Below are 142888 nucleotides of genomic sequence, written 5' to 3'. Positions count from 1 at the left end.
TACCCGATACCCTTTGCAAGATAAGGTATCATTCCATTTATTTTCCAAATCATGTGCTGCATCTACAGACGAACTTGTTACGAAATATGTACCAGGACACACGAATCCCTTTGTACCATCGAATTCTGCATTCTGCCTCCAGTTATATAATTTACTTTTGTTTTATGCTTCCTCCAAAACAAACTTCCCATCACTGACATTGTACAATTTTTTTGTGCGTAAAGTTTGCACACGACCCTGCCCTGTCTGTATCTCATTGCAGACTCTCTGCCTCCACTTCACATCTTATTGAATGTTTATCCTGGCGTATGAGCAAACTGAGCTCCAATACATTGAGCCCCTTCATCCAAATCATTAATCTAGATTGTAAACTGGTCAGAAACTCACACTGATCCCTCGGAAGTTCCACTAGTTTCAGCTTTCCAACCTGAAAACAAGTAATTATCTCGACTCCATATTTCCTGGTACTAACCAGGGCTTCCTTAGAACATTTTCATGGCCTCCTGTTATACTGTGAAGTTGGTTGTCGATTTGTTCCTGAGTTAAGCGGTCCTCCATTCGGGCCATTTGTTGTCATATGATCAGGTGGAGTTCGTACCATCAATGATCCAGGTCCCTGACAGTTTAAAAGATGAGCACTGAATATAGACTACCTTTTCATGGGATTGCTGCCAGGTGAATAATGTTGTCTTTTAGATTCAGTAATAGAACCATTCTGCAATATTAGACATGTGCTCAAATTTCACCAGGCAGACACTGAGAGTGAGGGGAGGTTTCCTATTAGCTTGATGAGCATTCATCCATTGAACAACACAAACAATAATCTTCATCATTAAATTCATTTTTGGCTGTATGTGCTACGTTGAAAAATTGCTGCAGTCACTACACATTAAAATAAACTATTGTCTTTGAGAGGGGATCTTATAGAGGTTGATAAAATCTTGACCAGCATGGATAGTGTAAATAGGCAAAGTCTTTTCCCTGGGGTAAGGGAGTCCAAAACTACAGACGAGGTTTAAGGTGAGAGGGGAATGATATAAAAGAGAACTAAGGGGCAATTTGTTCACACAGAGTATTATGTGTGTATGGAATGAGCTGCCAGAGGAAGTGATGGAGGCTGGTGTGATTACAACATTAAAAAGTAATCCAGATGGATATATGGAAAGGAATGATTCAGAGGGATATTGGGGAAATGGTGGCAAATGAGACTGAATTACTTTAGGACATCTGATTGGCAAGGATGAGTTGGACTGGAGAGTCTGTTTTCCTGATGCATATCTCTATTACACTATAACAACTCCTTCATTCTATTCCTGTGTATCTCATTAGAGGGGCAGAATGATCTCCTCCTGCCCCATTGCAGAGATACTGACTGGCTTAATTGGGTCTCCTTCTTCCATTCTAACAGCCTGAATGGGTGCATTGAGAGAACATGGGATAGGCGCTCCAGCCGGCTGCTCAGGTTATAAAGATCCTGGCTGGTCTGTTTGCGAGTGAAAACCCCTTTCCTGTCTATTGTTAATAAACACTGACTTCCCTGTTCAACAAAGGTCAGTCAAGGTCAGACATGAATATCTTCAATGACCGAGTCTTCACTGTTCCCGGGGATGAGAATACCACAGACAGCACAATCATAAGGAGATAGGAACAGCCGTTTCTCAATTTTAAACGGTGGAACCTCTAAATTTAAAAGTGTACGAATCTCAGAGCAAGTCACCTTCTCTTTTATTTTAGTAATGAGGACACAACCAATTGGAAAGATGTAAACCATCCAGCCCCTCAAACCTATCCCAAGTTCCCATTGACTCTGTTCATTAAAGTATTTATCAAACTCAGCCTCCACTGCTCTCTTGGGTCAACATTTCCAATAGTGTAAACCATGAACTGGACCGTTTGGAACATCGAGTCTGATCAGCTGTTCGATCATCACTGATATGTTTCTCAACTAAATGTTCCTACCTTCTCATTGTAACCCTTGATCCCCTTATCAATCAACACGGATCTACCTCTGACTGAAAAAGAAACAGAACTGTGTCTGTGTGTCTGCATGTCTTGTATGCGCGTGAGTGCTTCTGCTTATTGACAGTCGACAGAGGCTGGGGGAGGAAGGTTGTCTTTTGGACTGGAGGCCTGTGACCAGCAGCGTTCCACAGGGTTTAGTGCTGGATCCACTTTTGGTTTTCATTTATATCAATGATTTAGATGAGTATTATGGAAGGTATGGTTAGCATGTTTACGGATTACACCAAAATTAGTTATATGGTGGAAGGTGAAGAAGGTTACAAGCACATCATAATTAATTAGATCAATGAATCATAAAGACGTGCAGCTCGGAAACAGAATCTTTGGTTGAACTCATTCGTGCCAACCAGATCTTGTAAGTTAACTTAGTTTTATTTTCTAGCATTTCTTCTATATCAATCTAAACGCTTCCAATTCATGTCCCCACTCAGATTCCTTGTAAATGTTGTAATTGTACCAGCCTCCACCACCTTTTCTGGCAGTTCATTGCATATATGCACCAGCCTCTGCGTGAGAATGGGCCCCTTAGGTCCCATTTAAATCTTGTCCATCTCACCTTCATTCTATGTCCTCTAGTTGTGGACTTCCCTACCCTCTAGTAAAGACCCTGACTATTCACACTATCCATGGTCTTCATGATGTTATAAACCTCTAGAAGGTGCAAATGTGACTCCAACCAATACGAATGGCTGTGTTTTCCGTCATCCCAGGCCCAAATTGTGAAATTCAATTCTGACACCTCTTCCTTCTCCACCACATCTCAATTCTAAAATCATTTTAATCAACTTGTTCAGTCACATTATAAAACACCTCTGTGGGATTTGAATCTAGACTTTTGGGCTTACACTATCACCACTTGGCAATAGTCCCAGAACTGCAACATTATTCTCCTGTGTGTTTGTCCATCAGCCTGGTTTGAAATACTGTGACATAACTCCGTGAAATGAATCTAAACGTTCTTGTCCAGAGTGAGAGGCACTTCCATGCAAGTTCAAGTATTGGAATCCAACCCAGAGCTCTGGCTCAGAGGCGTGGGCGTTATCCACGACACAAGACTTAAACCATGCCCAGATTTTGGGTCACGTTTTAAATGTCAGCTTTCAGCTCGGTGTGGATTCGTTAAAATTTGGTTCACTTTTACTGAATTGCACAGTTAAAAGAATGACATTGTTTAACAGATGAAAGGTACTCACCACAAATATGGGATGTTACGTTTATGTGGTCTGCCTTCGAGACAAGCTATGAAGCTCTTTAATTGTTTGGCTATGATTTCCACCTTAAGTGGCTATTATCTGACATTTGCAATATGAGGGAAAGAAATCCTGCAGACACACTCTGCACTATAAAGGATGTGAAATAGATACTTATCACTGAACACAAGAGATGTAGAAAGAGCATACTTTTTGGATCCAAAACACCAATCACTCTGTCCCGACTGTAACCTGCGACGGCCCTCTTCTGAAAACCACGAATTGATCCAAGCAGCGAATTACTTTTCAGCCTTTCTACCCGAGTACTATCACTCACTGGGCTGACGAGTGGCAGATGGCGTTTAGTTTCGATAATTACAAGCTCTCAGAATTTGGTAAAACAAACTACGAGAAGATATATACAAATCAATGTCAGGCCATTGGTAGTGATACAGAACAGAGAGATCTAGTGGTTCTGGTATATTCCTTTGAAGTTTGCATCATGTGTAGTCAGGGTGGGTATGAAGGCGTTTGACTTGCTGGCCTTCATTGCTCAGATCTTTGAGTACAGGAGCTGGAACATTATCTTCAGGTTGTGCTGGACATTCATGAGGTCCCTCCTGGAGTACTGTGTGCAGTTCTGGTCACCCAGTCACATTGGATATTATTAAACTGAAGACGGTTCAGAAAAAAATTAACAGGATGTTACTGGGAATGGAGTGTTTAAGTTATGAGGACGGCCTCGATAGACTGGGACCTTTTCCACTGCAGCGTAGAAGGTTGAGACCTTATCAATCTTATCGAGGTTTATAAAACAATGAGGGGTATTGATAATGTTGAATGGCAGGTGGCCTTTCCTTAGGGTGGCGGATTTCAAGACTGGGGGTAATTTTAAAATGACAGGAGAAAGTTTAACAGAAGACATAGTGTCATAGAGCTCTCTAGCATGGAAACCGATCTTTCTTTCCAACTCGTCCCTACTGACCAGATGTCCTTCATTAATGTAGTTCCATTTGCTAGCATTTGGCCCATATCCACAAAACACTTCCTTCTCATGTGCTCATACAGATGCCTTTTAAATGTTGTAATTGTACCAGCACCCACAACTTCCTCTGGCAGTTCGTTACATACACAGCACCCTTTAATTGAGACGTTTGCTCCTTAGATAGGTTTTAAGTCTTTCCCCTCTCACCTTCAACCTATGCCCTCTAGCTTTGGAACGTGCTACTATCAAGAAAAGATCTTGGCTTTTCACGCTATCCATTCCACTTGTGACTTTGGAACCTCTGAGATGACCACTGAATCGCTGGTGCTCCAGCGAAAATAATCCCGGCCAACTCAGCCTCTCCAATAATCTCAGAACCCGAAATCCTGGCAGTATCTTTGTAAATCTTTTCTGAATCCTTTCAGTTTTCACCCATCCTTCCTCGATGATCGAAACCGTAATTGCACGAAGTATTCAAAAGTGGCCTAACCAATGTTCTGTCCAGCCGCAATATGACCTCCCAACTCTTATATTCAATGCACAGACCAAAAACGGCAAGCATATCAAACACCTTCTTCACTATCCGATATACCTGTGATTCCACTGTCCAAAAACTGTGAACCTGCACCCCAAGATCTCTTTGTTGAGCAATACTCCCCAGGAACTTAACTATAAATGTATAAGCCAAGCCTTTATTCTCCTTTCAAAAATGCAGTATTTCACATTTATTTAAATTAAATTTCATCTGTCCCTCCTCAGCCCATTGGTTCATCTGATTAAGATCCAGTATACTCTGAGATAACCTTTTTTCTCTGTCCACTGCACATCCAACTTTTGTGTCATCTCTAAACGTACTAATCATGCCTCCTATGTTCATATCCAAATAATTTATATGAATGAAAAATAGCAATAGAACCAGCACTGAACTTTGTGGCACTCCACTGGTCACAGGCCACCGGTATGAAAAGCAACCCACCAGCACCACCCTCTGTCTTATACCTTTGAGCCAGTTCTGTATCCAAATGGCTAGTTCTCCCTGTATTCCATGAGCTCTAACATTGCTAACCAGTCTTCCATGAGGAAATTTGTCGAACGCCTTACTGAAGTCCACATAGATCACGTGCACTGCACTGCCCACATCAATCCTTTTCATTACTTCTTCAAGCTAAAATAATCGTGTTTGTGAGACATGATTTCCCATGCACAAAGCCATGTTTACTATCCCTAATCGGTCCTTGCCATTCCAAATAAATGTACATACTGTCGCTCAAGATTCCCTCCAACAACTTGCCCACCACTGATGTCACGATCATTGATCTATAGTTCTTAGTTCTTCCCAGTTTGTTTAATGATGGCAACACGTTAATTAGCCTCATGTCTTCCAGCACCTCACCTTTGGATATTGATGATCAGAACATGCCATTAAGATTCCCAGAACTCATTTCCCGAGCTTCTCACTGAGTTCTCATGTATACCTGATCAGGACCCATGAAGTGCATTTTCATTACACATCATTTGGTTCGTGAATGGAATGAACGTCCTGAGAACTGATGGATGTGGGTAAAGTTACAACGTTTAAAAGACATTTGATGAAGTACAAGTATAAGGGAAGGTTTGGGAAAATATGGTCCAAGCGCAGGCAGGTGGGACTGGTTTAGTTTGAGATTATCATTAGCATGGACTGTATGAGCCAATAGGTGTGTTTCCAAACACCCAGTGTAACTCTATGACCCCATGTGTGTTTGTATGTCCAAGCATGTATCTGCATATTTCCTTCCACGCTTGTCTACTTTTGTGTGTCTATATGTGTCTCTGTGTGCCCCCTGAGTGTATCTATCTCTCTGTGCATGTTATGTTCTGTTTCTGTGTGTGTGTGTTTGTGTATTGATGGTGCTGTGAGCTGCTGCCTTCCCTCGATCCCTCCCAAACAGAATCCCTGATTATTTTCACCCTCCACTCCCACCTGTACAGTGGTGTGGAGAGGGAAGCAGAGACTGACAGCAAGTCCGACAGCATCTGTGAATAGAAATGAGAGTTAAAGTTTCGGATAGAGTGGCCCTTCCTCAGAACTCGTGTCAGGGGGATATTACATCACTAAGCACCATAGAGACTGCCAGACTCGCCCCACACTGATACATACTGTTACTCACTGATATACACAACATTAACACAGAGACATAGAGACATTCACTAATACGTGGAAACTAACACAGACACGGAGTGTCAGTCAGTAATTCTCTTGCTCCGTGTTTTTCTTGTCAATATTTCACTTACACTGTCTGGTGTGTGTCAGTATTTAATTCTGTCCTCAGGGAGTTCGTTAGTATTGCACTTGCTCAAATTAATGAGTAGTCGGCATTTCTGTGTGGCGTGTAGGACAATTTCAATGTTTGCATAAACCAAACCTGGATGAATTATAAAATTTGTGATGGACAGTGTGGAACTCCAACAGGACAATCACACGTTGGTGTAGATTTCAGTTTTAGGGCAGACGAGGTTCAATGCAGAGCAGTGTGAGGTGATGCACTTCGGTAAGAAGAACATTGAAATACAATATAAAACATGTTGTACGGTTATAAAAGGGGTGCAGGAATAGAAGGCCCTGGGTGTACACGAGCACAGATTATTGAAGATATCAGGACAAGTGGGGAGAGCATAAACTATCACGGATTAGTTTTTGTATCTGAGCAGTTTACAGGAGGAGGTGGAGGAGGGAGTCTCCATGCTCCCTTGCTGGGAAGTGGTGGCGATTATGTTTTGTTAGTCCACACTCCTACATACCGAGACCGTGGGGATTCCATTTGTAGCAACTCGACACAAACGGAGATGGCATCAGGGCCGCGGCTTCTCAGTTGTGACGGGGGTGGGGGAGAACGGAACTGCCAGTGGGTTTAAAGTGAGAAATGCCCTTCATAGAACATTGTTCCTTACTCAGTTTTTGCGATGTGGATGTTTCAGACTCTCCATACGAGGTGTCCCGGTCCTCTCTGAAACGTACCAGGGTTCTCCCCAAATGGCGGGGGAGAGGGGGTTAAGGGAACGGATATCGGTCATTCCACCAACCTGCTTGGCCCTTTCTGTCCTATTTCAGGCTGTTTCTCCTGGAATGGGAGGGAGGGAGGGAGGATGGGAGTGGGTGGCCTTGCTCGTAATGCCGGTGCAGGTGGGGAGGGTGGACATCGTGAGGTGCCCGGAGGGAGTCAGTCCACAGTGATGTGTCATGCAGTGTTGTTAGTGTAGGGGGTGTAGTGGAGGGAGAGAGAGAGAGACAGAGAGACAGAGAGACAGACAGAGAGAGAGAGGGGGGGGGGGGGGGAACAGAGAAGGTGATGCAGTGAGAGTGGTGGAACATGAGCCTCGTTCGGGAGTTGCTGCTATAACAAATATACAGTGAGTGTGTGGGAGCAGACAGAATACAGTGAACCTGATCCTGACAGAGGAATGAAGGTTACTGATGCTTGTCCTGTATTGCTGGACATTTCTTCAAAGCACAGATACTGCACTGAGCTGAGTGTGAGCTCAGACTATGCTCGGTGGGTTTGGTGGTGTGTCCCACTCCGGGAAGAGAATGGTCCCCCTCTGTACTAACCCATCAACCAGGACCTCCTTGCCCCCGTAGACAAACAGTCGTATATTTGCCCCTTAGCTGCCATTCTAAGGGTAAACTGTGCAGGACAGCTCTGAACTGAGAAAGCTGAACCATGTGCCCTTTGGCCTTTTAAAGGTGGCATCAGTGCCAGGGATCATATATTATGCAGGGACATCCGGGCGATGGTGAGTACCACCAGCCATGATGGGTGGGAGAATCGGGCTGGCATTGAATGAGAGGGACACCATCGGCTGGTGTGAGTAGTTAATGAGGTGAGTTCAATAAGACAGCACCAGGAAACTAACACGACCTCGCGCAGACAATTCCTCTGTCACACTCAAGGAAAATGTCACCGAGACAAGTTATTGTTAGATTCAGCCCAATGAATCAAAGTCTGTGCTGACCCTTTTACAAGTTACAAAGCTGCAGAACAATTGCTCATCCAAATCTCTCCATCATCTGACCTCACAGCAATATCCCGTTCACCCATCATTCCTGGAAATACTGACTTATGTTGCAGGACTCTGTTGAAAAGTTTACATTTCAACATTCTGGAACCTGGGAACACATCCATTCGTGGCATTGTCTCTCAGTTTCCTCCACTCCGTCTTAACCCAAACTCCTCCCATTTGTTAATATTTAAACTGATTCCCAGACGATCACTCTCTGGCAGTAATGTACATACCCAGAGTACCCCTTATAATAACAGTGTAGATGTTGAGTTGTAAATGGATGGGAGATGCACATTCTGTCACTCCCAGCATGGGCTGCAAGTTTCCCCACGCTGGACAGTGATCGAACACAGTGTTACTCAGCAATGTACTGGGGTGGTGAACACAGTTCCACACCCTGGTCACATGTCTTACCTGGGTTTATAGATCAATGAACTGCTGTGGTCTATATACATTTCCACTCTGGGTAGATTGTGGCTTTCATTACATAGTACATCAGCCCGGTCTGCACAGTGCTTCATGCTGAAAACATTTCTGATCTGGGTTTATAGGTCCATGCACTGCTATGGTCTGCCCAGTGTTCTTCGCTGGAACAATTGCAGGGTTGTGTTCAGCAGTACACGAGTCTGGTATGCACAGGGCTTCATGCTCAACAAATATTTCCTCCGGATCTATGGTGTCAGGGCTGGTTCTCTGAGGTGGATTGAGAATGTGATATAACTAATCATTTCAGTCGAAAAAGCCATGCCCTTATTTTTGTTCTCATTCTTGTGATTGGATCCTCCAAATTCTGAATCCTCCAGCCAGTCCCATTCTTCAGTCTACTTGCATATTTTGTCAACATGTCCCATGAGTAATTGACTAGTTATAATGTGAATAACTATCCTGTCTATTTCCCTTGTCTTTGACATTTTTCACCCTGGAGCATCAGGATTCACCGTGATAAATCGCAGTGAGGTCACTCCTCAGACTCAACGCTCAAGGGAACATAGCCCAGGCTCTCCATGTAGCTCATCATCACTCGCTTCCTCAACATCAGCAACCTACTTGCAAATCTTTACTGCACCCTTTCAAGTTTAACAACATCTTTTCTATAGCAGGGAGAACAAAATTTAAGACAGTATTACAGAAGTGGCTGAACCAAGTAAGTAGGCGAAAGTGAGTACTACAGGTGCTGGAGATTAGAGTCGAGAATGTGGTCTGGAAAAGCACAGCATGTCAGGCAGCATCCAATGAGCAGGAAAGTCAATGTTTTGGGCAAAAGCCCGATTCCTTTTGAAGGGCTTTTGCTCAAAGCATCGATTTTCCTGCTCTTCGGATGCTGTCTGATTTTGCCTGCTTTCTTAGCACCACACTGATCCCAGTGTATATCTCACATGACCTCCTTCTTAAAAAAAACGCAATTTAATCTCCCACATGGTCGACGATGCCCTGCAGCACATCTTCTCCACTTCCAACAACTCTGCCTTCGAATCTCACCCCTCCAAATGCAACAGGAAAATAGCATCCTTGTTCCTCACCTTCCACCCCACCAAATCTCCAGATACAATGCATTTTCCTCATCCATTTGTGCCACCTACCAGCAGACCCCACCAGCAGAGATATACTTCCCTCCTCACCCCTATTCTCATTGAATAAAGTCAATTCTCTCCGTGACTACCTCATCAGGTCAATACCGCCCACCAAAGCACTCTCCCCTTGCAGCTCCTTCTCCTGCTACCGCAGTAATTGCAAAACCTGCGTCCTCAACACCGCCCTCATCTCTGTACAAGTCATCAAAGGGTATTTCCACATCCATCGGAGTTTTACCTGCACTTCCATACACACCACCTACTGTGTCTGTTGCACCCGATGTTGTCTCCTCCACATTGGGGAGACAGGACGCTAACTTGCGGCACACTTCAGAGAACATCTACAGGACACCCGCACCAACCAAACCCACTGCCCCATGGACGAATATTTCAGCACACCCTCCCACTCCTCCAAGGTCATGGGCCTCCTCCACCACCACCCCCTAATCACCTGATGCCTGGAGGGAGAAAGACTGATCTTCCACCTTGGGACCCTGTAACCACACGGGATCACTAGTTTTCTCATTTTCCTTTCCCACTCTTTAACCATTCAACTCAGCATCGCCCCCATGACCTGTCCTATCTGCCCATCTTCCTTCGCACCTTTCTGCTCCACCCTCCTTTCCGACATATCACTTCCATCCCCAACTTTATCTACCTATGACATTCTCAGCTGCCTTCCCCCATTCCCATCCCCTCCCCATTTATCTCTCAGCACCATTGGGCGACAAGCCTCATTCCTGATGAAGGCCTGACACATGAAATGTGGATTCTTCTGCTCTTCGGATTCTGCCTGAAGGGCTGTGCTTTCCGATTCTGTTTGGTATCTTTCTACATATTATGATTAGTTATCGTTATCATGGCGGATCTATTGTGCTCTTTACATTATTCAATATAGTTATTATCCACTCCTGTCTATCGTTGGTGTCCCTGGTAAATATCGCTGTCCAGATATTTTTTCTATAAATCAGTTATGACTGCATTTCTGTTCTTTCACACTCTTCCCACCAATAGTTCCCTGGTAATATTTGAATCCAGCTCAATTCCTGTCTCCCTCCTTGCTGGTGACAGTATTACTCATGAGTCTCTACGTTGACCTACTCTGTTGCAGATGTGAACCATTGTCTCTCTGCCCTTGTTATTTAAATGTTCGGGGCGTGGAAGTCATTGTCATCTATTATGAATACAAACTCCATTTCCTTCCTGGGACTCCAACCCATCCCGACCAATATATTTTGTTTTCATTCATTTGTGGAACTTGGGTGTTGCTGGCTAGCCAGCATTGATAGACCATCTCTATTTGCCCTTGAGAAGGTGAGGGTGAGATGCCTTCTTGAATCGTGCAGTCCACTTGCTGTTGGTTGACCCACAATGACTGTAGGGAGGGAATACCAGGATTTTGACCCAACGACGTTGAAGGAACAGAAGAACATTTCCAAATCAGGGTGGTGAGTGGCTTGGGGCGGGGGGATGTGGGGGTGCGGTGGGAGGTGATACATACAGGCGTTGTTTGAAATGACGAATCACAACTTTGATAATCGCTCTGGACATGAGATGATTCCTGACAACAGGCCCTGACCATTATTAACTTTAACTACTCACTGCTCCAGAATATACTTCACTGGCTTAACTCATCTGCTGTTTGAACCTTGAGCTGTGAAATGCAGACTTAATGATGACAACAATCTGCTGCTGACACTCTCGGGTTGAAACCTGCAGAAATAATCCTGATTCAAACTCAGACCAAAATCCCATCCATCTGACATTCCTGTGCACGCTGATCTATATCGCTATTGTGTCTGGCAATACCTTTAGTTTAATATTCTTGAGCACGTTAACTCATCTGTCCATGAAACTTCCCTCAATCTCTTTGTGTCGATTATTCAAATCCCCATCAGGTAACCTGGTTTCCTTCAAGTGCATTTTCTCTCAAGCAATGATTTTCACACTCAACCACCCAGATGCACACACCCCAGATAATCCAGGTTACTGAGCCATGCACTAGCATAGTCTGCAAAACTCTTCATGTTGGTCTGTCATCTTGTCCCTGTTTATGCTACTTGAAGTGTTCTGTGGAGCCGATTCAGAATTTGATGAAACAAACCATTTTAGCTGATCTGAAAATACCTTTATTCAATGTTCTCATGCTTGTAATTTTGCTCTCTAAAGGTTCAATCCAACAGTTAGTCCCACTACCTAGTCTTTTTCTATATATTTCCACAACACGATCTGAGTTAATTAACTGTCTGTTTACTCTGTCTGTAATGTGAATCTTTCTATCCCTCTGCATCTTTCCCTGGCCTTGGTGTTTGGTTCCCGACTGTATCGAGTGCTGGCATTGTGATGCTCAGAAACAGTGAAATGATGTGTGTTGAGCTGTTGTTCAATTCCTAGTGTGTCCCATATGGTGCTCCATGTTCGGGAGTGGGTGGGTGTGACAGGCTGTTGTTCACTTCCCGGTATGTCCCATGTGTTGCTCCATGTCGGGGGTGGGGGTATGTGTCAGTCTGTTTTTCACTTTGCGGTGTGATTCGTGTGGTGCTCCATGTTCAGGGGAGTGTGTGTCGGGCTGTTGTTCAACTCCCGGCGTGTCCTATGTGGTGCTGCATATTGGATAGGGGTTTCAGCAGCTTTGACTCGCTTCTTTTAAGCTTGATCTGTGCCTATTCACTGAACGCCTGACTTTTATGTTTGTCCCTTTTAGCTGATCGTGTGGCCAGTAACACAAGCAAGCCCCTTGAGTATTATTGTAAAGGACCAGGTACCTAACATCTCTGACAATGGTGTCACTTTAAAAAAGGTTATTTGCTCCTTTTCTTTAGAGAGAGATCTTAACGGCCGAACTACCTACTGCAAACGGCTGAAGTAATTAACAGAGGAGGCTTTTAGGTTTTTTTAAAAAATTAATAGTGATAACAATGGTCAGTTCGCACAGACCAGGCTTTCTCGTTTTTCTGAGCTGTAACAATCACCAGGTTCCTGGGATCAGGGTTGGATGCTTCAGTAAATGATCCCAAGCATCTATTCTCTTTGAAATCTGTCTTGATGCTGTTTCCTCCTGGATTGGAGAACTGCATGCATGACTGATTGGCCTTGGGTGTGTCTTTTTGCTAAGGGACGATGATCGTACATTGGAATACTTCATTAGTGGAAGGTACTACGTCCATTATTCTATAAAGATTTCCAGTAGTTAGGTTATTCTACATTCCTCTTCTTTTTGTATGTATTTTTATTCGAGTGTTTAAGTAAGTTGTGTTTTGGTTTAAGTTGAGTTGTTTGAACAGCTGCATCATATCTGGAACACCCATTTCACATCTATCTTTACTGTAAGACAAAGTTGGCATCCAGGCTGCCATCTTAAAGAATTTTAAGGAAGTCTGCTCTGGTTCATAGAAAAGAGGGGACTCTTGTGTGTTTCGAATTCGATAATTCCCAATTGGGTTCAGGTTCAGAATCCCTACAGTGTGGAAACAGACCATTTGGCCCAACAAGTCCACACCAATCCATCGAAGAGTAACCCACCCAGACCCATTCCACTATCCTATTATTCCATATTTACCCCTCACAAATGCACCTAATCTACACATCCCTGAACAGTATGCACAATTTACCATGTGCAATTCACCTAACCTGCACATTTTCGGACTGTGGGAGGAAAATTGAGGTATATGGTGGATGAGGTGAATGCAATGTTTTCTCCCTCAGCAGGGATCTGCCGAGTGTATCCTTGATTTCCCAGTAATTTTTCCAATGATGTACTTGGCTCTGCGGATCCCCATGTCATTGAGGTCATGGAGGGGAACTGCAGGAAATCTCACTCCATTAATGTTACAGTGCGCCCATGCACAGTACATAATGTTGGTGAATACTCACTGTCCTCGCAGCAGCCACAGACTCTTCGTTCAGAAGCAGTCAGACCATCCCTTCATCATCAGTCTCCATGTAGAAAGTAGTGAATGTATCTTGAAGGCGGTCCCCTTGCTACACGTTTCAAAATACTGTCCACATTGCCAACAAACAACATCAAAATATCCGGTATGTACTGAGAGCAACTGGGCCCCTGGTAATGTCATGGAGCAGACCATCAGAGAGCTGGAGCAAAACTTCCCATGTCTGAATGGGTCTGAGTGAACTCCCCAACGCACAGTATTACTATGCCCTTTCGTCGCGCTCCATTTCAGTAACATACTCCCTTCCATTCTTCCTGTAAATAAAATTACAAATTATATCATGTTATATTCCACTGCCTCACTTGATAATTTAATGTCTTGCTTATCACAGAGTCATAACCAAATGTAATTACAGTACATCTGTTCCATACTCCTGATCATTGATATAGATTGCAAATAGTTGAGGACCAAGCACTGGTCATTGTGTGACTCCACTGGTGACGTTTTGTCAAACTGATATATCCGGAGTGCCTGCTTCCTGGTTGATAACCAGTCCTTCCCCATTCCTGTGTAACATATTCAAAGAGCTAAATAAGAACAAGGAACATCAGTCAGTAATTCAGCCGCTCCAGCCTGCTCCACCAATGAAAACAATCATGGCTGATGTCATCGCGGCCTCTGATCCACATTCCTGCCATCTCTCCATCCTGAAACTCTGGTCTGTTGTTGTAGATTGCTGCACATGACCAAATATCTACTCCACATGTACACTGTCAATTACCTTTAGCATTTTAAAGACCACAATGACATCTCCTTTCATTATAATAAATTTGAGACTATCGACCTGAACTGCTCAATCTCTCTTCATAAAACCAACCCCTCATCTCTGGTATCAATCTAATGAACACCTTCTGAATTGCCTCCAATGCAATTGCACCCTTCCGCAAGTCAGGGCACCCAAACTCTACTCCATTTGCAGCGTCACTAATGTTTGCGTGGCTACATCAACACTCGCTATCTTACTACTCTATCCGTTTACAAATAAAAAACTGAACCTCCACTTGACTTTCCCATTATTAGCTGTACCTGCATGCAGGTTTTCTGTGAATTGCACATGGAGACATAGACCCCTCTGCACTTGAGCACTTTGAAGTTTCTCTCCATTTAGATAATAATTTGCCTTTCTATTTCGCTGACCAACTTGAATAATCTCACAGTTATACACTTTAATTTTCATTGCCACATGTTAGTCCATTCACCCAAACTATCATATTCATTTTTAAACCTCTTACATCTTCATTCCGAAATAATTTCCCACTGATGTTAGCGTCATCAGAAAAATTGGCCGTAGTATTTTGTATCCTGTCAACCGAGTAATAATATTGATGAAAAATAGTTAAGGCATGAGTAATGAAATCTGATTATATTTAGTTGGTTCACTAATCCTCCATCCAAGTTAATAAATTACTCCTAAACCCATGTTGTCTGATCTTACCACTTACTCTTTGGAGAAGTGACATATCCAATGCTTTCAGGAAGACCAGATATATTCCATCTCCAGGATTCCCACTATCCACCTTGTTTGTGACATCTTTAAGTAACTCAAGCAAACAATTCAAACACGTAAAACCATGTTGACTCTGACGGATTGTGGTTTAACTTTGCAAATGACTTGAACAATGGACTCTAACAATTTGCATTAAATTACAATAGTTTATTGTTACACTTTAGTCCCTAATGTATACCATTATTATATGTTTTTCCCTTTCAAAAACACTTACGTTTTCTTTTAATTCCTGTTTAATGGATACACGTTTTAAGAGATCTGTTCCAATTGCTGTGTAAGAGGCATGTGTGACTAAATGGACTCATCATCCTGCTCGTGTACAAACTCGATGGGCTGACATCTTTTTGGTGATCCGATGTTGTCGTCTCCAAGGACAGAATGACCTCCTCCTGTTGATGTGTTAGAGGGTTGGGGATTATGGAATCTTCCTGTTGCTGTGTAACAGCTGGAGGGGCTGATGCGCCTTCTCATAATCCTGCACCTAAGGCTGGAAATACTGAGCGGTCTCCTCATGCATCCCTGAGATGGGAACGAGGGAGTGATGTTCCCTGACAAGAGACACATGTCTGAATTACCTCCTCTATTCTCATGAAAAAAAGGCTCAGAGAGCTTACATCCTTATCCAATTCACTTCCAATAGGCTCAGTGGAAGTGAATGGCCTCCTGTTATCCCAACATAAAAATCTCCAGTCACTGTGTGGCCTCTTCCAATTCCCGACTAACAGACTTGACGGGGCTGAATGGACTGATCGTGTTGCTGTGTAATAGGATACTGGTCCGTTATGGTCTACTCTGGGTCCAGGGTTATAGGCTTGAGGGGCTGATTAGCCGCTCCCTGTAACTGTATGTGAGTACCCAGTGGCTGAACAGCCTGGTCCTGTTCTGGTGTAACAGTGTTGAAGGCCTGAATATCCTTCTGTTCCTGTGTAACAGGCTGGAGAATGACATGGATTTCTCCATTATGTGTGTAATTGGCTTCTGTGGCTGACTCCTTCTGGTCATGTATGTTGTAATAAGATCATCTTTCATTCTTGTAAAGTCCGATGTGTATTGGATCAACCTGACCATCCTTTCCTTATAAACTAACACCTTCATTTCACGAAGCAGTTGAGGGAACCGTCTCTGAGCTGCCTCCAATGTAACAATTTCCTTTCCTCAGTGAGGAGATTAAATCTGTACACATTACTCCAGATGTGATCTCACTAAGATTTTCAAAGTTTGGGAGAAGATTTTGTAGCTCGGGTGCTCGTTGTTGTGGTTCTGTTCACCGAGCTGGGAATTTGTCTTGCAAACGTTCGTCCCCTGTCTAGGTGACGTCCTCAGTGCTTGGGAGCCTCCTGTGAAGCGCTTCTGTGCTGTTTTCTCCGGTATTTATGGTGGCCTGTCTCTGCCACTTCCGGTTGCCAGTTCGAGCTGTCCACTGTAGTGGCCGGTATATTGGGTCCAGGTCGATTTGTTTGTTGATAGAGTCTGTGGATGAGTGCCATGCCTCTAGGAATTCCCTGGCTGTTCTCTGTTTGGCTTGCCCTATAATGGTAGTGTTGTCCCAGTCGAATTCATGTTGCTTGTCGTCTGTGTGTGTGGCTACTAAGGATAGCTGGTCGTGTCGTTTCGTGGCTAGTTGGTGTTCGTGTATACGGATCGTTAACTGTCTTCCTGTTTGTCCGATGCAGTGTTTTGTGCAGTCCTTCCATGGGATTTTGTACACTACATTAGTTTTGCTCATGTTGGGTATCGGGTCCTTTGTTCTGGTGAGTTGTTGTCTGAGAGTGGCTGTTGGTTTGTGTGCTGTTATGAGTCCTAGTGGTCGCAGTAGTCTGGCTGTCAGTTCAGAAATGCTCCTGATGTATGGTAGTGTGGCTAGTCCTTTGGGTTGCCTCTCTCTCTCTGTGTCCCTCACTCTCTCTCTGTCTGTCACTCTCTCTGTATCCCTCTTCTCTCGATCTCCCTCTGTCTCTATCCCCCCTCTCTCTCTGTCCCTCTCTCTCTGTCTCTCTGTTCATCCCTCTCTGTGTCCCTCTCTGTGTGTCCCACTCTCTCAATATCTCCCTGTCTCTGTGTCTGTCCCTGTCTCTCTCACTGTCCCTCTCTTCCTCTCTGTGTCCCTCTCTCTGTCTTTCGCTCTCTCTCTCTCTGTCCCTGTCCCTCTCTCTCTCTCTATCCCTCACTCTCTCTGTGCCCCACACTCTCTCTGTGTCGCACTCCCTCCCTGTCTCACTCTCTCTCTGCCCTTTTCTCTCCCTCTGTGTCCCTCACTCTCTCTCTATCCCTCTCGCACTTTCTCTCCCTATCCCTCTCTCTGTCTCTCTGTACCTCTCTCTCTATCCTTCTCTCTCTCTGTCTGTCTCTATCTCTTTCTCCCCATCCCCTGTCTCTATGTACCCCTCTCTGTCCCTCTCTCTCTCTGCGTCCCTCAGTCTCTCTCTGTCCCTGGGTCTCTCTATCCCTCACTCTCTGTATCCCTCTCTCTCTCTGTCCCTCTCTCTCTCTGTGTCTCTCACTCTCCCAGCGTCCCTCCCTCTCTCTCTGTGTCCATCACACTCTCTGTGACTTTCTCTCTCTCTGTCCCTCTCTCTCTGTGTCCATCACTCTCTCTGCGTCCCACTCTCTCTCTGTGTCCCTCCCACTCTCTGCGTGGCTCTCTCTCTCTGTGTTCCTCTCTCCCTTTCTGTGTCTCTCTCTGTGTCCCTCACTCTCTCGCTGTCTGTCACTCTCTCGCTGTCTGTCACTCTCTCTGTATCCCTCTCTCTCCATCTCTCTCAGTCCCTGTCCCTCTTTCTCTCTGTGTGTCCCTCTCACTCTGTACCTGTCACTCTCTCTCTGTCCCTCTCTCTGTGTGTCCCACTCTCTCTGTGTCCCTCACACTCTCTGTGCCCCCCAAACTCTCTGTCTCTCACTCTCTCTGTGTCGCTCTCTCTCTGTGTCCCTCTCTCCCGATCTCTATCTGTCCCTGTCCCTCCATCTTTCTCTGTGTCCCTCTCCCTCTCTGTCCTTCTGTCTCTCTCTCCCTCTCTCTCCCCCTCTGTCTCTCTGTGTCCCTCTCTCTCTAACCCTCTCTCTCTCTGTTCCTCACTCTCTCTCTCTGTCCATCACTCTCTCTCTGTCCCTCTCTCTCCCCCTCTGTCTCTGTGTCCCTCTCTCTCTGACCCTCTCTCTCTGTGTCCGTCCCTCTCTTTCTGTGTGTGTCCGTCCCCCTCTCTCTCTGTGTCCGTCCCTCTCTCTCTCTGTGTCCGTACCTCTCTCTCTGTCTGTCCCTCTCTCTCTGTCTGTCCCTCTCTCTCTGTCTGTCGCTCTCTCTCACTGTGTCGCTCTCTCTCACTGCGTCCCTCACTCTATCTGTGCCCCCGTCTCTTTCTGTGTCCCCCTCCCTCTCTCTCTGTGTCTGTCCCTCTCTCTCAATGTGTCCCTTACTCTCTTTGCCCCTCACTCTGTGTCCCTCACTCTCTCTCTCTGCCCCCCTCTCTCTCAGTGTCCCATTCTCTCCGTCTCACACTCTCTGTGTCCCTCACTCTCTCTGTGTCCCTCTCTCTCTGTGTGCCCGCTCTCTCTCTGTTTGCCCCCTCTCTCTCTCTGTGCCCCGTCTCTCTGTGTGCCCCCTCCATCTGTGTGCCCCCTCCCTCTCTGTGTGCCCCCCTCTCTGCGTCCCTCTCACTCTCTGCGTCCCTCTCACTCTCTCTTTATGTCCCTCTCTCTGTGTCCCCCACTCTCTTTGTGTCTGTAACTCTCTCTGTGTGTCCATCACTCTGTGTCCCTCTCTCTCTCTGTCCTCTCTCTCTCTGTCCCTCTCTCTCACTGTGTCCCTCATTCTCTCTACGTCCATCACTCTCTCTCTGTCCCTCTCTCTCTATGTGTCCCTCACTCTCTGTGTCCCTTTCTCTGCGTCCCTCTCCCTCTTCCCCCCTTTCTCTGAGTGTCCCATTCTCTCCCTCTGCCGTGCTCTCTCACTCTGTCCCTCACTCTTTCTGTGTCCCTCCCTCTCTCTGTGTGTCCATCACACTCTCTGTGTCCCTCTCTGTCTCTGTGTCTCTTACTCTCTCTGTGTCCCTCTCTCTGTGTGTCCCACCACCTCCCCATCTCTCTCTCTCTCTCTCTCTCTCTCTCTCTCTCTCTCTCTCTCTGTCCCCCTCTCTCTCTGTCGCTCGGTCTCTGTCTCCCTCTCTCGCTCTCAATTTGTCCATCTGTCCCACTCACTCTCTCTGTCCCTCTCTGTGTGTGTCTCTCTCTCTGTCTCTCAGTCTCTCTGTCCCTCTCGCTCTCTGTCCCTCGGTCTCTCTCTCTCTCTCTCTCTGTCCATCTGTCCCCCCCCCCCCCCCCGTGTCTGTGTCTCTCTGTCCTTCTGTCGCTTTCTATGTCCCTCTCCCTCTCACTGTGTCCCTCTCTCTCTGTCCCTCTCTCTCTCTGTCCCTCTCTCGGTCTCTCTGGCCCTCTCTCTCGCTGTATCTCTGTCCCACTCTCTGTCTGCACCCGCTCTCTCTTGTCCCCCACTCTCTGCGTCCCTCTGTCACTCTCTCTGTGTTCCTCTCACTCTCTGTCCCATTCTCCCTCACTGTGTCCCTCTCAATCTGTGTCCCTCTCTGTCTCTGTCCCTCTCTCTCTCTGTGTCCCTCTCTCACTCTCTCTCTGTGACCCCGTCTCTCTGTCCCTCTCTTTCTCTGTCCCTCTCTCTCTCTGTGACCCTCTCTCCTTCTCTTTCGCTCTGTCTCTCTCTCTCTGTCTCTTTGTCACCCTCTCTCTCTTTCCCTCCATATCTCTGTCCCTTTCTCTCTCTGTCCCTCTTTCTCTCTCTCTCTCTCTGTCCCTCTATCATTCGGTCTCTCTGTCCCTCTCTCTCTCTGTGTGTGTCTCTGTCCCTCTATCTCTGGCGGTCTCTCTCTGTCCCTCTCTCTCACTGTCTCTCTCACTCTGCCCCTCTCTCTTTCTCTCCCTCTCTCTCTGTATCTCTTTCTCTTTGTCCCTCTCTGTGTGTCCCTCTGTCACTCTGTCTTTCTCTCACTCTCTGTCCCTTTCTCCCTCACTGTGACCCTCTCTGTCTGTGACCCTATCTCTCTCTGTCCCTCTCTCTCACTGTCTCTCTCACTCTGCCCCTCTCTCTTTCTCTCCCTCTGTCTCTGTATCTCTTTCTCTTTGTCCCTCTCTGTGTGTACCTCTGTCACTCTGTCTTTCTCTCACTCTCTGTCCCTTTCTCCCTCACTGTGTCCCTCTCTGTCTGTGAACCTATCTCTCTCTGTCCCTCTCTCTCACTGTCTCTCTCACTCTGCCCCTCTCTCTTTCTCTCCCTCTCTCTCTGTATCTCTTTCTCTTTGTCCCTCTCTGTGTGTCCCTCTGTCACTCTGTCTTTCTCTCACTCTCTGTCCCTTTCTCCCTCACTGTGTCCCTCTCTGTCTGTGACCCTATCTCTCTCTGACCCTCTCTCTCTCTCTGACCCTCTCTCTCTCTGTCCCCCCCCCCTCTCTCTCTCTGCCCCTCTCTCTGTCGCTAACCCTTTCGCTCTCTGTCACTCTCTCCCTCTGTGTCCCTCTCTCTCTCTGTCCATCTCTCTCTGCCACTTTTCCGTCTGTCACTATCTCTCTCTGTCTCTCCCTCTGTCTCTCTGTCCCTCTCTCTCTCTCTGTGCCCCTCTGTCGCTCTGTCCCTCTCTCTCTGTCCCTCCCTCGCACTCTCTCCCTTTATCCCTCTCTCTCTGTCCTTCTCTCTGCCCCTCAGTCTATCCGTCCCCTAGGCTCTTTCTCTCTCTCTCTATCTGTGTCCCCCTCTCTCTGTCTTTCTGTCCCTCTCTCTGTCTGTCCCTCTCCCTCTCTCTGTGTCCGTCTTTCTCGCTCTGCCTCTCTCTGTCTCTCTGTCTCCCTCTCTCTCTCTCTGTGTCCCTCTCTCCCTCTCTGTCCCTCTCTCTGTCCCCCTGCCCGTCTCACTCCCTCTCTCTGTGTCCCTCTCTCTGTATCCCCCCTCTGTCTCTCTCTCTCTCTCTCTCTCTCTCTCTCTCTCTCTCTCTCTCTCTCTCTCTCTCTCTCTCTCTCTCGGTGTCTCTCTCTCTCTTTCCACGTCTCTCTCTCTGCCCCTCTCTCTCTCTGTCACACACTCTCTGTGTCACTCTGTCACTCTCTCTGCGTTCCTCGCACTCTCTGTCCCTTTCTCCCTCACTGTGTCCCTCTCAATCTGTGTCCCTCCCTGTCCCTGTCCCTGTCTCTCTGTCCCTCTGTCTCTCTCTCTGTCTCTCTCTCTCTCTCTCTGAACCTCTCTCTCTCTGTGATCCTCTCACTCTCTGTCCTTCTCTCTGTGTCCCTCTCTCACTCTCTCTGTGACGCTCTCTCTGTCTCTCTCTTTCTCTGTCCCTCTCTCTTTCTCTGTCCCTCTCTCTCTGTGATCCTCACACTCTCTCTGTCCTTCTCTCTGTGTCCCTCTCTCACTGTCTCTCTGTGACTCACTCTCTCTGTCCCTCTCTTTCTCTGTCCCTCTCTCTGTGTGACCCTATCTCTCTGTCCCTCTCTCTCTCTCTGTCCCTCGGTCTCTCTCTGTCCCTCTTTCTCTGTCTACCTCTCTCTCTCTCTCTGTCCCTCTGTCACTCTCTCTCTGTGTCTCTTTGTCCCCCCCCCTCTCTTTCGCTCTGTCTCTCTGTCCCTCTCTCGCTCTCTCTGTTCGTCTCTCTCTCCCTCTCTCTCTCTCTCTCTCTCTCTCTCTCTCTCTCTCTCTCTCTCTCTCTCTCTCTCTCTCTCTCGGTGTCTCTCTCTCTCTTTCCACGTCTCTCTCTCTGCCCCTCTCTCTCTCTGTCACACACTCTCTGTGTCACTCTGTCACTCTCTCTGCGTTCCTCGCACTCTCTGTCCCTTTCTCCCTCACTGTGTCCCTCTCAATCTGTGTCCCTCCCTGTCCCTGTCCCTGTCTCTCTGTCCCTCTGTCTCTCTCTCTGTCTCTCTCTCTCTCTCTCTGAACCTCTCTCTCTCTGTGATCCTCTCACTCTCTGTCCTTCTCTCTGTGTCCCTCTCTCACTCTCTCTGTGACGCTCTCTCTGTCTCTCTCTTTCTCTGTCCCTCTCTCTTTCTCTGTCCCTCTCTCTCTGTGATCCTCACACTCTCTCTGTCCTTCTCTCTGTGTCCCTCTCTCACTGTCTCTCTGTGACTCACTCTCTCTGTCCCTCTCTTTCTCTGTCCCTCTCTCTGTGTGACCCTATCTCTCTGTCCCTCTCTCTCTCTCTGTCCCTCGGTCTCTCTCTGTCCCTCTTTCTCTGTCTACCTCTCTCTCTCTCTCTGTCCCTCTGTCACTCTCTCTCTGTGTCTCTTTGTCCCCCCCCCTCTCTTTCGCTCTGTCTCTCTGTCCCTCTCTCGCTCTCTCTGTTCGTCTCTCTCTCTCTCTCTCTCTCTCTCTCTCTCTCTCTCTCTCTCTCTCTCTCTCTCTCTCTCTGTCCCTCTATCATTCGTTCTCTCTGTCCCTCGGTCTCTCTGTCCCTCTTTCTCTGTCTACCTCTCTCTCTCTCCCTCTGTCACATTGTCTCTCTCTCTCTCTCTCTCTTTCCGTGTCTCTCTATCTCTCTGTCTCTCTGTTCCTCTCTCTGTCTGTCTCACTGTCCCCCTCTCTGTTTCTACGTCCCTCTCTCTCTGTGTCTCTCTGTCCCTCTCTCTCTTCTCTGTGTGTCTCTCTGTCACTGTGTCCCTCTGTCTATCATTGTGTCCCTCTGTCTCTCATTCCCCCCTCTCTCTGTCCTCCTCTATCTCTATGACCCTCTCACTCGCTGTCTCTCTGTGCCCCCTCTCTCTGTCCCTCTGTCTCTCTGTCCTTCTCTGTCTCTGACACTCTCTCTCTCTCTCTCTCTCTCTCTATGCCCCTCTCTGTCCCCTACTCACTGTGTCCATCTGTCAATCGCTCTGTGTTCCTCTCACTCTCTGTCCCTTTCTCCGTAACATTGTCCCCCTCAATCTATGTCCGTCTCTGTCACTGTCCGTTATTCTCTGTCCCTCTCTTTCTCTGTAACCCTATCTCTCTCTGTCCCTCTCTTTCTCTGTAACCCTCTCTCTCTCTGTCCCTCTTTCTCTGTCCCACTCTCTATGACCCTCTCGCCCTCTCTCTCTGTCTATCTCTCTCTGTCGTTTTGTCCTCCTCTCTCTCTTTCCCTCTGTCTCTCTGTCCCTCTCTCTCTGTCCCTCTTTCTCTCTCGCTCTGACCCTCTGTCTCTCTGTCCCTCTACCTCTCTCTGTGTTCCCCCCTCCCTCTTTCCACCTCTCTCTCTGTCTCTCTGCCGTTCTCCCTCTCTCTTTCTGTGTGCCTCTGTTTCTCTGTCCCTCTCCCTCTCTCACTCTGTATCCCTCTGTCCCTCTCTTTCTCTCTGTCCATCTCTCTCTCTGTCTCTGTCGCTCTCCCTCTCTCTTTCTGTGTCCCTCTGTCTCTCTGTTCCTCGGTCTCTCAGTCTATCTCTCACACGCTCTCTCTCTTTCCCTCTGTCTCTCTGTCCCTGTTTCTCTCTCTACTTCTCTCTCACTGTCCCTGTCACTTTGTCTCTCTGTCTCTCTCTCTCACTCTGTGTGTGTCTCTCTGTCCCAGTTTTTCTGTCCCTCTCTCTCTGTGTCTCACTGTCCCCTCTCTCTTTCTATGTCCCTCTCTCGCACTGAGTCCTTCTCTCTCTCTGTCCTTCTCTGTGTCTCTCTGTCCCTCTCTCTTCTCTGTGTCTCTCTCACTGTGCCTCTCTCTCTCTTTGTCTCCACTCTCTCTCTGTCCTTCTCTCTCTGTGTCCCTCTGTCTCTGTGTCCCTCTCGCTCTCTGTCCCTTTCTCCCTCTCTCTGACCCTCACTCTCTGTGTCCCTCTCTGTCTCTGTCCCACCCTCGCTTTCCATTTCTCTCTCTCTGTCTCTCTGTCCCTCGCTCTCTCTTTCTCACTGTCCCCCTTTCTCTTTCTATGTCCCTCTCTCTCTCACTGAGATCCTCTCTCTCTCTGTCCCTCTCTCTCTCTCTCTTTCTCTGTGTCTCTCACTCTCACTGTGCCCATCTCTCTCTCTCTCACTGTGTCCCTCTCTCTCTCGGTCCCTCTCTCTCTCTGTCCCTCTCTCTCTCTGTCCCTCTCTCTCTCTGTCCCCCCTCTCTCTGTGTCTTCCTCTCTCCCTTACCCTCTTTCTCTCTCTCTCTCTCTCTCTGTCCCTCTTCATTCGGTCTCTGTCCCTCTCTCTCTCTCAGTCTCTCTAACCCTCTCTCTCTGTCTCTCTGTCTCTCTCTCACTCTCTCTCTGTCCCTCGGTCTCTCTGTCCCTCTTTCTCTGTCTACCTCTCTCTCTGTCCCACTGTCACTCTGTTTCTCTATCCCTCTTTCTCTGTGTCTCTCACTCTCATTGTGTCCACCTCTCTCTCTCTGTGTCCTTCTCTCTCTGTCCCCCTCTCTCTCTGTGTCTTCCTCTCTCTGTGTGTCTTCCTCTATCTGTTACCCTCTTTCTCTCTCTCTCTCTCTGTCCCTCTATCATTCGGTCTCTCTGTCCGTCTCTGTCTCTCAGTCTCTCTGACCCTCTCTCTCTGTATCTCTGTCCCTCTCTCTCTCTCTCTGTACCTCTTTCTCTGTCTACCTCTCTCTCTGTCCCACTGTCACTCTGTTTCTCTCTCTCTCTGTTTCTCTGTCCCTCTTTCTCTGTGTGTCTCACTGTCCCGCCCTTCTCTTTCATTATCCCTCTCTCTCACTGAGTCCCTCTCTCTCTCTGTCTCTCTCTCTCTGTCACTTTCCCCCTCTCTCTGTCCCTCTCTCTCTCTCTCTGACCACCTCTCTATCTCTCACTCTGTCTGTCCCTCTCAATCTGACTGTCCCCCTCTAACTCTGTCTGTGTCCCTCTCACTCTGTCTGTGACCCTCTCACTCTGTGTCCCTTTCTCCCTGTCTCAGTCACTCATTCTCTGTGTCCCTCTCTGTCTCTGTCCCCCCTCGCTTTCCCTTTCTCTCTCTTTGTCTCTCTGTCCCTCTCTCTGTGTCTTTCATCCTCTTGGCCCCTCGCTCTCTATGTCCCTCTTTGTCTCTCTGTCCCTCTTTCTCTGTCTACCTCTTTCTCTGTCCCACTGTCACTCTGTTTCTCTCTCTCTGTTACTCAGTCCCTCTTTCACTGTGTGTCTCACTGTCCCCTCACTCTTTCTATGTCTCTCTCTCTCACTGAGTCCCCCTCTCTCTCTGTCCTTCTCTCTCTGTGTCTCTCTCACTGTGTCCCTCACTCTCTCACTGTGACGCTCTGTCACTCTCTGTCCCTCTCTCTCTTTGTCCCCGCTCGCTCTCTGTCCTCCTCTCTCTCTGTCCCTCTCTCTCTCTGTCACTTTCTCCCTCTCTCTGTCCCTCACACTCTGTATCCCTCTCTGTCTCTGTCCCTCCCTCACTTTCCATTTCTCTCTCTGTGTCTCTCTCTCCCTCTCCCTCTCTGTCCCTCATTGTCTCTGCCACTCGCTCTCTGTGTTCCTCTTTTTCACTCTGTCCCCCTCTCTCTCTGTCCCCCTCTCTCTCTCTCTGCTCTCCTCTCTCTCTGTCCCTCTCTCTGTGTCCCTCTCCCTCTCTGTCCCTTTCTCCCTCTCTCTGACCCTCACTCTCTGTGTCCCTCTCTGTCTCTGTCCCACCCTCTCTGTCCGTTTCTCTCCCTCTGTCCCTCATTGTCTTAACCCGACGGTCTCTGTGTCCCTCTTTGTCTCTCTGTCCCTCTCTCTCTGTCCCTCTCTCTGTCCCTGTCCCTCTCTCTCTCTCTGCCCCTCACCCATCTCCGTGTTCCTCTCTCTCTCTCTCTCTCTGTCACTCTCTCTCTGTGACCCTCTCCCTCTCTCTGTTTCTCTCTCTCTCTGTCCCTCTCTCTCTGTCGATGTCCCGTTCACTCTCTCTTACTCTCTCCTTATCAGTGTTCCTCTCTCTCTCTGTCCCTCTCTCTCTCCCTGTCCTACTCTCGCTGCCTCTTTGTCCCTCATTCTCTCCCTCTCTCTCTCTGTCCCGCTCTATGTCTCTCTGTCCCTCGGTCTTTCTCTCTCAGTCTCTCTGTCCCTCTCTCGTTCTCTCTCTCTGTCTCTCTCTCTCTCTGTCCCTCGGTCTCTCTGTACCTCTTTCTCTGTCTACATCTCTTTCTCTGTCACTCTGTCTCTCTGTCGCTCTCCCTCTCTCTCTCTCTCTCTCTGTCCCTCGGTCTCTCTCTGCCCCTCGTTCTCTGTCTACCTCTCTCTCTCTCTCGCTCTCTCTCTCTCTGTCTCTCTGTCCCTCTGTTTCTCTCTCTGTCTCTCTGTCTCTTTGTCTCTCTCTCTCTCTGTGTCTCACTGTCCCCCTTTCTCTTTTTCTGTGTCTCACTGTCCCCCTTTCTCTTTCTATGTCCCTCTCTCTCTCACTGAGACCCTCTCTCTGTCCCTCTCTCTCTGTGTCTCTGTCTCTCTCTCTTTCTCTGTGTTTCTCACTCTCACTGTGTCCATCTCTCTCTCACACTGTGTCCCTCTCTCTCTCTGTCACTCTCTCTCTCTGTCCCCCCTCTCTCTCTCTGTCCCCCCCCTCTCTGTGTTCCCCCCCTCTCTGTGTCTCTCTGTCCCTCTATCATTCTGTCTCTCTGTACGTCTCTCTCTCTTAGTCTTTCTGACCTTCTCTCTCTGTCTCTCTGTCCCTCTCTCACTCTCTCTCTGTCCCTCGGTCTCTCTGTCCCTCTTTCTCTGTCTACCTCTCTCTCTGTCCCACTGTCACTCTGTTTCTCTCTCACACTCTCTGTTTCTCTCCCTCTTTCTCTGTGTGTCTCACTGTCCTCCCCTTCTCTTTCTTTATCCCTCACTCTCACTGAGTCCCTCTCTCGCTCTGTCCTTATCTCTCTCTGTCCCTCTGTCACTCTCTCTCTCTTCTCTGTGTCTCTCTCACTGTGTCCCTCTCTCTTTGTCCCCACTCTCTCTCTGACCCTCTCTCTCTCTGTCCCTCTCTCTGTGTGTCCCTCTCACTCACTGTCACTTTCTCCCTCTCTCTGTCCCTCACTCACTGTGTCCCTCTCTGTCTCTGTCCCACCCTCGCTTTCCATTTCTCTCTCTCTGTCCCTCTCTTTCTCGTTCTGTGTCCCGCTGTCTCTCTGTTCCTCGGACTCTCAGTCTCCCTCTCACACACTCTCTCTCTGTGCCTCTGTCTCTCTCTGTCCCTCTATCATTCGGTCTCTCTGTCCCTGTTTCTCTGTCTACTTCTCTCTCACTGTCCCTCTGTCACTTTGTCTCTCTGTCTCTCTCTCTCACTCTGTGTGTGTCTCTCTGTCCCTGTTTTTCTGTCCCTCTCTCTCTGTGTCTCACTGTCCCCCTCTCTCTCGCACTGAGTCCTTCTCTCTCTCTGTCCTTCTCTGTGTCTCTCTGTCCCTCTCTCTCTACCAAGTCTCTCTCTCTCTCTCTCACCTTGTCCCTCTCTCTCTCATTGTGTCCCTCTGTCACTCTCTGTCCCTCTCACTCGCTGTCTCTCTGTCGCTCTCTCTCTGTGTCTCTCGGTCTTGCTCTCTCTCGGACCCTCTGTCTCTCTCTCTGTCCCTCTCTCTCTGTTCGCCTCTCGCTCTCTGCCCCCTCTGTCTCTCTGTACCCCTCTCTCTGTTTCCCTCTGTCTCTTTCTCTGTGTTCCTCTCACTCTCTGTCCCTTTCCCCCTCACTGTGTCCCTCTCAATCTGTGTCCCTCTCTGTCTCTTTCCCTATCTCTGTGTCCCTCTCTGTGTTCCTCTCTCTCGCTGTGTTCCTCTCTCTCGCTGTGACCCTCTCTCTCTGTGTTCCTCTCTCTGTCCCTCTCTCTCTCTGTCCCTCGCATCACTGTGACCCTCTCTCTGTGACCCTCTCTCTCTGTCCCTCTCTTTCTCTGGCCCTCTCTCTCTCTGTGACCCTCTCTCCCTCTATATCTCTCTGTCCCCCCTCTCTCTCTGTCTCTCTGTCGCTCTCCCTCTCTCTTTCTGTTTCCCTCTGTCTCTCTGTCCCTCTCTCTCTGTCGCTCGTTCTCTCTCACTCTCTGTGCATCTGTCTCTCTGTTCCTCTCCATCTCTCTCTGTGTGTCCCTCTCTCCCTCTCTATCTCTCTGTCCCTCTCTCTCTATGTCCCTCTTTGTCTCTCTGCCCTCTCTCTCAGTCTTTCTCTCTCTCTCTCTGTACCTCTTTCTCTGTCTGCCTCTCTCTCCCACTGTCACTCTGTTTGTCTCTCTCTCTCTCTGTTACTCTGTCCCTCTTTCACTGTGTGTCTCACTGTCCCCCTCACTCTTTGTATGTCCCTCTATCTCACTGAGTCCCTCTCTCTCTCTGTCCTTCTCTCTGTGTGTCTCTCTGTCACTCTCTTTCTCTTCTGTGTGTCTCTCACACTGTGGCCCTCACTCTCTCACTGTGCCAATCTGTCACTCTCTGTCCCTCTCTCTCTTTGTCCTCCTCTCTCTCTCTGTCCCTCTCTCTGTGTGTCCCTCTCACTCTCTGTCACTTTCTCCCTCTCTCTGTCCCTCACTCTCTGTATCCCTCTCTGTCTCTGTCCCTCCCTCGCTTTCCATTTCTCTCTCTCTGTCTTTCTCTCCATCTCTCTCTCTGTCCCTCATTGTCTCTGCCACTCGCTCTCTGTGTTCCTCTTTTTCTCTCTGTCCCCCTCTCTCTCTGTCACCCCTCTCTCTCTCCTCTCTCTGTCCCTCTCTCTGTGTCCTTCTCCCTCTCTGTGACCCTCACTCTCTGTGTCCCTCTCTGTCTCGGTCCCTACCTCTCTGTCCGTTTCTCTGCCTCTGTCCCTCATTGTCTTAACCCGTCGCTCTCTGTGTCCCTCTTGGTCTCTCTGTCCCTCTCTCTCTGTCTTTCTCTCTCACTGTGTCCCTCTCTCTGTCCCTGTCCCTCTCTCTCTCTCTGCCCCACACCCATCTCTGTGTCCTTCTCTCTCTCTCTGGCACTCTCTCTCTGTGACCCTCTCCCTCTCTCTCTGTTTCTCTCTCTCTCTCGCTGTCGCTGTCCCGTTCGCTGTCTCTCACTCTCTCCCTATCTGTGTTCCTCTCTCTCTCTGTCCCTCTCTCTCTCTCCCTGTCCCTCTCTCGCTGCTTCTTTGTCCCTCATTCTCTGTCTCTCTCTCTCTGTCCCGCTCTATGTCTCTCTGTCCCTCTCTCTCTCTCTCTGTACCTCTGTCTCTCTGTCCCTCTCTCTCACTGAGTCCCTCTCTCTCTGTGTCTCTCTCACTGTGTCCCTCACTCTCTCACTGTGACCCTCTGTCACTCTCTGTCCCTCTCTCTCTTTGTCCCCCCTCGCTCTCTGTCATGCTCTCTCTCTGTCCATCTCTCTCTCTCTGTCACTTTCTCCCTCTCTCTGTCCCTCACACTCTGTATCCCTCTCTGTCTCTGTCCCTCCCTCACTTTCCATTTCTCTCTCTCTGTCTCTCTCTCTCTCCCTCTCTCTCTCTGTCCCTCATTGTCTCTGCCCCTCGCTCTCTGTGTTCCTCTTTTTCTCTCTGTCCCCCCCTCTCTCTCTCTGCTCTCCTCTCTCTCTGTCCCTCTCTCTGTTTCCCTCTCCCACTCTGTCCCTTTCTCCCTCTCTCTGACCCTCACTCTCTGTGTCCCTCTCTGTCTCTGTCCCTCCCTCTCTGTCCGTTTCTCTCCCTCTGTCCCTCATTGTCTTAACCCGTCGCTCTCTGTGTCCCTCTTTGTCTCTCTCTGTGTCGCCCTTTGTCTCTCTGTCCCTCTCTCTCTGTCCCTCTCTCTCTGTGTCTCTGTCTCTCTCTCTTTCTCTGTGTTTCTCACTCTCACTGTGTCCATCTCTCTCTCACACTGTGTCCCTCTCTCTCTCTCTCTCTGTCCCCCCCTCTCTCTCTGTCCCCCCCCTCTCTCTGTCCCCCCCCTCTCTCTGTCCCCCCCCCTCTCTCTGTCCCCCCCCTCTCTCTCTTCCCCCCCCCCCCCCCTCTCTCTGTCTCTCTCTCTGTCCCTCTATCATTCGGTCTTTCTGTACGTCTCTCTCTCTTACTCTTTCAGACCTTCTCTCTCTGTCTCTCTGTCTCTCTCTCTCACTGTCTTTCTGTCCCTCGGTCTCTCTGTCCCTCTTTCTCTGTCTACCTCTCTCTCTGTCCCACTGTCACTCTGTTTCTCTCTCTCACTCTCTGTTTCTCTGTCCCTCTTTCTCTGTGTGTCTCACTGTCCTCCCCTTCTCTTTCTTTATCCCTCACTCTCACTGAGTCCCTCTCTCGCTCTGTCCTTATCTCTCTCTGTCCCTCTGTCACTCTCTCTCTCTTCTCTGTGTCTCTCTCACTGTGTCCCTCTCTCTTTGTCCCCACTCTCTCTCTGTCCTTCTCTCTCTCTGTCCCTCTCTCTGTGTGTCCCTCTCACTCTCTGTCACTTTCTCCCTCTCTCTGTCCCTCACTCTCTGTGTCCCTCTCTGTCTCTGTCCCACCCTCGCTTTCCATTTCTCTCTCTCTGTCTCTCTGACCCTCTCTCTGTCTCTCTGACCCTCTCTCTGTCTCTCTCTCTCTGTGTCCCTCTCTCTCTCTGTCCCACTTTCTCTGTCTACCTCTCTCTCTGTCCCACAGTCACTCTGTTTCTCACTCTCTCTCTGTTTCTCAGCCCCTCTTTCTCTGTGTGTCTCACTGACCCCCTTCACTTTCTATATCCCCCTCTCTCACTGAGTCCCCTCTCTCTCTGTCCTTATCTCTCTGTGTCTCTCTGTCACTCTCTCTCTTCTCTGTGTCTCTCTCACTGTGTCCCTCTCTCTCTTTGTCCCTCCTCTCTCTCTGTCCTCCTCTCTCTCTGTGTCCCTCTCACTCAAAGTCACTTTCTCCATCTCTCTGTCCCTCACTCACTGTGTCCCTCTCTGTCTCTGTCCCACCCTTGCTTTCCATTTCTCTCTCTCTGTCCCTCTCTTTCTCTTTCTGTGTCCCGCTGTCTCTCTGTTCCTCGGACTCTCAGTCTCCCTCTCACACACTCTCTCTCTGTGCCTCTGTCTCTCTCTGTCCCTCTATCATTCGGTCTCTCTGTCCCTGTTTCTCTGTCTACTTCTCTCTCACTGTCCCTCTGTCACTTTGTCTCTCTGTCTCTCTCTCTCACTCTGTGTGTGTCTCTCTGTCCCTGTTTTTCTGTCCCTCTCTTTCTGTGTCTCACTGTCCCCCCCTCTCTCGCAGAGTCCCTCTCTCTCTCTGTCCTTCTCTGTGTCTCTCTGTCCCTCTCTCTCTACCAAGTCTCTCTCTCTCTCTCTCACCTTGTCCCTCTCTCTCTCATTGTGTCCCTCTGTCACTCTCTGTCCCTCTCACTCGCTGTCTCTGTCGCTCTCTCTCTGTGTCTCTCGGTCTTGCTCTCTCTCGGACCCTCTGTCTCTCTCTCTCTGTTCGCCTCTCGCTCTCTGCCCCCTCTGTCTCTCTGTCCCCCTCTCTCTGTTTCCCTCTGTCTCTTTCTCTGTGTTCCTCTCACTCTCTGTCCCTTTCCCCCTCACTGCGTCCCTCTCAATCTGTGTCCCTCTCTGTCTCTTTCCCTATGTCTGTGTCCCTCTCTGTGTTCCTCTCTCTCGCTGTGTTCCTCTCTCTCGCTGTGACCCTCTCTCTCTGTGTCCCTCTCTCTGTCCCTCTCTCTCTCTGTCCCTCGCATCACTGTGACCCTCTCTCTCTGTGACCCTCTCTCTCACTCTGTCCCTCTCTCTGTCCCTGTCCCTCTCTCTCTCTCTGCCCCACACCCATCTCTGTGTCCCTCTCTCTCTCTCTGGCAATCTCTCTCTGTGACCCTCTCCCTCTCTCTCTGTTTCTCTCTCTCTCTCGCTGTCGCTGTCCCGTTCGCTGTCTCTCACTCTCTCCCTATCTGTGTTCCTCTCTCTCTCTGTCCCTCTCTCTCTCTCCCTGTCCCTCTCTCGCTGCTTCTTTGTCCCTCATTCTCTGTCTCTCTCTCTCTGTCCCGCTCTATGTCTCTCTGTCCCTCTCTCTCTCTCTCTGTACCTCTGTCTCTCTGTCCCTCTCTCTCACTGAGTCCCTCTCTCTGTGTGTCTCTCTCACTATGTCCCTCACTCTCTCACTGTGACCCTCTGTCCCTCTCTCTCTTTTTCCCCCCTCGCTCTCTGTCCTCTTCTCTCTCTGTCCATCTCTCTCTCTGTCACTTTCTCCCTCTCTCTGACCCTCACACTCTGTATCCCTCTCTGTCTCTGTCCCTCCCTCACTTTCCATTTCTCTCTCTCTCCCTCTCTCTCTCTCTCTCCCTCTCTCTCACTGTCCCTCATTGTCTCTGCCCCTCGCTCTCTGTGTTCCTCTTTTTCTCTCTATCCCCCTCTCTCTCTGTCCCCCCCTCTCTCTCTCCTCTCTCTGTCCCTCTGTCTGTGTCCCTCTCCCACTCTGTCCCTTTCTCCCTCTCTCTGACCCTCACTCTCTGTGTCCCTCTCTGTCTCTGTCCCTCCCTCTCTGTTCGTTTCTCTCCCTCTGTCCCTCATTGTCTTAACCCGTCGCTCTCTGTGTCCCTCTTTGTCTCTCTCTGTGTCCCTCTTTGTCTCTCTGTCCCTCTCTCTCTGTCCCTCTCTCTGTCCCTGTCCCTCTCTCTCTCTCTGCCCCTCACCCATCTCCGTGTCCCTCTCTCTCTCTCTGTCACTCTCTCTCTGTGACCCTCTCCCTCTCTCTGTTGCTCTCTCTCTCTCTGTCCCTCTCTCTCTGTCGCTGTCCCGTTCACTCTCTCTCACTCTCTCCCTATCTGTGTTCCTCTCTCTCTCTGTCCCTCTCTCTCTCCCTGTCCTACTCTCGCTGCCTCTGTGTCCCTCATTCTCTCCCTCTCTCTCTCTGTCCCGCTCTATGTCTCTCTGTCCCTCTCTCGTTCTCTCTCTCTGTCACTCTCTCTCTGTCCCTCGGTCTCTCTGTTCCTCTTTCTCTGTCTACCTCGCTTTCTCTGTCACTCTGTCTCTCTGTCGCTCTCCCTCTCTCTCTCTCTCTGTCCCTCGGTCTCTCTCTGCCCCTCGTTCTCTGTCTACCTCTCTCTCTCTCTCTCTCACTCTCTCTCTCTCTCTCTCTCTCTCTCTCTTTCTCTGTCCCTCTCTCTCTCAGTGTCTCTCTGTCCCTCTGTTTCTCTCTCTGTCTCTCTGTCTCTTTGTCCCTCTCTCTCTCTCTGTGTCTCACTGTCCCCCTTTCTCTTTCTCTGTGTCTCACTGTCCCCTTTCTCTTTCTATGCCCCTCTCTCTCTCACTGAGACCCTCTCTCTCTCTGTCCCTCTCTCTGTGTGTCTCTGTCTCTCTCTCTCTTTGTCTGTGTTTCTCACTCTCACTGTGTCCATCTCTCTCACACACTGTGTCCCTCTCTCTCTCTCTCTGTCACTCTCTCTCTCTCTCTGTCCCCCCTCTCTCTCTCTGCCCCCCCTCTCTCTGTCCCCCCCTCTCTCTCTGTCCCCCCCCCTCTCTCTGTCCCCCCCCCCCTCTCTCTCTCTCTCTGTCCCTCTATCATTCGTTCTCTCTGTACGTCTCTCTCTCTTACTCTTTCAGACCTTCTCTCTCTGTCTCTCTCTCACTGTCTTTCTGTCCCTCGGTCTCTCTGTCCCTCTTTCTCTGTCTACCTCTCTCTCTGTCCCACTGTCACTCTGTTTCTCTCTCTCACTCTCTGTTTCTCTGTCCCTCTTTCTCTGTGTGTCTCACTGTCCTCCCCTTCTCTTTCTTTATCCCTCACTCTCACTGAGTCCCTCTCTCGCTCTGTCCTTATCTCTCTGTGTCCCTCTTTCACTCTCTCTCTCTTCTCTGTGTCTCTCTCACTGTGTCCCTCTCTCTTTGTCCCCACTCTCTCTCTGTCCTTCTCTCTCTCTGTCCCTCTCTCTGTGTGTCCCTCTCACTCTCTGTCACTTTCTCCCTCTCTCTGTCCCTCACTCTCTGTGTCCCTCTCTGTCTCTGTCCCACCCTCGCTTTCCATTTCTATCTCTCTGTCCCACTCTCTCTCTGTCTCTCACTCTCTGTCACTTTCTCCCTCTCTGTGTACCTCTCTCTGTCCCTCTCACTCTCTGTCCCTCTCTCTCTCTGTGACACACTCTCATTCTCTCTGTGTGACCCTCTCTCTCTGTCCCTATCTTTATCTGTCCCTCTCTCTCTCTCTGTGACCACCTCTCTCTCTCTGTCTCTCTCTGTCCCTCTCTCTCTGTGTCTCTCTGTCTCTCTCACTTTTTCTCTGTTTCTCTCTCTCTCTCGCTGTCGCTGTCCCGTTCGCTGTCTCTCACTCTCTCCCTATCTGTGTTCCTCTCTCTCTCTCTGTCCCTCTCTCTCTCTCCCTGTCCCTCTCTCGCTGCTTCTTTGTCCCTCATTCTCTGTCTCTCTCTCTCTGTACCTCTGTCTCTCTGTCCCTCTCTCTTTCTCTCTCAGTCTCTCTGTCCCTCTCTCGTTCTCTTTCTCTGTCACTCTCTCTATCTGTCCCCCTTTCTCTGTCTACCTCTCACTCCCTGTCACTCTGACTCTCTGTCGCTCTCCCTCTCTCTTTCTGTGTCCCTCTGTCTCTCTGTCCTTCTCTCTCTATCTCTATGTCCTTCCCTCTTTCTGACCCTCGGCCTCTCACTGCCCCTCTTTCTCTGTCTACCTCTCTCTCTCTGTCCCTCTGTCACTCTGTCTCACTCTCTCTCTCGGTGTCTCTCTGTCCCTCTGTTTCTCTCTCCCTCTCTGTCTCTCTGTCCCTTTCTCTCTATGTGTCTCACTGTCACACTTTCTCTTTCTATGTCCCTCTCTCTCTCACTGAGACCCTCTCTCTCTCTGTCCCTCGTTCTGTCCCTGTCCCTCTCTCTCTTCTGCCCTTACCCATTTCTGTATCCCTCTCTGTCTCTCCGTCCCTCTCTCTCTCTTTCTGTGTCCCTCTGTCTCTTTGCCCTTCTCTCTTTCTGTCCCTCGTCCTCTCAGTGCACCTCTTTCTCTGTCTACCTCTCTCTCTCTCTGTCCCTCTGTCACTCTGTCTCTCTCTCTCGTTGTCTCTCTGTCCCTCTGTTTCTCTCTCACACTCTCTCTGTCTCTCTCTCCCTCTCTCTCTCTCTGTCTCACTGTCCCCCTTTCTCTTTCTATGTCCCTCTCTCTCTCACTGAGACCCTCTCTCTCTGTGTCTCTCTGTCCCTCTCTCTCTCTGTCCCTCGGTCTCTAGCTCTCTCTCTCTCACTCTCTCTCTCTCTCTCTCTCTCTCTCTCTCTGTCCATCTGTCCCTCTCTCTCTCTCTCTCGGCCCCTCTGTCTCTAACTCTCTGATCTCTCTGTTCCTCTCTCTCTTTCTATGTCCCCCTATCTCTCACAGTGTCCCACTCTCTCTGTCCCTCTCTCTGTCTCCCTGTCCCTCTCACTCGCTGTCTACCTGTCCCTCATTCTCTGTCTCTCTGTCCCACACACCCTCTGTTCCTTTCTCTCTCTCTGTCCCACTCTCTCTCTGTCCCCCTCTCCGTCTGGCCCCCAATGTCTCTCTGTCCCTCTGTCACTCTCTCTATGTTCCTCTCAATCTCTGTCCCTTTCTCTCTCATGGTGTCCCTCTCAATCTGAGTCCCTCTCTGTCACTGTTCTTCTCTCTCTGTCCCTGTCTCTCTGTATCCATCTCTCTCTCTGTCACCCTTTCTCTCTCTCTGTCCCTCTATCTCTCTCTGTGTGTCCCTCTCTCCCTCTCTGGCTCTCTTTCCCTCCCTCTCTGTCTTTCTGTCGCTATCCCTCTCTCTTTCTGTGTCCCTCGGTCTCTCTGTCCCCCCCCTCTCTCTCTCTCTCTCTGTCCTTCTCTCCCTCTCTATCTCTCTGTCGCTCTCCCTCTCTCTTTCTGTGTCCCTCTGTCTCTCTGTCCCTCGTTCTCTCAGTCTCCTTCTCTCACTCTCTCTCTCTCTCTCTGTCCCTCTGTCTCTCTGTCCGTCTATCATTCGGTCTTTCTGTCCCTCACTCGCTCTTAGGCTCTCTGCACCTCTCTCTGACTCTCTGTCCCTCTCTCTCTCTGTCCCTCGGTCTCTCTGTCCCTCTTTCTCTGTCTACCTCTCACTCTATGTCTCTCTGTCCCTCTGTTTCTCTGTCCCTCTCTCTCTCTGTGTCTCACTGTCCCCCTCTCTCTTTCTATGTCTCTCTCTCTCTCACTGAGCCCCTTTCTCTCTCTGTCCTTCTCTCTCTGTGTCTCTCTGTCCCTCTCTCTCTCTTCTCTGTGTGTCTCTCTCTCACTGTGTCCATCTTTCTCTCACTGTGTCCCCCTCTCTCTCTCTGTCCCCCCCTCTCTCTCTCTCTGTCCCCCTCTCTTTCTCTCTCTGTACCTCTCTCTCTCTCTCTCTCTCTGTCCCCCCCCTCTCTCTCTCTCTGTCCCCCTCTCTCTCTCTGTCCTCGTCTCTCTCTCTCTGTCCTCGTCTCTCTCTCTCTCTCTGTCCTCGTCTCTCTCTCTCTCTGTCCTCTCCTCTCTCTCTCTGTCCTCTTCTCTCTCTCTCTCTCTGTCCTCCTCTCTCTCTCTCTCTGTCCTCCTCTCTCTCTCTCTCTGTCTCTTTCTCCCTCTCTCAGTCGCTCATTCTCTGTGTCCCTCTCTGTCTATGTCCCTCCCTCGCTTTCCCTTTCTCTCTCCTTGTCTCTCTGTCCGTCTCTCTCTGTCACCATCGTCTCTGCCCCTCGCTCTCTGTGTCCCTCTTTGTCTCTCTGTCCCTCTCTCTCTGTCTTTCTCTCTCTCTATCCCTGTCCCTCTCTCTGTTCGTCCCTCTCCCCTCTCTGTCCGTCTCCCTCTCTCTGTTGCCCTCTCTGCCTATCTATCTCTCGGTCCCTCTTTCTCTGTCTCTCTGTCGCTCTCCCTGTCTCATTCTGTGTCCATCTGTCTCTCTGTTTCTCTCTCTCTCTCTCTCTCTCTCTCTCTCTCTCTCTCTCTGTCTCTATGTCCCTCCGTCTCTCAGTCTCTCTCTCTCCCTCTCTCTTCTCTCTCTCTTTCTATCCCTCTATCACTCTGTCCCTCTATTACTCTGTCTCCCGGTCCCCCTCTCTCTCTGTCCCTCTCCCTCTCTCTCTCTTTCTGTCACTCTGTCCCTCTCTCTCTGTCCCTCTCTCTCTCTATGTCCCTCTCTCTCTCTATCCCTCTCTATATCTGTGTCTCTCTGTCCCCGTCTCTCTTTCCATGTCCCTCTCTCTCTCACTGTGTCCCTCTCTGTCTCTGTCCCTCTCTCGCTGTCTCTCTGTCCGTCTCACTTTGTTCCTCTCTCTCTCACTGTCCCCCTCACTCTTTCTGCCCCCCCCCTCTGTATATCTCCATATTTATCCCCCACTCTCTGTGTTCCATTCACTCTCTGTCTCTCTCCGTCTCTCTCTCTCTCCGTCTCTCTCTCTCCCCCCAGGTCCCTCTGTCCCTTTAGAACATAGAACAATACAGCACAGAACAGGCCCTTCGGCCCACGATGTTGTTCTGAACTTCTATCCTAGATTAAGCACCCATCCATGTACCTATCCAAATGCCGCTTAAAGGTCACCAATGATTCTGACTCTACCACTCCCACGGGCAGCGCATTCCATGCCCCCACCACTCTCTGGGTAAAGTACCCAACCCTGACATCTTCCCTATACCTACCACCCTTCACCTTAAATTTATGTCCCCTTGTAACACTCTGTTGTACCCGGGGAAAAAGTTTCTGACTGTCTACTCTATCTATTCCTCTGATCATCTTATAAACCTCTATCAAGTCATCCCTCATCCTTCGCCGTTCCAACGAGAAAAGGCCGAGAACTCTCAACCTATCTTCGTATGACCTATTCTCCATTCCAGGCAACATCCTAGTAAATCTCTGCACCCTCTCCAAAGCTTCCACATCTTTCCTAAAGTGAGGCGACCAGAACTGCACACAGTACTCCAACTGTGGCCTAACCAAAGTCCTGTACAGCTGCAACATCACTTCACGACTCTTGAATTCAATCCCTCTGCTAATGAACGATAATACTCCATAGGCCTTCTTACAAGCTCTATCCACCTGAGTGGCAACTTTCAAAGATCTATGTACATAGACCCCAAGATCCCTCTGTTCCTCCACCTGACTAAGAACCCTACCATTAACCCTGTATTCCGCATTCTTATTTGTTCTTCCAAAATGGACAACCTCACACTTGGCAGGGTTGAATCCATCTGCCACTCCTCAGCCCAGCTCTGCATCATATCTAAGTCCCTTTGCAAACGACAAATGCCCTCCTCACTGTCCACAACTCCACCTATCTTCGTATCATCTGCAAATTTACTGACCCACCCTTCGACTCCCTCATCCAAGTCATTAATAAAAATTACAAACAGCAGAGGACCCAGAACTGATCCCTGCGGAACTCTACTTGTAACTGGGCTCCAGGCTGAATATTTACCATCTACAACCACTCTCTGACTTCGACCGGTTAGCCAATTTTCTATCCAATTGGACAAATTTCCCTCTATCCCATGCCTCCTGACTTTCCGCATAAGCCTACCATGGGGAACCTTATCAAATGCCTTACTAAAATCCATGTACACTACATCCACTACTCTACCCTCATCCACATGCTTGGTCACGTCCTCGAAGAATTCAATAAGACTTGTAAGGCAAGACCTACCCTTCACAAATCCGTGCTGGCTGTCCCTAATCAAGCAGTGTCATTCCAGATACTCATAAATCCTATCCCTCAGTACCCTTTCCATTACTTTGCCTACCACAGAAGTAATACTAACTGGCCTGTAATTCCCGGGGTTATCCCTATTCCCTTTTTTGAACAGGGGCACAACATTCGATACTCTCCAATCCCCTGGTACCACCCCCGTTGACAGTGAAGACGAGAAGATCACTGCCAACGGTACTGCAATTTCCTCTCTTGCTTCCCACATAATCCTAGGATATATCCCGTCAGGCCCGGGGGACTTGTCTATCCTCAAGTTGTTCAAAATGTCCAACACATCTTCCTTCCTAACAAGTATCTCTTCTAGCTTACCAGTCCGTTTCACACTCTCCTCTTCAACAATACGGTCCCTCTCGTTCGTAACTACTGAAGAGAAGTACTTGTTCAAGACCTCTCCTATCTCTTCCGACTCAATACACAATCTCCCACTACTGTCCTTGATCGGACCTACCCTCTTTCTCGTCATTCTCAGGTTTCTCACATACGCATTAAATGCCTTGGGGTTATCCTTGATCCTATCCGCCAAGGATTTTTCATGCCCTCTCTTAGCTCTCCTAATCCCTTTCTTCAGGTCCCTTCTGGCTATCCAGTATCCCTCCACTGCTCTGTCTGAACCCTGTTTCCTCAACCTTATGTAAGCCTCCTTCTTCCTCTTTACTAGACATTCAACCTCCCTCGTCAACCAAGGCTCCCTCACACGAACATTTCTTTCCTGCCTGATAGGTACATACATATCAAGGACACGTCGTATATGGTCCTTGAAAAAGTTCCACATTTCCACCACATCCTTCCCTGACAGCCTATGCTCCCAACGTATGCTCCTCAAATCCTGTCTTACAGCATCGTAATTTCCCTTCCCCCAATTGTAAAATCTACCTTGTTGTGCGCACCTATCTCTCTCCATAACCAAGGTGAAAGTCACAGAATTGTGGTCACCATCACCAAAATGTTCACCCACTAACAAGCCCATCACTTGTCCCGGTTCATGACCGAGCACCAAATCCAATATGGCCTCTCCTCTGGTTGGACAATCTACATACTGCGTTAGAAAAGCTTCCTGGACACACTGCACAAACACCGCCCCATCCAATCTACTTGATCTAAAGAGCTTCCAATCAATATTTTGGAAGTTCAAGTCGCCCATGACTACGACCCTGTAGCTTCTGCACCTTTCCAAAATCTGTTTCCTAATCTGTTCCTCCACATCTCTGCTGCTATTGGGGGGCCTATAATAAACACCCAACAAGGTGACTGCACCTTTCCTATTTCTGACTTCAGCCCATACTACCTCCAGAGGCAGATCTCCCTCATACTTCCTTTCTGCAGCCGTTATACTATTTCTAATTAGCTATGCCACCCCCCTCCTTTTTTACCACCCTCCCTAATCTTACTGAAACATCTGTAACCAGGATCCCCCAACAGCCATTCCTGTCCCTCATCTATCCATGTTTCCGTGATGGCCACAACATCGTAGTCCCAGGTACCGATCCACGCCTTAAGTTCACCCACCTTATTTCTGATACTCCTTGCGTTGAAGTATACGCACTTGAGCCCATCTCTGTGTCGGCAAGTATTCCCTGTCAGTGCTACCTTCTCCACAGCCTCCCTACAGTCTTGGACATCCTGACACACAGATAGCCTACTTGCTGGACTACAAGTCCGAATCCCATACCCCTGCCAAATTAGTTTAAACCCCCCCGAAGAGTGGTAGCAAACCTACCCCCCAGGATATTGGTGCCCTTCTGGTTCAGGTGCAATCCGTCCAGTTTGTACAGGTCCCACCTTCCCCAGAATGCAGTACAATTGTCCAAATACCTGAAGCCCTCCCTCCTACACCATCCTTGCAGCCACGTGTTCAACTGCACTCTCTCCCTATTCTTTGCCTCACTGTCACGTGGCACCGGCAACAATCCAGAGATGATGACTCTGTCTGTCCTAGCTTTTAGCTTCCAGCCTAACTCCCTGAGCTCTTGAATGACCTCCCCCCCCCTCTTCCTACCTATGTCATTGGTGCCAATGTGTACCACGACTTCTGGCTGCACACCCTCCCCCTTAAGGATTCTGAAGACACGATCTGAGATGTCTCGGACCCTGGAACCCGGGAGGCAACAAACCATCCGAGAGTCTCGCCCATGTGCACAGAACCGCCTGTCCGTCCCTCTAACTATAGTGTCTCATATAACTAGCGCTCTCCTCCTCTCCCCCTTTCCCTTCTGAGTCTCAGAGCCAGACCTCACGCCACAGACCCGTTCACTGCAGCTTACACCTGCAAGGCTGTCCCCCCCAACAATTTCCAAAGCTGTATACTTATTTTTTAGGGGAACCCTGCACTGCCTGCTTCTTCCCCTTCCCACCTCTAATTGTTACACACCCAACCTCACTTCCGCCCAGCTCGCGCCGCTGCTCCCACTCAAATGACCGTTGGTGTTAAAGGGTGAGTATTTATACTCACTGTTCTCCTTCCCGGCCGCCCCTCTGCTTGCCGTCACTTCCTCTGCTGCTCCAGCTCTTTCTGTAAAGAGAGAGAGAAAAAAAACCGCTGCCCGCGACAGGTAAGTAATTTTAAAACAAACTGTCTTACCTTAGCTGTAGTCTCCCGGGTTCGCTTTTACACGGCCGCTGCTCCCACTCAAATGCCTTTCTCTCACTGTGTCTCTCTGTCCCTCTCTCTCTTTCTATGTCCCCCTCTCTCTCACTGTGTCTCTCTCTCTGTCCCTCTCTCTCTTTCTGTCCCACTCACTCGCAGTCTCTCTGTCCCTCGCTCCCTGTGTCTCTCTGTCCCACTCTCTCTCTGCACCCTTTCTCTCTCCCCTACTCACTGTGTCCCTGTGTCACTCTCTGTGTTCCTCTCACTCTCTGTCCGTTTCTCCCTCACTGCGTCTCTCAATCTGTGTCCCTCTCTGTCTCTGTCCCTCTCTATCTGTCCCTCTCTCTCTCTGTCCATCTCTCTCTCTGCAACCCTCTCTCTCTCTGTGACCCTTTCTCTCTCTTTGTCCCTCTCTCTCTGTGTCCCTCTCTCACTCTCTCTCTGTGACCCTCTCTCTCTCTGTCTCTCTCTTTCTCTGTCCCCCTCTCTCTCTCTCTCTCTATGACCCTCTACCCCTCTACCTCTCTGACTCTCTCTCTGTCTCTTTGTCCCGCTCTCTCTCTCTGTTCCTCTTTTTTGTCTCTCTGTCCTGTTGTCTCTCTGTCACTCTCCCTCTCTCTCTCTGTGTCCCTCTCACTCTCTGTCCCTTTCACCCTCTCGCTGTCCCTCACTCTCTGTGTCCCTCATCGTCTCTGCCCCTCACTCTCTGTGTCCCTCTTTGCCTCTCTGTCCCTCTCTCTCTGTCTTTCCCTCTCTCTCTGTCCCTCTCTCTGTCCCTCTCCCCCCTCTCTCTGTTTCTCTCTCTCTGTCCCTCTCTGTGTGTGTGTGTGTGGCTCTCTCCCTCTCTGTGTCTCTGTCCCTCTCTCTCTCTGTGTCTCTCTGTCCCTCTCTCTCTTTCTATGTCCCCCCCTCTCTCACTGAGTCCCTCTCTCTGTCCCTCTGTCTCAGTCCCTGTCACTGTCTCTCTGTCCCTCTCTCGCTGTCTCTCTGTCCCACTCTCCCTCTGTCCATCTCTCTCTCTCTGTCCCTGTCTCTCTCTGTCCACCTCTCTCTCTCCGTCCCCCACACTCTGTGTCCCTCTGTCACTCTCTCTGTGTTCCTCTCACTTTCTGTCCTTTTCTCCCTCACTGCGTCCCACTCAATCTGTGTCCCTCTTTCTCTCTCTGTCCCTTGGTCCCTCTGTCCATCTTTCTCTGTCTGTCCCTCTGTCCCTCTGTCCCTCTCTCTCTGGCCCTCTCTCTCTCTGTGTCTCACTGTCCCTCTCTCTCTTTCTATGTCTCTCTCTCCCTCTGAGTCCCTCTCTCTCTCTGTCCTTCTCTCTCTGTGTCTCTCTGTCCCTCTCTCTCTTCTCTGTCTCTCTCTCGCTCTCTCTCTCATTGTGTCCGTCTCTCTCTCTCACTGTGTCCCTCTGTCACCGTCTGTCCCACTCACTGTCTCTGCCCCGCTCTCTCTCTGTCCCTCTCTCTGTGTCCCTCTCACTCTCTGTCCCTTTCTCCCTCTCTCTGACCCTCACTCTCTGTGTCCCTCTCTGTATCTGTCCGTACCTCGCTTTCACTTGCTCTCTCTCTCTCTGTCCCTCTCTGTCGCTTCCCCTCGCTCTGTGTCCCTCTTTGTCTCTCTTTCCCTCTCTCTCTGTCTTTCTCTCTCTCTTTCCCTCTATCTGTCCCTGTCCCTCTCTCTCTGTGCCTTTCCCCTCTCGTGTCCCTCTCTCTCTGTCACTCTCTCTCTCTCTGTCCATCTCTCTCTCTCTCTCTGTCACTCTCTCCCTCTCTCTGTCTGTCGCTCTCTCTCTCAGTCCCTCTCTCTCTGTCCCTCTCCCCTCTGAGTCCCTCACTCTCTCTGTCACTCTCTATCTGTCCGTCTCCCTCTCTATCTCCCTGTCCCTCTCTGTCTTTTCTGTCCCTCTCTCACTCTCTGTCCCTCTCTCTCTCTGTGTGTCCCGCTCTCTCTCTGTCATTCTCTTTCTCTCTGTCCGTCTCCCTCTCTATCACTCTGTCCATCTCTCTCTCTCTCTGTCTCTCCGTCGCTATCCCTCTCTCTTTCTGTGTCCCTCAGTCACTCTGTCCGTCGGTCTCGCAGTCTCCCTCTCTCACTCTCTCTCTCTCTCTCTGTCCCTCTGTCTATCTGTCCCTCTATCATTCGGTCTCTCTGTCCCTCTCTCTCTGTCTCTCTGTCCCTCTCTCTCTCTGTCCGTCGGTCTCTCTCTGTCCCTCTTTCTCTGTCTACCTCTCTCTCTCTCTCTGTCCCTCTGTCACTCAGTCTCTCTCTCTCTCTCTCTCTCTCTCTCTCTCACTCTCTCTCTCTCTGTCTCTCTGTCCCTCTCTCGTTCTGTATCTCACTGTCCCGCTTTCTCTTTCTATGTCCCTCCCCCTCTCACTGAGAGTCTCTCTCTCTCTGTCCGTCTCTCCCTGTGTCTCTCTGTCACTCTCTCTCTCTGTGTGTGTCTCTCTCTCTCACTGTGTCCATCTCTGTCCCCCTCTCTCTCTCTGTCCCCCTCTCTCTCTCTGTCCCCCTCTCTCTCTCTCTCTCTGTCCCCCTCTCTCTCTCTGTCCCCCTCTCTCTCTCTGTCCCCCTCTCTCTCTCTCTCTCTGTGTCCCTCTCTCTCTCTCTCTGTCCCTCTCTCTCTCTCTGTGTCCCTCTCTCTCTCTGTGTCCCTCTCACTCTCTGTCCATTTCTCTCTCTCCGTCACTCTGTCCCTCTCTCTCTCTGTCCCTCATTGTCTCTGCCCCTCGCACTCTGTTTCTCTCTGACCCTCTTTCTGTCTGTGTCTTTCTCTCTGTCCCTGTCCCTCTCTCTGTCCCTGTCCCTCTCTGTGTCTCTGTCCCTCTCCCCTCTCTGTGTCCCTCTCTCATTCTGTCACTCTCTCTCTCTGTCCCTCTTCCTCTCTCTCCGTTTCTCTCTCTCTCTCTGTACCTCACTTTGTGTCTGTTTCCTTCTCTCCCTCTCTGTCTCTCTGTCCTTCTGTCTCTCTGTCCCTCTCTCTCTCTGTCTCTCTGTCGCGCTCCCTCTCTCTTTCAATGTCTCTCTGTCTCTCTCTGTCTCTGTCCATCGGTCTCTCAGTCTCCCTCTCTCATTCTCTCTCTCTCTTTCCCTCTGTCTCACTGTCCCTCTATCATTCGGTCTCTCTGCCCCTCTCTCTCCCTCAGTCTCTCTGTCCCTGTCTCTCTTTGTCTCTCTGTCCCTCTCTCTCTCTCTGTCTCTCGGTCTCTGTACCTCTTTCTCTGTCTACCTCTCTCTCTGTCCCATGTCACTCTGTCTCTGTCTCTCTCTCTCTCTCTCTCTCCCTCTCTCTGTGTGTGTCTCTCTGTCCCAATGTTTCTCTGTCTCCCTCTCTCTGTCTGTCTCTCTGTCCCTCTCTCTCTGTCTTTTTGACCCCTCTCTCTCTTTCCCACTGTCTCTCTGTCCCTCCCTATCTCTCTCTGTGTCCCTCTCTTCCTCTCTATCGTTGTCCCTCTGTCCCTTTCTCTCTCTGTCCCTTTCTCTCTCTGTCCCTTGGTCTCTCTGTCCCTCTTTCTCTGCATACCTCCCTCTGTCCCTCTGTCCCTCTCTCTGTGTCTCTCTGTCCCTCGGTTTCTCTGTCTGTGCCTCTCTCTCTGTGTGTCTCACGTTCTCTCTGTGTGCGTCCATCACTCTCTCTGTCTCTCTCTCTGAGTCCTTCACTGTCTTTATGTCTATCACACTGTCCCTCACTCTCTGTTTCCCCCATCTCTTTGTGGCCCCCTCTCCCTGTGTGTCTCTCTTTCTCTCTGTGTGTGTCCATCACGCTCTCTGTGTCCCTCTCTCTGTGTCCCTCACTGTTTCTATGTCTATCACACTGTCCCTCTCTCTCTGTCCCTCTCTCTCTCTCTCTCTGTCCCTCTCTCTCTGTGTGTGTCCCTCTCTCTCTCTGTGTCCCTCACTCTCTCGGTGCCCCTCACTCTCTCTGTCCCTCGCTCTCACTGTCCCCCTCTCACTTTGTGTCCCTCTCTCTCTCTGTGATCCCCTCTCTCTCTCTGTCCCTCTCTCTCTCTGTCCCTCTCTCTCTCTGTCCCTCTCTCTCTCTGTCCGTCTCCCTCTTTCTCTCTGTGTCCCTTCCTCCCTCTCTATCTCTCTGCCCCTCTCTCTCTCTCTGTCTTTCTGTCGTTCGCCCTCTCTCGTTCTGTGTCCCTCTGTCTCTCAGTCTCCCTCTCTCACTCTCTCTCTCTGTCCCTCTGTCTCTCTGTCCCTCTATCATTCGGTCTCTCTGTTCCTCTCTCTCCCTCAGTCTCTCTGTCCCTCTGTCTCACTGTCCCTCTATCATTCGGTCTCTCTGTTCCTCTCTCTCCCTCAGTCTCTCTGTCCCTCTGTCTCACTGTCCCTCTATCATTCGGTCTCTCTGTTCCTCTCTCTCCCTCAGTCTCTCTGTCCCTCTGTCTCACTGTCCCTCTATCATTCGGTCTCTCTGTTCCTCTCTCTCCCTCAGTCTCTCTGTCCCACTGTCTCTCTGTCCCTCTATCATTCGGTCTCTCTATTCCTCTCTCTCCCTCAGTCTCTCTGTCCTTCTGTCTCACTGTCCCTCTATCATTTGGTCTCTCTGTTCCTCCCTCTCCCTCAGTCTCTCTGTCCCACTGTCTCTCTGTCCCTCTATCATTCGGTCTCTCTGTTCCTCTCTCTCCCTCAGTCTCTCTGTCCCTCTGTCTCTCTGTCCCTCTATCATTCGGTCTCTCTGTTCCTCTCTCTCCCTCAGTCTCTCTGTCCCTCTGTCTCACTGTCCCTCTATCATTTGGTCTCTCTGTTCCTCTCTCTCCCTCAGTCTCTCTGTCTCTCTCTCTCTCTGTCTTTCTCTATCTCTCTGTCCCTGTCCCTCTCAATCTCTCTGTACCCTTCCCCTCTCTGTGTGTCTCTCTCTCTGTCACTCTCTGTCTCTGCCCCTCTCCCTCTCTCTCTCTGTTTTTCTCTCTCTCTCTCGTGTCCCTCTCTCTGTCGCTGTCCCGTTCTCTCTCTCTGTCACTCTCTCCCTCTCTGTGTCCCTCTCTCAATCTGTAGCTCCATCCCTCTCTCTCTCTGTCATTCCCTCGCTCTCTCTCCCTGTATCCCTCTCTTTCAGTCCCTGTCTCTGTCCCTCAGTCTCCGTCCCTCAATCTCTCTCTCTCTCTCTCTCTCTCTGCCTGTCCCTCTCTCTCTCTGTCTCTCTGTCTGTCTCTCTCTCTCTCTGTTCCTCTCACCTTCACTGTCCATCTCTCTCTGTCGCTATGTCCGTCTGCCTCCCTCTCTCTGTGTCCCGCTATCTCTGTGTCCCCCCCCCCCGCCGCTCTCTCTCTGTCTCTCTGTCCCTCGTTCTCTGTCTCCCTCTTTCTCTCTCTCTCTCAATTTGTCCATCTGTCCATCTCACTCTCTCTGTCCCTCTGCCCCTGTCTCTCTCTATCTCTCTCTCTCTCTCTCTCTCTCAGTCCCTCTGTCCCTCTCTCTCTCTGTCCCTCGGCCTCTGCCTCTCTGTCCCTCTCTCTGTCTCTGTCCCTCTCTCTCTCTCTCTCTGTCCCTCTCTCTCTCTCTGTCCCTCTCTCTCTCTCTGTCCCTCTCTCTCTCTGTCACTCTCTCTCTCTGTCACTCTCTCTCTCTGTCACTCTCTCTCTCTGTCCCTCTCTTTCTCTGTCCCTCTCTTTCTCTGTGTACCTCTCTCTCTGTCCCTCTCTCACTCTCTCTCTGTGAGACTCTCTCTCTCAGACCCCCCCTCGTTCTCTGTCCCTCTGTCTCTCTGTGACCTTCTCTCTCTGTCCCTCCCTCTCTCTGTCCCTCCATCTCTCAGTATCCGTCACTCTGTGTGTGTGTTTCTCTCTCTGTGTTCCCCCCTCACTCTCTGTCCCCCTCACTCTCTGTCCCCCTCACTCTCTGTCCCCCTCTCTCTCTGTCCCTCCCTCTCTCTGTCCCTCCCTCTCTCTGTATCCGTCACTCTGTGTGTGTGTTTCTCTCTCTGTGTTCCCCCCTCACTCTCTGTCCCCCTCACTCTCTGTCCCCCTCACTCTCTGTCCCCCTCACTCTCTGTCCCCCTCTCTCTCTGTCCCTCTCTCTCTCTGTCCATCACTTTCTCTGTGTCCCTCTCTCTCTCTGTCCTTCACTCTCTCTTTGTCCCTCTCTCTCTGTCCATCATTCTCTCTCTGTCCCTCTCTCTCTCTGTCCCTCACTCTCTCTGTCCCCCTCTCTCTTTGTGTCCCTCTCTCTCTGTCCAGCTCTCTCTCTGTCTCTCTGTCCGCATCTCTGTCCTCGCTCTCTCTGCGTCTCTCTCTCTTTGTCCCTTTCTCTCTCTGAGTTCCTCACTCTCTCTGTGTCCCTTTCTCTCTGTATCCCTATCTCTCTCTCTACCTGTCACTCTCTCTGTGTCCCTCTCTCTCTCTCTCTGTCCCTCTCTCTTTCTCTCTGTATCCCTCTCTCTCGATCTCTCTCTATCCCTGAACCCTCTCTCTCTATCTCTCTCTGTGTCCCTCTCTCTTTGTCCCGCTCTCTCTCTCTGTCTCTTTCTCTGTCCCTCTCTCTCTGTGTCCGTCACTCTCTCTGTCCCTATCTCTCTGTCACTCTCTCCGTGTCCCTTTCTCTCTGTGTCCCTCTCTGTGCCTCTCTCTCTCTCAATTTCTCTCTCTCCCTCTCTCTAATCCTGTCCCTATCTCTCTCTCTCTGTTCCTCTCTCTCTGTGTCTTTCTTTCTATGTCTCTCTCTCTCCCCCTTTGTGTGTCTCTCTATCTCTCGGTTTCTGTCTCCCTCTCTGCTTCCCTCTCTCTCTATCTGTCCTCTCTTTCTCTGCGTCCCTTTCACTCTCTGTCTCTCTGTCCCTCGGTCTCTCAGTCTCCCTATCATTCTCTGTCCCTCTGTCTCGCCGTCCCTCTATCACTCGGTCTCTCTGTCCCTCTCTCTCTCTCTCTCTCTCTCTGTCCCTCGTTCTCTCTGTCCCTCTCTCTGTCTACCCCTCTCACTCTGTCCCTCTCTCACTCTGTCTCTCTCTCTCTCTGTGCCTCTCTCTCTCTCTCTGTGCCTCTCTCTCTCTCTCTGTCCCCCTCTCTCTCTGTCCCCCTCTCTCTCTTTGTCCCTCTCTCTGTGTCCCTCTCTGTCTCTGTCGCTCTCTCTCTGTCCCTTTCTCTGTCTGTATCTCTCTGTCCTTCTCTCTCACTGTCCCTCATTGTCTTTGCCCCCTCACTCTGTGTCCCTCTTTGTCCCTGTGTCCCACTTTCTCTCTGTCTTTCTCTCTCTCTGTCCCTCTCTCTGACCCTGTCCCTCGCGCACTCCCTGATCCTCTCCCTCTCTGTGTCCCGCTTTCTCCCTGTCCCTCTCTCTCTCTGTATCACTGTCCCTCGGTCTCTGTCTCTCTCTCACTCTCTTTCTCTCTCTGTCCCTCTGTGTCTCTGTTCCTCTATCACTCGGTCTCTCTGTTCCTCTCTCTCTCTCTCTCAGTCTCTCTGTCCCTTTCTCTCCCTGTCTCTCTGTCCCATTCTCTCTCTGTCCCTCGGTCTTTCTGTCCCTCTCTCTGTCTGTCCCTCTCTCTTTCTCTCTGTGCCTCTCTGTCCCTCTGTTTCTCAGTCCCTCTCTCTCTGTCTCACTGTCCCTCTCTCTCTGTGCATCTCTCTCTCACTGTGTCCCTATCTCTCTGTCCCTCTCTCTCTCTCTGTCCCTCATTGTCTCTGCCCTTCTCTATCTGCGTCCCTCTTTGTCTCTGTGTCCCTCTCTCTCTGTCTTTCTCTTTGTCCCTCTCTCTGTCCCTCTCCCTCTCTATGCCCCTCTCTCCCTCTCTGTCTCTCTGTCGCTCTCCCTCTCTCTCTATCTCTGTCCATCAGTCTCTCTCTGTCCCTCTCTCTGTCTCCCTCTCTCTCTCTTTCTGTCCCCCTGTCTCAGTCTCTCTCACTCTCTGTCTCTCTTCCCTCTCCCTCTTTGTGTCTCTCTAGCTCTCTGTGTCCGTCTCCCTCTCTGTTTCCCTCTCTCTCTATCTTTCCTTCTCTTTCTCTGTGACCATCTCTCTCTTTGTCCCTCTCTCTCTCTGTGACCCTCCCTCTCTCTGTCCCTCACTTTCTCTGTCCCTCTCTCTCTCTGGTACCCTCTCTCTTTCTCTGTCTCACTATCTCTCTGTGACCCACTCTCTCTGTGTGTCCTTCTTTCTGTGTGTCCCTTTCTCTGTCGCTCTCCCTCTCTATCTCTCCGTGTCCCTCTGTCTCTGTCTCTCTCTCTCTCTATCCCACCCTCGCTCTCGCTATCTGTCCCTCTCTCTGGCCCTCAGTCTCTTTGTCCCCCCCTCTCTCTGTATCCTTCTCGCTGTCTCTGCCCCCCTCTCTTTATATATACTCTCTCTCTCTCTCTCTCTCTCTCTATCGTTCTCGCTGTCTCTCTCTGTGTCCCTCTGTCTCTCTGTCTCTCTGTCCCCCTCTCTCTCTCTCAGTCTCTCTCTCTCTCTCTCTCTCTCTCTCTCTCTCTTTCCCTCTCTCTCTGTCTCCCTCTCTCTCCCTTTCTGGCACTCTGTCTTTCGTCTCTCTCTCTCTCAATCTGTCTCTGTCCTTGTCCCTCTCTCTCTGTGTCTCTCTGTCTCTCTGTCTCTTTCCATGTCCACCTCTGTCTCACTGTCCCTCTCTCTCTGTCCCTCTCTCTCTGTCCCTCTCTCTCTGTACCTCGCCCTGTCTCTCTGTCCCTCTCCATCTCTGTCTCTCTGTCCCTCTCTCTGTGTTTCCCTGTCTCTCTCTCTGAGTGTCCCTCTCTCTCTGTCTCTTTCTCCCTCTCTGTGTTCCTCTCTGTCTCTGTCTCTCTGTCTCTGTCTCTCTCTCTCTCTCTCTGTGACCCTCTCTCTTTCTCTGTCCATCTCTTTCTCTGTCCCTCTCTCTCTCCCTCTCTCTGTGCCTCCCTCTCTCTGTGTCCCTATCTCGCTATGTCCCTCTGTCTCTCTGTGTCCGTCACTCTCTCTCTCTGTGTCTCTCTCTATGACCCCCCATCTCTCTGTCCCCTTCTCTCTGTCTCTCTCTCTCTGTGTCCCTGTCTCTCTGTGTCCCTCTCTCTCTATCCGTCCCTCTCTCTGTGTTCCTCTCTCTGTGTGTCCCTCTCTCTCTCTGCATCCGTCAGTCTCTCTGTGTGTCTCTCTCTCTGTGTACCCCCACTCTCTGTGTGTCTCTCTTTCTGTGTGTCTGTGTCCATCCCTCTCTGTGTCCGTCTCTCTCTGGGTCCCTCCGGGTCTCTGTGTCCTCAAACTATCCCTCACTCTCTTTCTCCCTCTCTCTGTGTCCCTGTTTCTCTGTGTCCCTCACTCGCTCTTTCTCCGTGTCTCTCTCTCTATGTCCCTCACTCTCTCTGTGTCCCTCACTCTCTCTGTCCTCCTCTCTTTTGGTGTCCCTCTCTCTCTGTGACCCCCTCTCTCTGAGTCCCTCTCTCTCTCACTCTCTCTCTCTCTCTCTCTCTCTCTCTGTTCCTGGCTCTCTCTGTGTCCTCCTCTCTCTGTATTTCCCCTTTCTCTCTTTGTGTCCCCCTCTCTCTCTGTCCCTCTCACTCTGTGTCTCTCACTCTCTCTTTCTCTTTCTAACCCTCTTTCTCTCTCTGTCCCTCTGTCCCACTGTCCCTCTCTCTCTGTCCATCTCTCTCTGTCTCTCTGTCCCCATCTATGTCCCTGTCTCTCTCTGCGTCTCTCTCTTTGTCCCTTTCTCTCTCTGTGTTCCTCACTCTCTGCGTCCCTCTCTCTGTCTGTGTCCCTCTCTGTGTCCCTCTCTCTCTATGTCGCTCTCCCTCTCTGTTCCTCTCTCTCTCTGTCCCACTCTCTCTGTCCCTTTCTCTCTCTCTGTCTCTCTGTCCGTCTCTCTCTCTCTGCCCCTCATTGTCTCTGCCCCTCATTGTCTCTGCCCCTCATTGTCTCTGCCCCTCGCTCTCTGTGTCCCTCTCTGTCTCTCTCTGTCCCTCTCTCTCTTTCTCTCTCTGTCCCTTTCTCTGACCCTGTCCCCCTCTCTCCCTGTCACTCTCCCCTCTCTGTGTCCCTCCGTCTCTCTGCCCCTCTCTCTCTGTCTCTCTGTCCCTCGGACTCTCAGTTTCTCTCCCTCTCTCTGTCCCTCTATCATTCTGTCTCTCTGTCCCTCTCTCTCTGTCTCTCTGTCCCTCTCTCTCTCTGTGCCTCGGTATCTCGGTGCCTCTCTCTGTCTAACTCTCTCTCTCTCTATGGCCCTCTGTCTCTCTGTCCCTCACTCACTCTGTCTCTCTGTCTCTCTCTGTCCCTCTCTGTCCCTCTTTTTCTCTTTCCCTCTCTCTCACTGTCTCTCTGTCCCCGTCTCTCTGTGTCTCACTGCCCGCGCTCTCACTCTGTCTCTCTGTCCCTCTCCTCCCTCACTGAGTCTCTCTCCCTCTCTCTCTCCCTCTCTCTCTCCCTCTCTCTCTCCCTCTCTCTCTCCCTCTCTCTCTCCCTCTCTCTCTCCCTCTCTCTCTCCCTCTCTCTTTCCCTCTCTCTTTCCCTCTCTCTTTCCCTCTCTCTTTCCCTCTCTCTCTCCCTCTCTCTCTCCCTCTGTCTGTCCGTCTCTCTCTGTCCCTTTCTCTCTCTGTCTCTCTGCCCCTCTTTCTCTGTCCCTCATTGTCTCTGCCCCTCTCTCTCTGTGTCCCTCTTTGTCTCTCTGTCCCTCTCTCTCTCTGTCTTTCTCTCTCTCTGTGTCCCTCTCTCTGTTCTTGTCTCTCTCTCTCTCTTCTCCCTCTGTCCCTCTCTATCTCTGTGTCCCTCTCCCTCTCTGTGTCCCTCTCTCCCTCTCTCTCTGTCTCCCTGTCGCTCTCCCCCTCTCTCCCTGTGTCCCTCTGTCTCTCTCTCTTTCTGCCTCTCTGTCCCACTCTCTCTCTCTGTGTCCCTCTCTCTCTCTGTCCCTCTCTCTCTGTCCCTTTATCACTCTTTCCCTCTATCACTCTGTCTCTCTGTCCCTCTCTCTCAGTCTCAGTCTCTCTCTCTATCCCTTTCTCTCTGTCTCCCTCTCTCTCTTTCTGTCCGTCTGTCTCGCTGATCTCTCCCTCTCACTCTGTCTCTGTCACTCTCCCTCTTTCTGTGTCTCTGTGTCCCTCTGTCTCTCTGTCCATCTCTCTCTGTCTCTCTGTCCCGCTGTCTCTCCGTCGCTCTCTCTCTGCCCCTTTCTCTCTCTGTCCCTATCCCACTCTTTCTCTCTGTCTCTCCCTGTGTCTCTCTGTCCCTCTGTCTCTCTAACCTTCCTTCTCTGTCTCTCTGTCCCTCTCTCTGTGTGTCTCTCTGTGTCCCTCTCTCTTTCTGTGTCCCTCTCTCTCTCACTGTGTTCCTCTCTCTTTCTATCTCTCTGTCCCTTTCTCTCTCTGCCCTCCTGTCTCTCTGCCCCTCTCTCTGTCACTCTCTCCCTCTCTGTGTCCCTCTCTCTCTCTCTGTCCCTCCATCCCTCTCTCTCTGTCTCTCTATCCTTGTCTCTCTCTCTGTCCCACTCTCTGTCTCTCTGACCGCCTCTCTCTCTGTGTCTCTCTGTCTCTCTGTCCCTCTCTCTCTGTCCCTCCCTGTTCTCTCTCCCTGTGTCCCTCTCTCTCTCTCTCTCTCTCTGTCCCTCAGTCTCTCCGTCCCTCAGTCTCTCTCTCTCTCTCTGTCCCTCTCTCTCTCTCTGTGTTTCTGTCCCTCTCTCTGTCTGTCTGTCTGTCTCTCTCTCTCTCTCTGCGTCCCCTCTCTCTCTCTGTCTCCCTCTCTCTCTCACTGTCCCTCGGTCTCTGTCTCCCTCTCGCTCTCGCTCTCAATTTGTCCATCTCACCCTCTCACTCTCTCTGCCTTTCTGCCCTTCTCTCTATCTGTGTCACTCTCACTGTCTCTCAGTCTCTCTGTCCCTCTCTCTCTCTCTGCCCCTCGGTCTCTGTCTCTCTGTCCCTCTCTCTCTCTGTCCCTCGGTCTCTGTCTCCCTCTCGCTCTCTCTCTCAATTTGTCCATCTGTCCCTCTCACTCTCTCTGTCTTTCTGCCCTTCTCTCTATCTGTGTCACTCTCACTGTCTCTCAGTCTCTCTGTCCCTCTCTCTCTCTCTGCCCCTCGGTCTCTGTCTCTCTGTCCCTCTCTCTCTCTGTCCCTCGGTCTCTGTCTCCCTCTCGCTCTCTCTCTCAATTTGTCCATCTGTCCCTCTCACTCTCTCTGCCTTTCTGCCCTTCTCTCTATCTGTGTCACTCTCACTGTCTCTCAGTCTCTCTGTCCCTCTCTCTCTCTCTGCCCCTCGGTCACTGTCTCTCTGTCCCTCTCTCTCTCTGTCCCTCGGTCTCTGTCTCCCTCTCGCTCTCGCTCTCAATTTGTCCATCTCATCCTCTCACTCTCTCTGCCTTTCTGCCCTTCTCTCTATCTGTGTCACTCTCACTGTCTCTCAGTCTCTCTGTCCCTCTCTCTCTCTCTGCCCCTCGGTCTCTGTCTCTCTGTCCCTCTCTCTCTCTGTCCCTCGGTCTCTGTCTCCCTCTCGCTCTCTCTCTCAATTTGTCCATCTGTCCCTCTCACTCTCTCTGTCTTTCTGCCCTTCTCTCTATCTGTGTCTCTCTCACTCTCTCTCAGTCTCTCTTTCCCTCTCTCTCTCTCTGTCCCTCGGTCTCTGTCTCTCTGTCCCTCTCTCTCCCTGTCTCTCTGTCCCTCTCTGTCTCTCTCTCTGTCCCTCTCTCTCTGTCCCTCTCTCACTCTCTCTCTGTGACCTCCCTCTCTCTGTCTCTTTCTCTCTCTGTGACCTTCTCCCTCTCTTTCTCTCTCTCTCTCTGTCCCTCCCTCTCTCTTTGTCCCTCTCTCTCTGTGTCCCTATCTCTGTGTCTCTCTCTCTCTATGTCCCTAAATCTCTCTTTCTCTTTCTACCAGTCTTTCTCTCTCTGTCCCTCTGTCTCTCTGACCCACTCTCTCTGTCCCTCTCTCTCTCTGTCAATCTCTGTCTCTGTCTCTCTGCCCCCATCTCTGTCCCCCTCTCTCTCTCTGCGTCTCTCTCTCTTTGTCCCTTTCTCTCTCTGTGTTACTCACTCTCTCTGCGTCCCTCTCTCTATCTGTGTCTCTCTCTGTGTACCTCTCTCTATGTCCCTCTCTCTGTGTGTCCCTCTCTGTCTCTGTCCCCCTCTCTCTGTCCCTCTGTCCCTCACTTTCTCTCTCCCTCATTGTCTCTGCCCCTCTCACTCTGTGTCCTTCTTTGTCTGTCTCTTCTTCTCTCTCTGTTTTTCTCTCTCTGTCCACCACCCCCCTCTCTCAGTTTCTCTGTCCCTCTCTCTCTCTGTCCCTCAGTCTCTCTGTCTACCTCTTTCTCTCTGTACCTCTGTTTCTCTTTCTCTCTCTCTCTCTCTGTCTCACTGTCCCCCTCTCTCTTTCTATGTCCGTCTCTCTCACGGAGTCCCTCTCTCTCCCTTTCCCTCTCTCCGTGTGTCTCTCTGACCCTCTCACTGTCCCCCGCTCTCTCTGTCCTCTTCTCTCTGTGTGCCTCTCTCTCTCCGTCCCTCTCTCTCTGTCCCTTTCTCTCTTTCTCTCTCTCTCTGTCCCTCTTTGTCGCTCTGACCGTCTCTCTCTGTCTTTTTATCTCTCTCTGTACCTCTCTCTGTTCCTGTCCTTCTCTCTCTGTCCCTCTCTCCCTCTGTCTCTCTCTGTTCCTCTCTCTCTCTGTCCCTCTCTCCCTCTCTGTCTCTTTGTCCCTCTCTCTCTGTCTCTCTGTCGCTCTCCCCATCTCTCTCTGTGTCCCTCTGTGTCCCTCTGTGTCCCTCTGTGTCCCTCTGTGTCCCTCTGTCTCTCTGTCTCTCTGTCTCTCTGTCTCTCTGTCTCTCTGTCTCTCTGTCTCGCTCTCGCTGTCTCTCCCTCTCTCTCTCTCTCTCTCTCTCTCTCTCTCTCTCTCTCTCTGTACCTCTAACATCCTGTCTCTCTGTCCTCTCTCTCTCTTTTAGTCTCTCTCTCTCTATCCATCTCTGTCTATCTCTCTCTCTTTCTGTCCCTCTGTCTCTCTGTCTCTCTCTCACTCTGTCTCTCGCTCTCTCTCTCTGTCCCCCCTCTCTCTGTGTCCCTCTCTCCCTCTCTGTCTCTCTGACCCCTCTCTCTTTTCGTGTCCCTCTCTCTCTCTGTGTCCCTCTCTCTCTGTGTCCCTCTCTCTCTGTGTCCCTTTCTCTCTGTGTCCCTCACTCTCTTTGTGACCCTCTCTCTCTCTCTCTTTGTCCCTCTCTCTCTCTCTATGACTCTCTCTCTCTGTCCTTCTCTTTCTTTGTCTCTCTGTCTCTCTGTTACCCTCTCTCTTTCTCTGTCTCGCTCTCTCTTTGTGACCCACTCTCTCTCTCTGTCCTTCTGTCATTCTGTGTCCCTTACCCTGTCGCTGTTCCTCTCTATCTCTGTGTCCCTCTCTTTCTCTCTCTCTCTCTCTGTCCCTCTCTACTCTCTCTCTCTCTCTCTCTCTGTACCTCTCAATGTCCCTGAGTCTCTTTGTTCCACCCCCCCTCTCTCTCTCTCTCTCTGTGTCCTTCATTCTCTCTTTGTCCCTCTCTCTCTTTGTCCCTCTCTCTCTTTGTTCCTCTCTCTGTGTGTCCCTATCTCTCTGTGTCTCTCTCTCTGTGTCCCTAAATCTCTCTTTCTCTTTCTACCACTCTTTCTCTCTCTGTCCCTCTGTCTCTCTGACCCCCTCTCTCTCTGTCCCTCTCTATCTCTCTGTCAATCTCTGTCTCTGTCTCTATGTCCCCATCTCTGTCCCTCTCTCTCTCTGCGTCTCTCGCTCTTTGTCCCTTTCTCTCTGTGTGTTACTCACTCTCTCTGCGTCCCTCTCTCTATCTGTGTCTCTCTCTGTGTACCTCTCTCTATGTCTCTCTCTCTCTGTGTCCCGCTCTGTCTCTGTCCCTCTCTCTCTGTCCATTTCTCTCTGTCCCTCTGTCCCTCACTCTCTCTCTCCCTCATTGTCTCTGCCCCTCTCACTCTGTGTCCTTCTTTGTCTGTCTCTTCTTCTCTCTCTGTCTTTCTCTCTCTGTCCACCACCCCCCTCTCTCAGTTTCTCTGTCCCTCTCTCTCTCTGTCCCTCAGTCTCTCTGTCTACCTCTTTCTCTCTGTACCTCTGTTTCTCTTTCTCTCTCTCTCTCTCTCTGTCTCACTGTCCCCCTCTCTCTTTCTATGTCCGTCTCTCTCACGGAGTCCCTCTCTCTCTCTGACCCTCTCACTGTCCCCCGCTCTCTGTCCTCTTCTCTCTGTGTGCCTCTCTCTCTGTCCCTCTCTCTCTGTCCCTTTCTCTCTCTGTGTCTCTCTGTACCTCTCCCTCTTTGTCCGCATTGTCTCTGCCTCTCTCTCTCTCTCCCTGTCCCTCTTTGTCGCTCTGACCCTCTCTCTCTGTCTTTCTCTCTCTCTCTGTACCTCTCTCTGTCCCTGTCCTTCTCTCTCTGTCCCTCTCCCCTCTCTGTGTCCCTTTCTCTCTCTGTCACTCTCTCTCTGTCCCTCTCCCTCTCCCTCTCTCCCTCTGTCTCTCTCTGTCCCTCAGTCTCTCTGTCCCTCTCTCGCTGTCTCTCTCTCTCTCTCTCTCTCTCTGTACCTCTAACATTCTGTCTCTCTGTCCTCACTCTCTCACTTTTAGTTTCTCTCTCTCTATCCATCTCTGTCTGTCTCTCTCTCTTTCTGTCCCTCTGTCCCTCTGTGTCTCGCTCTCTCTCTCTGTCCCCCCTCTCTCTATGTCCCTCTCTCCCTCTCTGTCTCTCTGTCACCCTCTCTCTTTTCGTGTCCCTCTCTCCATCTCTGTCTCTCTGTCCCCCTCTCTCTTTTCGTGTCCCTCTCTCTCTCACTGTGTCCCTCTCTCTCTGTCTCTCTCTCAATCTCTCTCTCTTTCTGCCCACCTTCTCTGTGTCCCTCCGTCCCTCTCTCTCTGTGCCCCTCTCTCTCTGTGTCCCTCCATCTCTCTCTCTGTCTCTCTCTCTGTCCCTCTCTCTCTCTGTCCCTCTCTCTTTCTGTCCCTCTCTCTCTCTGTCACTTTGTCCCTCCGTCTTTGTCTCTCTCTCTATGTCTCTCTGTCCCTCTCTCTCTCTCCCACCCTCTCTCTCTCTCGCTCTGTCCCCCTCTCTCGCTGTCAGTCTCTCTGTCCCTCAGTCTTTCCGTCCCACAGTCTCTCTCTCTCTGTAACTCTCTGTCTCTGTCTTACTGTCCCTCTCTCTGTCTATTCCTCTCCATCTCTCTGAGTCCCTCTCTCTCTCTGCCTCTCTGTGTCTCTCTGTCTCTCTCTCTCTCTGTGTCCCTCTCTCTCTGTCTCTCTCTCTCTCTCTCTCTCTCTCTCTCTCTCTCTCTCTCTCTCTCTCTCTCTCTGTCCCTCTCTCTCTATCCCTCGGTCTCTGTCTCCCGCTCTCTCTCAATTTGCCCCTCTGTCCCTTTCACTCTCGCTGTCACTCTGTCCCTCTCTCTCTCTGTCTCTCTGTTCCTCTCTGTCTCTATGTCCCTCTCTCTGACTCTATCTGTGTCCCTCTATCTCTGTGTCCCTCCGTCTCTCTGTGTCCGTCACTCTCTCCGTGTGTGTGTCTCTCTCTGTCCCCCCTCTCTCTCTGTCCCCCTCACTATCTGTGTCTCTCTTTCTCTGCGTGTGTGTCCATCCCTCTCTGTGTCCCGCTCTCTCTGTGTCCCTCAATGTCACTGTGACCCTCACACTGTCCCTCCCTCTCTGTGTCCCTCTCTCTATGTCCCTCTCTCTGTGTCCCTCATTCTCTCTGTGAACCTCATTCTCTCAGTCCCCTTCTCTCTCTGTTTCTCTCTCTCTGTGTCCCTTTCTCTCTGTGTCCCTCACTCTCTTTGTGACCCTCTCTCTCTCTCTCTTTGTCCCTCTCTCTCTCTATGACTCTCTCTCTCTGTCCTTCTCTTTCTTTGTCTCTCTGTCTCTCTGTTACCCTCTCTCTTTCTCTGTCTCGCTCTCTCTTTGTGACCCACTCTCTCTCTCTGTCCTGTCATTCTGTGTCCCTTACCCTGTCGCTGTTCCTCTCTATCTCTGTGTCCCTCTCTTTCTCTCTCTCTCTCTCTCTGTCCCTCTCTACTCTCTCTCTCTCTCTCTCTCTCTCTGTCCCTCTCAATGTCCCTGAGTCTCTTTGTTCCACCCCCCCTCTCTCTCTCTCTCTCTGTGTCCTTCATTCTCTCTTTGTCCCTCTCTCTCTTTGTCCCTCTCTCTCTTTGTTCCTCTCTCTGTGTGTCCCTATCTCTCTGTGTCTCTCTCTCTGTGTCCCTAAATCTCTCTTTCTCTTTCTACCACTCTTTCTCTCTCTGTCCCTCTGTCTCTCTGACCCCCTCTCTCTCTGTCCCTCTCTCTCTCTCTGTCAATCTCTGTCTCTGTCTCTATGTCCCCATCTCTGTCCCTCTCTCTCTCTGCGTCTCTCGCTCTTTGTCCCTTTCTCTCTGTGTGTTACTCACTCTCTCTGCGTCCCTCTCTCTATCTGTGTCTCTCTCTGTGTACCTCTCTCTATGTCCCTCTCTCTGTGTGTCCCTCTCTGTCTCTGTCCCCCTCTCTCTGTCCATTTCTCTCTGTCCCTCTGTCCCTCACTCTCTCTCTCCCTCATTGTCTCTGCCCCTCTCACTCTGTGTCCTTCTTTGTCTGTCTCTTCTTCTCTCTCTGTCTTTCTCTCTCTGTCCACCACCCCCCTCTCTCAGTTTCTCTGTCCCTCTCTTTCTCTGTCCCTCAGTCTCTCTGTCTACCTCTTTCTCTCTGTACCTCTGTTTCTCTTTCTCTCTCTCTCTCTCTGTCTCACTGTCCCCCTCTCTCTTTCTATGTCCGTCTCTCTCACGGAGTCCCTCTCTCTCTCTGACCCTCTCACTGTCCCCCGCTCTCTGTCCTCTTCTCTCTGTGTGCCTCTCTCTCTCTGTCCCTCTCTCTCTGTCCCTTTCTCTCTCTGTGTCTCTCTGTACCTCTCCCTCTTTGTCCGCATTGTCTCTCTCTCTCTGTCCCTCTTTGTCGCTCTGACCCTCTCTCTCTGTCTTTCTCTCTCTCTCTGTACCTCTCTCTGTCCCTGTCCTTCTCTCTCTGACCCTCTCCCCTCTCTGTGTCCCTTTCTCTCTCTGTCACTCTCTCTCTCTCCCTCTGTCTCTCTCTCTCCCTCTGTCTCTCTCTGTCGCTCAGTCTCTCTGTCCCTCTCTCGCTGTCTCTCTCTCTCTCTCTCTCTCTCTCTCTCTCTCTGTACCTCTAACATTCTGTCTCTCTGTCCTCACTCTCTCACTTTTACTTTCTCTCTCTCTATCCATCTCTGTCTGTCTCTCTCTCTTTCTGTCCCTCTGTCCCTCTGTCTCTCGCTCTCTCTCTCTGTCCCCCCTCTCTCTATGTCCCTCTCTCCCTCTCTGTCTCTCTGTCCCCCTCTCTCTTTTCGTGTCCCTCTCTCTCTCACTGTGTCCCTCTCTCTCTGTCTCTCTCTCTCTCTTTCTGCCCACCTTCTCTGTGTCCCTCCGTCCCTCTCTCTCTGTGCCCCTCTCTCTCTGTGTCCCTCCATCTCTCTCTCTGTCTCTCTCTCTGTCCCTCTCTCTCTCTGTCCCTCTCTCTTTCTGTCCCTCTCTCTCTGTCACTTTGTCCCTCCGTCTTTGTCTCTCTCTCTATGTCTCTCTGTCCCTCTCTCTCTCTCCCACCCTCTCTCTCTCTCGCTCTGTCCCCCTCTCTCGCTGTCTGTCTCTCTGTCCCTCAGTCTTTCCATCCCACAGTCTCTCTCTCTCTGTAACTCTCTGTCTCTGTCTTACTGTCCCTGTCTCTGTCTATTCCTCTCCATCTCTCTGTGTCCCTCTCTCTCTCTCTCTCTGTCCCTCTCTCTCTATCCCTCGGTCTCTGTCTCCCGCTCTCTCTCAATTTGCCCCTCTGTCCCTCTCACTCTCGCTGTCACTCTGTCCCTCTCTCTCTCTGTCTCTCTGTTCCTCACTGTCTCTATGTCCCTCTCGCTGTCACTCTCTCCGTGTCCCTCTCTCTCTGTGTCCCTCTCTGTGTGTCTCTCTGTCTCAATCTCTCTCTGTCCCTCTCTCTGTTCCTGTCCCTCTCTTTCTCTGTGTCCCTCTTTCTCTATCTCTCTCTCTCTCTCTCTCTCTCTCTCTGTGTGTCTCCCTCTGTGTGTCTCTCTATCTCTCTGTGTACATCTCTCTCTCTGTGTCCCTCTCTTTCACTGTGACCATCCCTCACTCTCTTGTCCCTCTTTCTCAGTGTCCCTTACTCTCTCTTTCTCTTTCTATCCCTCTTTCTCTCTCTGTCCCTCTCTCTCTTTGTCCCTCTCTCTCTCTGTCCCTATCTATCTCTATCTATCTCTCTCTCTGTCTCTCTGTCCCCATCTCTGTCCCCCTCTCTATCTGCGTCTCTCTCTCTTTGTTCCTTTCTCTCTCTGTGTTCCTCACTCTCTCTGCTTCCCTCTCTCTATCTGTGTCCCTCTCTGTGTCCCTCACTCTCTCTGAGTCCCTATATCTCTCTATCCCTAGCTATCTCTCTGCCTGTCACTCTCTCTGTGTCCCTCTCTGTCCATCTCTCTTTCTCACTGTATCCCTCTCTCTCTCGATCTCTCTCTGTTCCTGATCCCTCTCTCTCTCTCTCTCTGTGTCCCTCTCTCTCTGTCCCGCTCTCTCTCTGTCCCTATCTCTCTCTCTCTGTCACTACCTCCGTGTCCCTCTCTCTGTGTGTCCCTCTCTGTGTGTCCCTCTCTGTGTGTGTCTCTCTCTCAATCTCTCTCGGTCCCTCTCTCTGTTCCTGTCCTTCTCTCTCTGTCTCTCTCTCTCTGTGTCCCTCTCTCTCTCTCTGTGTCCCTCTCTCTCTGTGTCCCTAACTCTCTCTTTCTCTTTCTATCCCTCTTTCTCTCTCTGTCCCTCTGTCTCAGTCTCTCTCTCTTTCTCTGTCCATCTCTCTCTTTCTCTCTGTCCCCATCTCTCTTCCTCTCTCTCTGCGTCTCTCTCTCTTTGTCCCTTTCTCTCTCTGTGTTCGTCCCTCTCTCTATCTATGACTCTCTCTGTGTCCCTCTCTCTATGTTCCTCTCTCTGTGTGTCCCTCTCTGTCTCTGTCTCTGTCCCTCTCTCTCTGCCCATTCTCTCTCTGTCTCTCTCTCTCCCTCTCTCTCTCTCTGTCTTTTTCTCTCTCTCTCTGTCCCTCTGTCTGTCCCAGTCCCTCTCTCTCACTCTGTCCCTCTCCCCTCTCTGTGTCCCTCTGTCTCTCTGTCCCTCGGTCTCTCAGTCTTTCTCTCGGTCTCTCGGTCTCTCGGTCCCTCTAGCACTCGGTCTCTCGGTCCCTCTAGCACTCGGTCTCTCTGTCCCTCTCTCTCTCTCGGTCTCTCTGTCCCTAGGTCTCTCTGTTCCTCTCTCTCTGTCTACCCCTTTCTCTCTGTCCCTCTGTCCCTCTCTCACTCTGTTTCTCTGTTTCTCCCTGTGTCTCTCTGTCCCTCTGTTTCTCTGTCCCTCTCTCTCTCTCTGTCTCTCTGTCCCTCTCTCTCTCACTGAGTCCCCCTCTCCCTCTCTGTCCCTCTCTCTCTCTCTGTTCCTCACTCTCTCCGCGTCCGTCTCTCTATCTGCCCCTCTCAATCTGTGTCCGTCTTTCTCTCACTCTCCCTCTCTCTCTTTTTGTGTTTCTCTCTCTGTGCGTCCCTGTCCCTCTCCTCTCTCTCTGTCCCTCGGTCTCTCTGTCCCTCGGTCTCTTAGTCTTCCTCTCTCTCTCTCTCTCTCTGTCTCTGTCTCTGTCTCTGTCTCTCTCTCTCTCTCTCTCTCTCTCTCCGTGTCTCTCTCTCTCTCTGTCCCTCATTGTCTGTGTCCCTCTTTCTCTCTCTCTCCCTCTCTCTCTTTCTGTGTTTCTCTCTCTCTCTCTCTGTGTCCCTGTCCCTCTCCTCTCTCTCTGTCCCTCGGTCTCTCTGTCCCTTGGTCTCTCTGTCCCTCGGTCTCTCTGTCCCTCGGTCTCTTAGTCTTCCTCTCTCTGTCTCTGTCTCTGTCTCTGTCTCTGTCTCTGTCTCTGTCTCTGTCTCTCTCTCTCTCTCTCTCTCTCTCTCTCTCTGTCGTTCTGTCTCTCTGTCCCTCTAGCACTAGGTCTCTCTGTCCCCCTCTCTCTCTCTCTCTCTCTCCCTGTCTCTCTGTCCCCCCTCTCTCTCCGTCTCACTGTCCCTCTCTCTCACTGAGTCCCTCTCACTCTCTCTGTCCCTCTCTCTATGTCTCTCTGTCCATCTCTCTCCCTCTCTCTCTCTCTCTCTCAGTGCCCCCTCTTTCTCTGCCCTACTCTCTCTATGTCCCTCTCTCACTCTGTCCATCTCTCTCTGTCCCTTTCTCTCTCTCTGTCTCCCTGTCCCTCTCTTTCTTTCTCTCTGTCCCTCTCTCTCTCTCTCTATCCCTCTCCTTGTCGCGCGCTCTCTCTTTATGTCCCTCTGTCCCTCCGTCTCTCTGTCCCCCTCTCTCTTTGTTTCTCTGTCAATTCTTCTCTGTCTCTCTGTTCCCCTCTCTCTTTCTGTGTCCCTCTCTCGCTCTCTCTCTGTCCCTCTCTCTCTGTCCCACTCTCTCTGTCCCTCTCTCTCTGTCCCTCTCTCTCTGTCTCTCTGTCCGTCTCTCTCTGTCCGTCTCTCTCTCTGTCCCTCTCTCTCTCTCTGTCCCTCTCTCTCTCTCTGTTCCTCTCTCTCTGTCGCTCTCTCTCTCTCTGTTCCCCACTCTGTGTCCCTCTGTCCCTCTCTCTCTGTCACTCTCTCCCTCTCTGTGTCCCTCTCTCACTCTGTCCCTCGATCTCTCTCTCTGTCACTCTGTCCTTCCCTCTCTCTTTGTTCCTCTCTCTCTTTCTGTCTCTCTCTCTCTGTCGCTTTGTCCCTCTGTCTCTGCCTATCTCTCTCTGTCTCTCTGTCCCTGTCTCTGTCTCTCTGTCCCTCTCTCTCTCTCCCACCCTCGCTCTCTCTCCCTCTGTTCCTCTCTCTCTGTCCCTTTCTCTATCCCTCAGTCTCTCTCGCTCTCTGTGTCCCTCTCTCTCTCTGCCTCTGTCTGTCTCTCCGTCTCCCTCTCTCTCTCTGTTTCTCTCTCTCTCTCTCTGTCCCTCTCTCTTTCTCTATCTCTCTGTCCCTCTGTCCCTCTCTCTCCATCCCTCGGTCTCTGTCTCCCTCTCTATCTCTCTCAATTTGTCCCTCTGTCCCTCTCTCTCTCGGTCTCTCTGTGTCTCTCTGTCCCTCTCTCTCTGTGTCCCTCGCTCTCTGTCTCTCTCTGTCTCTCTCTCCGTCTCTGTCTCTGTCTCTGTCCCCCTCTCTCTGTATCCCGTTACACTCACAGTCCCTTTCTCCCTCTCTGTCTGTCCCGCTCTCTCTCTCTGTCCCTCTCTCTCTCTGTCCCTCTCATTCTCTCTCTGTGACCCCCTCTCTCTCTCTCTCTGTCCCTCTCTCTCTGTCCCTCCCTCTCTCTGTGTGCCTCTATCTCTGTGTCCCTCTGTCTCTCTGTCTCCGTCACTCTGTGTGTGTGTCTCTCTCTCTCTGTCCCCCTCTCTCTGTGTCTCGCTTTCTCTGTGTGTGTGTCTATCCCACTCTGTGTCCATCTCTCTCTCTGTATCCTTCACTGTCTCTCTGTCCCTCACACTGTCCTTCACTCTCTTGTTGTCCCTCTCTCTGTGTCCCTCTCTCTGTGTCCCTCACTCACTCTGTGTCCCTCACTCTCTCAGTCCCCCTCCCCGTTTGTGTCCCTCTCTCTCTGTTCCTCTCTCTGTGTGTCCTAATCTCTATCTACCCGTATCTCTGTGTGTCCCCCTCTCTCTCTGCCCATCTCTCTCTGTGTCCCTCTCTCTCTTGTCCCTCTCTCTCTTGTCCCTCTCTCTCTTGTCCCTCTCTCTCTTGTCCCTCTCTCTCTGTGTCTCTCACTATCTGTGTCTCTCACTATCTGTGTCTCTCACTATCTGTGTCTCTCACTATCTGTGTCTCTCACTATCTGTGTCCCTCACTATCTGTGTCCCTCACTCTCTCTTTCTCTTTCTATCCCTCTTTCTCTTACTGTCCCTCTGTCACTCTGTCCCTCTCTCTCTCAGTCCATCTCTCTCTCGGTCTCTCTGTCCCCATCTCTGCGTCTCTCTCTCTTTGTTCCTTTCTCTCTCTCTGTTCCTCACTCTCTCTGCGTCCCTCTCAATATCTGTGTCCCTCTCTGTGTACCTCACTGTCTCTGTGTCCCTATCTCTCTGTATCCCTAGCTCTCTCTGTGTCTGTCACTCTCTCTGTCCCTCTCTCTTTCTCTCTGTATCCCCCTCTCTCTCGATCTCTCTCTGTCCCTGATCCCTCTCTCTTTCTCTCTGTGTCCCTCTTTCTCTGTCCCGCTCACTCTGTGTGTCTCTTTCTCTGTCCCTCTCTCTCTCTGTGTCCGTCTCTCTCTGTACCTAGCTCCCTCTCTCTCTGTGTCCCTCTCTCTCTGTGTCCCTCTCTCTCTCTCTGTCTCTCTCGCTGTCTTTCTCTGTGTGTCTCTCTATCTCTCTCTGTCCGTCTCTCTCTCTGACCCTCTCTCCCTCTCTCTCTGTCCCTCTCTTTCTCTGTCCCTCTCTCTCTGTTTCCCTTTCTCTTTCTCTGTCTCGCTCTCTCTCTGTGTCCCTTTCTCTGTCGCTGCAACTCTCTACTTCTCAGTGTCCCTCTGTCTCTCTCTCTCGGTCCCTCCCTCGCTCTCTATATCTGTCCCTCTCTCTGTACCTCAGTCTCTCCGTCCCTCTCTCGCTATATCTCTCTCTCGCTCGCTCTCTGTCCCTCCATCACTCGGTCTCTCTGTCCCTCTCTCTCTCTCAGTCTCTCTGCCTCTCTATCCCTCGCTCTGTCTCCCTCTCTCTCTTTCTGTCCCTCTGCCTCACTGTCTCTCTCACTCTGTCTCTCCGTCCCTCTCTCTGTCTCTCTGTCCCTCCGTCTCTCTGTCCTTCTCTCTCTGTTTCTCTGTCACTCTCTCTCTCTGTGTCTCTCTGTCCCCCTCTCTCTTTCTCTGCCCCTCTCTCTCACTGTGTCACTCTCTGAGTCTCTCTGTCACTCTCTCTCTGTCTCTCTCTCTGTGTCCCTCTCTCTGTCGCTGTCCCGTTCCCTCTCTCTGTCACTCTCTCCTTCTCTGTGTACCTCTCTCACTCTGTCCCTCCATCTCTCTCTCTGTCTCTCTATCGTTCTCTCTCTCTTTGACCCTCTCGCTCTTTCTGTCTCTTTGTCCCTCTGTCTCTGTCTCTCTCTGTCTGTCTCTCTGTCCCTCTCTCTGTCTCTCTCTGTCTCTCTGTCTCCCTCTCTCTCTCTGTCCCTCCCTCTCTCTGTCCCCCTGTCTCTGTCTGCCTCACTCTCACTCTCAATTTGTCCCTCTGTCCCTCTCACTCTCTCTGTCCCTCTCTCTCTCTGTCTCTCTGTCCCTCTCTCTCACTCTCTCTCTGTCCCTCTCTCTCTGTCTCTATGTCCCTCTCTCTCTCTCTCTCTCACTGTGTCCCTCTCACTCGCTGTCCCTTTCTCCCTCTCTGTGTCACTTTCTGTCTCTGTCTCTCTCTCTCTGTCCCTCTCTCTTTCTGTCCCTCTCTCTCTCTCTGTAACCCTCTCTCTATGTCCCTCTCTCTCTGTTCCTCTCTCATTCTCTCTCTATGACGCTCTCTCTTTCTCTGTCCCTCTCTTTCTCTGTCCCTGTCTGTCTCTGTAACCTTCTCTCTCTCTGTCCCTCTCTCTCTGTCCCTCTCTCTCTGTCCCTCTCTCTCTGTCCCTTTCTCTCTGTCCCTCCCTCCCTCTGTGTCCCTCTCTCTCTCTGTCCTTCTGTCTCGCTGTGTCCGTCTCTCTCTCTGCCTCTCTCTCTCTGTCTCCCCCCTCTCTTTGTCACCCTCTCTCTGTGTCCCTCTCTCTCTCTCTGTGTCCCTCTCTCTCTCTCTGTCCCTCTATCTCTGTGTCCCTCTGTCTCTGTGTCCATCACTCTCTGTGTGTGTCTTTCTCTCTCTCTCTGTCCCCCTCTCTCTCTGTCCCCCTCTCTCTGTGTGTCTCTCTGTCTGTGTGTGTGCGTGTCCATCCCTCTCTGTCTCCATCTCTCTCTCTGTCCACTCTTTCTCTGTGTCCCTCTCTCTGTGTCCCTCTCTCTGTCCCCCTCACTCTCTCTGTCCCCCTCACTCTCTCTGTCCCCCTCACTCTCTCAGTCCCCCTCTTTCTTTGTGTCCCTCTCTCTTTGTGTTCCTCTCTCTCTCTCTCTGTGTCCCTCTCTCTCTGTGTCCCTCACTCTCCCTTTCTCTTTCTATACCTCTTTCTCTCTCTGTCCCTCTGTCGCTCTGTCCCTCTCTCTCTCTCTCTCTGTCCCTCTCTCTCTCTGTCTCTCTGTGCTCATCTCTGTCCCTCTCTCTCTCTCTGTCTCTCTCTCTCTTTGTCCCTTTCTCTCTCTGGGTTCCTCACTCTCTCTGCATTCCACTCTCTATCTGTGTCCCTCTCTGTGTACCTCACTCTCTGTGTCCCTCTCTCTCTCTATCCCTAGCTCTCTCGCTGTCTGTCACTCTCTCTGTGCCCCTCTCTCTCTGTCCCTCTCTCTTTCTCTCTGTATCCCTCTCTCTCTCGATTTTTCTCTGTCCCGGATCCCCTTCTCTCTCTCTGTCCCGCTCTCTCTCTGTCTCTCTTTCTCTGTCTCTCTCTCTATCTCTCTCTCTCTCTTTCTCCGTCTCTCTCTCTCCGTGTCCTTCTCTCTCTGTGTCCCTCTCTGTGTGTGTCTCTCTCTCAATCTCTCTCTGTCCCTCTCTCTGTTCCTGTCCCTCTCTGTCTTTCTCTCTCTGTCCCTCTCTCACTCTGTCCCTCTCTCTCTCTCTGTCCCTAACTCTCTCTGTGTCCCTCTGTCTATCTGTGTCCGTCACTCTCTGTGTGTGTCTCTCTCTCGCTCCCTGACCCCCTCTCTCTCTGTCTCTGTCTCTCTCTCTCTCTCTCTTTCTGTGTGTGTGTGTCCATCCCTCTCTGTGTCCATCCCTCTCTCTGTATCCCTCACTCTCTCTGTGACCCTCTCTCTCTTTCTCTCTCTCTCTTTCTCTGTCCCTCTCTCTCTCTCTCTCTCTCTCTCTCTCTCTCTGTGACCTCTCTCTCTGCCTCTCTCTCTCTGTCCCTCTCTCTCTCTGTCCCTCTCTCTCTCTGTCCCTCTCTCTCTCTGTGTCCCTCTATCTGTGTCCCTCTGTCTATCTGTGTCCGTCACTCTCTGTGTGTGTGTCTCTCTCTCTCTCCCTGTCCCCCCTCTCTCTCTCTGTCTCTCTCTCTCTGTCTCTCTTTCTGTGTGTGTGTGTCCATCCCTCTCTGTGTCCATCCCTCTCTCTGTGTCCCTCACTCTCTGTGTCCCTCACTCTCTGTGTCCCTCTCGCTCTGTCCCTATCTCTCTCTGTCCCTCTCTCTGTGTCCCTCTTTCTCTCTCTGTCCCTCTCTCGCTCTGTCCCTATCTCTCTGTCCCTCTCTCTGTGTTGCTCACTCTCTCAGTCCCCCTCTCTCTCTTTGTGTTTCTCTCTCTCTCTGCCCTCTCTCTCATTGTCCCTCTCCGTGTCCCTCTCACTCTTGTCCCTCTCTCTCTCTGTGTCCTTCTCTCTCTCTCTCTCTGACCCTCTCTCTCTCTCTCTCTCTCTCTCTCTCTGTCCATCTCTCTCTTTGTCTCTCTGTCCCCATCTATGTCCCTGTCTCTCTCTGCGTCTCTCTCTCTCTGTCCCTTTCTCTCTTTGTGTTCCAAACTCTCTCTGTGTCCCTCTCTATCTCTGTCTCTCTCTGTGTCCTATCTCACTGTATCCCTCTCTCTCTGTCCCTCTCTCTTTCTCTCCCTATCCCTCTCTCTTTCTCTCCCTATCCCTCTCTCTCTCGATCTCTCTCTGTCCCTGATCCCTCTCTCTCTGTGTCCCTCTCTCTGTTCCGCTCTCTCTCTGTTCCGCTCTCTCTCTCTCTGTCTCTTTCTCTCTCTCCCTCTCTCTCTCTGTCCGTCTCTCTCTCTGTTCCTAACTCTGTCTCTCTATCACTCTCTCCGTGTCACTCATTCTCTGTGTCCCTCTGTCTCTCTCTCTCTCTCAATCTCTCTCTGTCCCTCTCTCTGTACCTGTCCTTCTCTCTCTGTCTTTGTCACTCTGTCTCTCTCTCTCTGTCTCCTTCTGTGTGTCTCTCTATCTCTCTGTGTCCGTCTCTCTCTCTATCCCTCTCTTTCTCTTTGACCATCTCTCTCTTTGTCCCTCTCTCTCTCTATGACTCTCTCTCTCTGTCCCTCTCTTGCTCTGTCCCTCTCTCTCTGTTATCCTCTCTCTTTCTCTGTCTCGCTCTCTCTCTGTGACCCCCTCTCTCTCTCTCTGTCCTCTCTCGGTATCCCTTTCTCTGTCGCTGTCTCTCTCTATTTCGCAGTGTCCCTCTCTGTCTGTCCCTCCCAAGCTCTCTCTATCTGTCCCTCTCTCTGTCCCTCAGCCTCTTTGTCCCCCTCTATCTCTGTCTCTCTCACTCTCTCTCTCTCTGTGTGTCCTTCTCTCTGTCTCTGTCCCTCTCTCCCTCTCTGTTTTTCTCTCTCTCTCAGTCGCTCTCTCGCTCTCTGTCCCTCTCTCGCTCTCTGTCCCTATCTCGCTCTCTCTGTGTCCCTCTCCCACTGTTCCTCCCTCTCTCTGTCTCTCTGTCCCTCTCTCTCCCTGTCCCTCTCCATCTCTCTCTGTCCCTTTCTCTCTCTCTCTCTCTCTCTCTCTCTGTCCCTCTGTCTCTTTGTCCCTTTCTATCTCTCTGTGTGTGTCCCTCTCTCCGTCTCTGTCTCTCTGTCCCTCTCTTTCTGTTTTTCTGTTCTCTCCCTCTCGCTTTCTGTGCCCCTCTGTCTCTCTGTCCCTCTCTCTCTGTCTCTCTGTGTCGAGCTGTCCTTCTGTTTCTCTGTCCCTCTCTCTCTGTGCCTATCTGTCCCTCTCTTTCTCTCGGCCTGTGTCTCTCTCTTTCTCTGTCTCCCTCTCTCTCGCTCTCACTGTGTCCCCCTCTCTCCCTGTCCCCCACTCTCTTTCCTCGTGTCTCTGTGTTCCTCTCTCTGTGTCCCTCTCTCTCTGTCTACCTCTCGCTCTCTCTGTCCCTTTGTCTCTCTGTGTCCATCACTCTCTCTCTTTCTCTCTCTCTCTGTCTAACCCTCTCCCTGTCCCCCTCACTCTCTGTGTGTATCTCTCTCTGTGTCTCCCCCTCTCTCTCTCTGTCCCTCTCTCTCTTGTCCCTCTGTCTTTGTGTCCCTCTGTCTCTCTGTGTCCGTCACTCTGTGTGTGTGTGTCTCTCTCTCTCTGTCCCTCTTCTCTCTCTGTCCCCCTCTCTCTCTGTGTCTCTCTTTCCCTGTGTGTGTGTGGCCATCCCTCTCTGTATCCATCTCTCTCTGTGTCCCTTACTCTCTCTGTCCCGCGCTCTCTCTGTCCCTCTCTCTGTCTGTGTCCCTCACTCTCTCAGTCCCTCTCTCTCTTTGTTTCCCTCTCTCTGTTCCTCTCTTTCTCTCTGTGTCCTCCTCTCTCTCTATGTCCCCCTCTCTCTGTGTGTACCCCTCTCTCTCTGCCCTTCTCTCTCTGTGTCACTCTCTCTCTGTCCCTCTCTCTCTCTCTCTGTGTCCATCTCTCTCTCTCTGTCTCTCTGTCCCCATCTCTGTCCCTCTCTCTCTCTCCCTTTCTCCGTCTCTCTCTCCGTGTCCTTCTCTCTCTCTGTGTGTGTCCCTCTGTGTGTGTGTGTCTCTCTCAATCTCTCTCTGTCCCTCTCTCTGTTCCTGTCCCCCCCCTCTCTCTGTCCCCCTTTCTCTCTGTCTTTCTCTCTCTGTCCTTCTCTCATTCTCTCTCTGTGACCCACACTCTCTCTGTCCCCCTCTCTCTCTCTGTGACCTTTTCTCTCTCTGTCCCTCTCTCTCTCTGTCCCTCCCTCTCTCTGTGTCCCTCTATCTCTCTGTCCCTCTGTCTCTCTGTGTCCGTCCCTCTCTGTGCATCTGTGTCTCTCTCCCTGTCCACCCTCTCTCTCTGTCTCTCTTTCTCTGTGTGTGTCTCCATCCCTCTCTGTCTCCATCTCTCTCTGTGTGCCTCACTGTCTCTGTGTCCCTCACACTGTCCCTCCCTCTCTCTGTGTCTCTCTCTCTCTGTGTCCCTCTCTCTGTGTCCCTCTCTCTGTGTCCCTCTCTCTGTGTCCCTCACACTCTCTGTGTTGCTCACTCTCTCAGTCCCCCTCGCTCTTTGTGTCCCTCCCTGTTCCTCTCTCTCTCTATGTGTCCGCCTCTCTCTCTGCCCGCTCTCTCTGTGTCCCACTCTCTCTGTGTCCCTCACTTTCTCTTTCTCTTTCTATGCCTCTTTCCCTGTCTGTCCCTCTGTCGCTCTGTCCCTCTCTATCTGACCCTCTCTCTCTGTCCATCTCACTCTTTGTCTCTCTGTCCCCCATCCCTGTCCCTGTCTCTCTCTGCGCCTCTCTCTCTCTTTGTCCCTTTCTCTCTCTGTGTTCCTCACTCTCTCTGCGTTCCTCTCTCTATCTGTGTCTCCCTCTGTATCCCTATCTCTATCCCTCTCTGTCGCTCTCTGTGTCTCTCTCTCTGTCCCTCTCTCTTTCTCTCTCTATCCCTCTCTCGATCTCTCTCTGTCCCTGATCCCTCTCTCTCTGTGTCTCTTTCTCTGTCTCCCCCCACCCTCTCTCTGTGTCCGTCTCTCTCTCTGTTCCTAACTCTCTCTCTATCACTCTCTCCGTGTCCCTCTCACTCTGTGTCCCTCTTTGGAGCTCTCTCTCTCTCAATCTCTCTCTGTCCCTCTCTCTGTACCTGTCCTTCTCTCTCTCTGTCTTTCTCTCTCTGTCTCTCTCTCTCTCTGTCTCCTTCTGTGTGTCTCTCTATCTCTCTGTGTCCGTCTCTCTCTCTGTCACTCTCTTTCTCTTTGACTATCTCTCTCTTTAAAACCTCTCTCTCTCTATGACCCTCTCTCTCTGTCCCTCTCTTTCTCTGTCCCTCTCTCTCTGTTACCCTCTCTCTCTCTCTGTCCTTCTCTCTCTCTGTATCCCTTTCTCTATCGCTCTCTCTCTCTATTTCTCTGTGTCCCTCTCTTTCTGTCCCTCCCTCGCTCTCTCTATCTGTCCCTCTCTCTGTCCCTCAGTCTCTTTGTCCCTCTCTCCCTCTCTCTCTCTCTCTCTGTCTCTCTGTCTCTGTCTCTGTCCCTCTCTCTCTCTCTCTGTCTCTCTCTCGCTCTCTGTCCCTCTCTCACTCTCTCTGTGTCCCTCTCCCACTGTTCCTCTCTCACTCTGTCTCTCTGTCCCTCTCTATCCCTGTCCCTCTCCCTCACTCTCTCTGTGTCGCTCCCTCTCTTACTCTCTGTCCCTCTGTCTCTCTGTCCCTCTCTCTCTCTTTCTCTCTGTCTCTCTCCCTCTCTCTGTCTCTTTGTCCCCCTCTCTATCTCTATCTGTCCCTCTTTCTCTCTCTCTCTGTCCCTCTGTCTCTTTGTCCCTTTCTCTCTGTGTGTGTGTGTGTGTCCCTCTCTCTGTCTCTCTGTTGCTCTCCCTCTCGCTTTCTGTGCCCCTCGGTCTCTCTGTCCCCCTCTCTCTCAGTCTCTCTCTCCCTCTCTCTCTCTCTCTCTCTCTCTGTCTATCTTTCTCTCTCTCTGTCCCTCGGTATCCCTGTCCCTCTCTCTCTGTCTACCACTCTCTCTCTGTCTCTCTGTCTCGCGCTCTCTCTCTGTCTAGCTGTCCTTCTGTTTCTCTGTGCCTATCTGTCCCTCTCTCTGTCTCGGCCTGTCTCTCTCTCTCTCTCTGTCTCTGTCCCTCTCTCTCTCTATCCCTCTCTCTCCCTGTCGCCCCCTCTCATTCCTCCTCTCTCTGTGTTCCTCTCTCTATGTCCCTCTCTCTCTGTCTACCTCTCTCTTTCTCTGTCCCACGATCTCTCTGTCCCTCTCTCTCTGTCTACCACTCTGTGTGTGTGTGTGTGTGTGTGTGTCTCTGTCCCTCTGTTTCTCTGTCCCTCTCTCTCTCTGTCCCTCTCTCTGTGTGTCTCTCTGTCCCCCTCTCTCTCTCTCTGTGCCTCTCTCTCTCACTATGTCCCTCTGTCTCTCTGTCCCTGTCTCTGTCTGTCCCCTCCCCTCTCTTTCCTCCTCTCTCTGTGTCCCTCTCTCTATGTCCCTCTCTCTGTGTGTCCCTCTCTTTCTCAGTCTCTCTCTGTCCTCATTGTCTCTGCCCCTCTCACTCTGTGTCCCTCTTTGTCTCTCTGTCCCTCTCACTCTCTCTGTTTCTCTCTCTCTCTGTCCTTCTCTCTGTCCCTGTCCCTCTTTCTCCCTGTCCCTCTCCCCTCTCTGTGTCCCTCTGTCTCTCTGTCCCTCTCTCTCTCTGTCCCTCGATCTCTGAGTCTCTCTCTCTCTGTCTCTCTGTCCTTCTATATCTCTGTCCCTCTCTCTCTCTGTGACCGTCTCTCTGTCGCTGTCTTGTTCTCTCTCTCTGTCACTCTCTCTCTCTCTCTATCCCTCCATCCCTCTTTCTCTGTCTCTCTCTCTGTCCCTCTCTCTTTCTCTTTGTCCCTCTCTCTCTGTCTCTCTGTCTCTCTGTCTCTCTGTCTCTCTCTGTCTCTCTGTCCATCTGTCCCTCTCTCTCCGTCTGTCCCTCTGTCCCTCTCTCTCTGTGTGTCTCTGTCCATCTCTCTCTTTCTATGTCCCTCTCTCTCTGTGCCTTTCTCTCTGTCCCTCTGTCTCTGTGTCCCTTCTCTCTCTGTCTCTCTGTCCCTCTCTCTCTTTCGATGTCCCGCTCTCTGTGTCCCTCTGTCCCTCACTCTCTGTGTTTGTCTGTCCCTCTCTCTCTCTGTCCCTCACTCTGTGTCCCTCTCACACTCGCTGTCCCTTTCTCCCTCTCTGTGTCCCTCTCTCTGTGTCCCTCTCTGTCTCTGTTCCTCTCTCTCTGTCCCTCTCTCAGTCTCTGCCTCTCTGTACCACTCTCTCTCTCCCTCTTTGTCTCTGTCCCTCTCTCGATATCTCTCTGTCTCTCTCTTTGTCTCTGTCCCTCTCACTCTCTGTCCCTCTCTATGTCCCTCTCTCTGTCTCTGTCCCTCTCTCTCTGTCCGTCTCACTCTCTGTCCCTCTCTCTTCTCCCACTCTGTCCCCCTCTCTCTCGCTCTCTCTCTCTTGCCCCTCTCTCTGTGTCCCTATCTCTCTCACTGTGTCCATCTCTCTCTCTTTCCCTCTCTCTCTGTCCCTCTCTCTCTCCCCCCCCCCCCCCCTTAACATCAGTCAGTTAACATGATGTTAGTGCCAGCAGATAGGAGGACCAGTGATACATTGATCATTATTGAGATTAGATTGTGTTGGGAACATGAGCTTAACATGACAGGAAGTGGAATCAAATCAATGGATTCAGGGTGGTTAATATACAGAATAACATGTAGCCCAGAGTGAGTTACAGTCTGGAATCAAATCAATGGGTTCAGGGTGGTTAATATACAAAGTATCAGATACCCCGGAGTGAGTTACAACCTGGAGTCTAATCGAGTGTTTCAGGGTGGTTTATATACAGAATACAGGTAGCCCGGAGTGAGTTATAGAGTTACAGAATCATAGAGATGTACAGCAAGGAAACAGACCCTTCGGTCCAACCTGTCCATGCCGACTAGATATCCCAACCCAATCTAGTCCCACCTGCTGGCACCCGGCCCATATCCCTCCAAACCCTTCCTATTAATATACCCATCCAAATGCCTCTTAAATGTTGCAATTGTACCAGCCTCCACCACTTCCTCTGGCAGCTCACTCCATAAACGTACCACCTTCTGCGTGATAAAGTTGTCCCTTAGGTCTCTTTCATATCTTTCCCCTCTCAAACTAAACCTATGCCATCTAGTTCTGGACTCCCTGACCCCAGGGAAAAGACTTTGTCTATTTATCATAGCCTATCCATGCCTCTCATAATTTTTTAAACCTCTATAAGGTCACCCTTCAGCCTCCGACACTCCAGGGAAAACAGCCCCAGCCTATCCCTGTAGCTCAAATCCTCTAACCCTGGCAACCACTTTGTAAATCTTTTCTGAACCCTTTCAAGTTTCACAACATCTTTCCGATAGGAAGGAGACCAGAATTGCATGCAATATTCCAACAGTGACCTAATCAATGTCCTGTACAGCCGCAACGTGTCCTCGGTACTCTGACCAATAAAGGAAAGCCTACCAAACACCTTCTTCACTATCCAATCTACCTGCGGCTCCACTTTCAAGGAGCTATGAACCTGCGCTCCAAGGTCTCTTTGTTCAGCAACACTCCCTAGGATCTTACCATTAAAAGTATAAGTCCTGCTATGCTTTGCTTTCCCAAAATGCAGCACCTCGCAATTACCTGAATTAAACTCCATCTGCCACCTCTCAGCCCATTGGCCCATCTGGTCCAGATCCTGTTGGAAACTGAGGTAACCCTCTTCGCTGTCCACTACATCTGCAATGTTGGTGTCATCTGAAAACGTACTAACTGTACCTCTTATGCTCGCATCCAAATCATTTATGTAAATGACAAAAAGTAGAGGGCCCAGCACCGTTCCTTGTGGCACTCCACTGGTCACAGGCCTCCGATCTGAAAAACAATCCTCAACCACCACTCTCTATCTTCTACCTTTGAACCAGTTCTATATCCTAATGGCTACTTCTCCCTGTATTCCATGAGATCTAACCTGCTAATGAGTCTCCCATGGGGAACCTTGTCTAGCACCTTACTGAAGTCCATATGGATCACTTCCACTGCTCTGCCCTCATCAATCTTCTTTGTTGCTTCTTCAAAAAACGCAATCAAGTTTGTGAGACATGATATCCCACACACAAAGCCAGTCAATGCCCTGCTGTGGTCTGCACTTCTCCCGGTGCTGGACAGGTATCTAATCCGGGTTTATAGATCAATGCACTGCGATGGTCTGCACTTCTCCCGGTGCTATACAGATATCTCGCCTGGGCTCACAGATCAATGCACTGCTGTGGTGTGCACAGCTCACTGCGCTGGACAGATATCTAGTCTGGGTTTATAGATCTGATCTGTGCAGTGTTCCACGCTGTACAGATTGCTGGGTTGTACTGAGCAGGACACTGGCCTGGTCTATACAGTGTTCCACGGTGATCTGATATCTCCTCTGGGTTGATGGTGTCTGGGCTGGTTCTGTGAGGTGGATTGAGAATGTGGTATATCTCACCCTTTCAGCTGATCTGGCAATGCCTTTATTCCCATTCCTGCGATTGGATCCTCCGTCTCTCAACCCATTAATGTTACAATATGACCAGGTACAGTACATCATATTGGTGGGGTGGATGGGGGGGGAAAGATGATGGACAGGTCAAGGTGTTCCCTGGAACGTTCTGTCTCCAACATTTTATAACTGCCATTCCCAGAATGTTCTGCCCCCGACATTCTATAACTGACATTCCCCAGAACGTTCTGTCCCCGACATTCGATTACAGACATTTCCCGGGACGTTCTGTTCCTGACATTCTATAACTGACATTACCCGGAATATTCTATCCCCGACATTCTATAACTGACACTCCACGGAACGTTCTGTCCCCGACATTCTGAAACTGACATTCCCCGGAACGTTCTGTCCCCGACATTCTATAACTGACATTCTCTGGAATGTTCCGTCCCTGATATTGTTTGTTTGTGAACGGCCGGACGTCAGTGAATTGAACAAACGAAAAGATCCCGAGGGAAGAGATCCCGTTCCAGGAAGAAGAGACACTGTTCCGAAGGCCCTTCAGGCAGTTAAAGGGGTGAATACGTTTTTCCCTGCGTTTACATTTCTTCACGACACAGGATAGACCACAATTTAGATCAAAGGACAGAAATTCCCAAACTCCGTTTGTCTTCAGGAAACTGGGAGAGAATCCTTCAGGACAGCAACGTTTCCAACCTCCGTATTTGGAACTGGGAAGGAGCGACCTGTGTCTGCTCTCGAGTGATCGAGTGTGTGGGAATGTTCTAGAAACCATTTGTCCTTATATTTGTGTCTCTGTGTGTTTGAGGAGGGAGGGTTTCTTTTGATTTAAGTCACATTTTTGTCAGTAATTCCGACCGTCCCATTTGTTATTCCAGCTCCAATTATTTTAATAAATCCCTGAATACAGGGACACATTTGAAAATCTCACTGGGTCCCCAATCAAACGGGTCCCTTTGCCTCCAGGCTGATGGATAATGGGTTTGTTTTCCTTCCTCACAGTTAACGTAGTGACCATCTACGTCCTGCTTTATAAAGATTGTGGATTGTCTCCATGTGTCAGACGTTACCTGGGGGCCATGGCAGCGGCGGATCTCCTGGTCATTATCCTCGACCTGATCCTGAGACACATTCCCATTGTTTATCAGGAACATTTTTATTTCCTGGTGCACTCTGTCCGCGTGTGTAATATCCACGCCGTCCTGCTTTATACAGCCACGGACTGCTCTGTCTGGTTCACTGTCACTTTCACCTTTGATCGGTTTGTGGCCATTTGTTGCCAGAAGCTGAAAAGTAAATATTGCAGTGAGAAAACGGCGGCTGTGGTTCTGGGAGCAGTGACTGTGCTGAGCTGTTTAAAGAACATTTCCTGGTATTTTATGCTCACGGCTCGGTATCGGATGGTGAACGACCCCTGGTTTTGTTTTGTAACAAACGCTGTTCTATTCTCCAGTGTCTGGGGCACAATCGAGTTCCTCCACCACATTCTAACTCCGTGTGTCCCATTTCTCCTGATTCTGCTGCTCAATGTTCTCACCGTCAGATACATTGTAGTGACCAGCAGAGCCCGCAGGAGACTCCGCGCTCACACCAATGGGGACGCTCAGTCTGACACTGAAATGAGAAACCGAAAAAAATCCATCATTTTACTGTTTGTGATCTCGGCCAATTTCATCCTGTTATGGTCAACGTTCATGCTGTATTCTGTATGGAGACGGATCTGGTGGATTGGGTATCAGTCTATGTATCTCCAGCCCTTTGTGCGGGAATTGGGCTTCATGCTGCAGCTCCTCAGTTGCTGCACAAACACCGCGATTTATGCCGTGACCCAGACTAAGTTCAGGCAGCAGCTGAAGAATGTGCTGAAATATCCCTTCACCCAAATCCATCCATCCATCAAATTCCCTCATTAATCAATCCATCCGGGATTTTCTCATTTCAGTTCAGTGTTTCAGTGATGGAGCAGCCTGTCGCTATGGTAACAGACTGAGGGTAGCGCTGGTTTGTCCATCCTTATCCCACAGGGGGGTAACAGGGAAACATTTCAATGTTTCTCACGACTCAGGGGCCAGTGAGAAAAGGCACCATCCCACTGACTGTATCCATCACTTCCATTTGTAAACAATAAAAATGTTGATTAAAGCGTGCCGAGCAGCAGAGTGACCGATGTTGTTGTGTGTCTTTGTGTTGGAGAAACTGAGCTGGAGAGAGGCAGACTCAGCCCCAAGTCCTGGTCCTGAGGGAAGGGCAGGGTACGGCTCCCTGAGCTCAGGAGCTGGGTGTTAACTCCCTCTGCCCTCCCACTGCAGACTGAATTCCCCATTTCCTCTCTCCTCTTCTTTCTCATCACTTCTCTCCCTCTCTCTCATTCTGCACATTCTCTCTTTCTCAACACCTCTCCCTTTTACTCTCCCTCATCCCCCTCTCACTCACACATCCCCTAACCTGGTTTCTCCACCTGCCTCCACTCTTCCCTGTCCCCATCCTCCCATCTCTCTCTCATGCCTCTCTGTATCCCTCCCACAATTCCGTCTCTACCCAATTTTCCCTCCTCCTACTTCCAACATCCCATCCCCACCAAACCACACGCAGCCTGACCACCATAAACCCCCCACCCCATCCCCAATTTTTGGGTAAGAAGGAGAGGGAAGAACGAGGGAGGCAGAATGTGTCCGATAGAGAATGAGGGCGAGAGAGAGATTCAGTCAAAAAGAAACGATGGGAGGTGGGGAGAGAAAGGCACCGAGGGAGGTGGGTAAGAGAGATATAGGGGAGGGAGAGAGAGAGAGACAGGGGAGGAGACTATGAGAGAGAGGGCGAGAGAGGGGGACAAGGGGGGCGAGAGACGGGAAGGTGAGAGAGGATGGGAAGAAAGAGGAGGAAGAGAGAGGGGGTGAGAAGAGGGAGACATTGGGGAGAGAGAGTGGGGAGAGAAAGAGGGGATGGAGAATGAGGGAATAGAGCGCGGAGAGACAGGGAAGAGAGAGCAGATAGGGAGAGAGGGAAAATGAGAGAGGGGAGAGTGAGTGAGAGCGAGACGTGAGAGAGAGGGGGGTTAGAGAGAGGGGTTTGAGAGAGCGAGAGAGAACGGGTGAGAGAGCTAGGGGCAGGGGGGTGAGAGACAGAGGGTAAGTGAGACAGGGTGAGACAGAGGGTGAGAGCGAGAGAGGGGTTGGGACAAAGGGGTTGAGAGAGAGAGGGGTAAGAGAGATAGGGGTGAGAATGGGAGATAGAGCTGAGAAAGGAAGAGGGGCGAAAGAGAGAGAGGAGAGAGAGAAGGGGGTTGAGAGAGACAGGTTGAGAGAGACAGGTGAGAAAGAGAGGGGGTGAAAGAGAATGGGTTTTTTGAGAGGGGGGTGAGAGAGTGGGGAGAGTGAGAGAGGGGTTTAGAGAGAAGGAGGTTGAGAGAGACAGGTTGACAGAGAGAGGGGTGAGAAAGAGAGGGTGAGACAAAGAGGGTGGGAGAGAGAGAGGTGTCGGTGAGGGAGTGGGATGCGAGAGAGCGAGTGAGTGACAGAGGGCGATGTGAGGTCGGTGAGAGAGAAAGGAGGAGAGACAAAGGGGAAAGACAAAGGGGAAGAGTATGGGTCCGAGAAAGAGTGGAGGTGAGACAGAGAGGGAGTGGTAGAGGGGGTGGGGGGAAGAGAGAGAGAGAGAGGTTGAGAGAGATGGTGCGAGACTGAGATGGTGTGAGAGCAAGAGGGAGTGAGAAGGAGAGAGAGGGGATAAGAACGAGACAGAGCCAGGGTGGGAAAGAGGGAGGGGGCGAGATAGAGAGGGGGTAAGAGAGTGAAGGAGTGTGAGAGTGAGAGCAGGTGATGGGCCTAGAGAGAAGGGATGAAACAGAGGGGGTGAGAGAGAAGGGTGCTGTGAAAGAGAGAGAAGGGTGAGAGAGAGAGAGATCGAGGGATGAGAGATAGGGGGATTAGAGAGAGGGGTTTGAGAGAGCGAGAGAGCGGGTGAGAGACAGGGAAAGAGTCAGAGACGATGAGAGAGAGTTATGAGAGAGAGGCGGTGAGAGTGAGCGAGGGGGAGGGCGGGAGCAAGCTGAGAGAGAAAGGGGTGAAAGAGAGGGAGAGAGGGTGAAAGAGTGCGAGGGGGAGAGAGAGAGCAATGTTAGAGAGAAAGGTGGTGGGAGAGAGAGAGGTTGAGGGAGAGCGGGGCTGAGAAATAGAGGGGGTGAGAGAGAGGGGGTGAGAGAGACGGGATGAGAGACAGAGAGGTGCGAGAGACAGGGTGTGAGAGAGAGGGGGCTGAGAGAGGGGGGCTGAGCGAGAGAGAGTGTGGTGTGAGAGGGGGTGAGAGAGTGGGATGTACGAGGGGGTTGAGAGAGAGGGGGTATGAGGGGGCTGATATAGAAAGGGGGCTGAGAGAGAGAGGGTGAGAGAGAGAGCTGGAAGAGAGAGAGAGGTGATGAAAGAGAAAGGGGCTGAGAGAGATAGGGTCTGAGAGAGAGGGGGTAAGAGAGAGGGGTGAGAAAATGAGGCGGTGAGAGAAAGAGGGGCTGAGAGAGAGGGATGAGAGAGAGTGAGAGAGCGGGATGAGAGAGCGGGGGTGAGAAAGAAAGGAGGCTGAGAGAGAGGGAGTATGTGAGAGAGAGAGAGAGAGAGAGGGATGAGATAGAGAGGCTGTGAGAGCCAGGGGGGCTGAGAGAGAGGGGGTGAGAGAGAGAGGATGAGATAGAGGGAGTGAGAGAGAGAGTGAGGGTGTGTAAGAGAGAGCGTGTGAGAGAGAGAGGGAGGGTGAGAGACAGAGGGAGAGATGAGAGAGAGCGGGGTGTGAGAGAGGGTGGGAGAGAAAGGGGGCTGAGAGAGAGGGGTTAAGGGGCTGAGCGAGAGAGAGACGGGTAACAGAGAGGGGGTGTGAGAGAGAGAGGGTGAAAGAGACGGGATGAGAGAGAGGCGGTGAGAGAGGGGTGTGAGAGAAAGCAGGTGAAAGAGGGGGAGAGAAGGGGAGAGGGGGTTTGGGAAGAGGGCGGAGATGTATCAGAGAGAGGGTTGCGAGAGTTAGAGGGATGAGAGAGGTAGAGAGGTGAGAGAGAGGGGAGGTGAGAGAGGAGGGTGAGAGAGGGAGGAGGTGAGAGAGGGAGGGGTTGAAAGAGGTAGTTGGGAGAGACAAAAGGGTTGAGAGAGAGGGGCTGAGATAGAGGGGTGACAGAGAGGGGATGTGAGAGAGGGGTGAGAGAGTGGGTGAGAGAAGGGGGTGAGGGAGAGCGGGGTAAGAGAGGGGGTAAGAGAGAGGGGGAGAGGTGGAGAGAGAAGTGAGTGGGGAGAGGGCGGAGAGATGTCAGACAGAGTGAGTGAGAGAGTTAAAGTTCAGAGAGAGAGGGGTGAGAGAGTTGGAGGGATGAGCGAGAGTAAGGGGGTGAGAGAGGGGAGGTGAGATAGGAAGGGTGAGAGATGGAGGAAGTGAGAGAGGGAGGTGTTGGGTGAGGGAAGTGGTAAGAGACAGAGCGGTGAGAGAGAGAGTGGTGAGAGAGAGGGGTGGGAGGGGGAGAAAGTGGGGAGAGGGGGGAGAGAGTGGTGGGGAGAGAGGGTCAGACAGAGTGGTGCGAGAGGGAGAGGGGTATGAGAGAGGTGTGAAAAAGAAGGGTGTGAGAGAAATAAAGAGGGATGAGAGAGTGTGGTGAGAGAGAGAGGGGGAGTGAGGGGGTGATGGGAGGGGGAGGAAGAGGTGGGTGAGAGGATGTGGGTGAGAGAGGGAGGGGTGAGGGAGTAGGAGAGGGGGTGATCGAGGTGTGTCAGAGAGGGGAGTGAGGAGCTGAGGGGGCTGAGAGAGGTGCTGTGAGGGGTGCTGTGAGAGATGTGAGAGAGATGGGTTTGGGTGGTGAGAGAGGGGGTGAGAGAGGCGGGTGAGAGAAAGGGGGGTGAGAGAGAGGGGGTAAGAGAGAAAGAGAGAGTGAGAGGGGGAGAGAGAGAGTGGATGAGAGATAGAGCGGGGTGAGAGGGACTGGGGTGAGCGAGAGAGGGGGTGAGAGGGAGAGGGGGTGTGAGCGAAAGGGAGCTGAGAGAGGGGTGTGAGAGAGGGTGGGTGAAAGAGGGGTTGAGAGAGAGGGAGTGGGAGCTGAGAGAGAGAGGGGCAGAGGGGGTGTTGAGAGCGAGAGAGGTAAGAGAGAGAGGGAGCGAGAGAGAGGTTGGTGAGAGAGAGGAGGGTGCGAATGAGAGGGGTGATGAGAGAGAGAGCTGGGGTGAGACAGAGAAGAGAGAGTGTGGGAGCGAGAGGGGTGAGAGAGAGAGAGAGGGGAGTGAGAGAAAGAGAGTGTGTGAGAGGGAGGGCTGGGAGAGCGCGAGGGTGAGAGAGAAAGGGGTGTCAGAGAGACTGGTAGAGAGGGGAGAGAGGGGGAGAGAGGGGTGAGGGAGAGAGTGGTGAGAGAGAGGTTGGGAGAGAAAGGGGCGAGGGAGAGAGGGGGTGTGAGAGTGATCGGGGAGAAGAGACAGCAGGAGTGAAAGAGACAGGGGATGAGAGAGTGGGGTGAGAGAGAGAGAGGGCCTGAGAGAGAGTGGTTGAGAGAGGTGGTGCGAGAGAAGGGGTATGAGAGAGAGGTGTGAGAGAGAGAAGGAGTGAGAAAGAGAGGGGTTGAGGGAGAGGGGTGAGAGTGAGAGAGGGTGTTGGTGAGAGCGAGGCGTGTCATAGAGAGAGATGTGGGAGAAAGAAGGGGGTTGGAGAGGGGGAGAGGTGGGGAGGGATTGGCGGGGAGACGGGGAGGGCGGGAGAGAGGGGGTGACAGAAGTGGTGTGAGAGAGGGGGGGGTGAGAGAGGTGGTGTGAGAGAGAAGGGGTGTGACAGAGAGGAGGGGTTGAGAGATGGGGGTGTGAGACAGAGGCGGGTGAGAGAGAGAGTGTGCGTGAGAGAGTGGGGAGGTAGAGTAGGAGGGCGAGAGAGGGGGGTGAGAGAGAGAGTGAGGGGGTGAGAGAGAGGTGAGAGATCAGAGAGATAGTGGGGTGAGTGGGGGTGAGCGAGATAGGGAGCTGAGAGAGAGAGGTGTGACAGAGAGGGGGGTGAGAGAGAGATTTTAGTGAGAGAGAGGTGTGAGAGTGAGGGAAGAGAGAGTGATGGTTGTGTGTGAGAGAGAGGGAGTGTGAGAGAGAAGGAGGGTGAGAGAGAGAAAGAGAGGGTGAAAGAGAGAAGGGTTGAGAGAGGGGCTGAGAGAGAGAAAGGGGTGTCAGAGAGGGGGTGTGAGAGAGGGGTGAGATAAAGAGGAGGTGAAAGAGAGGGGATGAGAGAGGGGGGCGAGAGATAGGGATAAGAGGGCGGGTGAGAGAGGGGGAAAAGAAGGGGAGGTGGGAGTGGGGAGAGAGTGGCGAGGTGTCAGAGAGATGAAGTGAGAGGTAGAGGACAGAGAGAGAGGGATGAAACATTTAGAGGGGTGAGAGAGAGGAGGGTGAGAGAGAGGTGAGATGAGAGAAGACGGATGAGAGATGGAGGAGGTGAGAGAGAGAGTTGGTGGGAGATGGAGGAGGTGAGAGGCAGAGGGGTGAGAGAGCGAGGGATGAGAGAGAGAGGGGTGAGAGAAAGGAGGTGGTGAGAGGGGGGAGAGGGGGGTGAGAGAGAGAGGGTGTCAGAGAGAGGGAGGGAGTGAGAGAGAGGGGAGAGATGAGAGAGAGTGCGGGGTGAGAGAGAAAGGGGGCTGAGAGTGAGTGTGGGTTGAGAGAGAGAGGGTGTGAGAGAGAAGGGATAGAGAGAGAGGGGGCAGGGAAAAAGGGGGTGAGAGAGAGGGGGTGAGAGAGAGGGGTGTGAGACAGAGGGAGAGAATGAGCGTGTGCTTGTGTGTGTGAGAGAGTGTGAGAGGGTAATGGAGGGTGAGCGAGAGAGGGGAGAGAGGACAGACAGAGAGCGGGGTGAGAGAAAGGGGATGAGAGAGAAAGGGGCTGAGAGACAGAGTGGGAGAGAGAGAGGGCTGAGAGAGAAGTGGTGACAGAGAGGGGGTGTGTGAGAGAAGGTTGAAAGAAAAGGTATGAGAGGGGGGGGTGTGAGAGAGAGGGGTTGTGAGAGAGGGGTGTGAGAGAATAGGGAGAGAGAGGGTGGTGAGAGAGAGAGGGGTTGTGAGAGAGGGGTGTGAGAGAATAGGGAGAGAGAGGGGGAGAGTGGTCAATGTCCCGTTGCAACCTACAAAAGCCCTCCACATTCTGTACCACTCCAACAACCTTTGTGTCATTGGCAAACTTGTCAACCCACTATTCCAAACCCCCATCCAAGTCATTTATAGAAATAACAAAGGATAGGGGTTCCAGAGCCGATCCCTGCAAAACGCCACCGGTCCCTTTCAGTGATCTAGCTCCCCTAACTCTCTGCGTAAGAGAATTCCTGACATTCACTACCCTCTGTTTGAAGACAGCATTCTCTGCTTCTACATCATGACCTATTGATATGAGCAACAGAGGGAACACAGGGGCTCAGGTAAGAGAGACTGGCCCTGAACTCAAGGCAGTATTTGACTGAGGATGAGATCAAGGAGCCTGAGGAAAATCACACTTATTGAGAATCTATTGTGACCTCTCCACTGTTTGGAATCATTCACGGTACAAGGGAAGATGATTACCATTGGTCAGCATCAATCATCTCGGCCATGGGGCATCTATGTAGGAGATCCACAAGGTAGCTCCCTCAGCCCAGGTATCTTCTGTTTGTCAGCGGGGAATCCTGCAGTTTGGAAGGAGGCCTTTCAGCTCATTGAGTCAATACATAGCAGAAGTGGGGATATTCACTGAAGTTTACATAATGTTTAGAACAAGTTGTCCCTCTTCAGCTCTTGAAGCAGTCTGTGTCCATGTGCAAGTAGACCTGGACAACATTCAAGGTTGTGCTATCAATATCTGGGTAACATTCATGCTACAGCACTATACATTTCCACAGTAAAATGAGGAGCACATTGAGCAATTCAATCTGGTTTCACAAGAATATGAGGAAGCCATTCAGTCCATCTAAACTACGGAGCAAAAAGAGGGATAGCCCATTCAGTCCCTCCTGCTTCTAAAACAGGAAGAGAAGGAATCTGCTCACTCCAACACCCACTTACAAAGGATCAGAAAGAGACCATTTTACTCCCAGTGTCATGAAAAAGGAGCAGGAAGAGGTCATTCAACTTCTCAAGCCACCAACAGAGGAACAGGAAAGGGTTAGAGATGTTTTAACGTTGCAATCAAATGGAGCAGGGGCTGCACAGATAGACTGCTCCAACTTGATGCACATGACTTTATTAGTCATAGTACATAAGTGTTACTTTAACATGGTTTTCTGGCATTCAAAATGAAGCCAACCTTTTTAAAGTATTTTCCAAATAATTGCTTTCAATCTCCAAGAAGGCAGACCCATGGTCTCCATGGAGGTCAGAAGCTGGTGGGGAATGACTAACTCTTTCAAAATGAAGTGAAAGTAGCTGCTGACAGGATTGTGCACAAAGTGACATTCAATGCTGTGTCAAACACTAACTGTGCATTCAAGTGTCCCGAGTTCATTCAGAGCCTGTAGCTCTCTGTCAATCGACATGGGGCTCTGCAGATGCATGTAAACTATCGGGTATCAATCATCCAATGAAAAGGATGGAATTTTCACACTATTCAACTGTTTGGGACAAAATGAATGTCCGTCCATAATCATCAAGTTTCAGCTTCTTATTTTCTCAGAGCCCTACATATTAAACACATAGTCACTGCACTCACTCTGCGTGGTACCATCATGCCAGGGTTTAGTCTGGAAAATCTCCTTTGTGCTGTCTCGGTGACAAAGAGATCATTATCTATAAAGCAGACCAAACAAATACTCTCTCAACAAAACACGACCAATGGGAAAGATGTTCTAACTCTGGTGCTTCAATCATTTTGCATGAACAGCCACATATCAGTTACTTCCTGCCCCATAAAGAATTCTGTTTGCGAATTGTGACCAAGGACTTCCAGGCCCTTTTCAACAATAGCACTTCCCAATCTCTCACCATTTAATAAATATAAATGTAGATGATGATATTTGCAGTTCACATCTGAATCATTTTTATTCCTTCTGAACAGCTATTGCCCAAACACTGATCCTGCTGCCACCCATCAGTCCTTCAGTCCATAGAAAAAAAAAAGATTTTTTCTCGTATCTCAATTGCCAATGTTTAATCCATATGGTATATATTCCTCCCCGACATACCCATGGAATCTCACATTCCCCACTCACTTGTATTCAATCAGGTCAAGCGTCTTCGAAAAACTCAAATAGTCCACTCCCATTGGTTCTCAAATGTCGATGGCACAATGCACAGTCTCCACAAAAATGTTTATCGATGACTATTTCCCTTTCCTGAATCTAGGCCGATTCTACCAAATCATATCATTATTTTCCAAGTGTCTCGTTGTCACGTTCCTTATAAAAGGTGCGAATGACTTTTTTTTTCCTCACAGCTAACATCAAGCTATTTAGTTTTATGTTTTCCCTCTCCGTCCTGTTTTAAATTTTTATGTTTCCAATAGCTGATTTCCAGTCTGTAGGATCCTTTCCAGAATCTAATTAGCCTTGAAGAATAATCAACAATTTTTTCGCTGGCTCTGTTTTCATCTCAATACTCTAGGATGTAAGTCATCAGATGCAACAACTTATTAAACTTCAGTTCAATTAGATTTCCAAAAGGATTATCTGCATTAATTCTAATTTACTACATTTCCTCATTTTCACCTTCTCTCGAGTATATCTGGAAGTTGGTTTCTGTACCTTCCCCTGTGGAGATGGAACCAATGCATTCCTCTCAGCAGGCAGGTGGCTTCTGTCAGCTCATTATATATCGGAGGACTACACTTCAGAGATGGTGGATACATTACCCACTCCTGCCTGGAAAGTTCCAGAATTAAAACAGGTAAATTCATAGTAAGAGTCAGCACAGTCCTGTCCCGGGTGTGAGGCTACAGGTTATATTGAAGGTGGGACTCAGCTCAGTCAGCACCTCATGTTTGAAACGAGCTGGTTTCACACTTTACACCTGACTGGGTCCAGCTTAGACAAATGTTCCTGGAAATCCCAGGAAGGAAGTTGCAGTACTTTGCTCCTCCTTGTTTCCAGATCTTCCCTTCTGTGTAGTCTTCGCTCCATTTGTTTACCATGGACCCAGACACTCTGTAAATGCAGTGTCCAGAGTGCGGTCACCAGACCCTCGGGTCTCCCTGAATGAACTCAGCAGCTGACAAAACAAACCTGAGAACACCATCCACAGAAATTCCACTGACATTCTAATGACAGCAATAAGTCAATGCCCCCCACACAAAGTGCACCCATTCAGTGTTGAAAATGGCTCCCTCTCCTTAGTTTCTCTTCCTGGCTGAGAAAGCTGTTGCATCTCTGTAAAGCCCCACAGTAACAGTTCCTCTCTCCAAAGAAGCAGCTGACTCTGTAACATTTCCTTCTTCTGTATTTCAGCAACTGTAAGGGCAGCACCAGTATTGCCAAAAGAATAGATCATCACACTCAGAGAAGAGAGACACATGGAATATAACTCACTTTAATCAGGGACATACCTAAATGGACGTGATATTTGGGAATATGGGAAAGTCCTTTTGTTTTCTTTTCCATCGTCTCTCTCTCTCTCTCTCTGGACACTGGAGAATTTTATTTCAGATCTCCATTATCCACAGTTCCTTGGGTTATTTCACCTTTAATGTTGTTGTTTCATGCTATGTCAGCACCACTGGCAAGGGCAGCATGTGTTGTCCATCCTAATTGCCCTTGACTGTGAGGCTGTTTGTCAAGACAACATGGAGCCAATTTTTTTGTTGTGGAACTTAAGTCGCCCTTAGTCCAGACCGGGCAATAATGTTAAGTTTCTTTACCAAAGGCTATCAGTGAAATATTAAAAGAAATCCTGATTGTTTATTTTTTCCATCGGTGAAATTTCATTCCAAGTTTTGTCATTCGACTTTAAGTTCAGTCATCAGCTATGGTAGGATTTCAATCAAAGCCTTTAGAGTCATCACCTTTGCCTCTGAATTACACGTGCAGTGACATTATGAATCTCATACAGAGTACCTGTTGTGAAGTACCTGTAGTGATGGCAACAAGTTTGTGGTCAAAATATTTGTCACGGGTAGCGGGGTCAGAATACAATGGGAGCCATAAATTCTGAAGTTAACAAAGGGCTAGATGATGTTTAATTCAGCAACAGCATTGAGGCAGAGGTGGAGACGAAGGATATTATCAAGTTGGGTGTGGGCAGGTTCGATGACAGAGGGAATACTGAGACATAGAACAGTTCAGGGCAAAAGTCAGGTTGAGGTTATGAACAGCCATGTTCCTTCTGAGATGTTTATGAGTGAAGAGTCTGAAATTAATTTAAAGGAAATGGAGTTTGTGACTGAAACTGAATAAAATACTCTACGTCGTTACGAAATATAAATAACAGAATTAGCAATGATTTTCACCATAGTTTATAGAATTGACAGGGATAGACTTACCAGGAAGACCAATAATAGTGAGTATGGGGTAGCAACCAGCTTGAATAATCCTCAGTACGGCTTCGATCCGCAACTTTAATGATGGCCAATCCTGAGAAAGCCAGTAAAGACCCAAAGATAAACTCCCGTTCATTGTAGTGACATTCCAATGTAATATTCTCAGATTCGGATCCATTGCTGGAACATTTCAGTCTATTGAGCTGATTCACTTCCTCTCCCTCTCTCTGGAGCTGCTGATCCCTGTCATGTTGAGGATGACGCTGCCCCTGATACGTCGGGACAACAGGTTCAAAGAAGCCCCTTAATTATGGACGAGGGAAACTCTGGTCCTGTGGAGTGATGGCCAAGCTCTCATAGAAGCAGGATTGATAGTTTTACCTTTTGCCAGTTATTGGTAGGGTCTCAGCAGGGTTGGAAGGCAGGAAATCTCTCCCGGCTGCTGCACTCTCTCTTTGAAATGTCTCTCAGAATTGTCCATTGATGTTCGTTCCTCCTGGATTGGAGAAATGCATGTGAGACAATCTGTTTCCTGAATTTGCTTTGTGAAAAGCGGGTGTTTATTTGATGCTGCCATTTTGGAGTAGTTACTGTATAGTAGTTAAATAATCTATTATTCTGTTATGTTTTCCAATAGAATTAAGTTATTACAAGTTGCTCTTGTTTTTATTGTATTTTATTGACGGTGTTTGAATATATTGTATTTTGCTGAATGTCGAATATTTTGACCAAGCGAATTGCATCTGAAACAGAGCACATCATATTTACATTTAAAATAAGAAAACTTTCTGCAATATATGATGACACGACCTTCATCATATATTTTCAGGTACATCTGCTCATGTGCATCGCAAGAAGGACAGATATTCATGTTTTAATTGGTTAATTACTTAATGGACAACATGTTGCAGAAATACGGGGTTTAACAGCAGACTGCGCCGAGCTGAAGGAGTGATAGCTTGATAAGGAATTATACCGGATACTCAATCCACTTCACAGATCCAGCCCAGACACCTATTAACCTAGATGAGATACCTGCTCAGCACGGAGCACTGTGCAGACCAGGCTCAGTTCAACACAGCAATCTCCAGGATGGATCATTGTACAGACACGGCTCATGCAACTCAGCAATCTTCCAGGATGGAGCACTGTGCAGACGAGGCTCAGTACAACCCAGCAATCTCTCCAGGGTGGAGCACTGCGTAAGTCTCACCAGGCCACTGGCTATCGGTCCAACATGGGGACCAGCACAGACACACCGGGGCATTGATTCAGTAATCCAGATGAAACGGTCTGTCCAGCATGGGGTGATATGCAGCCCGCACTAGTGTCTTGCTTTATAAACAGGTTTCTGTTCAGTATGGGTAGCTGTACAGTGACAAGCAGTGAATTGGTCTGTAAACCGGGAGCAGTTACCCTCCAAACATGTAGAGCTGTGCACACCACCCCAGTGCATTGTTCAGTAACACTGTGTTAGATCACTGCCCAGCATGGGGAAACGTGCAGCCATACTGGAAGTGAAAGGATGTGCAATTCCCATCCATTTACAGCTCCATATCTCCATTGTGCCTTGACAACGGGTGCTGTGGGTATGAAAATCACTGCCGGAGAGAGATGGTGGGGAAATCAGTTTAAATAACAACAAACAAAAGAATTTTGGGAAAAAGAGAGAGGGAGATTGAGATAATATCATTGAGGAAATTCATTGAGGATCACACGTTTCAGCATGCTGATATGAAGTTATTTCGACAGTACCCTGCAACATGTGCCAGTATTCCCAGGATTGATGGGTGAACCGGATATTGGTGTGAGTTCAGATGATGGACAGTTTTGAATGAGCATTTGTTCTGCAGCTCTGTAACTGAAAGTGGGCACAGCAGAGTCTATGACTCATTGGGCTGAATATAACAATAATTTATCTTTGTGTGATTTTCACTGAGTCTGACAGAAGGGTTTTCTGCAAGAGGCTGAGCTAGTTTTCTGGTACTATCATATCGAACTCACCTTATTAACTACCCAGCCACCCCATAGTGTCCCTGTCATTCAACGCCAGCCCGATCCCACCCATCATGGCTGGGGTTCCTCACCACCGCCCGGAAGCCCCGATAGTCCGTGATCCCTGGCACTGGTTCCATCTTTAAAAGCTAATGGGCACATGATTGAGCTCTCTCCATTTCGAGCTGCCCTGCAGTTTACCCTGAGCATGACAGATATGGGTCAATTACACCGCGGTTTGTTGACAGGGGCATGGAGGTCCTGGTGGAAGTGCTTGCACAGAGGGGGACGATTTTTTTCCAGGAGGAGGCCACACCACAAGACCCAACAAGCATGGCCTGAACTCACCAACCAGTATCTGTGGTCTGAAAAAATGTTCCGCAATGCAGGACAAGCTTCAATAACCTTCCCCACTCTGTCAGGATAAGGGCACCATATTCTCCCTGCTCCATCACACTTACTGTATATTGGTTATAGCACCGACACCCGAACACGATTCATGGTCCACAACTCTCACTATTGCATGCAAAGCCTTCTCTCTCTCTCTCCCATGTGTTGATAGAATATTCTGAAGAATGCTGATTTTGGAGTGTTCAAGTTAGTGTTCCAAATAATTCCCATTTTCAGAAAAGTGTCAATGCCCTAGCATGTAACACAGAAGGGGAAGACGCAAAGTTGTACAGTTTTCAAAAACATGCAATTCAAGTGCATCACGAGGCCATTCAGCCCTTCAAACGTATTGGAGCATTTGAGAAGTTTGTGGCTGATCTGCTGCTTTTCTCAGTTCCATGTTACATGAACTTTTAGTTATTCAACTCCCTGGGTTTCTGTCACTGAGCAGACAACACTCAGGCCTTTTTACCCCGGTTTTCTTCAAGCGCCTGCTCGAGGGCATTTCCCAAGGGGACGCACTCTCCCAACAATATATTCCATCAGCTTTCTCCATCTATGTAATGGTAAACACATTTTACACCGACCTATCAAAAGTCTACACTCATTTTATGGTTATCGATATCCAATCACACTTAGTAATTCTGGTTATTTCATTTGTCTCACCTTATCGTATTCAGCCAAAGACGGCTTTGAAATACTTGTCTCATCATAATATACAATTTCTAGCAGAGAACGTTTTTACCCTCAGCTGTTATCTTGACCGTTATCTGAATTGTACCTTTTTCCTTGTTATGAAAGTTTCCCTTGCCCTTTGCCTGTGACTGTTTCTGTCTGTAACAGTTACACTGTCTCCCACTCAGTTGGTTGGACGGCTTGTTTGCGATACAGATGGAGGCCAACAGCGCCGGTTCAATTCACCACACTGACAGAGGTTACCGCTGTCTTACCCTCAACACATCAACCGAGGTGTGGTGACCCTCAGCTTAAACTACCACAAATAGTCTCTCTCTAATGAGAGAGCAGCTCTATGGTCCTTAGAACTCTGTTTTATCACTGTTAGCATTTTAAAATGTTTTCTAGATTACCATTTCATTTTGCCGGATGTTGTGAAGCAGTGTCATTTTGTACCACAGTCAACATTTCCCCATGCTGCACATCCCTGCCCATTCCTTGATAATCCGTGACTCTGTTGCTACTTATGAACCTTCTGTCTGTGCCTCAAAAATATTCAATAACTCTGCCTCCAATGGTCTGCGGGTAAGAGAGTTCCTAAAACTCATAGCACTGAGAAACAAATAAAAAGCCTCACCTGGGGTGTGAGGTTATTTTTTGTCTACTTCCCTGAGATTGGATATAATTACATTGGAAGCAGTTCATAGATGTTTCACTTCATGTATTCCAGGGATTAAGGCCTTATATTATAGTTACTCATAGAAAGAGTGGTGATCTGACTGAAACATACAAGACCTTCAGCAGCGTGTATCAGCTAGATACCCACTGGGTATTTGTATAGTCCAAACTTCTTGACATTGTTATAGAACTTCAACCGTGTGGAGGCAGGGCATTCTGCCCATCAAATCCACACTGGCCCAGCGAACAGCATCCCAGCCAGACCTGCCCTCCATCCTATCCATGTAACCCTGCATTTCGCAAGACTAACTCACCTAACATACACATCCCTGGGCACTATGGGCAAATTAGCATGGCCAATCCACTCTAGGCTGCATATTTTTGGACTGTGGAAGGAAACTGGAACACTGGGAGGAAACCCACACAGACACGGGGAGAATGTTCAACCTCCACATACAGGACCCCCGAGGTTTGAATTGAACCCAGCTACTTGGAAATGTGAGGCATCAGTGCGAAACACAGATCCATCATGCTCCTCCATTAGTTATATTAGTTACTTGTGTCTGACTAAAGAAATCTGCTTGACTTGTTCTTATCATTGAACCTGACCCAGTCTATCATTGAACCTGACCCAGTCTAGGACTTTTATCATCAGCCATATCACCAACCTGGTCACATTTAAAATGTGATGCATTTAGTGAAGGAGTGGGACTAGAAAGTAAACAGTGACACCCTCCAACCTCAGTCAGAACCGGAGTGAGGAGAAATTCACAAAGTGGGAATTTATTCACGTAGGAATTCTCCTTCCCAGAAGTATGGGATGACTGAAGCTTTATATTATATCGAGGCTGGCTTCATCTGATTTTCCATAGAAAGTTGAATCAGGGATAATGCTGCATGGAGAAAAGAGTGCAGCTGGGACCACAATGAGATGAGCCACAACCTTATTTACTGGTGGAGTAGTGTAAAGGGCCGAATGTCCCACTCGTGTCCCTCAGCCTTATGTTCTGATGTTCCATTCAACCCTTCGGACCTACTACACAGGGGCAGATTGAGGCCACCCCGATGGTGAGATGTAGTTTGGGAAATGTAATTGGAAAATCCAGGCTGAGCCAGGAATTGACCCGCACCCCAGTCCCTCTTTTCAGGCTTCCCATCTCTAACTGCTGCTTCAGATGTGGGTCATGTTACTGACCCAGATTCGCTGTGAATACAGTCCTCTACCAGTGTTAGCTCAAAGAAATCCTCCGCTCTCCCTGAATGCAACATTGTACAACACCATTTTCAGTAAAATAACCAGTTACTTTCCAGAAGAATAACATAAGAACGTAAGAAATAGAAACAGAAGCAGGCTATTCGGCCCCTCAAGCCTGCACTGTCATTTAATAAAAACATGGCTGATCTACTTCAGGTCTTAACTCCACTTTCCTGCTAACCCCTTGTATCCCTCAACTCGCTGATATGTCAAAACCCAATCCAGCCAGTCTGTAAATACATTCAGTTACCCAGTCTCCACAACCTCTGGGTCAGGGAATTCCAGGCATTCACTACCTTCTGAAAGAAGATGTTTCTTTGCATCTCAGTTTGAAATCGATATTCCTTATTCTGTATCTACAACCCTGAGTTTGACTCTCTGCCCTGAATTGGATCCACATTCTCAAAAGTTACCTTGTCAAGCCCCCTCTGCATCTTGTCCATTTCAGTAATATCATCCACATTCATTTCAACTACAATGAATAAACGCCTCACCATTTTAGATGTACTCAATAATTAATCCCTTTCATTCCAGGAGCCCGCCTAATGAACCAACCTATTTACTTGCTGCATCAGCATGCTGACGTTATGTTTCAGACACAAAAACAATCCCATCCCATTTCACTGTTCCTTTTGTGGGTGTCCTCTCCATTAAGTAACAGCCTGCCTTTTGGTTCTCAGTGTCATCCTCAAACTCGGTTATATATTGCACTCAGCTCAGGCTTTCAGTATAGATTGTAACTAAATCTTGCATTGGACTGATATTTGTGATACTCCAGCAGATAGATTTCATCAGGAAGATCCATTAAACCTGACAGTCCGATTTCTATGTGTTAACCAACCGTCATCCCATGCTAATATATTAGCTGTCAAATTATGAACTTCTGTCCTGTGTAACAAGTTTTATTTCGTGAAACCTTATGAAAATCTCGAGAAAGCCTCGTGTCTACCAGATCCCGTTTATCATGTCCGCTTGTTACAATCTCAGGAATCTCCAGAAAAAAAACTTTGCATGATATAACAGGCAAAATATAGATCGCCTTTCACAAAACCATTTTGACTTTGCGTGAAGTTTTTCTAAATGTCCTGCAATTCTTTCCTTAATAATAGACTCTAGCAGATTCCCAACAATAATGTTGAGGCTAAATGGTTACTGCTTTCAGTCTCGCTGTTTTCTTGAAAAGGGACGCCACATTGTAGGGTCTCCAGTTTCACTGGAACATTCCTGAAATCCAGAGTTATGAAATATTTCTCACAATAACAGTAGTCACTCTGTAACCGCCGCTTTTAAAACCAACGGCGAATTACTGCTGAAGTGCGTACCCTTACTCTTATCTGTTTACTCAAATGCCTTGTTCCTTTTGTTCGAGGCAGTTCAAGAACTTCCCTCCTATTGTTATTTTGATTATATCATTGAAATACTTACAGTGCCTTCTAATGTGAGGAATGATATAAAATTCTGGTGTAAATTATCTGTCTGTTCCCTCTAGGCATACCCTCCAAAAGTCCTCAATATATTTTCCTGACTTCATTTCTACCAAAGGGCATACATTCATCTTGAACATTCTTTATATACACATTAAAGCTTGCGCTTCTTGCTTTTATATTTTTTTGCCAGTTTGCTTACATCATATCTTTTCTTCCCCTTTTCCTTGCTTTCTAGATTCGTACAGTCATATCGCACAGGAACAGACCCTTTGGACCAACTTGTCCATGCTGACCAGGTTTTCCAAACCAAACTAGTCTCATCTGCTTGCATTTGGCCCATATGCTTCTGAACGTTTCCCATTTATGTTTGTCCAAATGTCTTTGAACTGTTGTAGCTGCATTTGCATCTTCCTCCGGCAGCTCATTCCATAAGAAAATTGCCCTCTGTGTGAAAACATTGTCCATTTGTCCCTTTTAAATTTCCTCCTTTTAACCTTAAAGCTACGTCATCTATGTGTGGACTCTCCTATCCTTTCAAAAACACCTTGGCGATACACCCTATCCATGCCTCCCATGATATTAAAACTTCTAGAATGTCACCCATCAACACTCCATCTGATTCTAGCTTCAAGAGCAAGCATTTAAAGATAAGCACTGCAAATTTGTAACAGTATTAAAAATTACAGGTAAACAACACTCATCTCAAACTTCACACTGTGATTTGTTTTTTCTCCATGTTACAATACTAAGGCAGCAGGAAACTCTTACTAGCTCTAATAAGACGTCAAGCAAACAAATTCCTTTGTCTGAGGGGGGTGTTGATATCTACAGGGAAAACGTATCTTTGGCCAGTTCTATGTAAAAAAAAGAATTCTTATACCATACGGTCAGCATGCACCTTTAGCAGAGTGAGATGAAGGCTGGGTGTACATTTTGGATTTGGGATCACAGTGTGAATTCAGTGCAAAGGGAGAATGATGTTTTCAATACGGTTTACTCCAAGAATGAAACTTTGCGGAATCAGATGTGAGTGGGAGGTCTAAAACAGCATGAATGGAGAGGCCGAGCCACACTGTGACCAGAGGCAAGGTGGCAGCACAAAACGCAGATTGATGCTAGTGCAGTGAAGGTAGACTGGATCAAAGACCTTCAGGTGAAGTGGGCAGGGACCATAATGTGAGAGAATGTGCTCTGTAATTTGAGATGGAGAACCTGGAATCAGGAAGGGGAGAGGAGCAGGGAAGAGGATGGAACAGCAATGGCAGGGGTTTCTGGGGGGAATTCAGGAAGCACAGCTGAAAGTCATGCCCAGCATCTGCTTATGGTCCCTAAAATAAACATCCTAAATCTGGCCCTACACGAATGCTCATCATAGTATCCTGGTCAACCATGGCTGGTACAGTTTCTAATTGAACAGAAACAACAATTTCCGAGCGTTATTGGATATCTGCTTGAATGTCTGCCCAGGTACACCCACTGACCTTCCTCTGGGTCTACTTCCACATCCTGCTTCAGATCAGATGTGAGACAGAAAGCCTCAATTTAGATGTCTAGTTCTTTTCAATCATTCAGGGGGGACTTCTGCATGTAGCTGAACACATGATCAGCGGAAGCTGACTCCATTCTCACAGTTTCTCCATCTCTGTTGTTTCTGTTTGATGACGCCACCTTCCAGTGAACTGCCTGTGATGTGAACTCCTTTTCCTTCAAATCAGAAATCCGCTAATTCCGTTGAACAGGGCCTTCAGCTGTGACTATTACATCTCCCACACTTCTGTCCTCACTCCGTCCCCTCCTTACCAGAACAATGATAGATCTCCCCTCGTCCTCACTTCTACTATACTGGAATCCACATTCACAGAATCATCTTCCACCATTCCACCATCTCCAATGGGACAGCACTATCAAACACATCTTCCTCTCGCTACCACTGACAGCATTTCACAGAGACCATTTCTTCTGTAACACCCTCCATCATCCCGAACACTTCCCAACTCCCCATGACACATTCCCATGCAATTACAGAAGCTGCAAAACATGCCCATTCACATCTTCCATCCTCACTGTCCAAGACCCCAAACACACCTTCCAGGTGAAGTAGCATTTCACTTTTACTCTTTCAATCCGGTCTCCTGACATTGCTGCTCACAATGCTGTCTCCTTTACATTGAGGAGACCAAACAGAGACTTGTTCGAGGACCACTTTCACTCTGTAGGAATAACCCTGAGCCTCTCATTGCTTCCCATTTCAATAATTGACCTTGCGCTCATCCTAAGATTTCGGTCCTGAGCTGCTGAAATGTTCCAATGAAACACCACCCAAGCTCGAGTAACACCTCCCTTTACACTTTGATGTATTAGAGCCTGCAGGAGTTAATATACAATTTCAAAATCACAGCCTGACTCCATTATGGCTGTCCTCCATTTTTCATGTATTCTACTTCCTGGCCTCCCAATGATCCCATCTGTGTCTTGTTTATCCTGCACTCAATAGAGACAACCCATGTCTGCCATCTACACTTTAATTTACACCAATCTTATATCTGTTTCTTTTTCACCACAATTAAAATCCCATTCCTCTGTGCCATTGCACCTCCACATGCTCTGTTTCCTATCATCGCTCGTCCACTTTTGCCAAGGCATTAAGCAGCACTTTTCAGTTCTGAACAAGGGCCACGCAGGACTTGAAACGCTATCTCTGTTTCTCTGTCTGCACAGATGCTGCCAGACCTGTTGAGTTTCTCCTAAAATTTCTGGTTTTGAACATGTTCAAAGATGTACGTCAAAGCTGCTCAAATGTCCTGGCCCACTTGGATTGCTGTACACTGGGAAGTGTAAAATAGCAAAAGGTGCACAAATATCTTGGTTCTGAAACAACATACGACTGGAATCATTGACACTACAGAGTTCTTAATGAAAGTCATGGAGAGAAGCAGAGTGAAGCACATTCAATTTAAACACCGAAAGTGGCATAACTGCAAGGGAAAACATTCAGATGAATGTTAGAATTAGAATCGCTACACTGTGGAACAGGTCCTTCAGCCCAACAAGTCCACACCGATCCTCTGAAGAGTAAACCAAGCACACCCATTTTCTTATCCTATATTTACCCCTGACTAATGCACCTAACCTGGAAATTTTTGGTTTGTGGGAGGGAACCAAAGCACTCAGAAGAATCCCACAGGGAGAATGCGCCAGCTCCACAAAGACAGTCGTTAGACGATGGAATCGAACCTGGGTCCCTAGCGCTGTGAGGCAGCAGCACTAAACACTGAGCCTTGGTGCTACCTCACGGAATATGTTTGGAGTTTTGGAAAACATGACAAGTAAGAGGTGTGACACAATAAACAAATGCTCAGAGGAATGAGAATATGAAAATGGAAGTGCTACCAGATCAGAAACCAGAGTAGCTCACGGGGTACGGGTCAATGGGTCTCGGTATGAATTGGGTAACAGACAGCAGAATTGCATTGCGGAAGTTGCAGCTCAAACCCGGGAATTCATGTAATAGTGTCGATCACAGTTGGACAGAAGGAGAATTGTACTGAGTTACAATCTGTAACTTTTTGCCCAGGATAATTCCTCAGTCCATTATTCCCATTAGGCTGAATGATGTTTCAGTCACGAGTGTAGGTGAACATACCAGGGTCAGTGCCGTGTGTACCTAAAACTGATGACAACCCATTTAAACCTACCACACTTGACTATTCACATACATTGCAAACAGCAGGACTAACATCTGATAGAGAGGACGAAATGATTACAAAGCAAACAGATCAGATCAAAGCTCTGCAGTCCTGCCACAGCCAGTTAAAAATGGAGTTGAACGATGAAACAACTGACAAAAGAAGAGGACTCCACAAATATTTTTTTTTAAAATTATTCCATGGGATTAGTGTGTCGCTGGATAGGTCATCTTGTATTGCCCGGAGGGTAGTTAAGAGTTAAACACATTACTGTGAGTCTGGAGGTACATGTAGGCCAGAGAGGAATGAATGGCGGTTTCCTTCCCCAAAGGGCATCTGTGAACAAGATGGGTTTCTCCCACAATCAGCAACTGTTTCATGATCATCATTAGACTCTTACTTACAAAATTTTTTGGATTTGAATTCCACCATTTGCTGTGGCAGTATTCGAACTCAGGTCACATGAGCATTGCCTGGGTCGCTAGCCTAACAGCTCAATACCACTAATGTATTGCTTTGCCATTTCCCGAAAAAATGGAACTTTGCTGCACATCACTGTAAAAGACAGTATGCAATGTCTGCACCATCCTCAGCCAGAAGTGTCCCTTAGATGATGCCCACAGAATCACTGATGCCAGTCTCCAACCAATTCGATTTGCTGCACGTGACATGAAGAAACAGCTGAACACAGAAGGTACGAAAAAGGCAATGGGCCCTGACACCATTCCTGCAATAGGACTGAAGACTTGTGCTGCACAACAAGCCGTATCTCTGGGGAAACTGTTTCCTTCCAGCTCCAACTCTGACATCTCCCTGGCAACGTGGAAAATTCCTCAACTATGTCCAGTCCCTTAAGAGAAGAATAATTACAATCTGACCATTTACCACCCCCTCAGTCCCATCACGATAGGCAAAATTGTGTGAGTTATTTTTGACAGAGCTGTCAAAATTATCTGCTCAGTGTGGTTTCCGATTGGTCCCCATGTGGAGATGGTGCTGCTGTGGAAATGTCACTGGATTACCAATCTCGACCAGGCTAATGCTCTGGCAGCGGGTGGAAGTTAAAAACAACTAATAAAATATCGAAATCTAAAATCTGCTGTCAGTAATAGTGACCATGAAGCCAATGTCGATTGTAAACACCAATTGCCTTCCCAATGTACTTTCAGGCAGTGAATCCACCCTGCTTTCCTGTTCTGGCCGAAAAGTGCCTCCAGACGACAGACACTTCTGCTTCCTGAATAGATGGGTGTCAAGCATCAATTCCGGGATCATCCTGCTCGTAATTGCTTTCCACTCCAAAAAAAGGAGCTGCTTATTATGACTCACTTTTTCTTTCAGCTCTCTACCATTCTCAACCCATGCCAGTATATTAGATCTCACTGTTGCACACTGTTATGTGCCAGGACAGACCACCTCGAGTCATTTTAAGGAAGTAGTTGCAGACCCAAACTTTGCTTGTTGCCTTAAGCAGGTGTAAGGCAGATATTCCAGGAGTCACGTAGCTTGTCAAGCCACTTAGTTTTAAGTAAAACAGAATTTATTTTCAAGGTTACAGAATGAAACAAAAACAGAAGAGAATAGCAAGCAGAATAACAACCTATCCGAAAACCCAACAGATTATCCTAACTTAATGATGTTAGCAAATTAAATTCATTAGGAGTGGGTACATGGGAAGACCAAGAACTGACTTTCAATTCAGCCTACAAAAATGTAGGGCATTACTGTGTAACGTGATTAGGAATGACAATACCAAGTGTCAGCCAATTAGAAGCCATATCCATGCTACTAGTTCCACAGTAAGTAGAACTAAAGTGACTCTTCCCAGCTTTTGTCATTTTTATGTTTTAGAAATAAATATTTTAAAAAATATTTAAAGTTGGCTACTCAACTAATCTTCCAGGTGAAGCTTTCTGGTCTTCAGTAGCACTCCACTTCTCAACTGAGAATCTGAAAATGGTTGAAAGCCATTTGGTGGTACCGTGGCACAGTGGTTAGCACTGCTGCCTTACAGCGCCAGGGACCCGGGTTCAATTCCTGCCTCAGGCAACTGTCTGTGTGGAGTTTGCACATTCTCCCCGTGTTTGTGTGGGTTTTCCTCGCGCAGTCTAAAAATGCGCCGGTTAGCTGGATTGGTCATGCTAAATTGAGCGTAGTGTTAGCTGAAGGGGTAAATGTAGGCAAATGGATCTGGATGCGTTGCTCTTTGGGGGGTCGGAGTGGACTTGTTGAGCGAATGGGCATATTTCCACACTGTAAGTAATCTGTATCTAAATAATCTAAGGTGTTGTTCGAAGTACTTGTAACAATCTCCATAAACACCCCATGGAATATTCGAAAGGAAAAATCAAACTCAGTTTCTTCCAGGACAGATATCAGCGAGAGGGGGGATCAGCATGGACCTTCTTCTTTGGCCTGATAGCTTCACAACTGGCTGCCTGCTTTGAGTAAACAGCCAGTCTGTGAAAAATCAGTCCAATCAAATCAAAGCAGAGGGTCTGCGCTGGGAGAACTGGCCACTCCCCTTTTATAAGAACTGAAGGTCTAGGAGCAGGAGTAGGCCATCTGGTCCTTCTAACCTGCTCAACCATTCTGTAACATCAAGGATGATCTACTCGTGGACACAGATCCACTTACCCGCACTCTCACTGTATCCGTAATTTTCTTCATTGTTCAAAACCTATCTATCTCAGCTCGAAAAACATTTATTGAAGTAGCGTCAACTACTTCACTGGGCAGGGAAGTCCATAGAATTACAAACCTCTGGGTGAAAAAGTTCTTTGTCAATTCAATCCTAAATCTGCTCCCTCTAATATTGAGGTTATTCCATCTTGTCCTAGCTTCACCTGCCAGCGGAACCATCCTCTCTACTTTTTTCTGACCACTTCCCTTCATAATATTTTTTAAATTTTTCTATAAGATCCTTCCCTCATTCTTCTATATTCCAATGAATATAATGCTGATCTACTCTGTCTCTGCTCATAAGACAACCCCCTCAACTCCAGGTTCACAAAAGTGAATCTCGTCTGAATCACCTCCACTGCCAGTACATCGCTTTGCAAGTAAGGAGACCAAAACTGCTCACAATACTCCAGGTATGAACTCACCAGCACCCTGTATAGCTGTAACATAACCTTCCTGCTTTTAAATTTAACCCCTTTTGCAATGAAGAACAAAATACCATTTACCTTCCTAATTACTTGATGTACCTGCAGATCAACCTTCTGTGATTCATGCACAAGGTCACCCAGGTCCCTCTGCACAGCAGCATGTTGCATCTTTTTTACAATTCAAGTAATAATCCTTTTTTAATGGTATTCCTAACAAAATAGATTACTTCATATTTATTAACATTGTATTCCATCTGCCAGACCTTTACCCATTCATGCTATGTAACTATATTCCTCTTTAAAGTTTCACAGTACTCTGCACACTTTGCTCTGCCACTCATCTTCGTGCCATCTGCAAACTTTGGCCAACTACGCATGCTCCCAACTCCACATCATCTATATAAATTGTGAATAATTGCAACCCCAACACTGATCCCTGAGGCACAGCACTCAGCACTGATTGCCAGCCAGGATAGCACTCATTTATACCCACTCTTTGCTTCCCGTTAGTCAACCAATCTTTTATCCATGTTAATACTTCAGCCGTAACGCCATCCATCTTTATCTTATGCAGCAGTCTACTATGTGTCACCCTATCAAAGCCATTTTGAAACCTAGATACACCACATCCACTGCTGCCTCGTTGTCTATCTTGCTCGTAATGTCTTTGTAGATTTCCAAAAGACTTGTTAAGCATGATCTGCCCTTTATGCATCCTTGCTGCATCTGTGCAATGGGCCGTTTTCTATCAAAATGCCTTGCTATTTCTTCCTTGATAATACAGTCAAGGCATCTTCCCCACTACTTAGATTAAGCTAACTGGTTTATAATTCCCCAACTTTTATCTACCTGCCTTTTTAAACAATGGCGTCCCATTTGCTGTTTTTCAATCTGCTGGGACTACCCCAGAGTTCAGCAAATTGTAGAAAATTACCACAAGTGCACTTTTTATTTCTCCTGCTTTCTTTTTAGTACACTGGGATACATTACATCAGGGCCAGGGGATTCGTCTACCATTAGCTCCATTAGCTTACCCAATGCTACCTCCTCTGTAATAATGATTCTTCACAAGTCCTCACCTACCTTCATCTCTTTTGTAAAAACAAGGACTGCAGATGCTGGAAACCAGATTCAAGAGTGGTGCTGGTAAAGCACAACAGTTCAGAGCATTCCTGATGAAAGGATTCTGCTCGAAACGTAGATTTTTCTGCTCCTCAGAAGCTGCCTGAACTGCTGTGCTTTACCAACACCACTCTAATCTAGAATCTTCATCTCTTCGTCGATCATTGGCATGTTATTAGTGTCATTCATTATGAAGACTGATACAAAATACCTGTTCAATGCCTCAGCCATTTTATCATATCCTGTAACTAAATGCTCCTTCTTATCCTCTCAAGGACCAACATTGAAGTTAGTCACTCATTTTCATTTTATATATTTAGGGAATCATCTGCTATCTGTCTTCATATTCTGTCTTGGTTTTTTTTTCTCGTGTTCTATCCTATTTTACTTTATAGCTTTTTTCGTGGCTTTCTGTTGACCTTTAATCTTTTCCCAATCTTCTAGGTTCCTGCTGTTCTTGACCACTTTGCATTCTATCTCTTTCAATTTGATAGCCTTGCGTATTTGCTTAGACACCCACGGCAGACTGCTCTTTTTCTTAGAGTCTTTCCCTTTCACTGAATATACTTTTGCTTAGGACTTTGAAAAAATCCTTTGAAAATCCTCCACTGCTCGTCAACTCTCACCATAAAGTATTTGTTTCCAGTTAACTTTTGCCAAGTTCTCCCTCCATTCTGTTGTAGTCTCCTTCGTTTTAGCACAGGACCCTGGTATTAAATTTTATCTTCACTCTTCATCTGTGTTTTAAATTCAACCATACTTTCATCATTCCTTCCAAGTTGATTCCTAACTAAGAGGTCATTAATTATTCCTGTCTCATTACACAGGACCGGATCTTGCATAGCTCGCTCCTCATTGTACGTGTTTTAATTTTCGACTCGAAAGCATTCCCAAGTTGTCAAACCCAGACTCTTCGGATTCGCTGCTCTTAAGACTGCTATGAAATAAAAACAAAGACAGCATAACCGTGTTAAAGGTTTAGCATTGTCACAACACGACACTTGGGACATCATCAAAAATGTTTCTGAAAATTCAATTTCACTGCATCTATTTCTTCGCCATAATTTAATTTGCAGTCGGAATCTTAAATATGATTCTCCATTAATAATCTGGTATTGACTTGATCCATGTTCATTATTTTCAAATTAACATAATTCTCAAAGTTCACTGGCAAAGCATTCTTTCTAATAGACTCCTGTATTGTCCTGACTACTTCTTTCCTGCTGTCTCCCTGCCTCCTTTAGAAATATTGGGATTACATTTGCTGCTCTCAAATCTGTCAATTCAATCACCTGGAATTTGGAAGACGGCAAGCAGAGTATCCATTTTTCCCATGATCACCTCCTTTAGGAATCAGAGATATAGATTATCATTCCATGGGGATTTATCAGATTTCAGTACAAATAATTTCTCCAAAACTGCTTACTTAGTGATTTGATTGTATTTCCTTTCTTTTTCAGTTGACCTCGAATTGTTTGGAAGCATTTTTTAAAATATCCTATCATGAAGGCAGAACTGAAGTAGATGCTTCATAGTCTGCCATTTTCCTGTTCTCCATTCGTTGGTTTTGGACTGTAAGGAAGCTACAATAATCTTCTCCAACATTTCACCTTGGTATATTGTACGTTGAGATGATTTTATATTTCACGCTTGTTAATGTACTCTTCCAAAGCCCATTAGTTCCTGGCTTAAGCTGTTCAATGATTGACCTTCCAAAGCCATGCAATCACAGAAGCATAGACTCTGTACCATCAAAAATACAGCACAATTTATATTATTACAAATTTCCTACATCAGTCCCGTAGTATGAATGGTATGACAGTTCAATTGCTCGTCCAAATAATTTTTAATGGTTGTGAGGTGACCCGTGATAACTGCCCCCCCCCCCCCCCCCCTTAGGAAGTGCATTCCAGATCCCATGACCCTCTGGGTGAAAAACAATCCCTGAATCATCACTAAACCTCAAATCCTTCCCTTTAAAAGTGTGTTCCCCTATTCTTGACCATTTGACGAAAAGGAACATCTGCTGTCTATCTCCCCTCTCCATGTCCCTCGTAATCTTATACTTCTGAATCACGTCCCCCTCAGCCTTCTCTCATGCAAACTAAACAACCAGAGCTTATCCAGCCTCGCACCAATAACTGATATGCTCCATCATTGAAAAATCCAGGTGAACATTTGCACCCCCTCCAGAATAATCACATACTTCCTGTAATGTGGCTCCCAGAACTCCACACAGTATTCCATATTGGCCTCACCAAAGTGCTATATAGATCTTGTAGTCTATGCCTCGATGAGTAAAGGTTATGCCTACTGCTTCCATTGACTTCTTATGTAACCTTTTATTCTCCCGCGTCACATTCAAGAATGTGTGGAAAAGTTCGCTATGAGCTTTCTTGTGTGCTACAATTCATTGTGTATTCCCCATTTAGTTCCTTTTTCCAAAGTGCATCAACTCATAGTAATCAGAGTTACATTCCATCTGCCATTGATCCACGCATCTGACCATTCCATCTGTATCTTACTGTAACATCAGAACTTCCTCCTCACTGCCAACCACCCGGTCAATCTTTGTATCAAACGCAGACTTACCTATCACACTCCCACTCCCCCTCTACATTCACATCTGCACCATTTATGAATACCACAAGTAATAAGGGACACAGCACTGATCACTGTGGTATACGAGGGGACACCAGTCTCCAGTCACACAAAAAGCCTTCTAACACCACCTATTTAGTGCAAAATGTTCTTTAACACTGATATGAAGCACACTGGTGTATAGTTCCCTGCTCTATCACTACAACCCTTCCGATAAAGCGTTTTCTCCAGTCCTCGGACACCTCACCTGTGATCAGATTCTGTTTAACATTTGCATCAGCGCCTTTCATCCCTTGTCTCCAACAGCAGCCTGAGATGTAACTGATCTGGACATGGGAATTGGTCCAATTTTATACTAGCCAATACAGCAATCCCTGCTCACATCTTACATCAATCTGTTCAAGAGCTTCCCAGTCCATCTTCTTGAATTCTGTACCTGCCACCTCCTTTTCCAAGTAAAACAGACATGAAGGTCTCATTTAACAATCAATCAGAGTCTCCAGTTTCACGCACACATTTCCCCCTTGATCCGAGACCAAGTCTCCTCAGCAGACCATCGTGCCATCTGAGGGATTAATCCGGAGAAAGCCCATTCAATATATGTGATCAGTATATTTTACTTAGATCACGACGTCAAAATTGTACAGGCACAGTCTCCCCAACTCTCTGTGTTACTCTGCAAAATGTCTTTACTTCTAGTCGGAGCAAATCACTGCAGAAGCAGAATCTGTACTGAACCCAACACATGCTAATGATCACAGTTAGTCAGACAGCATCCGTAAAGAGAGAGCTAGCTCACACTTTGAGTCTAGTTGATTCTTCATCGTCTGTATTCGGATTCCCTTTACATGAAGGCGTTTAAAGGGGCACAGCACTGAAACTTGTGGCACACCAGCGTACACCGGTCTGCAGTCACATCAACAGCCTTGTACCACCACCTATGTTCTCCAATAGTTTCTCTAATGCTTACCTTCCCCTGTTTGTATATGTTCCTCCCAATAAACTTTGCTTTAATGTTTTCTGCTAACTTACTGTGTGTGCTGATTAAATCTCCTCCTGAATATCTGACCGTAACATATTCACTGATTCGCCAATGTTTACAAATACAAGAGATATTTGCAAGAAAAATTTTGTAAATTGTAACTTCCCTTTCATAAATGCAGAACAATTCACTTGAAATTTGCTATTAGTTTCTCAGTGTCCAATAAGATCTTTGTTACAATAGGTTGCAACAGATTCCCTACTGTGGATGACAACTAACTGGCCTGTAGTCCTCCACTCTCCCACTCCTTCCCTTCGTAAATCATTTGAATGCATTTATAACCTTCCGAAGTGAATACAGAGAAATACAGTGGCCCCTTTTGTAATCAACATGTGTATTGCTGTTTTCTCTGAAATTTCAGTTTGAATTATATCTGGTCAATCAGACTGATCAATTCTCATCCCGGTTCTGTTTCGAAATACTACCTCGTAATTGTGTATGAATTATTTTAGTCTTTAGTTACAAAGGTCCCGTGATCACTTGGTATTTCTGGGAGATTTTCTGGATCTTCCTCTTTGAAGACAGATGCAATGTAACTGTTTCGTCTTCTTGTCATTATTCTGTTCTCCATAATAAATTATCATATTCACACATTCGCTGTGCCACATTTGATCTTGATTTCATTTTCCGTTAAGTATCAACAGACGCTGTTACAATTAACAAAGAAAATCACAGCGCAGGAACAGGCCCTTCAGCCCTCCAAGCCTGTGTGTATCCAGATCCTCTATCTAAATCTGTCGCCTATTTTCTAAGGATCTGTATACCTCTGCCTCCTCATATTTAATGACGCTATCGCCCCCGCGTCTACTACCTCAGCTGGCAAGGCATTCCAGCAACCCACCACCCTCTGCGCAAAGAACTTTTCGAGCATATCTCCAATAAAGTTTTCCCCTTTCATCTTGAATTCCTTACCCCCAGTAACCGAGTCCCCCACTCTGGGAATAAGCTTCTTGCTATCCACCCTGCTTACATCTCTCAAGATTTTGTAGACCTCAATCAAGTCCTCCCTCAACCTCCATCTTTCTAATGAAAATAATCCTAATCGGCCAAACCTCTCGATCTTTCCATACAAGGCAACATTCTGGTGAAAATGCTCTGCCCTCTTTCCAAAGCATCCAGATCCTTTCAGTAATGTGGCAACCAGAACTGTCCGCAGTATTCCGAATGTGACCCAACCAAAGTCCAATACAACTGTAATACGGCCTGCCTACTCTTGTACGCAATAGATTCCAACAGATTCCCTCCTGTTAGTGACGAGTTAACCACTGGGGTTCTCCACTTTAGAATGCAGGAAGGAAGTATGATGTATGTCTTCTTGATCATTCTATCGACCTGCCACTTTCAGCGAACAATGGACCTGAACACCCAGATCTCTCTGTACATCAATTTTCCCCAGGGCTTTCTCCAGTTCTCGAATTGGATCTTCCAAAATGCATCACCTCATCTGCCTTTTCTCCAACCAACTCTCCAATATATCTACAATCACCTGTGTTCTCTGACAGTTCTCTCAACTTTCTGCGACTCTACCAATCTTAGTGTCATCTGCAAACTTGCTAATCAGACCACCTATACCTTCCCTCAGATCATGGAAATATATCACACAAACAGTGGTCCCAGCAAGGATCCCAGTGAAACACCACACAGAAGAGATTTCCATTTTGATAAACTCCCTTCCATTACTACTCTCTGTCTCCTGTTTCCCAGCCAGTTCTCTAATCCATCTAGCTAGTACACCATGGACCCCTGCGACTTCACCTTCTCCATCAGTCTATCTCATGAAACACCTTACTGAAGACCACGTATTTGATATCTACAGCCCTTTCACCACTATCAACTTTGTCATTCCTCAAAGAATTCTCTTACGTTTGCTAAGATGTGACCTTCCCTGCACAAACCATGGAAGGTCTTGTGTGGAGTCTGACTTGTTTTACCCTGGAGTCATACTGGTTTTATTTCAAAAGCAGGACTTTATAAAATGCCACAATGATTGGCTGCGTACAAATTGAATGTTATTTTGAACAAAATACAATCTATCCACAAATATAAATCTGCAAATGCAAATTAGCCCCCCCAGATTTTTAGGTGTGTCTGTGCGAGAGATGCGGACTGTGTGTGTGTGTGTGTGTGTGTGTGTGTGTGTGTGTGTGTGTGTGTGTGTGTGTGTGTGTGTGTGTGTGTGTGTGTGTGTGTGTGTGTGTGTGTGTGAGAGAGAGAGAGAGAGAGAGAGAGAGGTGGGGTGGTGTGGTGGCATGCGAGTGAGAGAGAGATGACGTGTATGTTTGTTTCCATGTGTGTGAGCGAAAGAGTGTGTGTGTGTCTATGTTTAAGGACGAGTGAGAGAGTCTTTGCTCACTTTAAGACACAGACAGATTTGTCAGATCCCTTTCCCCCCACACACCCAGTCCGTGGTTTCAGAGCGTCCACGCTCTGCAGCCTCTGCTCCATTTGTTGTTCATGTTACAGGCACTGATGATGTAACTACAGTCTCCATGCCCCATCTCGAGTTGGGTCACCAAATTCTCTGGTCTCCCTGAATGTCTGAAGTAGCTCACAGCACAACCTCCAGCAAACCAGCCCCATCCCCATCCCCTCCACTAACTTTTCAATCAGAGGAGACAATCAGACTTTCCTCCACTAAAAGTGATATATCTACTCCTTTATAAGTACACTTCAGGGTCTTCCTCGTGTTTCTGACCGGGTGATCAGCTCAGAGGGGCAAACACAGGCGTTCAGTAGACAGGCAGAGACCAAATTTTAAAGACAAGAGTCAAAAATGCCGAAACTCCCTGTCCAACATGAAGCACAACTTGGGACACACCGGGAAGTGAGCAATAACCCGAAACACAACCCCCTGTCAATAAAGCACCACATGGAACACACCAGCAAGTGAACAAAAGCCCAGCACACACACCGCTGTCCATCATGGAAGATGATGTGGGACACACCGGGAAGTGAACGACTGCCCGACACAGACACACACTCTTCATGAAGCACCTCAAGGGACACACCAGGAACTGAACAACAGCGCCGCACACACTCCCCTGTCCATGGAGTAACACATGGGACACAACGGGAAGTGAACAATAGCCTGACACACACCATTACATTATTTCTGAACTTCATGGTGCCAGCATTCGATACAATATACCACCAAAAACCAAGGCCAGAGAAAGATACACATGGACAGAGACATTCACATTAAAGATAGAAACGGACAATTAAGACAAAAACAGAGCATGTTGTTGAAATAGGAGATAAAAAACAAGGGAGTGGGTCTATCTGGAGCAGTGAGACCTTGGCAGGTCAGGTCACAAGAATGAGAACATTGAATAACAGCATTCCCAGATCAGCTGACCAAATTTGTACCACTAAATTCTGAATTTGCCTCACAGAACAAACATACACTGGGACAATAGACAACCCAGCGTGGAGAACTATGCAGACTGTGCCAGTGTATTGCTCAGTAAATTGGTCTATCTGCCCAGCATGGGGAGCTGTGCAGACTATGCTAGTGTATAGCTCTGTAAAGTGGACTATCTGTCCAGCATGGCGAGCTGTGCAGACTACGTTAGTGTATTATTCAGTAAGCTGGACCAGATGCCCAGCATGGCAGTATTGCAAAGCTTTGTCGGCATATCGCTGCTACATTTGCATTACGTAACTGACTAGGGATAATTTACCGCCCATACTGCGAGTGACAGTAAATGGGCTCCCACAAATTAATGTCTCTGTATCTTCATGCATCAGTTCAACACAAGGGGTTTTATGTGTGCGTGTGTGTGTGGTTCTGGGGCAGTGTTAGATGTGAAAATCATTGTCTAAGAGTGAGTACACATGGAGGAAATCAGTTTAAATATGAACAACTGTTAGGGCTTGGTATAATGGACAGAGAGAGATAGTTCATGGGCAGCTGTTAATGAGGTGCTTGAGAATATTAAATAAAGGCATTGCCGGACCCAATAGCAGTACAGATCAGTACGCACAGGAATGGTGGATGGATGGGGAGTTCTGAGTGATATCAGATATGAACTGTGGAGTATTGATGCAGAGTTGTTTCTGCAGGTTTGCAGCTGTGAGTGTCAGCAACAGACGAATGCCAACTTTAAGACTGTATTTCACAGCTCATGGTTCAAATAGCAGATGGGATGAGCCAGTTAAGTATATACTGGATTTATCAGTAGTTATAATTAGGAATGGTCAGGATGCAGTGTCAGGAATTGGTTCATGTCCAAAGGGATCACCACTGTTGTTATTTGTCTATTTCAGCTTCAGATATTGGCCGGGGATGAGATGGAGTCAGAGGTAGGAAATGCAGTTTGTAACCAGAACAGAAGATAGTGACCTCAATGCCTTCAATATTTCGATAGCAAGTGCAGTGATACAAGGAATCATGGTTCACAGCTGAAACTGAGCAAGTCAACATAGCAACCCATGAGTAACACAGCGAGAAGGAAGGAGGGAAAGAGCGAATTCACAATTTAGTAGTACTTTGTCAAGTGAATATGTAGATTTAGAGTCTTAACAGGAACAATAACAGTGGCAAGGAAGGTAGAGTGAATGAAAGAACAGTATCATTGTCAAACATGATTTATAGAATTAATAACTGAACAGTGAGACTTACCAGGTACACCAACAAAAGCCAGGATTGGATAATAAAAATATTGTATAACGTAAAGTGCAGATTTGATCAGCCACGATAAAGACATTCGATCATAATATGTAGAAAGAAACCGAACATCCCTGTATAAACTCCTGCCCATTCTTGTGGCATTCCAGTCTAATGTTCTCAGATTGTGATCCATTGCTGCAACATTCCAGACTAATGTTCTCAGATTCTGATTCATTGTTGAAACATTCCAGACTCTTGTGCTCAGACTCTGATCTCTCCCCCCGTCTCTCTGGAGCTGCTGATTCCTGTTAATGCTGTTGGTGATGCTCCCACCATACTGTGGGATAACATATTGAACGGAGACCACTTATCATTAACAGATGGAAACCGTCCACTGGGGTAATTGCAACGCATGGCGACTAACATTAATCACAGTCACTGAACAAACAGGTCCAGTTAACCCCTTCCTGACATCACTTTTCATATTCCAATAAAAGGGAACATTTACTCGGAGTGGGTGGAATGGATGGACATTGCTTAGGGATGAACCATAAATCTTTCAATATTCTTATTACTTCTTTTGTACGTAGGAGTAGTGCCAGAACACTGCAGGACGGTGTATATTACATACTGTATATAAAGGGCGACAGTGAAAAATAACAGACCCGCTGCATAAGGTGACTGGCGGGGTGAGTCGGATAAACTGCCGGCACAACATCAGCAGCTCAAGGGCCCGTACTGTGCTGCACTGTTCTATGATCCATGTACTAATCAGACGTACCCCAGATCTGTTGGGAAGCTACGGAAGTAATTGTTCGGTCTCTGGCTGAGATATTTGTATCATGGACACTCGCAGGTAAGGTTGTGCCATTGTTTAAGAAGAGTTGGTAAGGAAAAGCCAGGAAACTGTAGACAAGTGGGACTGATGTCATTGGTGGGTAAGTTGTTGGAGGGGATTCTGATGGACAGCATTTACTTTTGTTTAGAAATGCAAATTCCGATTAGCGATAGTCAACATGTCTTTGTGTGTGGGAAATCGTGTCCCACTAATTTGATTTAGCGTTTTGAAGAAGTGACGAATAAGATTGACAAAGGCACAGAAATAGAACTGTGGAATAGAATATACACTTTAGTAAAGCCTTGAAAAAGGTTCCGCATGGTAAACTGGTTAGCATGGTGAGATCACGTGGAATACAGGGAGAGTTGGAGGTAATTGGCTCGAAGGTAATAGACGAAGTAAATGTTTGTGAACTGTTTTTTTTTGGACTGGAGACCTGTGACTAGCAGTGTACCACAAGGATCGAATGGATTTTGTCATTTTAAAGAAATGATTTGGATGAGAATACAATAGGAATGGTTAGTGAGTTTGCAGATAACACCAAAATTATTGAGGTAGTGGACAGTGAAGATAGTTAGCTCAGAGTAAAACGGGACGCTGATCAGATAGGCTAATGGGCCGAGGAGTGTCTGATGAAGTTCATGTTAGACAAACGGAAGGTGTAACATTTTGCTGAGTCAAATTGTGTTAGCACTTATAGGTAGGATCCTGGGCAATGTTTTCAAACACAGACAGCTGCTTAGAAATTATAGAAGCCCTGTAGTGTGGAACCAGGCCATTTGGACCACAAGTCCACGCTGACCCTCCAGATAACATCCCGACCAAAACATCCAAACGTTACCCCGGTAACTCTACATTTCCCAAAGACAATCCAACGAACCTGCACATCCCTGGATACTGCGGAACAATTTAGTGAGGTCACTGAACCTAACCTGGACATTTTTGGCTGTGAGAGGAAAACCAAACACCCAGAGGAAAAACACACGCACACACAAGGAGAGCGTGCAAACACCGCACAGAATGTCACCAAAGGGTGGAATAGAACCCAGGTAATTGATGCTGTAAGGCAGTATTGCTAGCCACTGTGACACTCAATGACCAGCTGCGCGAGAAACTGCATCCTCCCACTTTCTCTGGATCTGTCACATCTGTTCAAATGATGCCGACTTCCAGTGTGGCGCTCCCAACAAGCCTTCATTTACCTCCACTGGACCTTAAGCTGTGACTGACATATTGCCTGCTCTTTGCCCTCACCCTTCCCCTCTTCTCAGATGAATTTGTTCATTAATACTACAACGTGCAAGATAATTGCTGATCTAAAATAAAACAAAGAGCTGCATATACTGGAGATCAAAAATAAAAGCTGTTCTGATGAAGAATTCCCAAATTAAAAATTTTGATTCACTATCTTACTTTAGAGGATTAGGAAAAAGTAAATTCTAAAGTGAATTCCTGATGAAAGGCTTATGACCGAAACATAGACTTTCCTGCTCCTTGGATACACCCTAACCTGCTGTGCTATTCCGGGGCCAAACTTTCGACTTTCTTCCTTCAAATGGTATCAGACCCGTCGGGTTTTGCCTGCAAACGCTTGTATATCTAATTTCCTGTTTAGCACGTACACTTTTTTCCCTGCATTATTGACTTCCATACATATCTCCCACCAGTGATTGCTTGTACTTCTTGTTTATAACCTCCAGTCAAAGTGTTTCCGTGTAATCTGATTGCTGGGGTGGGATGAATAGTAGATTCAGCGAGATCTTTCCTGAGTCCTTCCCTGATGTCACAAAACTTCGCTGTACTTTGTTCGAACAATATATGAATTGGAAAGGCAGAGAAGGATATTGGCCAAGTGCAGCTCTGTAACTGTGATTGGGGTCAGTAGAGTCTTCAACTCATCTGTCTGGATCTAATAATAATTTATCTTTGAGTGACTTTCATTGAGTGTGACAGGCCGATTCTCTGCACGAGGCCGAGCTACTTTCCTGGTGCTATCTTATCGAACTCACCTCATTACCTACCCAACCTAACCCATGATGTCACTCTCATTCAATGTTAACCCGATTCTCCCACCCACTTTGGCTGGAGGTACCCACCATCGCCCAGATGCCGCTGGATATTCCATTATCCCTGGCACTGGTGCAATCTTTAAAAGGACAATGGGCACTCGATTGAGCTTTCCTCAGTTTGGAGCTGCTATGTACGCTTTACCCAGAGCAGAGCAGATAAGGGTCAATTACACCACGGTTTGTCAACAGGGTCACAGATATCTTGGCGAATGAGTTAGTACATCTCTTCCCAGAGTGGGCCACACCACCAGACCCAACGAGCATGATCTGAGCTCACCATCCAGCTCAGTGCAGTATCTGCGATCAGTAGCAAAGTACAGCAATACAGGACAAACATCGATAACATTCCCAACTCTGTGAGGATAAGGGTCATCGTATACTGTCTGGTCCCTCACGCTCAATGTTTGTCTGTTCCAGCACCGACACCCGAACAAGGCTCATGCTCCACCACTCTCACTCTTGCATGCAGCACGACACCCCCACCCCCGCCCCAACGTCTCTGTGTCTCTTTCCTTTGTAATATCTCCACAGATTGTAGAATGCTCCGGAGAATGTTGATTATGGAATGTTCCAGATAATATTCCAAATAATTCCCAATTTCAGGAAAATGACAGTGCCCCAGCGTGTAAAACATTAGGTGAAGGAACAGAGTGTTTTTTTTAAAAATCATATGCAATTAAAATCCATAATGAGTCCATTTAGCCCTTCAAATGTGCTGTACCATTTAATAAGATCGGGGGTGATCTGACTGTCTCCTGAGCGTCACGTTGCAGGAACTTTCAAGCATTCAGCCCCCTGGTTTCCTGTCACTGACCAGACGACTCTACTGCACTTTCTACCCTGGGTTTCTTCAAGCATGTGTTTGGGAGGCATTTCCCATGGGGGAAAACCCTCCAAAAATATGTTCCATCAGCTTTTTATTTTCATACAATGGTTAGCATGCCTCACACAGACCAATCAAAAATGTACTCATATTGTATAGTTATCGACATCTAATCACAATTAGTAATTCTGGTTATTTCGCTTGGGTCAACGTATTCAACCAAAGAAAGCATCCAATCAACTCTCTCGTTATAAAGCACAATTTCCAGCGGAGATCTTTTTTCCCTCAGCCGTTATCGTGACCGTTATCTGAATTGTACCTTTTTTTTCCTTCTTATCAAAGTTTATCTTTTACTTTGACTTTGGCTATTTCTATTTATAGCAGTTACACAGTCTCGCAATCTGTTGGCTGGAGGGCTGGCTTGTAATGCAGCGGAAAGCCAACAGCGCATGTTCAATTCCCCACACAGACAGAGGTTGCCACGAAGGGCACACCCTCTCAGCATCATCCTGTCACCCGAGGTCTGATGATCCTTAAGATAAACCATAATTTTTCGTCTCACTAACGAGAAAGTGGTCCTTTGGGACTTTATTCTATCCATGTTAATATTTTAATTTTTTCAAAAATATTTTGACTCAGAGAAAATCTTTTTAATGCTTCGATGAACCAATAAGTACCCAACTCAACAAAACCAATGCAAATTGAACACAATTACACCCATGTGCATGTACATAAAGAAAAACAAGGTAAATCAACGGACTGAAGAAAAATTAAAAAAATAAAAAACGAATAGTAGAACTCAGTGTAACAAAACTATAGCTCTCAAACTTCAAGAGCATTAACCAATACACGTTCATTTGTTCATAATTCTTCCTCTCTGGACATTAGATGCATTAGTCAAGTTCGTCATAGCCATGGAAAAGCCCTTTTTAGAGTGGCAGATCATCCTGTACCTTGGTAATTCAAAAAGGGCTGCCATAGCTTATGAAAATCCTCTATTTTATGATGCAGCATACCTTTAAAAAAGTCCAAAGGGCTGTGCTCCATGACGAGGTTACAACAAACCAATAGACCCCGGGGGGTTTCAGACACCCAACACAACAGAACATTTTTTTCTGAACTCAGAGAGTGAGGGTATTTAAGTATTTTTTTTATTGTGCACATCTAAGTAAGATAGACTGGGCAGGCCCAGGAAAAGGGAAACCTGAACCATCTCCAATTCTGTCCGCAAGATCCTCTCCATCCCAGCGAACACGCCACTCCTATAACGCCGGTGGAAGGTCAACAAACAATGAGGAAGAGTGTCCATAGTCATTTTGTATTTAAGACATAGTCCCATCTTGAATTTTGAGAGAGTATCTGAGGCCAGATAGACTCTATAAAGAATCTTCAACTAAATGGCAAGTGTCTTCTTACAGATCGAAATACTTCTTGCATTTTCACAAATATCCTCCCCTGTATCCAAAGAGATCTGAACCCCCAACTCTCTTTGCAGACCTCAGAAAGGCTCAAAGTCTCGTCTAAGGGGCCAGTCTCCAACAACTGATAAAAGGTACTGACAGAGAGTGTGTTCTTAGCAATAAGCACCCTCTTCTCTGTATCGATCTGTACGGGTCTGTTAAAAGCGTGGTTCTTTTCTGAATAACATCTCTGATCTGGTAAAAAGAAAACAGAAGAGATCTCGACTCGGTAGTCTATAGTTACGTCATATTTGATCAAAGGACATCCTTGTTTCTCCCTCAGATAAACCATCAAAGCAAGATACACCCACGAGTTGTCCATAGTTTAAACATGGAATCCAGTATTCCCCGTCCGAAGCATGGTACACCACATTTTGGGGTAATAAATGAGGTTTGGCTATGTTGCCCTCGATCGGACACATTGCCCTCCCTACTTTAAAATTATTGATATTTATTGGAAAATGGTAATACTTCGTAACTGTCATCATTTTGTCTATGAGTAGCAGACTAATAAGGGAGCACTTTGCCTGAGAAGCTTCAATATCTAACCATATTTACACCGAGGCCTCACTAACATCGGTTAAAGAAGAGCTTAATTGATAGCTTTTAACATCCTGGAGATCTACTCCCCACAAACTGTGGGATCGTTGTAATTTGGTTAACTTGATAAGGGGTCGCTTATGTTGACAAATCAGAGCTACACCATCCATTTAGTCTCCTAAATATCTGTCTGGTAAACATCAAAGAAAGCATTCACACAGGGTATAGCAAACAAGGCAGGGAATTCATGTTAATAAGAGCTATCTGACCCAGCCAGGATATTGGAAGTGTCTCCCATCTTGGAAGGTCTTGTTTAATTTTGTCAAACAAATGGACAAATCCCACATTAAATATAAGTTCAAAGATAGGATTAATGAATATACCTAAATAGGGAACATCCCCATTACCCCCGCGACCATTGAAAAGGAAATCAGGATTCTCCCACGGCATCAGGTATTTCCCTGAGTTCGCCCAGAGGCATGGCCTCTGACTTTATAAAATCGATATTATAGCCGGAAAGGGCACCAAACGAACTGATGCACTGCATGAGGTGAGGTACCACAACTGTGCGATTTAACAAAAATTTAAGATCATCGTCTGCAGACAATGTAATCTTACGTGACTTCTATCCCACTTCTGTGACAGATATGTTGGGGTCCCTGCAGATGGTCTTCGCCAGTGGCTCAATCACCATCGTAAACAACCTTGTCGACTGCCGCTAAAAATATAAATTTTACAGGATCGTACACAGAGTGTCACTTTCAAGGACCCTCACCCACTTGATAAAAACTTTGCTGAGATCAACCCAAGCAAATGCCTTCTCTGCATCTAAAGAGATCATTAATACTTGCATAATTTGCTGTTGACACGCTTGGATTATATTGAGTAATCTCCTAACATTGTTGGAATATCTGCAGCCTTTTATGAGCCGGTTTGGTATACTTTGACAATGGAAGGATAAATAGTTTCCATCCTCAATGTCAGGGACTCAGACAGAATTTTGAAATCAACATTTTGAAGTGAGATGGGCCGATAGGAAGCACAATCTTTCGGTGTCTTCCTTTTCTTAAGAATAAGAGAGATATGAGCCTCTCTTAAGGATGGTGGGATGCAGTCGTAACTGTGTGAGTGACGAACATAGTAAGCATCGGCTCTGGCAACAGGTTTATAAATTCCTCATAACACACACGTGGACATCCATCAGGACCGGGTGCCTTTCCGCCTGGAAGCTGCTTTACACCCTCTAGCACTGACAATGGTGCATTAAGGCAAGATGCTTATTTGGAGGTTACCCCTGGAAGGTCCAAGTTCTTGAAGAACGATTCCATCTTAATCCATCTATCCTCAGAATGCTCAGTCTGATATAATTCAGAGTAAAGTCTCCGAAATGCTGCTTTAATCTTTATGGGATCGCAGGAAAGGGTCCCAGTACCTTCCGTAATTGAGGTAATGGCTTTGGGGCTCTCTTTTTCATCGCAAGATAGGCTAACTACTTGCCCAGTTTATCACCATGCTCAAACAGCCTTTGTTTTGCCAAATTAAGTTCCTTCTTGGCTGTCGGTGTGAGCGTGGAATTCAATGCAAACCGAAGCGTTGTGATCCTCTGCAGTCTAGCCACCGAGGGTCTATCACAGTATGCACTCTCGGCTGCCTTCAACAGTGCGTGGAGCAAGTGTTCCTGCTCCAGCTTCTGCCGCATCCTAAGGAATAATTATTCCTTTGGCATATGCCTTAGCAATTTTCCATAGAATGGATGGGTTACTTATTGAATGTGAATTAATGGCTAAGAAAGATCTGAATTCATTACAGAAATACTCAATGTACTTACTATCCTTAATAATAAAGTGATGCTCCAATGTCTCGAAACTGCTATATTGCCCTTAATCTTAACCAATAAGTATGCTGCTGCATGGTCAGAAATGGTAATATTCCCAATTGTACAGAAAACCACTGAATCGAAGATTGCTGCAATGTGAGGAAGAGATCAACCTAGTGAGGCATTTCTGCGGAATAAAGAAGAAAGTAGAATCCCTATGTATGAGGTGGTTCGGCCTCCAAACATCCGCAAGCCCCAGTTCCACACAAAAAATCCACTAATTGCTTAGATTGGAAAGATGGTGCTGGGTACCTTTGGGCATGCTGTCCACCGTGGGTGCAAAAGACAATTGAAATCTCCTCCTATGATAATGTGCTACGACGAAAGATTACTTAATTTGGAAAATGCATCTATCAGGAATTTATGGCAGTGAGCCAGGGAGCAATAAACATTCAAACTACTGCTTTCTTCCCCATATATCTTTGAGGGTTATGATCCTCCCGTGGGTGTCTAATACAATCTACTAATTTAAATGAAAGATTCTTCCTCATCAGTATGGCTTCTCTCCTATTCCTAGTGTTAAAAGACGAGAAATAAACCCAATCAAATCCACCTTGCTGTAATGTCAAGTGTTCCTTGTTATCAAAGTGCATCTCTGCAATACGACAATATCCACCCTCTCCTTTTTCTTAACTGGCGAATTGCTCCCCTTAATGTTCCAGATACACCATTTAAGCATGACATTAGCCTTTACACACTGAAACAATATTTGAATTCCAGAGAGGAAGAACTCGAATTGCAAATTACTGAGCACCAATGAAAAAAGAATCGCAGAGCCTAAAAAAAACATACAAACTAATGTTACTACAACTAACAAGCTCTCAAAACGTTCCAAAACTAAATACATAAAATAACAAAAAAAAGATACAAAGTGCCAATGGCAGTCAAGGGGGGCATTTACCCCCTGCCGACTGGGGGCATTTTCACGTCACAAATCTCTATCTTCTGCCCCATTATCAATACTGCATCCTGGGCAATTAATCACAAACATCGGGACTGAACTGCCCTTAGGTAGGTATTCAGTCATCACGATCACCTTCATAACTCCCTTCAGCTTGAGCCGAACCCGATACACAAACTAATGAAGAGAAAAACGAGTAGTATTACTAATGAAGAAGTTAAAAGTGTGTACTCTACCCATCCCCGACTATAATTTAACACTGCTTAATAACAGAAACGGTCAACAAACTTTCTTTTAAAAAAAGAGAAACAAGGTTATCGCTTTCCATTATCGCATCCAGCATACTTTAAAGTGTCTACAAAGTTTTCGCATCTTCTGGAGAGTTAGTGGATCTATTGAAAGGTCCACTAGTGCATACGGAGCACCGCTGAGACCATTAAGGAATACTGAATCTCAAGTTCCCTTAATCTTCTCTTGATATCATCAAAAGATTTTCTTTTCTGAATCACTGCCGCTGAAAAGACCTGGAAGAACATAATCCTGGAACCCTTTTCGGGTCCCTTCCCTGTGTTCTGGAAGCTTCCCTAAATCTTTGATTGTCCCTGCAACAATGTAATAGCACAAGGACAGGGTGAGGGCGTTGGTCTGAGCACGACCTGCGCACCGTAACCCGATGAAATGTCTCACTCTTCACCCATCCCTCTTCAGCTTCGAAGTGAAGGAATCTCTGAAGCCAGTTCTCTCAAAATAACTCACTGACTGATCACTATATGTCCGGTCCAGCAGACGGATGATATGAACACTCTTCATCCTGCCCCTGCTCTCGAGGTCGTCACCTTGTTTAGTTAAGGTACGGACCTATTTTTCAAGGGTGAGGATCCGCTCCTTACAGGAATCGATCACAGTCTCTGCCCCTCCAGTTTGGCTCTCGACCTCATCTGTTCTGTTTCCAAGGCTTTCAAGTTGCTGTTCATGTTTTTCGAGCACTACTGAGAGTGGTTCTATCCTCCTGCAGATTGTTTCTTCAATCATGGTTTCAATTATTTCCTGTAACTTGGTGAACTCGGTGACCAAGTCCTGATGAGTAACTCGGTCTATTGAACGAGCAGAGGGTGTTACAGGTGCTGCCACAGGCATGCTGAAAGCTTCTGACGGGTGCGCTGTGTGTTGGGACTTACTCGATCCTTTCCAATGTTTTGTCATTTCCACTTGACAAAATGGCATTAGTGAGGATTCTGTAGCTCTTTTAGTGTCCAATTGTAAGTAAATGACTGTGATGGGGTGGGGTAGAGCATTACTGTGATACAGAGATCAGCAAAGCTGACCTTTCAGAGCGCTGCCATCTTGTTTCCCCAATAAAACTTTATCTTTGTTATCATTTCGTTTAATTCCTAGATATTCTGGAGCCGTGTCATTCAGTACCATTGTCTACATTTTCTCCAACACTGCACATTGCTGCCCACTCCTCGATAATCCTTGACTCCTTTGTGATTCGTGAACATTGCCTCAAAAATATTCAATATCTCTGCCTCGAATGGTCTGCAGGGAAGAGTGTTCCAAAGACTCACTACACCCTGAGAAAACAAAAATAAACAGACTAATCGGTAATTTAGCATGGCCAATCAAACTAAGCTGCACATCTTTGAACTGTGGGAGGAAACTAGAAAACTGGAAAGAAACACACACAGACACGGGAAGAATGTTCAAACTCCACATAGAGTGTGGGACGAAGTTGGAATTGAGCTCAGCTCCTTGCTGATATGAGGCAGCAGTGCTAACCACAAATCTAACATGCTGCTCCTTTAGCCCTATTAGTTATCTGCGGCTGACGAGAGAAATCTGCCTGACTTGTTCCTGTCACTGAACCTGACCCCGTCTGAGACCTTTATCATTGGTCATATCACCGACCCGGTTACATTTAAAATTTGCTGTGAGTAGTGGAGGAGTGGGACTAGAAAAGAAAACAGTGACACCCTCCAACTTCAGTCAGAACCGGAGTGAGGAAAAATTCACAAGGTAGGATTTCACTCAAGTGGGAATTACCTTCCCCAGAAGTTTAGGATGGCTGAATCATTATTTTATATCAAGGCTGGCTATGTCTGATTTTCCATAGACAGGTGAATCAGGGATAATGGTGCATTGAGAGAAAAGTGCAGCTGGGATCACAATGAGATGAGCCATGACCTTATTTACTGGTGGGGTCTTGTCAAAGGGCCGTTTAGCCCACTTGCGTCCCTCTGCCCTATGTTCTGATGTTCCATTTAGCCCTTTGGACCTGCTACAAACAGGGAGATTGAAGCTACGCCGATGGTTAGGTGTTGTTTCGGAAATGCACTTGGAAATTTCAGGCTTGGTCAGGAAGTGGCCCGCAGCCGCAATCCCTTTTTCCATGCTTCCACACTCTGTAACGTCTGCTCTGGAATTGCTTTGAATGCAGATCTCATATCCCATCCAGGACTAACTCAGGCAAATTTTCTCCTCTCCTGAATGCAACATTGTACAACACGACGTCCAGGAAAATAACCAATTACTTTCCAAAAGCATGACATAAAAAACTAAGAAGTAGGAAAATGTGACGGCTATTCGGCCCCTCAAGACTGAAAATTCTCATTCAATAAGAACATGGCTGATCTACTTCCGGGCTCAACTCCACTTTCCTACTCAATTTCCTGCAAGCCTCCACAACTCCCTGTGTTAGGGAATTCCAGACATTCACTACCTTCTGAGAGAATGCATCATTTTTCACCTCAGATTGAAATCGATGTCCCTTATTCAGTATCTACCACCTCGAGTTCGAGACTCAGGGGAAACACCTTCTCAGCATCTACCTTGTCAAGCCCCCTCTGTATCTTGTACATTTCAGTAATATCACCCTCATTCATTTCAACCACAATGAATAATCTCCTCACCATTTTAAATGTATTCAATAATTCAACCCTTCCATCCCAGGAAGCCGCCTCATGAACCAACCTAGTTACTTGCTGCATCAGCATGCTGACGTTACGTTTCATACTCAGGAACACTTCAATATCTTTGTACTACTCCTGTTTTGGGAGTCCTCTTCATTGAATAGCAGCCTGCATTTTGGTTCTCAAAGTCATCCACAAACTCCAATGTATATTGCACTCAGCTCCCGCCGTCAGGCTATCAGTATAGATTGTACATAACTGATGCCATCGGACTGATATTTGTGGTAATCCAGTAGATACGTCTTTATCATAAAAATCCATTAATCCTGACTCTCCGATTTCTATGTGTTAAGCAACCATTATCCCATACAAATATATTATTCAACATACTACAAGCCTCTGTCTTATGTCAGAACATTTATTTTGTGATACCTTGTGAAAACTTTCTGGAAAGCCTCATGTTGACCAGTGCCCTTTATCAAATCTGCTTGTCACTTTCTCAGGGATTCCTGATGAATGGCTCCTGCCCGAAACATTGATTTATTTCCTGCGCCTCGGATGCTGCCTGACATGCTGTGCTTTTCGAGCATGACTCTAATCTTGACATTCTCAGGGATCTCCAAAACAGAATTTGTATGATTTTACAGAGCAAAAATAGTTTCCCCTTTACAAAACCATGCCAACTCTGCGTTAATCTTTTCTAAGTGCCCTGCAATGCCTTGCTTAATAACAGGCTCTAGCAGATTCCCACCAATAATGGTTAGGCTAAATTGTTCCTGCGTTCTGACTCATTCCATTCTTGAAGACAGGCGCCACATTGGAGGTTCTCCAGTTTCACTGGAACACTCCTGTAATCCAAAGAGTTATGAAATATTTCACACACTGCCGCTAGTCACTCTGTGACCACTTCTTTTAAAATTTACTATGAATTACTGCTGATCTGCCAAACCTTATTCTTATCTGGTAGGTAAATACCTTCTTCCTTTTGTTATAGACAGTTCAATAACTTCCCTCCTGTTACCATTTTGTTTATACCATTGACATGCTTACACTACTTTCCTCATGAGGAGTGATTTTAAATACTAGCGTAAATTACCTGCCTGTTCCCTGTGGCCGGTTCTCCAGTCACACCCTCCTAATGGCTTCAATGTACTTTCCGCACTTCACTACTGCTGCAGCTCACACACACATCTTCAAGGTTTTTTTATGTTGACAGAAAAGTTCATGATGCTTGTTTTAATATTTCTTACCAATTTATTACATCATATCTTTTCGTACAAGTTCCTCAGTTTCTACATCCATACAGTTAAATCGTGCACAAACAGACCCTTTGGTCCAACTTGTCCATGCTGACCAGGTTTTCTAAATTAAAGTAATCCCATCTGCTTGCACTTGGCCCAAATGTCTCTAAACGTTTCCCATTCATATGTTGGTCCAAATGTCTTTGAAATATTGTAGCTGTACTTGCATCTCCCACTGTTCCACTGGCAGCTCATTCCATAATACATCACACTCTGTGTAAAAACAAGTTGTCCCTTTGTCCCTTTCAAGTTTCCCCCCTTCCACCTTAAAGCTATGCATCTCTGTTTGAACTCCCTGATCCTACAGAAAAGACCTTCGCTATTCACTCTATCCATGCCTCCCATGATATTATAAACTTCTAGAATGCCACCCTTCAAATCCGTACACTACATCTGATACTAACTTCAAGATCAAACGTTTAACGATAAGCACTGCAAATTTGAAAGAATATTAAAATGACAGGTGTAGAAAATTCCCCAAACTTCATACTGTTATTTTTGCTCTATGTTACAGAACTAAGACAGCATGAAACTCTTACTAGTGCCAATAAGAGGTCAAGCACCTGAATTCCATAGTGTGAAGGCAGTGATGATGGATACTGTGAAAACGTATAGATCTAGATCTATATAATACCACATTGTCGACATTCTCTCTCTTGTTCTCCCTATGGCCTTGTGTGGTTGTGTCTTCTTTATCTTACACTCAACGAGAGTTAACCCCTTTCCCCCATTCACACCTTAACTTAAACCCATTTTGCATCATATTCTCGTTCACCACTGCTAATAGGCAGTTTATCTTTTGCCACGCCCTCTTTTCCAAGTCACCCATCCCCCATCTCCGGCAAGGGTAAAAAGCCAACCCATTTCAGTTCAGAACAAGTAACATTGGACTTGTTACGCGAACTGTTTCTCTGTCTCTGCAGATGCTGCCAGACTTGCTGAGGTTCTTCAGAAACGAATAGGAACAGCACAAAGTTTCAATGAAACAAATAACTATGGATACTGGAAATAAATACAAATTAAATACAAAAATTGCTGAAGAAACTGTGAGCTTTGTAGAGGCCCACTGGACTCGAATGATTAACTCTACATTCACTACAAAAGATGCCGCTAGAGCTGCTTTGTTTCTTCAACAATTTCTGTTTTTGAACAAGTTCCAATGACGTGTTTGAAAGCTGCTCAACTTGGAGCGCCCTACACTGGGAACTGAAGTCCACACATTCATTCGCTCAGAAACTGCATAGGCTGGCATCACTGACACCACAGAGATCTTAACCATGGTCAGGGAGAAAACCAGAGGGAAACACACTCAATTCAAACGCAGATGGCATGACGAGCAAGGAAAAGATTCAGATGAATATGTTAAAGGGTTTGAGTAATGTAACAAATTGGAAGCATGGCACCAAGGAGAACCATCAGCAGAATGAGAATATGAAAAAAGAAATATTACTGCATCAGAAACCAGGTGAGGCCACTGAGTACACAGCTGATCGGTGAATGGGTCTCGATGTTAACTAGGGGACAGTCAGTAGAATTGAATTGCAGATATTGCAGCTCAAACTGGGCTTTCATGTGATGCTGTAGACAACAGCAGCAACAGAAGCAGGATTGTATTCAAACATAATCTGTAACATTTTCCCCTGGATATTCCATCAGTCTACCATTACCATCAAGCCGAGCAATGGTTCAGTGACGAGTGTGGGTGAACATGCCAAGGTCAGGACCATGTTTACCTAAAGCTGATGACAAACCATCAAAGCTACGGCGCTTGAGTGGTTTCATTCCAAACAGCAGAACTAACATTTGATAGAGAGGACAAAATGATCCCAAGACCAACAGATCAGATTTAAGCTCTGCTGTCCTGCCACATCCAGATATAAATGTCGGTGTACTATTAAACAACTTACTGGAGGAGAGGACTCCAGAAATATCCCCATCGTATGTCATGGAACAGCCCTGCACATCACTGAAAAAGTCAAGGATGTAGTATCTGCACCATCCTCAGCCAGAGGTGTTGAAAGGATGATCCACCTCATCCTCGCCATGATATCCCAGAATCACAGATGGCAGTGTTCAATCAATTCGATTCGCTGCATGTGACATGACGAAACCGCTGAACACAGTAGAAACGAAAAAGACAATGGACCCTGACAACATTCCTGCAATAGGACTGAAGACTTATGCTGCACAGCAAGCCGTGTCCCTAGGGAAACTGTTTTATTCCAGCTCCAACTCTGACAACTCCCTGGCAATGTGAAAAATTACTCAACTATGTCCGGTCCCCTAATAGGTGAATAATTACATTCTGACCATTTACCACCCCCTCAGTCCCTTCACGATAATCAAATTGGTGGGGGTTCTTTTTGACAGAGCTGTCAAGCAGTCCAGAAATAACCCGGTCTTTGTGGTTTCCGATAGGTTCCTCTGTGGAGATGTTGCTGTTGTGAAAATGTCACTGGATTACTAATCCAATACAAGATAATGCTCTGGCAGCTGGTGGAAGTTAAAAACAATTAATAAAATATCAAGATCTAGAATCTGGTGATTGTAACAGTGACCTTGTATCCAATGTTGATTGTAAACTTTGATCTCCTTCCCCAACGTACTTTCAGGAAGTGAATCTCCCGTGCTTTTCTTGTATGGCCTAAAAGTGACTCCAGACACACAGACATGTGATAACCTCTTCAGTGGTCCCTGAAACGGCCAAGCAAGTCACTCTATTGTATCACACTGCTCCGTGGTCTTAAAGGAAAAGAAAACAGACAGAATATCCGGCACCAGCCTCGATATCAGAAAAGAGAACGGGAATCACAGTCCTGTTGACCCTGCAGAGGCCTCCTTCCTAACATCTGAGAGCTTGGGACAACATTTACAGAGCTTTCACACATAATGCACAGAAACATCAGGAAAGGTCATACAACACATTGAGCTTTCCCCATTCTAGTTCATGGAGAAAATCTCCTCAAAGCAGTTTTCCCGACACAGTGTTCATATCTATTAATACGTTTAAACATTGTGAAATATGAAATAAGAACTGTTGTAGTCCCTTCAGTCCATCAATCTTGCTCATCGATTCAATATACAGGGAGTTTTCTGATAACGCGTGTTTATTAAACTGATTTGACTGCAATGCAATTCGTGAATTGCGCACCTTTTTACTATAAAGTGAACTCCTGTTCACTGTGACACGGCTCCTTGCCAGGCACCAGCTGAACAATAAAACCAAGCTTCAGGATCCTCTGTCTGTCAAATGCACCCTATGAGTGTTCAGCTAAAACAGGAATGCAATCCGCTCTGCAAGCTTTGATACTGAGCTTGAAACAGGGAATTGCTCTCTCCAATTAGAAGGAGCTTTATTTCAAACCAGGGGAGAATCTTCAGGAGAACTGGAATTCCATGTTGGCATCACGTGGTCAGTCAGTCCTGCGCGCTTTCTGGTGAAGAGCTTGGTGAAAGGTACAGGGATGTAGCCAGTGACTGCATTGTCATTATTAGCACTATTTCATTACAATATATGTTTTAAAGGTTTAATTAGACTGTGCTAGTGTGTATCAGACTAACTTCAGTTTTTGTTTTTTACTGATATTTTGCAGTTCGCCCATTATCCTTCTTTCCCCATAGACCACATCATTAACATTGCATGATTTTCTGCAACACAGTGATGCACAGGAACGCAACTACCACGTTATTGGAGAACAAAATGTAATGGTATCTTATCCTCTATCTTCATACCATCCCTGCTGTCTCCCTATCCCTTTAGTTTCCAGAAATCCATATTTATATTCAGTGCCTTGGGTTCCACAGCCTGATCTGGGAGTTACTACCCCTGGTTCGCCACTCTCTGAGTGCAGACGTTTATTTTCATCTCAATGCAGAGTGGTCTGTCTGTACCTAATACTGTGGCCCCTTGTTTTGATGTCCCAGCCAGGGCAATTGGCACCCCTGTTTCCAATCTGTCTCGTCTTAACAGAGTTTTATATATTTCACTGAGATCTCCACTCATTTTCCTAAAGACCATGGAATACAGACATAGACGCTCCAAATTCTGCTACCACAACAAGCCTGTCATCACAGAGATGAGTCTGGTTATCATTTACTGCCCTCCCTCAATGTCAGGTTTCTGCTTTATTAGGTAAGGAGACCAAAACTGCACACAATACTGAACAATGTTCCAGATGAGGTCTCACCAAGACCCTGCTCACCTGCAGTAAAGCACCCTTACTCCTGGATTCAAATGCCCCTGAAATGAAGGTGAATACACGATTTATCTGCCTATCTGTTTTCTGCTCCTGCAAAATTGCTTTCAGTGACCGGTGCACAGAGAGATCCAGATCCTTTTCAATATTACAGCTCCCCACTTGTTAGGTCTGTGTACACTGGTCTGCGTCCCATTGCCATTCCCAGTACTGACTTCTGGATTCAGATCTCACTGCCCTACACTGACCTCGGAGGGATGCACAGAAGGATACAAAAATGCAACTTAAGTTCCTTTAGAGATCAACATTTTTCAAACAATCCCTTTTCAAATGATAGGTCCCGTCCTGTTTTTACCATCAAAGGTCACAATATCACATATCCCCCATAGACCATACCCCCCACCCACCCATTGCTCTCCATCTGCCATGTTTTTACCCAGACACTCCACTTGTCGCAATCACCTTGCAGTTTTTTGACACCCTGCTCACGCACTCACAATCCGATATTGTTTAATGCCATCAGCAAACTTGGAAATATTGAATTTGATCCACTCAATAAAATATGATGTGTATTGGGAACAACTGGAGCCCAAACCCTGATCCTTGATATACCCTCCAAGCCATCCTTTAAAAAAACTATATTGTTCTATTCCTACTCACTGCTTCCGGCCGGCTGTCCCATTGTAAAACCATATTAGTCCCAGTTCCAGAGGATTTGAATTTGCATAATAGGCTTGGGGCTGTATCAAAAATCTTTCTGAAAATACAATCATATTGCATTGATCGCTTCTCCATAATTATGCTAAACGTCACTTTCTCAAACATGATTCCCATTTGATCGATCTCTGTTGACTTTGTCTGTGCTCATTACTTTCAGTTCCAATACTCGTGGGCAGCACGCTGGCACAGTGGTTAGCATTGCTGCCTCATAGTGCCAGAAACCCGAATTCAATTCCCGCCTCAGGTGACTGACTGTGTGCAGTTTGCACATTCTGCCCGTGTCTGCGTGGGTTTCCTCTGGGTGCTCCGGTTTCCTCCCACAGTCCCAAAATGTGAAGCTTAGGTGAGTTGGCCATGCTAAATTGCCCGTAGTATTCGGTGAAGGGGTACATGCAGGGGAATGGGTCTGGGTGGTACGGGTCGGTGTGGACTTGTTGGGCTGAAGGGCCTGTTTCCCCACTGTAAGTAATCTAATCTTATTTACTTCCTCTAAAACTGTTTGGTTGCTCATTTCATTCTATTCCCTTTTTCTCAACAGACTAATGTTCACTCGTAATGTTGGGAAGTTTTCTTTTTTGTTTTGTTTTCTTCTGTGAAGACATAAAGTATGTGCTCCATAGTTCTGCCTTTTCCCTGTCCTCAATTCTCTGGCATCAGACTGTCAGAAAGCTGCACATTTTTCCACTTAATTTTGCCATTGACATATTTTCAGAAGATATTGCAAGTTCAATCTTAAAACCTTTGTTCATATACTTTTCAGAAACCCATCAATTCCTATCTTAAGCTACTCAATGATTGACCTTCCAAAGCCATACAAATACAGACGCACAGACTTTGTACCATCAACAATACAGCATCGTCTACATTAGCCCCACTTTCCGACACAAGACCCATAGCCGTGAATCTTATGGCATTTCAAGTGCACAGCCGTATATTTTCTAATGGTTGTGAAGTTACCATGACAACTCCTCTCTCAGGAAGGGCATTCTTGACCGCAACACCCCCGGGTGAAAAACAAACCTCAATTCCCTCCAAATATCAAACCCGACACTTTAAAATGTGCTGCATTGTTCTTGGCCCTTTGACTAAAAGGAACAGCTGCTGTCTATCCACCCTGTCCATGTCCCTCGGAATCCTATCCATCTGAATTCCGGCCCCCTCAGACTTTCCTGCTCCAAACTAAACAATCCGAGCTTATCCACCTCTCTCCATAGTTGATATGTTCCATGCCAGGGAACATCCTGGTGAATCTCCTCTGAGCCCCCTCCACTACAATCAGATCTTTTTCGTAATGTGGTTCCCAGAACTACACACAGTATTCCATCTTGGCCAAACCAAAGTTCCGCATAGCTCTTATAATCTATGCCTTGATGAATAAAGATTATGTTTAAGGTCCCTTATGCTTTCTCAAAATTGTGCATTAACGTATTTAGTCACATTCAGGGAAGTGTGGAGAAACACCCTCTGAGCTTCCTCGTGTGCTGCCATTTATTGAGTACTCCCTGTCCAGTTCCTTCACCCAAAGTGTATCACATCATATTTATCAAGGTTACATTACATCTGCCATTGTTCTGCCCATCTGCCATTCCATCTCTATCTTCCTGTAACATAAGACCTTCCTCCTCACTGCCAACCACCCGGCCAATCTTTGTATCAAACACAAACTTAGTTGTCACACTCCCACCACCCCCGTCTATAGTCACAGCTGCATCATTTATGAATACCACAAATAATAAGGTTAACGATCACACAACACCAGGTTACAGTCCAATCAGTTTATTCGGAGGCACTAACATTGAAGCGCTGCTTCTTCATTAGGTGGTTGTATGCTTTGAAAGCTCGTGCCTCTGAATAAACCTGCTGGACTATTGTTTGGTGTTATGTGATTTTTAGGTTTGTTCACCCCAGTCCAACACCAGCACCTCCGAATCACAGCACTGATCCCTGTGATACACCATTGGACATCGGTTTCTAGTCACAATAACAGCCTTCAACCACTACCTTCTGTCTCCTAACACTAAGTTGATTTGGATGCAACTTGGCAAGTCATTAATGACTCGTACCTGTTCCCTTGTTATACATTTCCACTTGAAACACTTGTAGAATATCTGGAGATTTTCCTTAATCTTACCCTTCCAGCAGGTTTCTATTACGCTGTTTTAGGCAGTTCTCACCGAGTGATGAATTTCCTCAAAATTACGGTCTTAATTGGCCAATCCCTTATCTTGCCAATATCTGCCTTGAATTTGGATTGGGGAGCCAGGGAAGCGTCCTGTTAATTTCCAATTTGTCGTATGTTTTGTGAATTTTGTAAATTTCACTGTGACCCACCTGTCATTCTTTGAAACACTAGAGAACATAGGCCGGGTTTCCTCATCAGACATTCTCACCATCTGTGGGATTAATCTGGAGAACGTCCACTGCAGTTTTATTGTGGTCAGTATATTCTTTCTCAGATTGGGTCACCAATACTGTACACAATGGATGCAGGTTTGCTCGCTGAGCTGGCAGGTTCATTTCCCGACGTTTCCTTACCTTACGAGGTAACATCTTCAGTGGACCTCTGGCGAAGCGATGCTACACATTCCTGCTTGCTTTAAAGGGTTTCTTTGGGTTGTTGATGTCATTTCCTGTGGCGAAGTCATTTTATGTTCCTTTTCTCAGGGGGTGGTAGATGGGGTCTAACAACTAATGGCACATCGAGGTAGACATCTGCCAGAAATACATGTGGATTCTCTCCATTGATCCTATTAATTTCTAAATATCCAATATCACATGCTGCCCAATAGATTCCAACAGTTTCCCTGCAGATGTCAAGTTAATTGGTCAGCAGTTCTCCAAACTATGCCTTCTTCCCATTATAGATGTTTGGATCCCTTCCATTAATCTATAGTGCTTGGACCACGTTTTCTAACCTCCATTTATCTGGAATGGCTTCCGGCCTCTGCAGGGTACACAGGAAAATAAAACACAGTCATCGACAGTGCAATTATTACTTCTGTTGCTGATTTATGTCTGATATTTTAATATGAAGTACGTCAGGTTTGTCAGGTTGAGCAATGCTCAATCCAGTTACACTTTCAAATACTACCTTGTTACTGATATAAATTGACTTTTTATCTTCAGTTGCACAAGCGCTACATGTTCACTTGGTATTACTGGCTGATTTTATGGATCTTCCTCCTTGAAGACAGATACAAAGCAATTGATTATTTTCTTGGCCATTTCTCTGTTCTTCACAATAAAGTATCTTCTCCCAATTACCAATTTCCATATTTGACCTTGCTTTTACTTTGTTTCCTTTGAAATACACATTGTAGATTAATGCAGTGTTTTGTTCCTGCTTGTTAGCATTCATGTTCTATTTTTGATTTCCTTATCAGTTTCATGGCCCTTGTTTCTGGATCGTGAATTTCAGAGAATTCTCAGGTTTCCACAATGACTGAAATTCTTCTGAAGCCATTTGCTATCATTATTACATTTTCGAATTTGTTATGTTAAACATCATTGTGTCACTTTCGCTTTCTTTGGTGCTTGTACCTGAAATAAAAAGACTTTGCAATATTTCTATAAATTTCCTGGTCCTGACCAGATATATTCAGGAACACTGCAGGAGGACATAGAAGTAATTGCCGGAGCCCTGGCTGATATTTTTGCATCATCGCTGGCCAACGGGCGAAGTTACCAAGGACTGGAGGACAGCGAATGCTGTGTCCTTAGTCAAGAAGGACTCCAAAGAAAAACGTGGGAGCTATAGACCAGTAAACGTAAAATCTGTTGTAGGTAACTTACTTGAACAGGTTCTGAGAGATAAGATATACGTGCATTTGGAAAGACAGGGTGTGATTAGGAGCAAGATTAGAGTGGTGCTAGAAAAGCACAGCAGGTCAAGCAGAATCCGAGGAACAGGAAAATCAACGTTTTGGGGAAAAGCCCATCATCAAACTCAGCACAGCTTCGTGCATGCGAGATCATCGCTCACAAATTTGTTCGAATTCTTTGATTTAGTGACTAGCAACGTTGAGGAGGGCAGGATGGTGTATGTAGTCTTTATGGATTCCAGTAAGGCCTTCAATAAGGTTCCACATGGTACGCTGCTCTGGAAAGTTCGATCGCATGAAATTGAGGAGGAGCTGCCAAATTAGCAACAAAATTGTCTTGATAGTGGGAAGCAGAGGGTAATAGTGGAAGGATGCTTGTCAGCCTGGAGGCCTGGAAAGACCTCATGGGTTAGTGCTGGGTCCACTACATATTACATATATCTATGGATTAGATGAGAATGAACAGGCATGATTTGTCATTTTGAAGACAACAGTAAAACAGGCAGCATCATGGAGAGTGGGGAAGGTTATCAGAAATTTCAGAAAATACAGCAGTACCTTCATCACCTGGAGAAGTGGCTGAGAGATGGTAAATGGACTTTAATATAGATCAGTGTAAGTTCTTGTATTTTAAAAAGTCAAATCAATGTTGGATTTTAATGGGGAATGGTTGGGTCCTAAGGAGTGTAGTGCAACAGAGGGACCTTGGAATTCAGGTGCATGGTTCTCTGAAATTTGATTCAGATGTAGACAGGGCAGTGAAGAAAGAATTTGGCACACTGGCCTTCATCTGTGTATATCACTGAGTATCGAAATTAGGGAGTTACGTTGGAGTTATACAGGATGCTGGTGATGCCATACTGGGAGCGTTATGTTCAGCTGTGTTCACTTCTAATGGGAAGGATGGTATTAAACTGGAAAGAGTGCAGAAGAAATTTACAAGAATGTTGCAAAGGACTCAATCGTCTGAGTTATTGGGAGAGGTTGGGCAAGTTAGTACTTTTTATTTTAGATGTATGAGGCTGTGGGGGAATCTGAGAGAAGTGTATAAGATCATGGGAAGGACGGACAGAGTGAATGCACTCAGTTTTTTTCCCATAGTTAGGCAATCACGGACAAGAGGACATCAGTTTAAGGTCAGAGGGGAAACAATAAAACGGAACCTGAGGACCAACTGCTTTTCAAACAGGGGTGATACGCATATGGAATGATGTGCCAGAGGAAGAGGTTGACGAGGGAACATTCGCAACATTTAAAAGGCATTTGTACAAATACATGGACAGGAAAGGATTAGGAAGATACAGGACAACGGCAGGGAAATGGGGTTAACGTGGATGGACATTATGGTCGGAATGGACGTGTTTGGGCCGAAGGGCCTGATTCCGTGTTGTCTGACTCTATGACTCCAACAAACATTACTTCCCTCCCACTGTATGTTATATTGTACTTTCCCAATTTACTAGAGCGAACTTGACCCTCTAGCCTCCAGGCTACCATGATGTTTAACCAGAACGTTCAAGCATTCTATATTCATGCAGACACCGTGTAAAATGTACCTTAATAACGTCTCTATTCCTTCAAAGCTGATTCAGAGCAAGGTTATTAATTCTTCCTTCTGATCACACAACACCAAACCCAAAATAAACTGCTCTATAATTTGCTTCACAACATACTCTTCAACCCACCTCACATACACGTACAGAATTTATTTTGCACATCATAAGCAGTCACTTAGTTAATACAGTTTAGAAGCAGCTTGAGAACATCCAATAAAACTGCAGTATCCATGATACTTGCATATCTAATTTCCAGAGCATATGATGCTCAGATTTTCTGCAACCGATACATAATGCACCAATATTTGTTGCGCCTTGCTATTTGTAAGTTCTATTGCTATTTGTGGAATCTGAGGGACAGGTCTGTGTCATTATTAGTGATAGACCTGGACAGGACATTCGGGGAGGCTCATCTCGACGCTGAGATGATCTGAAGATATCTCCATCAATACAGGGCAAGCATCAATATCGTCCCCGCTGTCTCAGGATAATGGTCACCGAATTCTCTATGCTCCGTCACCCTGTCTGTATATCTGTTATAGCACCTACCCCCAGAAAATCCTCATTCTCTCTCTCCAAATAAGGCTCAGGCACTACCGCTCTCACTATTGAATTCAGCAACTTCCTTCTCACGCTTTCTCTGTCACCTACGCAATACGCCCACACATTAATAATACTATATTGATTCAAAACTGCCTTATTCCGGACGCCTCACAATTCCTCCCAGATCCACCTCCACCAGCACAAACAGCAAGACCCTCCACTCCTGCCCTCACTCGTTCCATCCATTTCTCCTATTCTAAGAGAAACAGCCTGGAATAGGACAGAAATTGCCAAGCCAGGTGGTGGAGTGCCCAATATGCATTCCCTCATACCCCCTCCCCCCCACACCCGCCATGTGGGGAGGAACCTAATACAAGATGAAGTGGACTGGAATGCCACGCGTGAAATTTCTGAAACATCCATGTCTTACTGATCGATTAAGGAGCAGTTCTGAGTGAAAGACAATTCTCACTATAAATACACTGGCATTTCGAAAGACGGTCCTTTAACTCCCACCCCGCCAAATACAGTTAGCTCACTGCACAGCGATGCAGACACAGAAATACACAGAATTATTGGTATCGCCCCAATATATGAACAAACACAATACATACAAGGGAATAGGCATACACACACGTAGAAACACACGCAGACATATAGAGTCACACACAAATAAGCACAAACATAGATAGAAACATACAGGGCTGATGGACAGAAAAACAAACGTAGATGCACAAATGCACAGATGACAAGTTGATGGACAAACATACGCACACGTAGACACAGATACAAATTTATAAGTTTTTTTGTTTTATAACGGGATCAAGGATTCTTGGGGGAAAGCAGGAGAATTAGGTTGAGGAACATATAAGAAATTATTGAATGGCATATCAGACTCGATGGGACGAATGGCCTCATTCTGCTCCTTTTTTCATGTGGTGCTCTGGTAACAAGTATTGTCTTCCTGAGACAGCAGCAGAGGATGGGTTCGATACATATTCGATTGGAAAGGTTCACTGGGAATGTGGGACAAGTTTGGAGTCCGGAATAGTTTATGTTTATTCCTTTTTTTCTGTCCTTATATCTGCAAAGAGGTGGTGATTTGATGTTCACTTAACAAAGTTTTAAAATAACAGTTCTCATAAAGAAATAAGGACGTACCTTTCACTTTAGTGTTGTGCTACCTGTGGTGTCCTTATACTCAAGAAGCAGTGAAGACTCGTTGATAGAGTCATAGAGATGTACAGCATGGAAACAGACCTTTCAATCCAACCCGTCCATGCCGACCAGATATCTCAACCTAATCTAGTCCCCCCTGCCAGCAAATGGCCCATATACCTCCAAACCCTTCCAATTCGTATACCCATCCCAAATGCCTCTCAAATGTTGCAATTGTACCAGACTCCACCACTTCATCTGGCAGCCCTTTCCAAACAAGTACACCCTCTGGGTGAAAAACGTTGTCCCTTAGGTCTCTTTTGTATCTTCCCCCTCTCATCCTAAACCTATGCACTCTCGTTCTGGACTCCCAGACACCAGGGAAAAGACTTTGCCTACTTACACTATCCATGCCCCTCATAATTTTGTTAACCTCTATAAAGTCACCCCTCAGCCTCCGATGCTCCTGTTAAAACAGCCCCAGCCTGTTCAGCCTCTTCCTGTAACTCAAATCCTCTAACCCTGTTAAAATCTTTGTAAATCTTTTCTGAGCTCGTTCAAGCTTCACAACATCTTTTCGATAGGAGCGAGACCAGAATTGCACGCAATATTCCAACAATGGCCTCAACAATGTCCTATGCAGCAGCAACATGACCTCCCAACTCCTGTATTCAATACTCTGACCAATAAAGGAAAGCATACCTAACACCTCCTTCACTATCCTATCTACCTGCGACTCCACTTTCAAAGAGCTATGAACCTACACTCCAAGGTTTCTTTGTTCAGCTACACTCCCGAGGACGTTGCCATTAGGTGTATAAGTCTGCACTCGACTGATCTTTGTTGGACAGGAGAGTCAATACTTATTGGGAACAGACAGGAGACGGATGGACAGAGACACTCGGATCAGCCATGAGCATTCTGAATGGTGCAGCCAAATGACCACTGTTACCCCTACCCCGTGTGTTGTTCCCTCAATCCACCCTCGAGGCTATTGCATGGTAGGGGACCACCCCAGTCAATCAGACAGGATCGATACAATGAGACAGGAGGAGACCATTCTGTCACTCTAAGGAATTGCACAGCAATATAGAATGAAGTCATTCAGCTCGTTGAGTAAATTACACAGCCCAGCAGGAGGCCATTCAACACGCCTGAACGGCTACCCAGGAGCAGGGACCATTCACTCTCCTGTCCAGTAAAGATCAGTCGCTTACATGAAATCGAGAGTAGAGGCAAATGTTTATTTTCAGGCTGCAAAGCTGTAACTGATGGAGTGACTCAGAGATCACTGTGGGGTCATCAATGATCAACAATTTGGATCAAAGATCTGAAAGAAGGGGAGGGCATTGCTTGGAGCTCAATTAGCTCGTATACCAAGATGGTCATTTAATGTGTCATTAAATGAAGGTAGTGAGTCTGCAATGTGAAACAGACAGGGAAGATTAGTGAGCAAACATTCAGCAGGAATAACATAAGGTTGTCTATTTTAGCATGAAGAATAAAACAATGGTAAACAATGTAAATGCAGAGAGATTATAGAACTCTGATTCAGGCGGTTTCCATGTTCCTGGGACATGAGTCATATGAAGTCAGTCTGCAGATGCAGCAAGTGATTTGGAACGTAAGTGGAATGATGCTGTTTTTGGCAAAAGGTATCAGGTTTAATCGCAGGAATGTTTAACTGAATTGGTACGAGGGCATTGCTGTGACCACATTTGATGCACTGTGTGCTGTTTTGATCCCCGAAACTAAAATGAAAGGATTTAATTATTTTCGAAGATTTTCAAAGAGGTTTCCCTTTACTCATTGCTGGAATGCCTGCCTTTTGTTATCGGGGACTATCAGATTCGATCTCAGCTGAGAAATAGTATTGAACCATCCATGACTTTCTGAAGAGTGTATCAACTGGATGCACATTATCTCTTGTCAGGGAGACTAAAGCTAGAGAATAAACTTTAAGAAAAAGATGCATTTATATTAACACACATACTATGAAGACACCTACCAATATTTAAAATTTACACAGACACATGTAAGCATGTCTTCAAATTTTAAAGTGGGGACTTTTTTGCGATTGAAACGAATGCACTGGCATTTAATCTATAATCGGGTTTTCCAGAGAATGTTCCAGAAGAGCACACATGGTCTAGTTTGGTGTTCAGTTGACATTATCGTATGTTTCAACACAGAGAGGGAGAAAAATGTCCCCTGCCTGAGAAGCAGCAGCCTATTGATCTCTCTCTCTTATATTGTTCCATCCAATAGCAAAGTGCGAGACCATAAAATCCCTGTGTTATCTTTACCACTTGTGAAGGATTTCTGGTGAGAATTCACTGGAATATATCCACTGCCTGAAACAAAGGGAATTCAGCCAAATTCAACTGTTCCAGAGTGAAATCCCACTCCCAGTAGCTTTTGTGAGCAGAATAACTTCAAAGGCAGAATAACGTTTGGGGCATTCTATCATTTTACCATTTGTTATGAGTTCAACTTTCTATGTCTCACACTTTTCTAGAAAATGACCTACTCTGAGACCCACTTCATTGGTCACATCACAAAACGGGTTTCATTTAAGATTGGTGTAACCAGTGGAGGAGTGGGACTGGAAAAGGACGGAGTGACCTTCCAACATTGGTTGAAACACAAATGAGAAATTTTCAAAGGGCTGTTCAAGTGGAAAATCCCTTCCCCAGAAGTTTGTGGTGCCTGGATGCTTGCATTTATTCAAAGTTATATTTGGTGACATTTGACAGACAAGTGAATGTCGGAAAATGGTATATAGACAGAAAAATGCTGCTGAGACCACATTCACATCACCCATAGAATTTGTGAGTGGTGGGGCGGTGTCAAAGTGTCAAATAACCCACTCCTGCTGCTCAGTCCTATGTCCCTATGCTCTATTCAGCTCCTCACAGCTCCTGATATTAGCAGATGGAGGCCAAATACCTGGTCCACCGGAACACAGGATATCATTCAATCCCTCAAGACTGTCACACAGTTTGGTGTGGGTTGGAAAATGTTATTTGGAAAACCAGGCTGGTTTCAATATACACCTCTGGTCTCTTTACAGAGTGTCTCCTCTCTGCAACTTGTGCTTCATTTGTTGGTCATGTTGGAAACCCAGATTCACTGTGAATACAGCCCCTATACCTCACCCTGAGATGACTCACAAAATACTTTATTCTCTGTTACTGCAACAGTAAATAACAGAACGTTCAGGAAAATTACGATTATTAATTTTGTAATTACAGAATATGAGAACATAAGAGGCAAGATTCGGTGACTCGGACGATCAACCCATTGTATACGATCATGGCTGACCTACTGTTAGCAATAGCTAGTCTTTAATGTCCAATTCTTCACACCCTTTGGCTCTCTGACAGGTCAAAAATTCATGTACCACCACTTTGAATACTTTCAGTGATGTAACTCCCCTCACTATCTAGCCCAGATACTTCCTGGCATTGATTACCCTCTATGAGAGGAAAACACTCCCAACACAGACACCATCATCTATTGATATGAACAAGAGGTGAACACAGGGGCTCAGGAAAGAGTGAATGGCCTTGATAACAAGGTAGCATTTGACTGAGGATAGCATCAGGACCATCTTATTTGAGCTTAATAGGAATCAGGTGTACCCACCCCACTGCTTGGGGTCTTTTATAGCACAAAGGAAGATGTTTGTGGTCGGTGACCGACAATCTTCTCAGTCCGGCGACATCTCTGCAGGAGATCCTCAGGGTAGCTGCCTCAAAACAACATTTTCAGCTGGTTCATCACTGTCTTTCCTCATCATAAGATCAGAAACGGGGATGGTCGCTGAAGATCACTGAAGATCACCCAATGATCAGAACAATGTGTCGCACCTCAGCTCCTGGACTAGTCTGTGTCCATGTGCAGTATGTCCCAGACAGCATTCAGGCTTGTGCTGTTAAAGTGTCGGTAACATTCATGTAACAGCAAGGCCAGACACTCTACATTTCCACAGTTAAATGAACAGCTCATTCAGCATCTCAGGCACATTAGAAACGGATATGTAGAAGCCATTCAGCCCATCGAATCTACTGAACAAAGAGAGGAATAGCCGATTCAATCCTCCTGCCTCTTCCACAGGAAGAGAAGGGGTCTGATTACCACATCAAGTTGTTAAACAGGAACAGGCAGAGCCACGTCAGACCCATGAACCTGTTCCATGGGACCTGAGGAGGCCATTCAGCACCTCGAGACACTTATACAGGAACAGGAGGATGTCATTGATGCTCCAACCTGAAAAATCAATGGAGCAGATAATGCACTCAGAGACGGATCCACGATGTTCTTCATGGCTCCATTACCTGTGGGACACATGACACTTTGACGTGGTTTGCTGGCAGTGAAGAAGGTAGCTAGATGCTTTGTCTCAAGTCTCAGAGAGGCATCTTCCATCTCTGAGACACAGACCCAAGTTCTCCATGGCTGTCAGAAGCTGGGGGAATAGTTAACTGTTTTATAATGAAGGTATTGTGGCTGTTGTCGGGATTGTGGATATCATGACGTTTAATGCAGGATCACACACTAAATGCACTGTATTAATGTGGGGAGAATTTAATCAAAGACTGACCCTCTGTCTCTCTCAATCAACATATGGAGTGGGGGTGGGCTGAGGGGAACGTCCTCTGAGGCTCTTAACCTATTGACAATCATTTAACCCGAGTTAATAGAAGCCATGGAATTTATCATCGTATCAGTGCCGTTTATAACATCATGAGTGACTGTCCATCCCCCTTCAGGTTCAATACAATCATCTCTTATTCTCTCACACAGCTTCACTCGCTTCTCATGGTGCCATCATCCCAGGGATTAGTCTGTTGAAACTTGAGAGAAAGTCTATCCAGAGTACCCCAAATACTGCCTCAACAACACTCTCAGGGATGATTGCAATAATCCTTTTCTCTCACTTAGACATCGCCATTTCATTCTGTGCCACAAAAAGCCATTCATTTTCTATGCACTATGACTGACATGGAATGTATAAGTTCCTTACATCTGTACGTCAGCATCAATAAAGCCAACACCAGACATGCGTATGGAGATGTGCATCACTCTCGAGGAGAATTTCAATGAAATTGAATATAACTAAAATAGGGGATGATCACCTACCTGAATAGAAATGAGCTATAGGAATACGGGAAACAGGCAGAGGAAGGGAGCTATCTTTACTTCTGTTCTTCTCTCACAGGATGTATGCAGCCCTGGTCAGGGCAGCATGTTATGCCGATCTTGAACTGAGTGTTTGGTTCAGCTGTTCCACATGACAGTAAAGAGAAAAGCACAATCCTGTGGGATTGTAGTGTTACAACACAGGATACATTCTCCTGCTTAATGTAAAAACAGCAACAGGGAAAAGATTTATCCGCTGCAGTAATCCATGATAATTCTAGACTCCAAAACTATTCGAAGTAAAAATTAACAACTTTATTTCCTAAAGTATAATAGGGAATAATAGACGAACGAATATTTACAGCTTATTCCTCTAAGCTATATTTTATCCCCACCCCCGCCCACCCCCACCTCCATTATACTAGTCCGAATAGACTCCTAATTAAGATTTACAAAACAAAACTTCTTATCTCAAAACCAAGAAGCTTTCGGTTCTTCTCCATATTCCTGTCTTCTTTTCTTCTTTGAGATTCTGCTTTTACCAGTTTCTAATTAATAAAGTTACCGAGAGGAGAGCTAATTTTCAGGCAGTCTTTGCCAGTTCTCCTCTCAACTGTCAATTTCCCGCGGTCTTGTACCCCCAAACCATTGGACTGTGTCATTGGCTTTTAACATTATCAATGTACTAAATTCACACTTGATTGGAGGTGGGCATTTTGGGTTATAATTTAAACTGTTTGGCTGAATTTGTTTATGTCTTGAGAAAATAAGCTAATCGAGACGTTCAACCAAATGTTACATTAAATTTATTTTTCGGAAGACTTGGTGCTGTCAGGTAGTTATTGCTGGCTCTTAATTCTGTTAAAGGTGCAGAACACCCACATGTTCATCACAGAAGTCACACTGAAACCTGACCAGGGAAGAATGACACATTGTCTTCGCTTAAGGACTTGGGGCAAGCAGATGGGCTTTCCCAGTCATCAGTCGTGAAACGTTACTCTGTGTAAATCATTTGAAGATCAAATTCCAGGATACAACTCCAATGAGGAATGAGGAGAGCCCATATTAATCATACAACCAGAAGGCATTGGAGCAGAAATTTGCCCATTAGGCCCATTGAGCCTTTTACGCCATTCAATGTTTGCTGTTAAGCTTCTCAACCCCATTCTCCCGCTTTCTACCTGTAACCCTTGATCCACTTTACCCCATCTGTCTCACTCTTAAACGTACTCAATGACCTGGACTCGACAACACTCTGTGGCCTCTGTGGCAGTGAATTCCATAGATTCACCGCTCTCTGGCTGGAGATGTTTCTCTTTATCTCTGTTTGGAAAGGTCTTCTCTTTACTCTGTCCCTTCTGGTACTAGTCTCTCCTACCATTGGATATATCTTCCCAAAATCCACTCTGTCCCAGGAGATGTAGCATTCTGTAAGTTTCAATTAGACCTCCTAGCATCTTTCTGAACTCTATCAAATGCAGACCCAGAGCCCTCAAATATTCTTCATATGTCAAGCTTTTCATTCCTGGCACCATTCTCGTGAATCTCGTCTGAAATCGCTCCAAGACCAGTACATCCTTCCTGAGATATGGGACCCAAAACTGCGCACAATAATCCAAATTTGGCCTGACCAAAGCCTTGTAGAGCCTTAGAAGTACATCCCTGCTTTTATATTTAAGCCTTCTTGAAATAAATGCCATCATTGTATTTGCCTTCCTAACTACTGACAACTGCACGTTTACCTTTCAAGACTCCTGGAATAGAACTCCCTCGTCTTTTTGCACTTCAGATTTCTGAATTTGCTTGCTTTTTATAAAATAGTCTATGCCTCTATTCATCTTGGTAAAATGCTTTTCCACACTTTTCCACATTGTACTACATCTGCCACTACTTTGCTCACTCTCCAAACCTGTAAAAATCCTTCAGCAGGTGAAAGTGAGGACCGCAGATGCTGGAGATCAGAGTCAAAAAGTGTGGTCATATCAAGGTACAGTCTGTCAAGCAGTATCCGAGGAGCAGGAGATTCTACGTTTCAGGCATAAAGCCTTCATCAGGTATGTGGGGTGGGCGGAAGGGGCCAGAGAGATAAATGAGAGGGGCTGGTGCTGGGAGGAAGGTAGTTGGAAGGTGACAGCTAGATGAAGGTGGGTGGTGATAGTGATAGGTCAGAGTTGAATGTGGAGTGGATAGATGGGAAGGAAGATGCACAGGTAGGACAGTTCAAGACGGCGGTTCTGAGTTGGAGAGTTTGATCTGGGATAAGGTGGAGGGAGGGGAGATGAGAAAACTGGTAAAATTGGCCTTGATACCGTGTGTGTGAAGGGTACAAAGACAGAAGATGATGCGTTCTTCCTTCAGACGTCAGGTGGCTAGAATGTGACAGTGGATGAGGCCACAAAACTGCAAAGCCTTGGCGGAGTCGGTGGGGGAGTTGAAGTATTCAGTCACAGGCAGTGGGGTTTTTGGGTGTGTGTGTCCGAGAGTGTTCCCTGAACCATTCTGCAAGTTGACGTCCTGTCTCGCCAATGTAGTGGAGACCAGGAGCAATGGACAGACCAGAAGAGGTGTTTGGATGCACAGGATGTTATCTGCCTGATGTGGAAGGATCCTTTGGGGCCTTGAGTGGAGGTGAGGAGGGAGGTGTTGACACAGGTTTCATATCTGTTGTAGTGGCAAGGGAAAGTGCTGGGAGTGGAAGGTGGCTTGTTGGGATTGCGTTGACCTGACGAGGGAGCTGTGAGGGAATGGTCACAGTAGTATGATGATAGGGGTAGGGAGGGAAGTATACCTCTGGTGGTGGGGTCTGACCGTTGGTTGCAGAAATG

The sequence above is a fragment of the Chiloscyllium punctatum genome, chromosome 21 (genome assembly GCF_047496795.1).
Source record: "Chiloscyllium punctatum isolate Juve2018m chromosome 21, sChiPun1.3, whole genome shotgun sequence".
Classification (NCBI taxonomy): Eukaryota; Metazoa; Chordata; class Chondrichthyes; order Orectolobiformes; family Hemiscylliidae; genus Chiloscyllium; species Chiloscyllium punctatum.
Note: the sequence above shows the minus strand (reverse complement) of the source record.